This window comes from Cnephaeus nilssonii (genome assembly GCF_951640355.1).
Source record: "Cnephaeus nilssonii genome assembly, chromosome: 3".
NCBI lineage: Eukaryota > Metazoa > Chordata > Mammalia > Chiroptera > Vespertilionidae > Cnephaeus > Cnephaeus nilssonii.
In genome coordinates, this window is record NC_137074.1 from 59,015,466 (window position 1) to 59,159,644 (window position 144,179).

The window sequence follows — 144,179 nt, forward strand, 5'->3', positions numbered from 1 at the left end:
GGAGACGCCCAGAAAGTGACACTCGGTTCTAATGCTCAGAGCTCGGGAAGGGAGTAATAAGGAAATCTGGATGCTTGAGAGTAGGGTCTGGCGTCTAGCCCTCTAAACTCGAGACCACAAAGCCACTGAGAGGAAGGGTCCTGTGTGAGCTCTTCGGTGCACCTAACCTTGACTCCTAACTGCACTTGGACTACACTTACTTGTTCACAGTGCTTACGTCATTAGTATTAATTCATTGTTTGGGGAATTGCCCAGGTACTTTTAAAACCAATATATTCCCTTTTTTTATTTATTCAAATTGTTTATTGTTGACACTCTGGCAGATGTCCTGCATTTTCCTCCTCTTGGCCCACCTCCACCCAGCCCCCGCTCTTGGCCCTGCCCATTATTGTGTGTGTCCATGGACTATGCATATATGTTCTTTAGCGAGTCCTACCTCACCTTCCTTTATCCAGTGTTCCTCACCTCCCTGCCCTCTGACATCTGCCAGTCTGTTTCATGTATCCATGCCTCTGGTTCTATTTTGTTTGTTAGTTTATTTTGTTCACCAGATGCCTCATATTAGTGAGATCACAGGGTATTTGCCTTTCTCTGACTGGCTTGTTTCCCTTAGCATAATAATCTCCAGGTCCATCCATGCTGTGACAAAGGGTAAGATTTTTATTGTGTAAATGTACCACAGCTCTTATCCACTCATCCACTGATTACATCCCGCCTTAATCTCACCTTGCCCTCACTTAACTGTAGCCTGCATTTGAGTGAATAGCACACTCAAAATTATTCCAGTCAGGAAGAGCAGAAAACCATTTGATTTATGGATACAGTTGAATGGAGTTTATATTTCCAAAAGAAATTCCTGGGGGCAAAAGCTGAAGTCCTCGCATTTGCAGAGAGAAGCTTTCCCCCCTCCATCCTTTCTAAAAATGAGGGTGTTTATCTCCTTGATGCAGAGAGGCTGGTACACCTGGAGGAATTCGGGGCGTAGGTCTGCTTGCTTTGATATATAGTGTCAATTTCTTATGTTCTCAAAGTTTGGCCAATTTCTCATAAAATGGTAAAAGCTAAGCAAGTATCTGTTCCTTAAAATTCAGTTAACGTGTAGCTTCATTTGCATCAACATATTACACTTTTGAAATTATTTCAATTACTACATTTTTAATTATAGTAAAAATATATTAAATTTGCCGAAACCGGTTTGGCTCAGTGGATAGAGTGTCGGCCTGTGAACTGAAGGGTCCCAGGTTCGATTCCGGTCAAGGGCATGTACCTTGGTTGCGGGCACATCCCCAGTAGCGGGTATGCAGGAGGCAGCTGATCAATGTTTCTCTCTCATCAATGTTTCTAACTCTCTATTCCTCTCCCTTCCTCTCTGTAAAAAATCAATAAAATATTTTTTTTTAAATATATAAAATTTTTATATGGAGCAATCATTTTATGAGGAAGCCAAGTTAATGCATTTTTGTGTTCTTTCACCAACTGTCCTCAGATATGTAAAGGGCAATCCTATATAATAAAAGGCTAATATGCAAATAGACCAAATGGTGGGACAACCAAACAACCAGCCGCTATGATGTGCGCTGACCACCAGGGGGGCGTATGCAGAACATGGTGGGCATTGGCTGCGGCGGGATTGTGGAGCAGGTGAGCGGGGGCGCCAGACCAAGGCGGACCGCTGGTCACTGTCATTGGGGTGAGCTTCTGGTGGTTACTGAAAATTCTTTGCTCCTGCGCACTGCGGTCCTGCCCAGCACTTGCACCCGCTGCCAGTGCCTGGTGCCAGTCCGGATCACTCGGCACCATCAGCTGGTGCAAGCGGCAGCTGCAGGCCCTGATCACCCCTGAGGGCTTCTCTACCTCCCCCTGCTCCTGAGGGTGATCAGGGCAGTAGCCACCACTCACACCCACTGCTGGCGCCAACCCCAATTGCTCGTGCCATCAGCGGGTGCAAGCAGGCCTGGCGCTGTCAGCATGTGGGAGCGGTGGGAGCGGGGCTGCAGACAGGGAACTGAGGGTCACGGGGGAAGGGGCGAAGGGGGGCAGGGAGGATGGGCCAAGACCCGCCCCTGTGCCTACCACAGCCTTGCAGCCCACAGTTCCTTTCAAGGTGCATGAATTCGTGCACTGGGCCCCTAGTAGTAAAATAAGTAGTAAAGAATAGAAACAAATTTATATATTATATACAAGACATTTCTGTTTTCTCACCCCCACATCTATCTCCCAGAAAAGAAGATGAAAAAAAAGAAAAAGGTTTAAATATCTAGCCAAAAGTTAATTATTTAAGTCAGCTTTCCTTAATTTGACAATAAACTCAGGATTATATTTGCTAACTAAGCCTTAGGTGTGGAATGCATTATGTAAAATTAGTTAAAATGTAATAGGCAAAAAGCAAAAAATGTTTTTACTCAAATGGCTATAAACAAAGCAGACACTTTCATACCCTTTAGCTTTGAAAACAGAATTGTGACCGGGAACATACGGTGCATGCATATCTAGCACATTTATTAACTGCCTGTCGACACCCCAGCATTTGGGCTCAGGAGCAAGCCCCAGCCCCAGCTCAGATGGGGAGCAGACCTGCACCAACTCACACACATGTGTACACACATGTTGCAAGGATCCCCAACACAGCGTGGCACCCGCACAGATTTCTTGTGTCACTTCTCCTCTTGACCGAAGTTATCTGTGTATCTGCTTTGTTTTCTTTACTGAACTCTAAACTCTTGGAGGTCAGGATCCCTGTCCGGTTCAGCATGTATACCACACTGCAGGCTGCGTGTTGTTGGTCCTTAACGTGTTTGAGTGGATGCCGAGACCCAGAAGGAGGGAAGAACGGACACACAGAGTGGTCATGACAAGCTGCTGACACGTGCAGGCTTTCCGGCCTCTAGACTCCCACGGACACTAATGCTCCTGCGGGTGGACAGGGGCCTGGAACTCAGGAGCAGCTCAGGACAAGGCTGCGGGTAGAGAGCGAGTGCGAAGTAGGAGCCAGGGTACTAGTAACAGCAGTGAAAAGACCCACGAAGCTAATGAACGTGGGCCTAGGCCCTCAGAGGGCCCAGCCGCCATCGTCCCTTCCGCTTTCCTACCACTAAATCCCAGGCCGCAGGGCCTTTTCTGAGGGGGTGGCGGCCTTGCCTCTTCATAGGCTCTACCTTCAGGCCCAGGCTCTCTCATATGAGGGTCAGCGGCTTTGCTCTCCACAGACTGAGCTGGGGCTGAGGGCCCCCCTGTCCCCTTCCTGGGGACCTCTAAGCCAGCTCCCTCAGAGCTGTCCCGAGTTCCCTGAGAAGGCAGGACCTGCAGGGCCTGGTCAGCTGTCGGTGGTGTCCATCTGTCCAGCCCCAGGGGTGGGTCCCGAGGGCTCTGGTTCTGGCTGCCCCACGGAGGCGCGCCCCTGGGGCAGCCCCTCAGGCGTCCGAGATGCTGAACAGCTCCTGCATGAGGGGTGTGGCGAAGGGGTGGATGTCGTGGATGCGCAGCAGCCGCTGGGTGTGCTGGGCGTTGATGCTGCGGAGCTCGGTGAGCCTGGCCATGATCTTCAGGAACAGGAACCTGCAGGCCGGCCAGAGGGAAGGTTGGGGTGCAGCCCACCCTGGCCCCACCTACTGCCCTTGGACCACTCTGAGGTCGCCCAAGTTTGGGGGTTTTAATCTCAGAACATTTCGGGTCAGCCCAGGGAAAGGCTCAGTTGAATGACTGAAGCTTGTCTCTCAGCCTGTGGGCGAGAACGTGGGGCAGCCTGGGGGACCTGAGGTGCTATACCCCCACTGGCACCTCTTGGTCTGTGTACGGGAGATACCCGTGGGAACACCCAGGTATTTCAGGCACCAAGTGCATGGGTCAGTCTGTGGGGGAATCTCTGCCTTGGCTAACGGCTGGGGCGAGGACCGAGTGCACGGGTTATGGAAGCAGGGGTTGCAAGCAGCGATCCCTTCTGGATCTAGTCTGGGATCTAGTGACTGAGGCACATCTCGTGCCTCAGTTTCCCCATGATGCCTCCTAGCTCCGCACAGGGGAGGGCTGAGCAAATGAAGACACAGCCACTGCAACACCCCAAGATTCTGAGCTCAATAGAAAGCTGGAGCAGGCCAAGTAGAGGCGGGGCGTGAGTTGGCACCAGCATACTCGGCGCTGGCCGTCAGCCCTCGTGGCTGGAGCCTGTGGACCGCTGAGGCTCCGTGGAGCGTGGAAGCCGCTGTCCGGCCAAGCCCTTAGCAGCCTTCCTCCCTTGGGTGGTAGAGAACAGACTAAGGAATTTCCTGCCCAGTTTGCTTGTCTTTGTTCTGGGAGGCGGTGAGGCGGTGCTCACGGGAGTGGGCTGTGGACTGGGGCCGCCTCCAGCCCCACCTGAGCCTCAGTCCCTGCAGGATGGCGGTAGCACCACTAGGTGGGGCTGTTTTCATGACTAACAGTGGTAGTTCCTGTAAACTGCTTGGCACGAGGGCTGGCACTTCTCAGTAAATGACAGCTATTATAGATGTACTATTATCGTCGTCATTGTCATATCGTCATTACCAGGTGGTCATTGCTGGCTATTGCTAGAGACCCTGTGGAGCCTCAGGAGACTGCCTGGCTGTGCCGCCCTTGACCACAGACGTGAGCTGTGCCTCAGCAGCGATGTCCGGGGCGCGGGGCGTGGCCTCGGGCCCTTCTCCACTGCTGGGCTGGAGCCCGGGCTGACTGGTCAGGAGCCCTCAGCGGAGGTCCCAGCACAGGGCCCCAAAGCCCTGGCCCTCAGGGCCCGCCCCGGAGCGTCTCCAGTCTGCTCTCCCAGGAGACCCAGAACAGTGGGCCTGGCAGGCAGGGAGGGGCACCCCTCACACCCGCCCTGCTTGCTGCTCACCGGTGGCCGGGCTGGGGACGGTGGTACTCGATGTAGGCCTTCAGGGCGATGGCGAAGCGCTCCTGCAGCTGGTCCACCACGCTGCGCTGCACCACCCCAGGCCGGTCTGTGAGGAGGGAAGCAGTGTGGTGCCAGCAAGGCCATGGGGCAAAGCTCCCAGCCCAGAGAGGGCACGTTGCCTGGCAACACCTTCCAGAGCAGAGACCCCGGGCAGGGAACTGAGTGGAGCGCCAGGAGGACTGTGCATCGCGTACCACCCCCCCAGCGTAGGGCCCAGGAGAAACCAGCGGGGCCCTACCCTGGCTGTGCAGTGAGAGGGGCAAAGCCACTGGGTAGGACCTTCCCTGGGGAGGGGAGGGGAGGGGAGGGGAGGGGAGGGGAGGGGAGGGGAGGGGAGGGGAGGTAGGGGTGGGCTAAAAGCTGAGGGGATGGGAGCAAGCCTGGGGGGCAGGGAGGCCGGGCGGCCGTGGGGCCCCCACCTGGCGAGAAGAGGGAGATGGCCTGCATGAGCACGTACTCCTCCTCGTGCAGCCGCAGCTCCTTCAGCATGTAGTGGAACTTCAGCATGGGCTCCAGCAGGAGCTGCTGGAAGCCCCCTGTGGGTGGGCGCGGCATGAGGACCAGGCCCAGGCCTCCCTCACCAAGGCCTTCTGCCCTGCGGGCCCAGGACCCGCACATCCTGGCGTGGCTCCTCTCCCCGTCCCGGCTGACCCTCCCTCTGCCCGGGACAGGCAGGAGGCTCTTGGGCACCTGCAGGGTCTTCCAAGCAGTAGGACAGCCGGCCGCACTCCCAGGTCCCGGTCTCTGCGTTGAACACCGTGTTGAACCTCAGCTGGCACAGCTCAAAGGCGGCGCCCTTCAGCAGGGAGATCTGGTCCTCGATGGGCAGGTCCCTGGCAGCGGGGAGGGGAGGGGAGGCTGGGAGGGGAGCGCCACTGGCCAGCCCCACTCCCACAATCCAGAAATCGGGGGAGAGGGCGGGGGGGGGGGCTCCTACCGTGAGGATTACTCCAGCTGCTTTTGGTTGCCTCCAATCTCTGTCCCTCACAACCCAGCCAAGCAGGTCACCTCTCCCTGCCCCCTTCTCCAGCCTCCCCTACCTCAGGGACTCCCCACGGAAAGACGGAGCTTGGCGTCCCTTCCAGCCTCGCCCCCTCTCCTCCAACTCCCTGCACAGCCACTGACCCGCAGCCGATGCCTTGGCTCCTGGTCCCTGGCCTCATACTTCCTGCCTCGGTTTCCCCACTTGGAGTGATCGCCTCTTTAGCTTCACTTGGGTAAACCCTGCTAATCCTTCGGGCCAGGCTGTCTTTACGCCTCCTAGAAGCCTGTCCAGCGTCCTTCTGCCGCTGCCACTCCTTTGGCATGAGTCCCATGCACCCTCTTCTTTCAGATCCACACCACTGAGCTACAGGTGCCGTGAAATGTGAAATTGATTATACCCGCCTGCTCTCCCCAGCCCCCAGCCTGGGACCCCGCAGGTAGTAGCCCTGAACGCTGTACGCTGTGCTTCCAAATCTGGCCACTGACGAGCCGTGAGCCTGTGCAAGTGCCTTGGCCTCAGCGAACTCTGTTTTCTGTCTGTGGGATGAGGGTGACAGCAGTGCCTGCTCCTGGGCAGTGTGCTCAGAACTGTGGCCCCGGGACCAGGTGAGCGGCCTCCCATCCTGGTGTCACACCGCGGGCCGCTGGCTGTCAGTGGGGACCGTCAAGGTCCACAAGCGTAGCTAGGCCTTACTCCTGCTCCTCAATGCCACAGTCTGACCTCCATTCCAGCCTGTGGCCACCCTCCCCTCCCTAAATAAGTCCTATGTGTCACCCCTGGGCTCCTGGAATAGAACTGCCCTCTGCCTGCTGAGGAGATCAGGCTCTCATGTGCGTTATTCGGCTGCACCTGAGCAGGCCTGGCAAGGCCAGGTGCCACCCCGGAGCAGGTATGCCCAGTACCATTTCCGGCCCGGACAGGTTACGTGTCACAGGGCGGCGTTGGCCACACAGTAGGAGGATCTGGGGTTTCTCGCTGCCCCACTGCCCCATGGCGGTCGCCCCCACACCTCGCTGTGGGGAGTCCGGACCCTCTGGTTCTTAGGATTGCCCTTCATCCTCGGGGCCTTCTCAACCACCTCCTGACAGCGACTGCTGGAGACCCGGCGTCTGTGCCTGCCTCTCTCCTCCCTCCGGACTTTCTCCCCTTTCCTTCCACCTCTTTGTTCTGGAACTGCCAAGCTGTGATTCCTGCCCGTTTGGGGAGAAATAGGGGAGGGCATGACTACTGACTGTCCACCATGTATGAGCAGGATGCTCTTCAGATCTTTTCTTATTTCATAGGCCAGCCCAGCAAGTGGGCGTGGTTAGCTCCTTCTATAGATGAGGGGGCTGAGACACAGTGAGATTAAAGGCAGGCCCAGAAAAAAAAAGATGGCGACCGGCAGGAAGGTAGGGAGAGAGAGAGTGTGAGTGAGGAACCCATAGAGGAGAGTGTAGATGTGTGTGGTGTGTGTGTGTGTATGAGATAGGGTCAGTTAGATTCTGCAGGTCTTCCAAGGGGCTCCCGAACAGGGCAGCCCTAGACGGCGGAGCCCCGCGCACAAAGCGGACACTTCTCGGCGGCTGGTGCGGACGCAGAGACCACGCCATCTTGAGAAACAGAGCTGCCTGAGACTCAGATCCTGGCTTCTGACACAAACCAGGACCCTGCAGCCACCGGGGACAGAGAACTGCTATCACAGCTTCAGACAAACAAACAACAAGAATCCAGACTTCCCGGCAGATTTCCGTGAGTCAAAGAGCCTATCCCCCTCCTCGCAGGCGCTGATAGCGCCATAGTAACTGATAGACCTGCCCCTCCCCCAAACTGCTGAGCGCCCACAGCGCGCGGAAAGCGCCATAGTAACTGATAGACGCGCCCTTCGCCCTAGCTGCTCACAGGAGCGCGCACAGCGCGCACAGACAGCACCATAGTAACTGATAGACCCGCCCCCGGCCCAAGCTGCCGAGCTTTGCGCAGGGACGCGCTCCCTCTTAGGGAATTTGGCGCGCGCTCGCGCACGGGACAGAAGCAGCTCCCCGTCGGGGAAATCTGTCAGTGCACACAGAGGGCTCCCCTTCGGGGAATTTGGGGGAATTTGGCTCGCGGGTCACAGCTCCCCCTTCGGAGATTCTTAAGAGCCTGCACAGAGGGGCTTCCCTTTGGGGAATTTGGCGCGCAGGACGGACTCCGCCCCCCTTCTGGGACTTTGGGAGCGTGCACTGAGCCGGCTCACCTTCAGGTTTTTAAGAAAGTGCGCTCTAGCCGGTTTGGCTCAGCAGAGAGAGCACACACAGGACGCAGCTCCACTTCAGGGAATTTGGCACGCCGGACACAGCTGCCTGGGATCCCTGACTCACAGCTCATTCACACTAAGAGCCAGCGACCCCAATTGTTGGTGCGTGCACACACAGGGACCCTGATTCTCAACGAGAAACCGCACAAGGCAACAGAGACTTTGACACTCGAGTCTTGGTGCAGACACAGGGAAACTCTGACTCCTGGCACATGCTAAGGATCTCATTCTCGGCACATACCAACAGTGTGGTGCAGACAGGGCCCCTGATTCTAAATGTGCACACGAGACCACACAGAACACTGGGGACACTGATCCTGGGCAAGTCTGGTTCCCACCAACCAAAGACAGCCACACGTCCTAGTGTCAGAGCACTTCAGTGAAACTAGGGTGGAGCGAAGTCCCCACAGCACACGGCCCAGGTCCACGCAAACAGAAGCTTGAGCTTTCTGGTAATAGCCAGAATGGGGAAACGAAATAACTCACAGAGGAAAGAAAATGTGGAGTCGCCAAGAAAGGAAATTAGTGAAAATGAAGCTTGCAACATGACCGAAAAGGAATTCAGAGTAATGGTCATGGAATTTATACATCGGATGGATGAGAAAATCAACAACTTATGCAAGAATCAGGAAGAAATGAAAAGTGATATAGCTACAATCAAAAACACCATGGAAAGTTTCAACAGTAGACTACAAGAAGCAGAGGACCGAATTAGTGAGTTAGAAGATCAGGTACAGAAACAAGCTCAAGCTGAACAGCAATTGGAGAAAAAAATTAAAAAGCAGGAGGAAAGCCTAAGGGAACTTCGGGACAACATGAAACGAAGTAACATGCGTATAATAGGGCTGCCAGAAGGACAAGAAGAGCAGCAGGGATTAGAAAATCTATTTGAAGAAATAATGACAGAAAACTTCCCGGATATGGGAAAGATAAAAGTTACGCAAGTAAAGAGAGTCCCAAGCAGGATCAACCCCAAAAGACCCACGCCAAGACATGTCATAATTTCAATGGCAAATATAAATGATAAAGAGAGAATCCTAAAGGCGGCAAGAGAGAGACAGAGAGTTACCTACAAAGGAACACCCATCAGATTGTCAAATGATTACTCATCAGAAACACAACAAGCTAGAAGTGAATGGAAGGAGGTATACAAAGTGTTGCAAAGCAAAGGACTGAATCCAAGAATACTATATCCAGCAAGACTATCAATCAAAATTGAAGGGGAAATCAGGAGCTTTGCAGACAAAAAAAGCCTCAGGGAGTTTATCACCACCAAACCAGCAATGCAAGAATTGCTAAAGGGAATACTGTAAAAAGAAGAAATAAACAGGTAAGAAGGAATACAGACACAAAAATAGATATGACTGCAAACAAATACCTTTCAGTAATAACTTTAAATGTAAACGGACTAAATGCTCCAATCAAAAGACATCGAGTAGCTGAATGGATAAAAAAACACGACCCATATATATGCTGTCTACAAGAGACCCACCTCAGAACAAGAGACTCACACAGATTGAAAGTGAAGGGATGGAAAAATATCTTTCAGGCAAATGGAAATGAAAAAAAAGCTGGGGTAGCAATACTTATATCTGACAAAATAGACCTCAAAGTAAATGCCATAACAAGAGATAAGGAAGGCCACTTCATAATACTAAAGGGAGAAATCCAACAAGAAGAAATAATTCTGGTAAACATATACGCTCCCAATATAGGAGCACCCAAATACATAAAAAAACTCCTGGAGGATATCAAGGGAGAGATTAATAGCAACACAATCATAGTAGGAGACTTTAATACCCCACTATCACCACTGGACAAATCCTCTAAACAAAAAATCAGCAAAGAAACAGCAATCCTAAATGACTCACTAGACCAGATGGAATTAATTGACATCTTCAGAACATTTCACCCCAAAGCCACAGAATATACATTCTTCTCAAGTGCACATGGGTCATTTTCAAAGATAGACCATATGCTGGGTCACAGGCAAAGTCTCTTCAAATTCAAGAAGATAGAAATTATATCAAGCATCTTCTCAGATCACAGTGGCATAAAACTGGAAATCAACTACAATAAATACAATCCAAAGAAATCAAACACATGGAGACTAAACAGCATGCTATTAAACAAGGACTGGGTCACCAGAGAGATCAAGGAAGAAATAAAAAACATCATGGCAACAAATGACAATGAAAACACAACAATCCAAAATCTATGGGACACAGCGAAAGCAGTCTTGAGAGGGAAGTTCATAGCTCTACAGGCCTATTGCAAAAAACAAGAAACAATGGTAATAAATTACTTAACCCTACAACTCAAAGAGCTAGAAAAAGAGCAGCAAGAAAAGCCCAGTGTAACCAGAAGGAAGGAAATAACAAAGATCAGAGCGGAGATAAATGACATAGAGACCAAAGAAACAATACATAAGATCAACAAAACCAAGAGCTGGTTCTTTGAAAGGATAAACAAGATTGATGGACCTCTAGCCAGGCTCACCAAGAAGCAAAGAGAGAGGACCCAAATAAACAAAATCAGAAATGAAAGAGGTGAAATAACAACAGACCCCGCTGAGATACAAAGGATTGTTACAAAATACTACGAACAACTCTATTCCAACAAACTGGACAACCTGGAGGAAATGGACATATTCCTAGAAAAATATAACCTTCCAAAAATCAATCAAGAAGAATCTAAACAGCTCAATAGGCCAATAACTATGGACGAAATTGAAGCAGTCATCAAAAAGCTTCCGACAAACAAAAGCCCGGGGCCTGATGGCTTCACAGGAGAGTTTTACCAAACATTCAAGGAAGAACTAAAACCTATCCTCCTCAGACTATTCCAAAAAATTCAAGTGGAAGGAACACTTCCAAGCTCCTTCTATGAAGCCAGCATCACCCTAATACCAAAACCAGATAAAGACAACACAATGAAAGAGAATTACAGACCAATATCCCTCATGAACATAGATGCCAAAATCCTCAACAAAATTCTAGCAAATCGGCTCCAGCAGTACATCAGAAAGATCATACACCATGACCAAGTAGGATTTATCCCAGGAATGCAAGGATGGTACAATATCCGCAAATCAATAAACGTGATACATCACATAAACAAATTGAAAGATAAAAATCACATAGTCATATCAATTGATGCAGAAAAAGCATTTGACAAAATCCAACACCCTTTCTTGATAAAAACTCTCAACAAGGTGGGAATAGATGGCTCATACCTCAACATAATAAAAGCTATATATGATAAACCCACAGCAAACATCATACTCAATGGACAAAAACTAAAAACATTTCCCCTAAGAACAGGAACAAGACAGGGATGCCCACTCTCACCACTCCTGTTTGACATAGTACTGGAAGTATTAGCCATTGCAATTAGACAAGAAGAAGAAATAAAAGGCATCCAAATTGGAAAAGAACAAGTAAAGCTGTCTTTATTTGCAGACGACATGATATTGTACATAAAAAATCCGAAAGACTCCGTCAAAAAACTAATAGACTTAATAAATGAATTCGGCAATGTAGCAGGATACAAAATTAACGCCAAGAAATCTATGGCCTTTCTATACACCAATAGTGAACTTACAGACAGAGAGACTAAAAAGGCAATCCCATTTACCATCGCACCAAAAAAATTAAGATACCTAGGAATAAACTTAACTAAGGAGGTAAAAGACCTATACACGGAAAACTACAGGACACTGAAAAAAGAGATAGAGGAAGACGTAAACAGATGGAAGAACATACCATGTTCATGGATTGGTAGAATCAACATCATTAAAATGTCCATACTACCCAAAGCAATCTATAGATTCAATGCACTCCCCATTAAAATACCAACGGCATATTTCACAGACCTTGAAAGAACTCTCCAAAAATTCATCTGGAATAAAAAAAGACCCCGAATAGCCACAGCAATCCTGAGAAAGAAGAATAAAGTAGGAGGGATCTCAATACCAGATTTCAAGCTGTATTACAAAGCCACTGTTCTCAAAACAGCCTGGTACTGGCACAAGAACAGACATATAGATCAATGGAACAGAATAGAGAATCCAGATATTGACCCAAACCACTATGCTCAATTAATATTTGACAAAGGAGGCATGAACATACAATGGAATAAAGACAGTCTCTTCAATAAATGGTGTTGGGAAAATTGGACAGATACATGCAAAAAAATGAAGCTTGATCACCAACTTACGCCATACACAAAAATAAACTCAAAATGGATACAGGACTTAAACATAAGACGGGAAACCATAAAAATACTAGAGCAATCCACAGGCAGCAAAATGTCAGACATATGCCAAAAGAAATTCTTCACTGACACTGCCCCTAGGGCAATGGAAGCTAAAGAGAAAATTAACAAATGGGACTACATCAAAATAAAAAGCTTTTTCACAGCAAAAGAAACCATCAACAAAACAACAAGAAGGCCCACTGCATGGGAGAACATATTTGCAAATGGCATCACTGATAAAGGTTTAATCTCCAACATCTACAGGCAGCTTATACAACTTAATAAAAGGAAGATAAATGATCCAATAAAAAAATGGGCAACAGACCTAAATAGAATCTTTTCAAAAGAAGACAGAAGGAAGGCCAAGAGACACATGAAAACATGCTCAACGTCACTAATTATCCGAGAGATGCAAATCAAAACAACAATGCGGTACCATCTCACACCTGTCAGAATGGCTATCATCAACAAATCAACAAACGACAAGTGTTGGCGAGGATGCGGAGAAAAAGGAACCCTCGTGCACTGCTGGTGGGATTGCAGACTGGTGCAGCCACTGTGGAGAACAGTATGGAGTTTCCTCAAAAAACTGAAAATGGAACTCCCATTTGACCCAGTAATCCCACTCCTGGGAATATATCCGAAGAAACTAGAAACACCAATTAGAAAGGATATATGCACCCCTATGTTCATAGCAGCACAATTCACCATAGCTAAGATTTGGAAACAGCCTAGGTGCCCGTCAGCAGATGACTGGATCAGAAAACTGTGGTACATCTACACAATGGAATACTATGCTGCCATAAAAAAGAAGGAATTCTCATCATTTGCAGCAACCTGGGAGGAATTGGAGAACATTATGTTAAGTGAAATAAGTCAGTCAATGAAAGAAAAATACCACATGATCTCACTCATTTATGGATAATAAAGAACATTATAATCTTGAACAAAAAGATAGATACAGAGACAGTAAAGCATCAAACAGACTGTCAAATTACAAGGGGAAGGTTAGGGAGAGGTGGGGGAGATAAGAGATCAATCAAAGGACTTGTATGCATGCATATAAGCATAACCAATGGATGCAAAACTCTGGGGGGTGGGGGCATATATGGGAGGGGGGTGTGGGGAGGGCAATGGTAAGATATGTACACATATAATACCTTAATAAAAAAATTGAGAAAAAAAAAAAATAAAAAATAAAGGCAGGCCCAGCGTCCCCCAGCTAAGGAGCCACGCAGCAGGGGCTCCAGTCTCCCACAGCGCCAGGTCCCCAGAGTTGGGAGGCAGAGACAAAGAAGGGTCTTTGGGCACCAACATCCCCCAACTTCAGGAGGATCTGTCCCAGAGCCTTTGAACCTGTTGGCCATTTTCTGCTCCTTTCCATACCCATCCTCCACCCAGCCCCCACGTCCCACCTGAAGTGGGAGATGACTTTGGCGAAGTTGATGATGCCTTTGAACATGTAGGTTGACATGTCAGCCATGTGAGGCAGCAGGGAGAAGATCTCTTTCCCACTGCCCTCGGCGGGGGGCTTGTAGTTCCAGATGCTGCCGTCTTCCCCCCGCAACTGCAGAGAGACCACCTTCAGGGAGGACAGATCTTCTCTGATCTTGCTCCACTTGGTAGCTTCTTCCCCAAGTGGAGTCTGTGGAGATTCTGGGAGCTCGTGGCCACTGCTAAGCACCTCTGGCAGCTGGAACGGAGAGGAGGTGGAGAAAGGAGAGGTAGACAGCATGAATTCTCCCCTACAGGTTCCCACACAGGCCCCAGATGGGCACCCACAGCAGCAGGCTTGAGAGGATGCAGGCAGAAGCCGTATGAACACACATGCGCGCGCACACACACACACACACACACACACACACACGCACACGCACACACACACACAGCGCTTGCTTCTTCTCCCTGGTCTCCTATCAGGTGGTGCACTTTCTGGATCTGTGAATTAATGGTCCCTCACATCCCTGCCCCATCAGACATGCGTTTGCTTCCTGCCCCTGGGGAGGATTAGAGGGCCAATACCCTTAGCTATGCCCCAAGCATCCCCAGCCTTATAGTTGGGAGACTCAGAGAAGGGTCTAGGTCTACAGATGGAAAGGACAGACTCCTGGGGACCCTGGCTCCCAGTTTTCTGAGCCAGGCAGGTCACCCGGGACACTGTGAGCATCGAAGGGGAGAGGGCACAGAGCTGAGACGTGGCAGACGGTGCTGAGATCACTAACGTTTCTTGAATCAGTAAAACCAGTTCACAGATGTCAGACCCCCAGCCGGCCCTGTTCCTGTTTTCATTAAGCCCTGAACCCCAGCAACCCTGGGACAGCTCAGCTTCTAAGACTCCATTTATGGCTCAGACCCGGTTCCTACCTGCTGCAGAAGGAGGAAGCAAAGATTCTCAAACCTGAGCATCTGTCAGAGCCCCCTGGGGGGGTCTTGTCAAAATACAGACTGTGGGCCCAGCCTCCGGTATCTGAATTGGAGCCTGGGGGCATCTGAGAACTTGCATTCCTAACTCACAAGTCCCTGTGCTGCTGCTGGTTGCAGGGGCCAGTCTTTGAGGACTTCTGGGAATGGGATTGGGGTTTGGAGGAGCTGGCATAGCCACTGAGTCAAGTGTAAAGCCTCATACCCGGAAGTTCTTGAAATGGGCGAAGGTGGTGTCAAAGGTTTTCATCTGAGCGTCCATCAGCTCCCTGATCATCGCCCACTGCTCTTCAGTCAGACCCTTGGCTCCCAGGGGCTGCGTCCCAATCCGTTCTCGCTTCTTCCTGATCAAGGCCCGTCTCTGCTCCACGGCTGCGTCAGACATGATCACTGCAGGGACGGCCAGGGCAGGCTCAGCTGCCTGCAGGAGCGAGGCCGCCCTCAACCCGCCCAGGCAGCAGCAGGGGAAGAGCTGCTGACGGGAAACCCAGACTCGTGAGGACGATGGCTCCTCTGGAGAAACACTTGGGTAAGGACAAAGGGATGAGGTGCGGGTTTGTGACAACTTTGTGGAACAGTGGGAAGCACTTGGCTTCAGAACTAAAAGGTGCTAGGTTTGGTGATAGCTGGGTTTGAGTGATAGCTGGGTTTGGTGACAGCTGGGTTTGGTGACAGCTGGGTTTGGTGACAGCTGGGTTTGGTGACAGCTGGGTTTGAGTGACAGCTGGGTTTGGTGACAGCTGGGTTTGAGTGACAGCTGGGTTTGAGTGACAGCTGGGTTTGGTGACAGCTGGGTTTGAGTGACAGCTGGGTTTGGTGATAGCTGGGTTTGAGTGACAGCTGGGTTTGAGTGACAGCTGGGTTTGAGTGACAGCTGGGTTTGGTGATAGCTGGGTTTGAGTGACAGCTGGGTTTGAGTGACAGCTGGGTTTGGTGACAGCTGGGTTTGGTGACAGGTGGGTTTGAGTGACAGCTGGGTTTGGTGACAGCTGGGTTTGAGTGACATCAGTGACCTTGAGTAAACTCCTTAACCCCTCCCGCCTTCAGTTTTCTTCTTTGTAATCTGGAGTGGCGGTGCTCACCTCCTACTGCTGTTCCGATGAGGCATTGCATGGAAGGTGCTTAATGTAGCTCCTGGCTATGTATGTAGGAACTATATACACACACACATATGTATACATCAACATGTATACATATACATACATCTATATGAATATACACTGAGTGGCCAGATTATGATTATCTCTGAATGCATAATAATCTGGCCACTCAGTGTATATCCTATATAATAAAAGGCTAATATGCAAATTGTCCCCTCTACCAGGAGTTCGACCAGCAGGCAGGCTGGCCAACCGCCCATGTCCCCTCCCCCTGGCCAGGCTGGCCGGACCCCACCCATGCACGAATTCATGCACCGGGCCTCAGAGATCATCATAATAATCTGGCCACTCAGTGTATATATAGAGAGAGGAGGGTGGGCAAAAGTAGGTTTGCAGTTGTATTAATGATACAACAATAAATAAATGATAGCCTGGCTGGCGTGGCTCAGTGGTTGAGCATTGACCTATGAACCAGGAGGCCACAGTTTGATTCCTGGTCAGGGCACATGCCCGGGTTGCAGACTCGATCCCCAGTGTGGGGCGTGCAGGAGGCAGCCAATCAATGATTCTCTCTCATCATTGATATTTCTCCCTCTCTCTCTCTTTCCCTCTCCCTTCTTCTCTGAAATCAATAAAAAAATATTTAAATAAATAAATAAATAATAGAAGAATAAACTCTGTTTTCTATACTCAAACTGTAAACCTACTTTTGCCCGCCCCTGTATATTCCCACCTACACTCCCTGGAATGCAGTAAGTGTTCAGTAACTGGCACGTGGTAGCAGGTATTCCTGTCCACTGCATTCGATACCAACAAGACTCCTCAGAGTCGCCCAGGTTCTCCGGGTCTCCAAGCCCTTGGAAAGCTGGGGCCACTGCTTAGCAGGAAATGCCAACCCAGCCACTTCCCAAGGAGCCTCTGGCTTCCCTCTCCCGAGTTCACCTCCCCCAATTTGCCTAAAATGCCACAAGGGCAATTACAAAGGGGACAAAGCCTCACAAGGGCACCTGAGGGGAGAGAAGGGCATGACTCTGGCCCGAGACGCCCACCTACCCAGAGCAGAGGGCAGAGGTGCCCGCCATCTGTCCTGTCCCCCAGAGGGCCGTGGTGCGGGCAGATGGGCTGCAAGCTCCGCTCCGTGTGCCTGCCCGCGGCTCCCAGGCCACGAGCTGCCCAGGGACCTGTGCGCGGGCACACACCTCCGTGGTGCCCGTGTGCACGCCTGCGCACACACAAACCCGAGGCCACTCCTGCTGCGCCCCCGGCTCGCGGTGCCCGTGCACCGGCCCCAGCCCGCCCGGGCACACCCCGCCACTCACTCTCCTTCCTCATGCCGCTCTCCAGGCACTTGCGCAGGCGGCAGGCCTGGCATTGCCGCCGGGTCTTCTGGGTGATCTCACAGGTGCCCTTCCGGAAGGGGCACCGCAGCCGCGCGTTGCGCTTCATGGCCCTCCTGTGCGAACAGGGGCAGCAGGTGGGCGGGGGGGGGGGGGGGGGCAGGCCACACCTCCCTCTCCCTGCCCCTTCTGTCACCGACCCCTGTGGGCCTGCCTGTCCCCTGAGACAGGTGGGGTTCACAGGAAAGGAGGGGGTCCCTCCATCTTCCCTGAGGCCCCTGCCATGTCTGGGTGCCTGGGCTCCAGGTCCGGCCCCTGTCTCCACCCGCCCATTCCCTTCCCTTCACACCCTCGGGCCTGGCCCTGGGGACCCAGAGGAGGACCTTGGCGATGTTTCTGTGACTGTGGCCTCTTCCCCGATTCCTCCTTCTTGGAAGAGGGAGCCCGAGGAGGCCAACCCCACAGGGTGAGACATGTAGGAAGCCCTCTCTCTCCCTAGCCCCCACTCCAGACTGGGGGGGTGAGGAGGCGGGCAATGGCTTCCCCTTTGGAACGGTGGCTCCTCCTGATGGGCCTGGTGGAGCGAAGAGGCTCACCGCCCTGTGAGAGTGACTGTGCCAGGCAGGGGAACCATGGGGCCACAGTCTCTTAGAGACCCCAGCACAGCCACCCTCTCCCCACAGCCCAGCCGTCCGGCACTGCCCACCGAAGCCCAGCCAGTGGGGGGGAATGAGGGAGGGAGGGCGGGAACATGGGCACAGACAGGAGCGGCTGCCCACGGGCCCTGGGGCTGAGCCCGGGGCTGAGTCACACTCAGGTGACTGGCAGGTCAGCCCAGGGAGCAGGTGCTTCACAGGCACCGCCCCCTTCTGCCTCCCCTGCTGGTCTGGGTGAGAGACCCCTGATCCTGCTCCGAGCACCCAGAGGGGTAGAGGGGAAGGCGCTCAGGTTCAGTAACGACACGCGGTGGGTCAGATACTGGGCTAGATGTTTTGCAGAGCTTTGCGCCTTTAGTTCTCACAACTCTGCAAAACACATCGAGTCATCGGCCTGGCACGGGTGCAGAAACCAAGTCAAAGTAAATGGCGGGTGCGAGAGGGATCTGGCTGCGACATCTGTGACTGGGCTGATCCGGCTGGCTGGGCTGTGTCCCCTCCTCCCTCACCGCTCCACATGCGTCCCGCCCGAAACTGCCAGCTGTGTGCTCCATCCAAGCCAGTGACCTCCCCAGAGGAGAGGACGGCCTTCAGTGAACGGTGCAGGGTAGCTGCGCTCCCCTGCGAGGCCTCCCCACAAGCTCTCAAAGGTAAATCGCTGCCCATCCTCCAGGTTAGTGACAACGGAGCTTGGAATCTGTGGCTGCCTGACACCAGAAGGCAGCAAGCTCTTACCTCTAGGGTGCTGCCTCCTCGGGGGGTCCCAGGACAGCCAAGGGGAGGGGAGAGCCGAGGACCCCCCGCCTGGCAGGGCCAGGCCTGGCTCAGACGTCCGCCCTCCTCGGTGGCCCTGGTGGCCGGTGCCTCGCCCAGGGTGAGCTCTCTGTGAGCGGCCAGTGCAGGAGCAGCCTGGCGCCCAGGGTGGGAAAGGCTTCCTTGCTCTCCGCCAGAGGAAGAGCCGGTGCTTCCTTCCCGGCTGCACACGGAGGTCCCGGCCGGCCGGGCCCCGCACTGCCCTGCCCGCAGCAGGCTGAGCTCAGCGCTCGCGCAGGATGGCACAGAGAACAAACAGAAGGCACTGAGCTACAAGAGGTAACGTGTTTTCCTTATCGGCAAACCCCGCTGCGGGGAGCGTTCTGCACTTGGAACTGAACGCAGCCCGACCCTGCTGCTGGTCTGCCCGCTCCTGCAATCCGCACGACCGGACCGCGTGCTGGTTTCCCACGGGAAATGGGCGTCGTAGAGCCTGCCCTGGGCTCACTGACCCCGGGGCCCGAGAGTGGCCCAGGCTTGACCACAGCAGCCGGAAGCCGGGGTTTCCTCACTCAGGGCGTGTGTGTGGACACTGAACTGCTCCGGTGACTCCCTGGGCTGACCCAGGCCTGGATGTTCCTGTGGGGTCTGGTCCCCCACCCAGGACATGCTGGCCAGCAGCCCATTTTGGGGGACTGTAGGGGGCGCCCTGGCTCTAGGGTGTGTTTCCATTCACCTGTCCGGCCTCCAGGAAGTCAAGCTTCTGCCCTAAGAATGCCTGAGGCTCCCAAGGGTAACCCCCCCCCCCCCCCCCCCCCGCCCCGCCCAGGTGGGAGCTGCTCTCAGCATGCCCTGCCCTCCACGGGGGCCAATGGAGAGCTCCCTCACAATCCTTCCTTCCCGCCCCCTCCACCTCCCCACCCCCACCCCCCACCCCCCACCCCCCCATGCCTCCTGGTCGGATTCTCCTCCTGGTCTGAGCCCTGCACTGAGCTTCACCCTTCTCTTTCTTCAGCTGGACAAGCTGAGCCTTTCTATGTGGGCTTGTCTTGCTGTGCTGGGACTTTTCAGTCTTTAAATTGTCGGACTATTTGCCTGTTTCTAGGTGAGTTTGTCTGTCACATTCTTCGTTTATTTTATGCCATTCTTACTTAACAACCACTCTCTAAGACTGATTTGAACACTTGCATTTTGGATTTTCACATTCTTTCCTCTTTTACAGACTGAATTTCTATTTTACTCAGAATTATGGAGAAACAAAGGGGTGTCTTAATAGAAGAAGACCTTTCTCAGGAAGGAAGACGGAAGACGGAAGACGAAGGATTCCTCTGAGATATACATGGCTCTCCTGAAACTAATTAGGAGGCCTTCGGACGGCCCCGGCCCACACTCTGAGCCTGGGAGACGGTCCAGCTGCAGCCCTGGTGCCCAGTGGGCTAATGGCAGAGCCCCAGTCGGATGGGCCCAGGGCGTCAGGGTGGCCGGTGGGGAAGGCGGCAGGTACTCTACCTGAAGAAGCCCTTGCATCCTTCACACGTCATGACATTGAAGTGATAACCAGTGGCCTTGTCCCCACATACACGGCAGATGTGGGGCTCCCCACCCCCCGCCTCGCCATTGGCGGCAGGCTTTCCAGGAGTGGAGTCTGCTTCTCGGCGGTGCTCAAGGTCATCGTGGTTCCAGCTTTCTTCAGGTCTCACCTCCAGGTTGGCTTCCGGCCCTCTGGCACTAGGAGTAAAACAGCCTCCGGTCAGGAAAGGGCTAGACAGGAATGGGCTGAGGCTGTCCTCATTGGGGACCCAAGAGCTGACCTGTCATGCGAGAAAGGGAGTGGGGTGGGGTTGCTATAAAGAGAGATGTAACCATCTACAAAAGCTGGAAGTCATTTCCATGGCAGAAATCCAGGGCCTACTAAAAAAAAAACCCACTACTCAGAGTCACGGAGAGTGTTCCACAAGCAAAGACTGTCACAGGAAGGGACATTTTATACACAAGGCATTGTTTCAGAGTGCACATCGGAGGAAAACAACCTGCCTTCTGTTTTCAGCTTCATTCGGGAGCCACTAGGAATAGCAGGATCTGGGGCTATGGAGATGGTTGGCAGACATTCTGCACGTAAATGATCAACTGTGGACAAAGGAAAAGTGAGATGACACTCCCTCTGCGATCAATATAAATGCCGGTCCCTAGAAGGGAAGCAGTACATGATTACAAGACGCATGAATCATGGAAGCTCAGTAGGTGGCACACACCAAGAAGATAAAGAATGTTTCTAGCCCAGCCGGCATAGCTGGGTTGAGTGTAGATCTATGAACCAGGAGATCATGGTTTGATTCCCAGTCAGGGCACATGCCCAGGTTGTGGGCTGGATCCCCCAGTGTAGTGCGTGCAGGAGGCAGCTGATCAATGATTCTCTCTCATCATTGATGTTTCTACCTCTCTATCCCTCTCTCTTCCTCTCTGAAATCAATAAAAATATTTTTTAAAAAATAAATGTCTCTAAAGGGACTGAAGAGAGACATCTGCTTAAACTGTGTCTGATTAAACATTTCCCAATTCCTTAATAAGAAGGCACTAGAATTAATGACAGAATCCCACTCCCTAATATTGGAATGACTTTACTTAGTTTTGCCTATAAGTTTTCTGTTAAATAACTTCCATAGTCCATTTTCTCATATTATGAAGCCCCAGGTAGAGAACTCTGACATATTCTCCAAAGATGGTCCCCAATACACCTCACGTCCCGAGCCCCACCCTCGTGCAGTCCCCTCCCAGGATGAGTCTGGGATGGTCTTGGACTTGCTTGAAGCAATAGAATGTGGGGAAGTGACACTGGGTCAGTCCCGGGCCTGAATCATAACAAGGCCTGGGAGCTTCTGCTTCTCCCCTTTGGGGAGCCCGACATCACCATGTGAGAACGTCTGGCTACCCTGCTGGGGGGACCTCGCAATGAGGCCACGTGCAGAGAGAGGGAGCCCTGAGGTGACACACATGAGAGAGACCCAGCTGCCCCAGTTCTCAGCCATGCCCCCGAGCTCGGGACATGTGAGGGAGCCTTCTGGGACATCCCAGCCCAGGAAAGCATCCACCTGATGCCATGTGGAGCGGAAGAACTCCCAACTGAGCCCTGTCAACACACAGAATTGTGAAGAAAATAAAATGGTGGCAGTTGTAATCCTGTAAGTTTTGGGGAGGCTTGTTGCACGGCAAGAAATAATGGAAACAGCTGGGGTTCAGTTAGAAATAGATCTGAACTGGGTTGGGGGATGCCAACTGACACCCCCAATTCTGGTCCTGTCCCATGCTTACATCAGTCCTCCTTATAGAATGGTGCCCGGTGGGCAGGAAAATGGCAGTGACTAGGTGACTGGTGTGTGCCAGCCAGGTCTCTTTTTGTATGAATTTCATGACCAGTTAGGCTGTGCGGACCTGAGGCGACGCCTGCCCTCGCTGTGCTGGGTGGCAGCTAGACACTGGAAAACCCTGGGAGCGGGTTCCCCCTAGAGCCTCCAGAAGGAGCCAGCCTGGCAACACTCCGAGTTTAGCCCAGGGACCCTGGCTTTGGACCGCGAACATCCAGAACTGCAAGACACTGCATTTTGTATTGTTTAAGCCACCACGTGTGTGGTATGATTTGGTAAATGTCATATAAAGAACAGATAGATAAAAACCTTTCCTCTAGCATTGTTGATCAAAATTTACTTTTTAGCCCAGCCGGTGTGGCTCAATGGTTAAGCTTTGACCCATGAACCAGGAGGTCACGGTTCCATTCCTGGTCAGGGCGCATGTCCGAGTTTCGGGCTCAATCCCTAGTAGGGCACGTGCAGGAGGCAGCCGATTGATGATGTTTTTCCCATCATTGATGTTTCTCTCTCTCTCATGCTTCCTTCCTCTCTCTGAAATCAATAAAAACGTATTTTTAAACATTTTTGCTTTTTATTGTGATAATGGAGAAAAGTGTCATCTTCACAATTGTTGAGGATTGTTGTCAAACAAGCACACCTCTACCAAGATTCTTTCACATGAGTCTTCTTATCTGGAAGAATGTTCCATAGATTGAGTTCTGGCTCCACACATTTCAAACCTTGTTCCCCTCCTTCAGCCTGGACACCTCCGGGTGTGCTGATGCTGTGAGGCACCTCGGGCCCGCGTCTCCCTGTCATGACGGCAGATGACCAGGTGGAGTGGGCCATCCGGGAGCCCGTTTCTACACCGGATGGCTAGCGGGAATGAGCTCTACATGAAAGTAACTGCAAGCACATGGAAACACACAAGCTAAATGTACCTCCAGCTCAGCTACCTTTAGCCTGATGCCCAGTTGCCCATGGCCATCCCACCGCAACTTGACAGTGGAAGTAAAAATTAATCTAAAACCCACTGTGGTTAACTATCCTACTTTTTAATATTTTATAAAAGCGTATGACCCTGGGGAGGAGCCTGTGTAAGTGAGGGGCCCAGAGCCTAGGCTTCGCTCGCGTAAATCCATCTCTGCCCGGGTTCTGTTGTGCCTATTCACTCAGCCACATGAGCCGCTGGAGTCTCCAGGGGAGATGCCCGCTCAGACCAGCAGCACAGCCTTTCCTGCTCAGACTCCTCTGTGTTATGTTTGTTTGTTGATGTCAGGCCCAAATGCCTGATGAAAGGGGCAAAACAAGAAGTCTTTACCATTTGCAACAGCATGGATGGAACTGGAGAGCATTATGCTAAGCGAAATAAGCCAGTTGGAGAAATATAAATATCACATGATCTCACTCATATGTGGGATATAATGATCAACATAATTTGATGAACAAGAATAGATTGATCTAGAGACAAATGGTAGGGGAGGGGGAGTTAGAGAGCAACCAAAGGACTTGTATGCATGCATATTAGCATAACCAATGGACACAGACACTGGGGCGGTGGGGGCTTGCCCGGGGTGGGAATGGCTGAGGGGGGCGTTCAATTGGGGAAAAAGGAGACATATGTAAAACTTTAGACAATTAAAAAAAAAAGAAGTCTCCAGAGAGGCCTTCCCGCTGATCTGCAGGACAGGATTGTTGGCCCTGCCCTTAACCGTGTGCTGCCATTGACCCTGCCCTGCCTCTCGCCACACTGGTGACTCTGTCATCCTGTTTGAGTGGCAAGGATTGAACCTACTTTTCCCTCTGGCAGCTCTGCGGAGAGAAGAGTGAACTTTGGCCAGAAGAGAATGGTAAAGTGAGATCTGGGATTTTGAAAGGATACACATCAAATAAGCTTTTATTTTTAGCACAGGAATGAAAGAAAGCTTTGGATAGAAAAGCTATTACTCCCCCCTCCATGGTATCTATAATAATAAAAGCATAATATGCTAATTAGACAGGACAGCCGAACAACCTTCCAGATGTCATTCCAGATGAAGCCATGGTGGTGGGGGCCGAGGCAGAGGTGGTTAGGGGTGATCAGGCAGGCAGGTGAGTGGTTAGGGGCGATCAAGCAGGCAGGCAAGTGGTTAGGGGCAATCAGGCAGGTAGACAGAGGTGGTTAGGTATGATCAGGCAGGCAGACAGAGGTGGTTAGGGGCAATCAGGCAGGCAGGCAGGCATCTCCTGAGGGGTCCCGGATTGCGAGAGGGTGCAGGCCAGCCATGAATTTCTTGCACTGGGCCTCTAGTAGAGATATAAAAAGAGTGGAGATCAGTTGCACAACAACATAAGTATACATAACATTACTGTTATGTTATGTGCTATTTTACCACAATTTAAAATATAACATCACTTGTGACTAAAAAAATGTTGATAGAGTATTTAAAGAATACTAAAAGGGAAGCTCAAGTGTTAGTGCTGTGAGTGCCCACACGTTTCCGCCTGGCCTCGCCCAGGTCTCACACCCACGGAGCGAGGGCGGGACGTGGAGCGGGAGAGCCGTGAGGAAGCAGGAGCCCGAGGCAGAGAAGCAGCAGAGAGGAAAGCAGCAACAGCAGCGAGAAGCACTCCTGTGAGGTGTAACCTGGTGACCAGGCCCGTTAAGCTGCATCTGATCCCACTTGACCTCAGTTTTTAGCCACAATTGAATCCCTGTGAGGCTGTGCCCATGGCAGTGGTTGACTGTTGCCTTCCTTCTCCCGTGTCTGCTTCAGAATCTCCACGGCTGTGGGGCACCCAGAGCTGCTTACAGCCCGAGACAGGGATTCTCCAACTCGACTGTGTATACACGTCACCTGGGGCTGGTCAGACGCACATTGCAGTCCCTAGGTCTAGGCTGGGCCTGAGCTCCCACCTCTCCAACAGGTGCTGACGCTGTGGTCTGGAGGGCCCACATGGAGTAGCAAGGATCTGGGAATCCAGCCACCCATCAGGGAACCGGCCACACACAGAAAGGTTGTGAGGGAGATGACCGAGGGCGGGCAGAGGGTATGGCCATAGAAACATCTTGAGGATCCGGGAAATAAAGTGATCACACAGGCATGTGAAATGACTGGCATCACAAATTGTTGTTGAAAGTCAATATACACCCGGGGGTGACAGAGACAGCCCTTCCCAGGAAAGGGGTGTGCAGGGGAGATGCGGGTAACATTTGATTCTCAAATGGGTTAAATCAAAAGGCTTTGGGCCCAGGTCACCGAGATTAGGGGGAGGAGAGAGTGGGCAATTTGGAGTTGAAGCAACAAAGGGCCTAAGTGAAAGGGGGAAAATGGTAGAAAATAATGATTTTAGTGATAGAAACTATTGGATACAGCAGGATTATAATATGTACCCACATATGTTTTATATATGTCTTATGAGTATATACATAATATGCATATTTTATAATATGTATATATCTACACACATATCCATATATATGTATGTGTGTGTGTAGCACAACTTCTATATTCATATAATAAATATATATATCAGAGGATGAAAAGGAAGCAAAGCAGGTAAAGGGAAATTACATTCGAATTGAATTTCTAGAAGTCAACAGTGAAGCTTATAAAACTGTTGACTTTGTTTAATGAAGGGAGAAGCTTGGTTAATTCATTAACTCGCATTACACAGGTTTTGATGTTTACAAAATGATTTCAAAATCATCATTTCCTCGCGAGCTGCCTGCGAGGTCGTCAGAGCAGGCCTATCCCAAGTTGAGCAGGGCGGGGCAGGTCTGATTTCCCCTCTCACACAGGAAGAAACCGGGGCTCTGATGTGTGTCCACATCAGGAAGGCTCTAAGTGATAGAACGTCTTTTCTTTTTCCTTTATTGTGAGTCTTCCTACAGTGCATGTCCCATGTCAATTAAATTTCTGTCACAAAACTCATGGGGATAAGATGAGGTCATACATTTTAAAATTTTTTGAAGTGGGTCAAATATTGTGAGCAAAAGTCTCCCCTCCTTGGTCCTGGCTGGGGAAGACCCAGAGGGAACCGGGAGAGCAGGAGTCACATTGTATGAATCCAGACACGAGCGGCCAGCTGTTACCTTCAGGTGGCCATAAAGGAAAGTTGGCCTTTGTGTTTCCCCAGACGCAGTCATCAGTTCCAAGAGGTCAGAAAGTTCATTCCTAGACTGGATCAGGGTTGAGAGCTGGGGTCAGCCCAGTTCTAAAGTACACTCTGTGCCCTCTCCCAATATTTAACAGGGTGCACTGACCGCTGACTGAACTCCCTGTCTCTCACATGCCTGTGTAGTGCTCTTATTGCCTAGGGTTTTGTAGTTGGACTCCTTGTTTGGAATTCATAGAGACCAAGGAGGATTGTTTCCTATCTATATTTATAAAAGCCAAGCAACCAGAAAGACCAGAACGACAGGAACGACTGGTTGCTATGAAGCCCAAACGGGGACGAGGTCAGCCCGCCAACCTCCTGTGGCCCCTCCCTCCAGCCGGCCCTATCCCCAATTGGCCCCCACACCAGGGGTGGGGCCGGCTGACCTCCCTCAGGACCCCCACTTCCCCCTGCCAGCCTGGTCCCGATCAGCCCCGATCAGGGCGGGCCAGCTAGACCTCACCTGTGCACAAATTCGTGCACTGGGCCTCTAGTATTACATAAGGGGCTTAAATATGTATCTTCATCTTAATTTTCAGTTGGATATTTAGTTTGTTATTTCAATGTTTCACAGATGTTCAGGAGGTATGAGAGATGGATGAGCAAGTCCTGGGTGCAGTCCCCTTCAAATTACACCACCTAGAAGGTCCCTGTATGCAAGAAGAGTCCCACACACATTTATATGTCCTTCCCAGGTTGTGACCAGGGCACAACCCCAGCCTCAAAGAACAGTAAAACTATAATGGATATTAACTCAGGAATTGAAAATCAATACAGAAGAACAGATTATCCAGCAACAGACATGTAAAAGTGAGAACACCCAACTGAAATACATGTCAGAGGTGGCATTTCAAATGGACAGGAAAAGGACAGACATTTCAATAAATGGCTATTGGGATAATTCAGAGAAATAAGTTCCAGGTAGACTGATGACCTATTTTTTTAAATGATAGAAGTATTAGAGGAGAGTATGCCAAAATGTCATCAGAAGCTTGGAAGTTGGAATAGCTTTTTTCAATAAGATCCTAAGAGTGTATGTGTGTATCTATCTATCTATCTATCTATCTATCTATCTATCATCTATCTATATCTATATATCTATATATATCTATCTATATCTATCTATATCTATCTATATCTATATCTATATCTATATCTATATCTATATCTATATCTATATCTATATCTATACCTATCTATATTTATAATTTCAGAGGGGAAGGGAGAGGGAGAGAAACATCAATGATGAGAGAGAATCATTGACTGGCCGTAGGGGCCAGAGCCTGAAACCCAGGCATGTGCCCTGACCAGGAAATGAACCGTGACCTCCTGGCTCATAAGTCCACAAATGCTCAACCACTGAGCCACACTGGCTGGGCCTTGCTCAGAATATTTTTTTTTAAATTTCTTTATTGATTAAGGTGTCACATATTTGTCCTCATCCCCCCATTCCCATCCCACACCCCTCCCCATGGATGCCCCAACACCCTGTTGAACTTAACCATTGGTTAGGCTCATATGCATGCACACAAGACCTTTGGTTGATCTCTCCCCCCTCCTCCCACCCTCCCCTATCCTCCCTCTGAGGCCCGATAGTCCGATCGATGCCTCCTTGTTTCTGGGTCTGTTCTTGTTCATCAGTCTATGTTGTTCATCATTTCCCCTAGATGAGCGAAATCATGTCACTAGAGATATGCTTATAAGAATTGAATGTGAGACGAGCAATAATAGTTATGCTGACAGGCAAATGAATCAGTCTGTAGTGAGTTTCTTTCTGGACCAACAGTTCTTTTGAGACCCAATATCAATGTCCACCAGTTCCTTATGAGTACATGTCGGCACTGACCCCTCAGCTCTGGATGGTGGACAAATGGTGGTAATGCAGGTCCGACTCCCTCTGGTTTGGTCTCGGCCGGACCCAGGGGCACGGCTTCACCCGGATCCAGGGGCCCACGGCCTCACCCGGACCCGGGACCCAGCCTCACCCGGATCCAGGGGCCCACGGCCTCACCCGGACCCGGGACCCAGCCTCACCCAGATCCAGGGGCACACGGCCTCGCCCAGACCCAGGATTCAGCTTTACCTGGACCCAGGGGCGCATGGCCTCACCCGGACCCAGGGGCGCGTGGCCTCTCCCGGGCCTGGGACCCAGCCTCACCCGGATCCAGGGACACACGGCCTCGCCCGGACCCGGGATCTAGCTTCCCCCGGACCCAGGGGCACGTGGCCTCTCCCAGACCCAGGGTCGCGTGGCCTCACCCGGATCCAGGGGCCCACGGCCTCACCCGGACCCAGGACCCAGCCTCACCCGGATCCAGGGGCACACGGCCTCGCCCAGACCCAGGATTCAGCTTCACCTGGACCCAGGGGCGCATGGCCTCACCCGGACCCAGGGGCGCGTGGCCTCTCCTGGGCCTGGGACCCAGCCTCACCCGGATCCAGGGGCACACGGCCTCGCCTGGACCCGGGATCTAGCTTTCCCCGGACCCAGGGGCACGTGGCCTCACCCAGACCCAGGGGCGCATGGCCTCTCCCAGACCCAGGGGCGCATGGCCTCACCCGGACCCAGGTGCGCGTGGCCTCTCCCAGGCCTGGGACCCAGCCTCACCCGGATCCAGGGGCACACGGCCTCGCCCAGACCCGGGATCTAGTTTCCCCCAGACCCAGGGGCATGTGGCCTCACCCGGACCCAGGGGCGCGTGGCCTCTCCCAGACCCAGGGTCGCGTGGCCTCACCCGGATCCAGGGGCCCACGGCCAGAATATTTTAGACTCTGGTCATATCATTAGAGACTAAACGCCCACCCCAGTGGGCCCTCTTGTTGGTGACCATTGGCCTTCCCAGCAGCAGAGGGCACGACTCTCCGTGTGGGAGGGGACAGTCCTGCCACAGCCGACCCACTGAGTCAAGGTCCAGTGACCTCAGAGGTGACTCCTCACCATCCAACGCAGAGGTGACTGAAAGCAAGGCACCTGGGCACAGCCTGTCACAGGCCGGGCTGTGACATGGGGAGGAGGAGGACTCGGGGGAGCTGAGCACAAGAAGGAGAGGCTCGGGTCAGTGGGACAAGGCTCCTCTCCTCAAAGCTCGCTGGTCCAAACCGCCTCTGCCCCCAGGATGCAGCAGAGCTTCTGAGGGTCCCCTCCCAAGGTGTGAGGCCTGCGACTGTCACGCTGCCATAACTCAGCGCTGGTTCCAGAACTGCCCATGAAAACCCAGAGGTCGAGAGGAGCCAGGGCTGAGGGGTTCCCAGCTCCCAGTCTCGGCGGGTTTTATGGGTGAGGAGATTCCAACAACATCGAGGGGCTGACTGTATGCGTGACTCCCAGCAGCTCCCGCACTGAGGCGGCCACCGGGACTATTTCTCTAGGAGACCAACGCAGGGTCAGGGCGCCTTGTTAATGGGACTCAATAGTGAGTGACTGTCCTCGTGGCCTCCTGCATCCTGTGGACAGCAACAGGGCCACTGGGATGCTGGCCTCCAACAAGATGCATGTGTGTTCCCACACTTCTTTTGCATGGAGGGGGGTTGGGGGTGGGCAGCAAAAGTGGAAGAAACAAAAACCTTACCTGCTTGGTGGTAACTTCTTTGCTCTGACTTCTCCTTTGGGGTCCACTTTGAATAACCAGGAACAAAGGATCAATCAGAACCCCAAGACCCCCATTCGCTTAGTCCTTTGCTTTTCTCAGGGGAGCCCTTCCCTGGCAGGGAGAGCCTGCGGCTCAGTGAAGTCGGGCAGTGCGTCCCCGTCCTCGCCCCGGTCACAGGTTGTGTTCCCCAGGATGTGAGCCAATCCCGTCTCTCACCTCCATCTCAGGGCCGGTCAGATGTGGCTCCAAGTGGACCCCGTCGGGCACTCCTAAGTCCCAAGTCCAGCACTCCAACCAGCAAAGGAACAGATTACCGTATTCACTCTCACTCTGTGCCCGCGCTTTTCTCTCTCCCAGGTCTTCGCTGTGAAACACAGCAGAGGGCTGGGAACGTTGCTAGCATCTGCTTTGTCTAACTAGTTCTGAGCAAATGTTGTGCTTCCAAGGGTCTCTTAACGTTAGCCACTGTGGCAGAGTTATTTTAAACTTCGATCTCCTAGCCATTTTTCCTTCCTTTAAGCCACCTTCCCTGAGAGTGTTACTGCACCTGAAAGTGAGCAGAGTATTGGATTCTGCTGGTGTCAGGGGGCCGCATGGGCGTGAGAGAGACAGGCAAGGAGGAAAGAGGGGGTGCGGTGGGGGGACTGAGCGCAGTTCCCTGTGGCTCTCCCGCAGGACAGCTGGCGGCTGCCTGGCCGGGAGCAGGGAGAGCGGCCCCGGGGGCAGCATCTAAGGGTTCTTCCCTCCTCCCCTCCGAGTGCCACCAGCCCCCACTCTTAGCCTGATCCTTCCTGCTCCCTGCCAGCTGTGATGGCCCTTTTACCCCCTGGGGGAAAGGTGGGTTTCCCCAAAATTATCACAGCACCTTCCATGTGAAAATTTGGGCTTCCTTACACTTATTTCCTGATTTAAATTGTTTTTATTTTGAACTATATATTTTAATCGAGCCCTTCTGATGCGAACAGCAGGACTACTGAAGTATGTTTTTTTGTTTTGTTTTATTTTGTAATTAAATTGCTTTCTTCTCTTCCACTCAATTTGCCCCTCCCTCGGGGTGGGGAAGATTTGAGTCTCACATTTCCTAGGGGGTCAGCATTGTTCAAGTGGTCACTTGCTGGCCCTTCCCAACCGGATGCAGGACATTAGATGGCTGCACAGCTCACTGCCAGCAGCAGGGGCTGGGACCCCTGGTCACCGGCCTCCTTCTTTTCAGCAAGTTTCTGACCGTCCACGGGGGATTCTGCGAGGGCCGGGTGGCGCTGGATTATAAATCCCCTTGGTTGGGAGATTGGTTTGGGCCTTGGGCAGAGAGGACCCAGAATAAGTGAAATATTGGACTTGGGTCCCAGTGGAAACAGCCTGTCGACGGTGCCTGGGGGCTATATGCTGGGGTTGGCGGCACCTCTGAGACCCCCAAAGCTAGGCCCAGAGGGCCATGACCACAGCCACAGGGGTTGGGAAGGCTGGAAAAGGTTAGAAACTCACCCAGGAAACTCATTTCCAGGAAGAAAAGTAGGCTTTCCTGGGAGCGCAGAGGGTTTGTAGGGCAGGGAAAACACCCTTGTGTGATACACAGTGGCAGTTTCATGTCATTACACATTTATGTAAGCCCATGGAATGCACACCAAGAGTGAACTCTAATGTAAACTAGAGACTTTGGGTAATTAGTATGTGTCAGTGTGGGCTCATCAATTGTAACAAATGCACCACTCTGGTGGTGGGTGTAGATAATGAGGAGGCTGTGCATGTGTGGGGGCAGGGAGTATATGGGGACTGTACCTTCCCCTCAATTTTGCTGTGAACCTAAGACTGCTCTAAAATAATATAAAATCTGCCAAAACCGGTTTGGCTCAGTGGATAGAGCGTTGGTCTGCGGACTGAAAGGTCCCAGGTTTGATTCCGGTCAAGGGCATGTACATTGGTTGCGGGCACATCCCAGTGGGGGGTGTGCGGGGGGCAGCTGGTCGATGTTTCTCTCTCATCGATGTTTCTAGCTCTCTATCCCTCTTCCTTCCTCTCTGTAAAAAATCAATAAAATATATTTTTAAAAAATAATAAAATAAAGTAAAATAATATAAAATCTTAAAAATAAAAGTAGACCTTTTTGTAGAGACAGGCATTTCTGTGTCCAGAAAAAAAGGCAAGATCCCAGCTCAGGGAGGGCAGCTTGCCAGAGTCCTTGGGTCATGGATAAAACACACAGCTTTCGTCATCTCTCAAATCTCTCCTGGCTCCCACGAGCCTGGCCTTATCTCTCTTATAAAAATGGTGAATTATTTACCCCAGAAACAGGGCACAGAGAGCAGGTTATAAAATCACTAAGGCAAAGAAACTCTTCTCAGGTTTTTGGAGGGATCTCTGGGTCTGCTGTGTGGTGTCACGGACCAGACGGCAGGAGAAAGGCTGTAAGACTGCCTGGCCTCTCGAGTCTCTGCGTGCAGTTTTAAGGTCAGGCCTGGCTCTCAGCTCAGAAAATACACTGCAGTTATGAGGAGAGCTTATCAATGTCCCGGACGAGGGTCTGAGTCGACCTCAAGCACAGCTGGGAAGTTGTCATTTGCAGCCACCAGGGTACTGAGCTCCTAAGCCACTCCTAAGAGAATAGCGGATCTGATAAACCCAAGGAGTCTCCTTAGTGTATTCATTTAATGTTTACCTCCCTCCAGGAATATTTGCATTTTAAAAGAACTGAGAGAGTCAACTAAAGGGTGATGTGCTAACCGTGTAAAATCAGGTTAAGCCTGAGGAAAATAGGTGTTTATCAGCCAGTCAGATGGTCCTTTTCAAAAATCTCTTAGGATTCCTCTGGAATGGGCTGAAGCCGGCCCCTGGAAAGAGGTCAGCCAGGGCCACACGGCAGGTGAGGCTCTGGTCCCCGGAGGCGATCTCGGAGGACCCCACGCCCTGTGGTCCTTGGGTGCGGGCAGTAGGTGCCTGAGACGAGGGACAGGACCCTTCCCTTTGAAAGGGATCCCATTTTATCACAAGTTGGAAGCAGTGACAAGACTCTAACAGCGATAGCTTTGCTCCACAATATTATATAGGAAATTTTGAATAACATGTAAATTTAGGGGTCAGATGAGGAATACCTCCAGCCCGTGAGACGGATAATCGCTTGCAAAAATTGTGCTTATTCCATGAACAATAAACAAACACTGATCATATTTAAGACAATTGAGGTTGCTTAGCCAGTCAGCCGCAGCCAAGTGGTGGCTTAGACCTTTATTCTCTGTAAAATGTGATATGATCTTGAATTCCTCGAGTAGGAATTCAAGAAATCATTCAAGTATTTAAGTGTCTTTAAATTGCAGGTACTTTTATTTTAATTTATTAGTATTATTTTTAAAAATTTTAAAGTACAATTTACCAGTCTTTAAAAGTATTTATTATGGAGATTATGAATATATGGACTTGGCCCATTTCATCTAAACTATCAAATTTATTGTCATAAGTTTTCAAAATATTCCCTATTATCCTTTTAATGCCTGTAGGACCTGTAGAGACATGCCTTCTTTCAGTGTAGTGATGTTAACTTCTCTGATTCTTGACATAATTCGTGTTTTTCCTTTTTAAATCCGTCTTTCTAGGCGTTTATTACTTTCATTAATCTTTCAAATAACCAAATTTTGGTTTTGTTAATTATCTCTATTATTGGTAAGTTTTATTTCATTGATTTCTGCTCTCACCTTAAAATATCCCTCTTACAACACACTTTGGGTTTACTTTGCTTTTCCTTTTTTACCTTCTCTTGGTGGGAACTTAGATAACTGATTTTAAACTTTTTTTTCTAATATCTCTCTATATAATCTCTCTATATAAACAGGTAATATGCAAATTAGCCGGGCATCAGGACCGGCTCAGGAGGAGCTGCTGCGCAGATGGGCAGGAGGGGACTGCATGCTGCCCCCACCCCAGCGGACACACACCAGGGGAGGGGGCGTGCTCCAAGCGGCGTGGCGTGGTTCAGAGCATGCCCCCCGGTGGGTGGCGGCAGCTGCCGGAGCAAGCAGCCCTGGTCCCAGAGGCCTGGCGGCGGCTGGAACAAAGCAGCCGGGGTCCCGGGTGCCAGAGGGAAGCCGGTGCCAGCAGCCAGGGGAAGGAAGGCCTATTCTTGCACAAATCTTCATGCATCGGGCCTCTAGTGATTATATAAAGTTACACATTTCTCTGTAAGCACTGCTTTAGGTGCATCTCAAATTTCAAAGTTATATTTTCTCAATCATTCTGATCGAAGTACTTTCTAATTTCCAATGTCATTTCTTCTTTAACACAAAGGTTATTTAGAAATGTATTGTTTAACCTCCAAATATTAGCGAATTTACTAACACTATTTTTTTCTCCTGATTTCTAATTTAATTATTTCTGTGGCCAAAGAACTTATTCCATTAGATTTCAGTCTTTTGAAATTTGTTGACACTTGTTTTATGGCCCATGATATAGCCTGTCTTGATAAATGATCTATGTATGCTTGAAAAGAATATGTGTGCTGTAGTTGTTGGGTGTAGTGTTTTGATTAGGTCAAATTGTTCAAACTTTCTATAACCTTACTGCTTTCTTGTCTAATTGTTCTATCTATTATTGAGAGAAAAGTGTTAAATCTCCAACTATGATTTTAGATTTGTCTTTTTCTTTAGTTCTGTCAGTTTTGTCATAGATTTTGAAGCTCAGCTATTAGGGGCATAAATAGTTAAGATTGTTCAGTTTTCCTGATGAATTGATCCTTTTATCATTATAAAGCATTCTTTTTTAAAAATATATTTTTATTGATTTCTGGGATCGAGACTGCAACGTAGGCATGTGCCCTGTCTGGGAATCGAATCATGAACTCCTGGTTCATAGGTCAATGCTCAACCACTGAGCCATACTGGCTGAGCTAAAGCATTTTTTAAAACATCTCTGGTAATACTCTTTTTTAAATTTTTTATTTTTATTTATTTATTTTTATTTATTGATTAAGGTATTACACATGTGTCCTTATTCCCCCCACCCCACCCCCACTCATGCCCTCACCCCCCTGGTGTCTGTGTCCATTAATTAGGCTTATATGCATGCAGACAAGTCCTTTGGTTGATCTCTCCCCTTACCCTCACCCTCCCCTACCTTCCCTCTGAGGTTTGATGGTCTGATCAATGCTTCTCTGTCTCTGAATCTGTTTTTGTTCATCAGTTTATTTCACAAATGAGTGAGATCATGTGCTATTTATCTTTCTCTGACTGGCTTATTTCACTTAGCATAGTGCTCTCCAGTTCCATCCATGCTATTGCAAATGGTAATAATTCATTCTTTTTTACCTCAGCGTAGTATTCCATTGTGTATATGTACCACCGTTTTCTAATCCACTCATCTGCTGATGGGCACTTAGGCTGTTTCCAAATCTTAGCTATTGGAATTGTGCTCTATGAACATAGGGGTGCATATATCCTTTCTGATTGGTGTTTCTAGTTTCTTGGGATATATTCCTAGAAGTGAGATCACTGGGTCAAATGGGAGTTCCATTTTCAGTTTTTTGAGGAAACTCCATACTGTTCTCCACAGTGGCTGCACCAGTCTGCATTCCCACTAGCAGTGCATGAGGGTTCCTTTTTCTCCACACCCTCGCCAGCACTTGTCATTTATTGATTTGTTGATGACAGTTATTCTGAGAGGTGTGAGATGGTACCACATTGTCGTTTTGATTTGCATCTCTCGGATGATTAGTGACTTTGAGCATGTTTTCATATATCTCTTGGTCTTCCTTATGTCCTCTTTCAAAAAGTATCTATTTAGGTCTGTTGCCCATTTTTCTATTGGGTTCTTTATCTTCCTTTTGTTAAGTTGTATGAGTTCCCTGTAAATGTTGGAGATTAAACCCTTATCAGAGATAGCATGGCAAATATGTTCTCCCATGGAGTGGGCTTTCTTGTTGTTTTGTTGATGGTTTCTTTTGCTGTGCAGAAGCTTTTTATTTTGATGTAGTCCCATTTGTTTATTTTCTCTTTAGTTTCCATTGCCCTAGGAGCTGTATCGGTGAGATATTGCTTCAGCATATGTCTGAGATTTTGCTGCCTGTGGATTCCTCTAATATTTTTATGGTTTCCTGTCTTACGTTTAAATCCTTAATCCATTTTGAGTTTATTTTTGTGTATGGTATAAGTTGGTGGTCTAGTTTCTTTTTTTTTTTTCACATGTATCTGTCCAATTTTCCCAACACCATTTATTGAAGAGACTGTCATGACACCATTGTATGTTCTTGCCTCCTTTGTCAAATATTAATTGAGCATAGTGGTTTGGGTGATTTCTGGGTTCTCTATTCTATTCCAGTGGTAATACTCTTTGTCTTCCCATTTTCTTTGCCAGGTATATCAATAGAACCACTCTGTGGTAAATACTGTCCTGGTGTGCCTTTTTCCATTTACTTACTTTCATTCTTTGTTTTTATATTATCAGTTTCCCTTATAAATGCCATATAGTGGCTTTTGCTTTTAAAAATCCATTTTACAACCTGTGCTTTTTATTTAGAGTGCTTGAACCACTAATATTTAGTGTATGTTATGGTTGGGTTTAGGTGTACTGTGTTGCTGTTTTCTATTTGTCCTGTCTGGGTTTTGTTTCTCCATTCCTTTCCCTGTTTGGGCTAACTTGTAGTATTCTCAGTCAGCCAGGCATGTATAGAGAACTTATCTCAACACTCCCAGGATTTCCCCATTAAATTTCTGTTTGGTCTGCTGCTCACCTCAACTGGGACTGTATCCTTGGGCTAGCAAAGCTATGGGCTCTTTCCCCCTCCTGTTTATTTCTAACTGAGATTGCTACTTTCAGCCTGTAAAATCATAAGATTTCGCCCCACCTCCCCACCCTATGTCCAGTCTCCCCTTTGGCAGCACAGCTGCTGGCTAGAAAGCTGCCATCCCTGCTGACTGAGCTGAGTGGAGGTTGAGGCATAGTAGCTGATTTCTGTTTTTACCTAAATCTCTAGCAGGTTTTCAGTTTGCTGTCCACTGCTGGTGCCCTAAAATGGGTGTTTTTGACAATTTTGTCCAGTTATATACTTTTTTAAGGGAAGAATTGCTGACCTCTTCTTTCTGTCATAATTGGAAACTTACTTTATTGTTATGTTTAAATATGACATCTTTAACCTTTATTGAAAGTAAAATAAACAGTGAGAAGAACATTTCTGCATTTAACTACAGTGCTTATGTATAGCTCCTTTAGTCTTCTAGTCTCTACTCATTTCCTAAGTTCCTTGGGTAAACTTCCCCCACTCCCCTCCATGAAGTTATGTCATATAGCTGTAATCCAGATTCCTTAATAAAATTAATGTATGTCCTTCACCCACTCCTCCCAGCCCCCTTCCTTGCCTCTGGTAACCACCAGTGTGTTCTCTGCATCTGTAAGCTCCAGGGTTTTGTTTTGTTTTAGATTCCACATATAAGAGAGATCATATAGTATTTGCCTTTGTCTGACTTATTTCACTTATCATAACACCCTCAAGGCTCAACCATGTTGTCCCAAATGGCAAGATTTCATTCTTTTTTATGTTTGAATAACATTCCATTGTATAATATACAATCATTTCTTTATCCATTCATCCACCAGTGGACACCTAGGTGCATCTATGTTTTCAAGTTGGTGTTTTTGTTTTCTTCAGATAACAAAAGTGGAATTGCTGGGTAATATGGTAGTTCTACTTTTAATTTTGTGAGAAACTTCCATACTGTTTTCCGTAGTGGCTGCACAATTACTCCCACCAATAATGCACAGTGTCCCCTTTTCTCCACATGCTTGCCAACATTTATTGCTTTTGTTTTTTGGTAACAGCCATTCTAACAGGTGTAAGGTGATATATATCATGTGATTTTGATTTGCATTTCTCTGATAATTAATGATGCTGAGCATCTTTCCACACACCTGCTGGCCATCTGTGTATGTTCTTTGGAAAATGTCTATTCAGATCTTCTGCCCATTATAATAGGATTATTTGGGGGAGGTTTTGCTATTGAGTTGCATGAGTTCTTTATATATTTTGGATATCAGCCCCTTATATTCTATCTTAATTGGTCTGGAGAGAGGTCCAAGAACCAACTTTTAAAGTACTGAGATGACTTTAACATGCGGCCATGATTGAGAACCACCATAGCCCTTGCTTCTGGTTTCTTCAACATTTGGCAGTAAATGTTGCCTCATAGTAAAAGATGCCTCGTTTTCAATGTTTTCTGGGAAATCCTTCTTCATGATACTTTCTTCTACTGCTTTGATGTCCAGTCAGAGGGAGCCTTTATTGTAAACTAGAGGCCTGGGGCACAAAATTCATGCACAGGGGATTGGGGGTCCCTCAGCCTGGCCTGCACCCTCTCGCAATACAGGATTGCTGACTCCTAATGGCTCGCCTGCCTGCCTAATCGCCCCTAACCACTGTTCCTGCCTGCCTGATGCCCCTAACCACCTCTGCCTGCCTGCCTGATCACCCCTAACCACTTGCCTGCCTGCCTGATTGCCCCTAACCCCCTCTGTCTGCCTACCTGATCACCCCTAACCACTCACCTGCCTGCCTGATCACCCCTAACCACTCCCTTGCCTGCCTGATCACCCCTAACCACTTGCCTGCCTGCCTGATCGCCCCTAACCAGTCCCTTGCCTGCCTGATCGCCCCTAACTTCTCGCCTGCCTGCCTGATCGCCCCTAACTGCCTCTGCCTCAGCCCCCGCTGACACGGTTTCATCAGGAAGAATGTCCGGAATGACATCTGGAAGGTCGTATGGCTTTCCAGTCTAATTAGCATGTTATGCTTTTATTATTATAGATACTTCACGCTTCTACAGAGCATGGGGCAATCATTCCTCTCCCTTCCCCACTTGTGGGGAGGGAAGGATGACAGCACATCCATATTCTCCCTCTTACTCTCCCCAAGTGAGATGGAGAAACTCATCTGCTAAAGACTGACATCCATTGGTCCACTTTTCATGAAGCAATAGGTGCAGCTATTTTGCCTTAAAGGCAAGAAACATGCTCCACCCATCTCTCCTTTGCTTCTATCCCAGAGTGACAGTAAAATTAGCGAATTGGTGCTTATTGGGTGTTCATATGCCAGTTGCTATTCTAAGCCTTTTATATGAATTAATTCATTACATCTTCATTCTACGATTATACTATTTTAGACACGGGGAAGCTAAGGCTTAGTTAGGTCAAGTAACTTGTCTGAGGACACATTGTCATTGCACTGGGACTTCGATTCAGACTCCAGAGCCCACCCTCTTAACCTCCATGCCACTGCACTGCGAAATGCACTAGCTTGGCTTTTGCTTCACAGTAAGCACAGTTGAAGGCCATTCATTGCCATTCATGTGCTCACTGGCATTCCCCATTCTACTAGTAACTGGGTCTGTGAGCCTCCGTGCAGCCTGCTACATAAACGCACTCCAAGTCTTCTTAGTAGATGCAACTCTATTCTCGAGTGGGTACCAGGGTCTAGAATTGAGGCAGGGATGAGAGTTCGTAGTGGGAGCTCCCCCTGAACTAGCATATACTCAGACTTCAATGTAATTTATCTGGGAGCTCTGCACTTCAGAAATTTGGAATATCCAATAATTTTGTGCTAATAGTTTCTCATCCCAAAGTGTGTATTAACACTACATACTTCTTACTTGGATTTTACCTTGCCTATTTTTAAGCATTTTGGAGAGAAGCAATGCCTTTGTTAAGTGGCACAAGGAGTCACTATATCTGAATATGTATCCATGAAAAAGACATTTTCAACCTCAGAATTCATTTATTGTGATTGTGTATTGCTATCCTATATAATAAAAGCCTAATATGCTAAGTGTCCGGTTGACCAGTCAGCCCTTCAACCAATCAAAGCATAATATGTTAATGATATGCTAAGGCCACTCAACTGCTCGCTATGATGTGCACTGATCACCAGGGGGCAGATGCTCCAACCGGTAGGTTAGCTTGCTGCTGGGGTCTGGCCAATGGGGACTGAGCTAGATGGCCGGATACGCCCTGGAGCCCTCCTGCAGTCCCACCTGGCCCCGACTGTACACCAGTAGGGTCTCTCGGCCTGGCCTGAGCCCTATTGCAATCCGGGACCCTTTGGGGGATGTCAGAGATCCAGTTTCAGCCTGATCCCGCAGGCCAGGCTGAGTGACCCCACTGGTACATGAATTCATGCACCAGGCCTCTAGCTGACTATATTAGTTTAGCCTCAATCCACTGCATGGCTCTGGTTGCCATGATAACATGGCTTTAAACATAAGTTTTGCTTATCGCTCAGGTGATTTATTTTCTAAAGCAAAGGTTATCAAATTTGGGTGTTTAAATTCCAGTCATTATAATTAGAGTGTTGCCAGTATCAGAAAAAGTTGTCCTCCCCTGGTAAACTTCAGTTAGCTAATGGGAATTCTGTAACACCTTATATTTTTCTTTTTGTCTAAATACAAAACAGTTTTTGGAAGACTACATAAAGTTTTTTAAGAAAATATTCTAGTTTAGCCCTTGCCAGTTGCTCAGTGGTTAGAGCATCAGCCTGCATATGAAAGGGTCATGAGTTCAATTCCCAGTCAAGGGCACATACTTGGGTTGCAGGTTCAATCCCAGGCCAGTTCAAAGCACACAAGAGGCAACCAGTCGATGTTCTCTCTCACATGGATGTTTCTCTCTCTCTCTCTCTCTCTCTCTCTCTCTCTCTCTCCCTCTCTCCCCTTCCTCCCTTTACTTCCACTCTCTCTCTAAAGATCAATGGAAAAAATATCCTCAGTTGAGGATTAAAAAAGAAAATATTCTAAGTTTCTTGTTCTTTATTAGAAGCCATTTAAATCCTTTTTAAAAGTAGGTATTGATTTTAACTTTAGTTCATCGCTATAGAGAAGGAATGGGCAAACGATGGTCCATGGGCCAAATCCTGTCTGCTGCCAGTTTTTGTAAATAAAGTTTTATTGGAACACAGCCACATTTACCCATTTATGTGTTATTTATGGCTGTTTTCACTCTACAACAGCAGAGTTGAGTAGCAGCATCAGAGACCATCTGGCCTGCAAAGCCTAAAATAGTTACTTTAGGCTCTTTACAGAGAAAGTCTGCTGTTCCCACTTTCTATCCTATCAATCCTAACTCGATTCTTCTCATTTTGTGTTCCTGATTTTTTTTTTCCAGGATTGACTAATATAACCTTTACCTAGCTCAGGTTAGCAATTTAAAAGGAAAAAACAAAATTCAATTGCTTCCTTACTTGTGCAGTACTTATCTGTTTGTCTGTGATTCTTAGGAGGAGGGGGAAAGATGCCAAATCCTGGCTTTCTTTTTATATATATATATATATATTTTATTGATTTTTTACAGAGAGGAAGGGAGAGGGATAGAGAGTTAGAAACATCCATCAGCTGCCTCCTGCACACCTCCTACTGGGGATGTGCCCACAAATCGATCAGCTACCTCCTGCACACCTCCTACTGCGGATGTGCCCGCAACCAAGGCACATGCCCTTGACGGGAATTGAACCTGGGACCTTTCAGTCCACAGGCCGACGCTCTACCCACTGGGCCAAACCAGTTAGGGCTCAAATCCTGGCTTTCCAAGGACAAGGTAAAGCCTTTCAAGTTTGTATGATCAGGTATTTTTCCATCTCAGAAAATCTTTGATTATTGTTTCCATTTTACATGTTTTGGTTCCTTTGTCCTTTTCATATATTTGCCCTTTCCTTCCCACCCCATAATGGACGACTTAACAATTTTGTCAGTTACATACCAATTTTATTCTCTGCTGTGAGATTTCTGTTCTTTTAACTTCATCCAAATGATGTCATTGGATTTTTAGCCGTGTGTGTGTGTGTGTGTGTGTGTGTGTGTGTGTGTGTGTGTGTTTCATCTAGCCAGCTTTCTTTTTTTAATGTAAAATTTTTGTTCAAATGAAGTATTATTTTGTATTAGTTCAGGTGTATAGCATAGCGGTTAGACAATCATCTACTTTACATAGTGTTCCCCCGTTATTTCCAGTACCAGCCAGCTTTCTTTTCTTTTTAGCCTTCATCTGTCTGTTCTCTGGCTGCTGTCTGTTCTTATTATTCCCTGTTTCAGTTTCCTAGAAGGCCACTTTTTTTTTTTGCCTCCTATTCAAAACATCAAGCAGATAATTTTTCTTGTTTTCTATAATAAGGTATTTTATAAGAGAAACATACATTTTCAGAGTAACATACATTTTCTTTTGGCAATTCTTTGCACAGGTCCCATGTTAATTTGTTGTTGATGCTTTGGTTTATTTATTGTTTTTTTCTATTTACCGATCTTTAAATGAGGAAGGATCCATCCAACCCTGATGTTTGTCAGTACACAGGCTGGACAGATGGCTCTCCAACACTGCCCTCTGTGCAGATGTTGCTTGAATATGCTTCTTAGATCTAAAGCCCAATAGTGAGCTGATGGTATTGCTATAGCACCATTTGTCTATTGCCATGTAGATGGACATTTGGGTTTCTAGTTTAGGGATCTCATAAACGGTCCTGCTATGAAGTTTCTTATCATGCCTTTTGGTACACAGACCAAAGAGAATAAAGCTCCTTCATTTGATTATTATTACTGAACACCATTTTAAATCATTGTGAGTTTAAGAGGAATATACTCTTCATGGATCACACATTGACAAACCCATAAGAACCACACATCTTGGGAGAAGCACAGACTACTGAAATTCTTTATGATGATTTGTATAGCTTCTTTTAAAAAGATCATAGCCTGTAAGAAACAACACAAATGTTCATGAGAAACAATCATTATCAAAACAATACATCCAAAAAGTTACTGTGACACAGAATCCGGTTTTGAGGTCAGAGAGCCCTGGGCAAATCCCAGCTCTGCCGCTTATGAGCCCCTGGTACGAATGTTTCTTAGCTCACAGGTCTCAGCTTCCAATTCTAGCACTTAAAACTTTTACATTAGATGGGTTATAACTGGAAACTTAATATGTATGCACCATAAAAAATTCAAACTACTAAAGGATATAGAAAAACATGAAGAAAGTGAGTCTTTTTCCCCTCATTCTGACCTTCAGTCTCCAGTCTCCATGCTTACCAACAACTACTTACCCATCTTCTGTTGATCTTCCAGAAATTGTCTGTGTGTTGCAGGCATAATGCAGGTATATACATGCATGTGTATACACATACACATTTCTAAGTTTTAATTATGAGATATTACACAAATAGGAAAGTACAGAAAACCAATGTGCAGCTTAATGAATTCATGTAGAGCATTCATCTGTGTTAATACCGCCGCTCCCCGCTCCGCCCCCCCCCCCCCCCCCCCCGTCAAGAGCCCTATAAGCTCCCACTTGCTCCTTCCCAATCACAGTCCTTTCCCACCCTCTAAAGTAATCACTATTCTTATTTGTAAAGTAATCACTTGCTTGCTTTCTTTATATCTTTACCTCCTAATCATGCATTTCTAAACACAATATTTTGAACTTCATAGCAATACTCATTTTAGATTTTTTAAATTTTTCTTCTTTTAATCCTTTATCTGTGAGATTCATCCATGTTGCTGTATTTAGTTCTACATCATTGATTTTAACTGCTGGAAAGTAGGGATTGACACTTTTTCTGCAAAGAGACTGATAGTATTTTAGCCTCTATGAGCCAAAAGACAAAATCCAGGACATTATGTAGGTACTCTAATAACAAGAGAGAAAATAAACCATCATACTACTTTTTTTTATAAAATTCAAAAGACTAATAATATAATTGACTACAGTTGTTTTTTTTGTAATAGAGATCTACTCATGAGAATGAACTAGTATTTATTTTTTGTAAAAGAGATCTACTAATGAGAATGAACTAGTATTTAGGAATAATTTTGCTTAACTGAAGTTCAAAATAGACTGCAAATGTTCGCTGTCAATGGTGATGTGCAAGGAGACATTCCCCACCTCAGCTTTGAAGATGTCGTCCACACAGACACTTGCTCCAACGCTGCTATTAATTGTGAGCACAGGCTTCTAATTGTGCATACTTATCACTTAGAAGGTATCTCTAGAATTCCATTAGAGGCCTTTTGACATTTCATTACAACACAGTTCAATCACTTCCACTGGAAGGTTAGGTGGACATGCTTCCATTGCACAAATAGACTTGAAATATGGACATTTCCTTTGCACTTGTTTCAAGATTCAAAAACCGCTCCTGGAAGTGTAATTTAAACTCAGAAAATATATCCACTACATATATGTGTAAGAATTGAACTCTTCTTCAACTTTTTGTTCTTTTTTGCTTAACAATTCCTTCTTCAATTTATCTCTCTGCTTTAACTTTTTTTTTTTAATTCCGTAATTTTTTGTTAGTTAGCCAGGGATGCCATAACAAATACCTCAGACTGGCCGGCTTAAATAACAACTTTATTTCCTCTCAGTTCTGGAGACTGTAAGTCCAAGATCAAGGTGCCAGCAGGTTCGTTCCTTCTGAGGCCTTTCTTCTTGGCTTGCAGATGGCCGCCTTCTTGCTGTATCTTCACATGGCCACCTCCTGATCTGTGAATTGTCTGTGTCCTAATCTCCTCTCCTTTTTTTTTTTTTTAATGGGACTAGAATAATATACAAAGGATTCCTTTTTAAATATTTTACTGTATTTTTTATTGATTTTATTGGGGTGACACTGGTTAATAAAAGAATATAGGTTTCAGGGGTACAATTCAATAATATATCATCTGTATATTGTACTGTGTTCACCAACCCAAGACATCTTTTAGCTTTTGACAGCTCAGGAAGTCTATAAAGCAGATCACCATTCCGTTAGTAAAGTCCCTCAGTCTTCCTCAAGCCGTGGCCAGCGACCTCAGATCACTTAGCAAGGACTCTTTCCTCTCTGCCATTTTAGTGCATCTAGTCCCCTTGTTTCCCCAGCTCTCCAATGCCTTTAGAAATATGACACTTACAATGTGCCCATTATTTTTTTTTATTGCAGAGAATCAGAAGACATGTCTATTTTCTGTTTTATTAATTTCTGTTATTTTTATTTTGTTATTTCCTTCCTTTTACATTTTTGCCTCTAATTTGCTGTTCTTTTTATAATTTCTTAAAGAGGATGCTTAGTCTTATTTTCACCTTTTCTTTTCTAATAAATGCCTTTAAGACTACAAATTTCTGTGTAAGTGCCACACTAGCAGCATTCCACAAGTTTGATACATACATAGCACTTTTGTTATTCTTCAGTTCAAAATATTTTCTAGTTTCTGTTCTGACACTTTTAAAAATACATATATACTTTATTGATTTCAGAGAGGAAGGGGGAGAGAGAGAGAGAGAGAGAGAGAGAGAGAGAGAGAGAGAGAAGCATCAATGATGAGAGAGAACCACCAACTAGCTGCCTCCTGCAAGACCCCCACCAGGGATCCACCACAACCCCGGGCATGTGCCCTTGACTGGAATTGAACCCAGGACCCTTCAGTCTTCAGGCCGATGCTCTATCCACTGAGCCAAACCAGCCAGGGCTGTTCTGACACTTTTTTGATAAAGAGATTATTTACACCTACATTTCTAAATTTCCAAACATATTAGAATTATCTTGTCATTGATTTCTAATTTCATTGCATTTTTATCAGAGAACACGCTGCATAATTTCAACTCTGAAATGGCTGACACTGCTTTATGAAACATTTTATAGATGGCTGCCTTCTAACTGTGTCCTCACATGGCAGAGAAGGACAGAGAGCAAACTCTAGTGTCTCTTCTAATACACACACTATTCCCATCACGAGGAGCCCACCCTCATGATCTCATCTAATCCTAATTATCTCTCACACGCCTCATTTCCAAACATCAGTATCTTGGACGTTAGGGCTTCAACATATGAATTTGGGGATGACACAATTCAGTGCAGAGCATTCCACACCCATCCCCCAAATTCACGTCCTTCTCATGCAAAATACATTCATTCCATCCCAACAGCTCCAAGGTCTTAACTCATCTGAACATCAATTCTAAATTCTAAAGTCCAATATCTAATTTCAATATCATCTAATTTACATGTGGGTGAGTCTTAAGGTTTGATTCATCTTGAGGCAACATTCTTCCCCAGCTGTGAATCAGACAAGTTATGTGCTTCAAAATATAATGGTGGGTCAGGCACAGGATAGATATTCTCACTCCAAAAGGGAGAAGTGGGAGGAAGAAAAAAGGAATGGGTCCCACGCAAGTCCAAAGCTTAGCCAGACAAATTCTCCTGGAGCTTAAAGCTTGAGACTAATCCTTTAGCTCATTGTCCTAGCTTCCAGGTCACTAGCATGGCCCAAGTACTCCCATGCAGGGTGACCCCACCCCTTCACCTCTACAGTGTGCCATCCCCACGGCTCTCAGTGCATCCCTGGGTAGGGTCCTATGGGTGGTCCCACCCTTAAGGTTCTGGGCAGAGGTCATCTGACCTGTTGAAACTGAGACAGTGGCCCTAATTTTAAATCGCCTTCCAGGTTATTTTTGTCTCTTGAAGAATTGTGCACATTTGGAGCATAATAACTGTATTGTCTCATCTGGTCAAATCCAAGAAGCCTGACAGCCTTCCTTCATTTCATGCCATCTCCGGCGCTTTCAGTTCGCATAAGCTCTCTATCAAATAACTGTTCAGCCACATCCTTAGTGTTCTTTTCAGAATATACTTTCTTATGTTTTGATATACAGATAGGCTAAGAATCTTCCGAATCTTCAAGTTCTTGCTCCTTTTTGCTTAGCAATTCCTTCTTCATCTCTCTTCCTTCACATTTTACTATAAGCAGCCAGAAGAAACCAACTCCTTAAACATTTTGTTTAGAAATCTTCTCAGCTAAACATCCAATTTCATTGCTTGCAAGTTCTACCTTCCATAAAAGAGAACAAAGTTTAGCTAAGTTCTTCGCTGCTTTATAACATGGATTGGCTTTCCTCTGCTTTCCAATAACGCATTCCTCACTTCTGTCTGAAAGTTCACCAGAATTGCCATGAGCATCCATATCTCCAGCATGCACCTCGCAGCTCTTCCCGCCTCTGCCCATTGTCTAGTTCCAAAGCCGCTGCCACATGCTTAAGTATTTGTTGTGGCAACACTCCACTCCAGGGATCAAAATCTGTCTTAGAGTGGGTTGCCATAACAAAACACCAGAGACTGGGAAGCTTAAACACAGAAATTGATTTTCTCACAATTCTGGAGACTAGAAATCCAAAGCAATAAGCATAATTATTTTAAAATCCATGTCTACTAATTCCAATATTTTAGCTCCCTTTAGGTCTGTTTCTATGATCCACATAATTTCTGCTGCTGCTTGTTTACATTTTTATGTGCCTCCTTATAAATCGGGACATTCTTGATTGTGTTCTGGAAACCGTACATGACAAACTGTTTGTGAAAATAAACTGAGGTCTAGAATAATGTCAACTTTCTCCAATGAGAATTTAACTTTTGTTTCTGACAAGTTTTTGAGGCAACAGGAATTAAGGATCTCTTTAATTTAATTTCTGGGATTGAGATATTTTTTGGATCATTCAAATGATTAGAAGCTGAACTGTGGTCTATGAGAGGGATAGTTTACAGCAAGCATGTCAAACTCAAAGGCTAACACGGGCCAAATAAACAAGGTTTAAGTTTATTTGGGCCAAAAAAAAACCCCAAAAGCTTCAATTTTCATAGAAACGTAAGTTTATTTTGATAGAGACATGCTGAATACAAAGGGATGAAAAAATGAGTAATTGTTAACATAAAATAATGGAACAGTTTAATAAAAATTAATATTTTTTCTTGAATATTAACTTACCAGACACTGAATAACTGCACAAATTAATAAGAGTAACACAAATAAACCTATTTTTCTTGTACTCCGAAAGTGACATATTTTCCTGTTGCTCACACCAAACAAGTCAGTCCAAGACTAATGACACGGCAATCAGCTGCGAAAATACTCGCTGCTAGTATTAGTGGAAAGAAATGGCGCGCCTGCGCAAAAGGCGCGTAAGGGAAATGAATGCAACACGATTATAGTAATCAGTCATTATCGAAAGTTGTAGTTCATTACTAATAATTATGTGTAACAGGATATTGTAAAAATGAAGTTATGAAATTTTTATTAAAACGTGTCTTACATACCGTTATATTGGCTGGGCCGCAGAAATGTTTGTTGTGGGCCGCATGCGGCCAGCGGGCTGCGAGTCTGACATGCTTGTTCTACACCCAAGCAGCCCTTACCACCAGACCACAGCCCTTCCGAGTCCCAGCCCAAATGGAGGAGTCACCAGAGCCTCAATGTTGACTCCAGTTTTTGTCCCCCTAGTCTGACAAAGCTGGCAAAAGCACTGTAAAGCCTTTCAGCCACATTTTTAAAGAAGTTGCATATTCCCTCTGGTTAAACAAAGTGGCTCCAAAGGCCAGCGCCAATGCTCTGAGTTTGTCTTCTCCTAAATTTTTGCCCCGAAACTCCTCACTGCGTTATTAGCTCTTTATTGTCTTCCAGCCGATTTAAAAAATGTTAACCAGTGGTCCATGCCTACTGCCCCTTTCTCTCAGCATTATTAAAATCTCACAGCTGTCCTTCCCATCTTCCCTCTGAGAGAAGGAAGAAGGAAAAATATATACAATGGGAGCCATTAAGCATCATGTTCCAAACATTCAATCGAGTATTAAGAAGATACTTTATTAATTTATTGGTTGCTCTTTCTTGCTGAGTGTCTTTGGTTAGCTTAGCAACAATATTTTTAACTGTACTTTATAATTATAATGGGTTTTAACGAAATGTATTTTAGTTTCAGTAAGCATAAAGGAAAAAATCATTTTAACACTCCTGTGGCTTGATTTCACAGATCACCATGGATGTCATAGAACAGGTGTGTTATACTAAGAAATGCGGATGTATTCAATTCAAACTATATAAATTATTAATCTCATTACATTTGCATGTAAGAAAAATGACTACCCCAACAACAAGGTTGACTTTTATCACAATAATGATAGTCAAAATGCTTTGGTCCTTGAATTTATATTATACAGATAGCATATAACATGCATATAAATATATGGATTATATCTTCAATGATTTCAGAGGTTATTTCATTATTAATTAAATACAAAAGCTTTACTGCCTGGCTTGTGTGGCTCAGTGTTTGAGCATCGACCTGTAAACCAGAGAGTTATGGTTCGAATCCTGGTCAGGGATCATGCCTGGGTTGTGGGCTCGATTCCCAGTGCGGGGTGTGCAGGAGGCAGCCAATCGATGATTCCCTCTCATCATTGATGTTTCTATGTCTCCCTTCTTCTCTGAAATCAATAAAAGTATATTAAAAATAAAAAAGCTTTTCTGCTGTAATGATATCCACAGCCTGATATTTAAGAGTCCTTTATCAATTTTTTCTCTGCTTTCTTTCTTCACTGCCCTCTCATCTCAACCCTCCTTCCATGACCCTCTTTTATTAAGACTTAAAGTCCCAGCAGATTCCCCTAAGAGGTTCTCTCGGTCACATGAGCATGGGCATGCCTCAAGTGAAAAGAAACTAATTATGTAAGATTCTACGGTTGGTGGCAGAGATGGCCAACCCCCAATCCTTCTGACCACCAGGCTCCATTTCCCCCCTAAGCTTGGCTCCTTCCCTAGCCTCACAGCATACCTTCAGGCCCAACAGTGAATGATGTGCCTCTGCCATGGGAGGGTGAGGGAGAAGGTATAGGCAAAGGGTTCACTCCATTTTCCCTTCTCATGAGAATTTTAGTTTCAATTGACTCTTTAGCTCTGTTCTCCTAGTCATCTGATAGGTCATACGTGTCAAGAATGTTACTAACACTACTTGAGGCAAAAATGACCCCTGAGTGGTAACTAGAATCTTATTGGGAAGGGTTATAAGTGAATTATTAATACTGAATAGGAAACTGTAGCTTTGAGTTTCCCTGAGTGTGCTGACTTTTGTTAACTGGGCAAATCCATTGGGGGACCCTGGAAACTCTGCCTGTGGAATTGTTACAAGCGATACTGGCCCTGGGGCACGTAAACCAGACAAATCCTGCAACCACTCAATGTGAATCTCTTTTCCTTGTACCTGAACTATGTAACCTGGGGGCTAAAGAAAGTGGCTGTGTTCTTCTGTGTGGCTACAGCAAGAGCTCCCACAGGAAGAGAACTGCCTGAGGCTCTGCTGGACGCTGCGGTTCCTGCCTGGTATCTTGCTGAGTAGACTGATACGCAAATCCTATCAAACGTGGTCCATGTTAGTCCTATGCATGTGACTATTTAGTTGAGCCTAAAACCAACCCCTGGTGGACATTGCACAAGGCATCTGAGCTGGAATCAGACAGGCTGTGCCTAGTGCTATGCTTACAACAAGCACAATGCAATAGGGGAACCTCCATGAGAACAAGCTCTTTTTTTTTTTTTTTTTTTTTTGCAGCTTTATTTGTGATAAGTACAGTCACACACTAAAAGAAACTATAAAAATAATCTAGAGTCCCATTTTCTGGTCACAAGAATCCAACTGCTATAATATCTACTATATTCTCTAACAATTTCAATAGCATATTCCATATCTTAGATGAAATATACCAATTTAAATGGGAGTGTTTCATCTTCTTAAACAATGGGAATCTTTTCACATGATGATTATTAGAGTACTAGAGGCCCGGTGCACAAAATTCATGCACTGGGGGGTGAGGGATGGGGGAGGTCCCTCAGCCCGGCCTGTACCCTCTCAAAGTCTGGGAGTCCCTTGATCGATGCCCCGCAGAGGGAGGCCCCGCTCACCCACCACAGCACCGCGGGCCGGGTAGCCTGGGCCTCCCTCTGGGGGGCGATGGATCATGGAACTCCATGAGGTGATCATGGGGCAATGGCAGGGCCCCCAACCAATCACATCGCACCCACCTTGGCTGGGCTGGTGTCATAGCGTGGTTGTCCAGACGGTCGTTCAGCTGTTCCGCCATTCGGTTGATTTGCATTTTATGCTTTTATTATTTTAGATAGCTCAAAGCTGAATGATGCTACGTTCCCTCCTCCCTACTTCCTTCCAAATGGAAAATCAAACTCACCTTAGCTGTCTTTCTCACTTTGGGTTTTTTCCTTAAGAAACTTGTCAGTGTCTGAGCCCTCATCTTGCGGTTGTTCAGCAAAGTCCCTTGCAAGCATGTCTCCTGTGTGCCCGTGGATAATCTGATGGGCTGCAAGAATATGCTTCCGCTGTGCGTTCCTCACTGTGCCAAGTGACAAAAGAATTTTTACTCTGAAAGTCTGAACTAATTCATTCCCACATGTTTTCAAGATAGCCGTGATAGAAATGATAATTTTGCATCAGAATGCAAATTTTGTAACACAAAGATCATAAATGACTTAAAGGTAAGGTGCCCCATACTTCCCTTTGAGCCTCAGTTTCTAATATGGAGGCTCATGGCTTTAGAAGGTGGTCCTAGCTCCACACGCTTAAGAATGTTTATCATCAAGGCTTAGTACATTAAGCATCTCTTTTCCCTTGCAAAGGAGTAATCATGATGATGATGATGTTAGCATTTAGCATTTTTCCTTATTTTATGCCAGGCACTGTTTTAAGCAGTTGGCATATAATTATTCATTTAAACCTCACAACCCTAAAAGAGAGTTTTATTAATATCCCCATTTTCAGATGAGGAAACTGAGACACAGAAAGATTAAGTAATCTGCCCAAAGTCATATAGCTAGCAAAGGGCAGTAAGAAGTACGGTGGATTCTATGCTCTTCAGGTACCATCCGATTTATACAGGGTAAGTCGCACAGCAACCTGTAGCACTTCACAGTAGTATACCCAAAAGTACGGGGACTTTGGAGCCACATAGATCATGGTTCAAATATGCAAGTTTTATAATGTGTCTAAGCACTAAGTTCCTTAACTGAATAATGACAACACACCTACAGCTGTTGTAAGAAATTTAGATCAGGTACTTTTAAACATGCTTAGTACCTTGTCTAGAACTTAGCAGCATTTAAAATTTGGTAGTTACTATTATTTTACATCTATATACAGGTCTCTTCAGGTCTTTCCCATCCCTCAACTAAAAAAAAAAAGATATCTCAAAATGGACTGCATATAATATCTTAAATTGGGGTCAAGAGTACATAAAATACATATGGCTCACTTATTTGAAAAGAGAAACAAAGGTTCTAGTGCGTGCCCCCTGTCCATAAGGTTTTCTTGATTTGATGTACTTAAAGGGAGGAGGCCACCCTGGCTGGGTAGCTCAGTTGGTTAGAGCATCGTCCTGATATGTCAAGGTTGTGGGTTCAATCTCCAGTTAGCCAGGGCACATACAAAAAGCAACCAATGAATGCGTAAGTAAGTGGAACAACAAATCTACGTTTCTCGCTTTGTCTCTCTCTCTCCCTCTCTCTCTCTGCCCCCTTCCTCTCTCTCATCATTTAAAAATATATATTCTTAAATATATAAAGTGAAGAGGCTAAGGACTTGTCCAGTGTGCCCACAAACAAGACCCACTGGATTCCTTCAGCTCAAGTTCCCCTCCAGCTCCTTCCCTCAGAGCCAGGAGAAGCTGGAGTCACAAACGAGTAACTGTTAAATACAGTTTTCCCCTATCTTTGGATTCCCTTGGGTAGAATTTATCTGACACAGGCTGACCTCACTTGGGACCTCAGAGAAGTAGAAAGGAGTTGCATATTTTCTTAAGGATCTAGATAACACAATATCCCTTTTATAAAGTAAGGTAACACAGAACTATTTATTACCTGAAAATTAAATTTTGCTCTTATAGGCGCTGTCATATGATGCTGGTGGGAGTATGAGTTAGAACAATCTTTTTGTGGGGCAATTTGGTAGTACCTATCGAAATGTAAAATTCACACACCTTATTCACTGCTAGGAATTTACTCTCAGCAGCACAACCAGGACATGTGTAAAATATACTGACTGCAGCACCGCTAGTTATAGAAAAACACACTGGAAACGAGCTAAATGCTTATCGAAGAGGGTACTGGTTTAAAAAATTATAGTGCAATCATATAATGGGCACATAAGATATTTCTTTGTTCTCTTCAAATTCATGAGAGCCCCACCATTCCTTTATCCTGGTTCAATGACCTAAAATACTACACTTCTCTTAAACTTGTCCAGAATCCCCCTTAATAACTCTGACACCTACTAAGATGTTATTTCACTTTAAGTAATGACCTCTGGTTGCACCCCTCCCTCTGGGATCGGGTCTGTCACCAACAGTCTGAAAGCTCCAAAAGAATATTCTTTTTTTTAAGACACACTTTTTTCTCCTTATCTGTTTACTAAAAGCATCAGTCTTCCCAAACATCCGCTGCTGACACGTGACATCTGAGGGTATTTATTCTGCCATTCGGACCTGGCAGCCACAGGAGGCATCGTGGCACAGGGGAGCAGCAGAGCAGCGTCAGACCCTTCAGGCGCCCCCGCTTTCAACAGCCGCCTTGCACGTGCCCTGTGTCCACAGGCTGCTTCATTTGGAAAACCCCGCATATTCGGAACATTTACTTTATGTTTTTAAAAAATCAAATCACAAAGTACACCTCTTCTGGAACTTGGGAACTCCCTCTCAAAGGAGGGCTGGATCGATCTGGATGCTCAGCCACACTTATAAGAACTTTGCCCATCTACACTAGAGGTGAGTATATCTGGAATCAGCAGGAAGAGAACTGGACAAGCTCTGAAATAAGAAAGCTCGGTGATTCTCCTTCAGAAATTTCCCCATACCGCTGCTCAGTTTTAAATCTTTGGGATATTGAAAGAGTTTATCTTTTAAAAAAAATCATAAAGGGACGCATTTGCATGGGTTTACCTTTTTCTTTGACGAAGTCCTTTTGCACCTCTGGGATCAGGAAACTATAAACCAACTCGGCAACAATCTCCTCTGACTGAAGCTGGGTTCGACTAAAAAATAAACAAATTAAACTTTCTTTGTGGCTGTACTTGGATCCTCCTGACTTGTGAAGGAACTCCACCATCACCTTTCCCTTGGTTAAGTGATCTGAAATATCACATTCCTGGTGAGCTTGGTTAACCCCATGGAAAAGTCAGATTGGCTCCGCCCTTCATGTACCCTGCCAGCCAGGAAGGGAATGTTAGAAATACAACTTATACGTGGGAGCCACACACCTCGGGGTGGAGTCCAAGTAATGTTGCATGTCTTCCATGCTGTGAGGTATTCTAAAGTGAGTAATGTAAAAGTGAGCCAGCCTGCAGAGACTTCTATTCCCAGGGCTCCCACCATGCACAGGGATAGGCCTGTCAGCTTCTAAAGCGTTATGCTAATAACAATAAAACAATGGGCACTGAAGCATGAGCTATATATTTGTGTTTCCTTGGTGGTGAACTCTTAAGCTCCTGAAAAGTACATATAAGTAACAGCAAGTGGGCTATCTCTGCTACCATCCATTCTCTTGGCACATACCGGTTTTCCATTTCATAAGCAATGTCATTGATTTCCTTAGCCATCTTCTCAATTTCCGCCCTGGCTTGTTCTTCTGCAGTATTCGCTTCGGTGTTCAGTATTATGTCTTCCAGATATGAAGATATAGTACTCTGGTGAACTTTAACCACCTGAAAAAAAACCCAAATGCCCACAGTTACTGAGAACAGGAATACTAATGTAAACAAGATAAGAAAAATGAACATTGGTAACTTTTTTTTAGCTCATTAACTGAGTTCATTAAGTCCCTTCATTGATTGTTCCTTTTTTCTAGACCGTCTGTTTCTAACCCACCTTTCTACCCATTCTAACCCATTTTAGAATTGTGGATTTTCCTCGGGGGTGGGACAGTACACATTGCAGGAAGATCCTGGATCCCGGCTATGTTCTTACCCACAGCATGTCTTGTCACACTACCTAACTGCGGCAGAGACTAAGGTATTTCCCAATGTCCTTCCTCTTCAATAATAGAACCTCTGGATTTTAGCTGAGCCAATAGGTCCCTAGAACAGACTGCATTTCCTAGCACCCATAGTTCTAGCCAAGGGTATGCCTGCATAAGTGATGCAGGCACTTTCCAGAACGGATTGTTAAAAGGAAAGACCTAGCTTTATTTTTTTCCCCTTTTTCCTTCCTCATTTCATGGGGACATGATGCTGGAGCACCGGAAGTCATCTTAAACTGCCATGAGGGCCAGGCCTTAGGGACAGAAAAGCAGAAAGCTAGAGGGATCCTGGCTTTTTGATGAACTTTCTGAACCATCTTATCCGTCTACATTGCTTCTTTTTAAAGCTTTCTTCAAACTGTGAAACAGAATACACATGCAGAAAAGTGTGAATGAACGTACAGTGTAATGAATCTGAGGAAAGCCAGCACCCATCAGCCACTGCCAGTATCCCAGAAGACCGCCGTGGGTTCTTCCTGACCACAGTCCCCTTCCCCGCTCACAATTTTACAGCAAACATTTTCCTTTTCTTATAGTTTTGCTCCCTAAGTAGGAACCATAGTAATAGTTCAGTTTTGCCTGTTTTACAGGTAGATACACAGGAAGCATCACGTGCAGCATCCTTAGTTTTGTACGCATTCTATCTCAACAGATTTTCAGCTTCTTGGGAGAAGGGTACTTTTTTATTTCATGTCTGGATATTTCTGTGTATCTTGGGAATCAGTAATAACTCAGCACCTGTTTCTTGACTGGCACTATAACTACCTGTAAAACACCAAATCCTTAACTTTGAATCCCTGTGCCTTCCCTGCGAGAGACCCCAAATGACCAGCTTAATTCAGTGTCAACCAAGCAACCAACCAATCTATAATAATAAAAGTGTAATATGCTAATTAGACTGGACGTCCTTCCAGATGACCTTCTGGACGAAGTGGGCCTGCGAGGGAAGCCCGGGTCCCAGGTGCCAGAGGAAAGCTGGTGCCGGCAGCTGGGGGAAGGAAGACCTACTCTTGCATGAATTTCGTGCATCAGGCCTCAAGTCAAAATATATTTGCTCAATGTCCACTGTACATTGATCTATGCTGTGGGATGGAAGGCACCACGGGATGTACAACATGCCTGCTCTAGGGAGCCCAGAGTCTTACTGGGAATCAAGTTGAACCTATGGAACAATTAGCTGAGTCTTATAATAGTCCAGCGTTGGGAAGTTTACTGTGTTCCACCTGTAGTAATAAATATACTTGTGTGTTTCTGTATATCTTTATAAATGTGTAAGGTTCTGGACACATTGTGCTTGTATATGCATGAGTTAATGAGGAAATAGGTGGCTAAATGTGTTCTGTGTAGGATCTCAATATATATTTGTTGAATACAATGAAAAATACAAAACAAATGCCATTTCATTTCTTAAGTTTCCTTTGGTTTGACTCTGCTCCTTACAAACAGCTTCCAGATATCCCGCTGCCCTCACTTGCCTCCTTAAATATCTCGTCCTCCTCCCGCAGGCGCCTCTGTTCCACCTGGCGCCGACCACTCTCCTCGGCTTCCCGCATTCTCCGCTGTCGTTCGGCCAGCATGGCAAAGGCGTGAATTCTCCTCTCTTCCTGGAGTCTCACCAGCTCTTTGGACAGGAAGTCGAACATGTCTGCCAGCACCCTTCCTTCCAGTCCAGCCAGATGGTTTTCAACTAGTGACACCTTAAAAATAATGTCATCTTAAGGATACAAATTCCACTAAAAATGGGGATTTAGAAGGAGGAATGCTGGGTTACCCAGAACTCTTGACAGTCACTTTATTTTCAGACTGCAATTAGTTTTTATTAGGAATATTCTCTCTAGACTGGCCCCATTCTGAGGGTTCTGTCACTAGGAAAACTTATGATACAATCTTAGACATGAGAAAGTAGATTGCTCTCAGTCACTGAAGGCTTATAGTCCTCACGTTAGAAAGAGGATTTAGCAAAGAATTCTGTTAGTGTCTACACAGGATGCATTTTTTAAAAAATTTCAAGTTTAGCCCTAGTCAGTTTGGCTCAGCGGATAGAGCGCTGACTCAGGGACTGAAGAATCACGGGTTTGATTCCAGTCAAAGGCACATACCTGGGTTGCAGACTCAAGCCCCGATCCTGGTCAGGGCGTGAGGAGGCAATCAATCAATGTGTCTCTCTGACTTCGATGTTTCTCTCTCTCTGTCTCTCCCCCTCTCTTCCACGCTCTCTAAAAATCAATGGAAATATATCCTTGGATAAGGATTAACAATAACAAAAAAAGAGCTAAATTTCAATTTTTAAAAAATATATTTTTATTGATTTCAGAGAGGAAGGGAGAGGGAGAGAGAGACAGAAACATCAATGATGAGAGAGAATCATTGATCGGCTGCCTCTGGCACACCCCAAACTGGGGATTGAGCCTACAACCCGGGCATGTGCTCTGACCAAGAATCCTGGTTCATAGGTCGATGCTCAACCACTGAGCCTGCCAGCCGGGCACAATTTTATCCAAATAAAGTGCTATGAATTCCAAGACAGGAAGAGAAATGTCAAGCGTTTTATTAAAGATAGCAATGGAGTTTAATAAAATAGAATCTCCTAGAAATTCACTAATGATACCTTTTTAATTTCTTAATGCCTCATCCTTTAACATAAGTTTGGGGGAATTTTAAGATCTTGAATGACATGAAAGTAGAAAACCATAACTTCAAAGTCATTAACAACTATCTTTGAAATAGAGCAGGAAAAATACATGTCTATATGATCCTTAAGGTAAAATAAAGGCCTAGAGTTCTTAGCCAGGAATAAGCCACAGTGTCTATCTGTCCTGGCCTTGACACATCCTAAATAATAAAAGCCTAATATGCTAAATGTCTGGTCGACCTGCCAGCTGTTCAACCAATCAAAATGTAATATGCTAATGATATGCTAAGGCCACTCAACCGCTCACTATGACATGCACTCACCATGGGGGGGGGAGGGAGGGGGCAGACGCTCGGCCCTAACTTGCTACTGGGGTCCGGCCAATCAGGACTGAGCAAGACATGCTGAACATACCCCGGAGCCCTCCCACAATCCCTCCCTGGCCCTGATAGCACATCTGTGGGGTTCCTTGGTCTGGCCTGCACCCTCTCACAATCCAGGACCCCTTGGAAAATGTCAGAGAGCTGGTTTTGGCCCTATCCCGCAGGCCAGGCCAAGGGACCCCACTGGTGCGCAAATTCGTGCACTGGGCCTCTGGTGGAGAATAAAGGCATTTAAAGGACTGTATCCTTTGCCACTCCCACCTGTTCCCTCTCCCATTCTCAAGTATAAAGGGAAGAGCTCTCCTCCCAGGCACATGTTACTTTAATATTGACAGTTGGCCTCTGTGCTCAGTTCCCTGCTGGTTCATATTTGAAGGGAGGAAATCCGCACAGGTCTCCAAGGTGGTATGGCTATGGGTGAGACTGTCAATCAAGTGTAGTTGTTAGTCCAATACACTCATCCTCCTCCTTACCCACTGCCCAGCCCATATCTACCTTCTAACCACAAAGTCCTGCTTTACTTACACAATAGGAGAGGTGGAAAGAATGGGCAAGAGTCTCACTACTCCTAACATTTGTAAGCGGCGATCATTCAGCCCAGAGATCACAAACAGATTTCCTCCTCATCTCCAGGGATTACCGCTCCCTCACTTGTGTGTGTGTGCGTGTCTGGGTTGGGGGTTGGGGGGGGGGGGGGAAGGTAACCTTTAAAATCCTGAGATTTTAAATCCTGTTCATGTCTAATCTCCCTCAACAAGAAAGGTATGCTCAGGTAGTAAATTTTAATTTGAAGATTAAATAAAAAATATATTTAGCAAGGTGATTCCATTGCAGTCACATCGTATAATACACTACATAATTGGGAGCTGTGCATTTTCTGGATTGTTTTCCACAGAAAATGTAAGAGGAGAAAAGGAGAGGGTCAGCATTGATGCAGGTATCCATGAGGTGCCCGCTCCATCTGACCCCTGCAAATCACTGGTGTGTTTAGTGGAAGGTAAGCAGGGTGAGTCCTTGGCTGCATGACAGCTCTTCCCACTACTTCCTCCCTTAGCTCTAAGCTGACATGATATCAGTCAGGTACACTGATATCATGTGTACCTGAACGCATAATATGATCTCTGAACGCATAATAATCTGGCCACTCAGTGTATATCCTATATAATACAAGGCTAATATGCAAATTGTCCCCTCAACCAGGAGTTTGACCAGCAGGCAGGCCGGCCAACCACCCATGTCCCCTCCCCTTGGCCAGGCTGGCTGGACCTCACCCATGCACGAATTCATGCACCAGGCCTCTATATATATATACACTGAGTGGCCAGATTATTATGTGTTCAGAGATCATAATAATCTGGCCACTCAGTGTATATGTCCGCTAAATGGAATAGAGTTGAAAAGCCTGGATTGGCTTAGGTGTATCTGCCAAAGTCTACAATCAGAAACCTCCAAGGGCCAAAGAGGGCATTTTCCCACCCAGGTCCTGGGACCTGGTGCTTCCAGGGCATTTGCTCTCTATCTGAGCAGAAAAGTGCAGCCCTGTCTCCATCATTTCCAGGCCTCTCAGATTCAGAACTCCTGTGTCCACATTCTCTTCTTCTTCCTCTGGTCCTTCTGTTGGGTCTCACAGCCTGTGGCTTTCTTCCCCTCTCCCCTACACGAGCTCCCCAAACTCAGTGGCCATCCAGTCCTGCTGTCATGTAAAAGGAGTAAAGTTGTGCACATTTCCAAGCTGCTTAACATTTGAGCCCAAGTCCACACAGCACAGAGTTATGTGTGTGATTAAAGGTGGGTCATACTGGCTTTGCTGAAAGTTCACTTTCTTACAACACCAAACACTGTGCAAACAGATGGTTTTCCACGCTGATTAACAGGTTAGCGGAAGAGGTAGAAAAGGGCATCTACATTGTAGTCAACAGCATTAGAAACGGTGCTTACAGAGATGAGCACAGAAGAGAACAGGGAGACATTTACCCTTGTTAGGTGAGAGCTGTTATTAGGTCAGCAGAATGCAGAGGTCATGATGAAAGTCACAGAATATCATGAGATATTAACATATTTAATATGCGTTTTAACCAGCATGACTTATCTATGTACAGCTCCAAAGCTCAAAATAAGTGCTGATATTTACAAATAAATCTCATTTCTCATTTTTTTCTTTTTGCTTTTATTACCATTCATTCTGCTAAGCTCTCACTAACTGAAATATAGTACAGTCATCAAATGTTTAAGAAAAATTGAAAGGGAAAACCTTTTAAAATGTAGGTTTCTTTTTTCTTCTTTTTGCAAATAAGGAATATAAGACCATATTCAATTCAGTGAGGGCACACCCCATTCTAATTATAGATTGTAGCAGCATTGTTTAAAAATGCTGACTGTGATAGAGTGGTGGCATTGTGGGGGATGTTTTTTTTTTCATCAATTCACTTATTGTTATTATAATGTTGCTCACACAATAGTAAAAATCAAGGAAGAAAATGTGACAAGAATGGAACAAGAAAGAAAGGGAAAGAACCTTGTGTTCATGCAAGTTCCTCTGCCGCTGCAGGGCCAGTGTCACTTGCTTCTCGGTTTTCCTCACCAGCCTGTCATCTTCCTGTAGAGCGTGGGTGGTGCGCAGCTCCTGGATCAGCTCCAGTCGCTTTTCTTTCCCTTCAAACATCTGTATCAAATGAAATCAAAGAGAGACTTGCAAATTAGCATCCCTTGTGTCAGGCACTAGGGCTCCCAAGCAGTGACTTAGGAAGAGTAGGTTCTGCTCCGCCTTTTGGAACTACAGAGCCTGTGTGTTCCACAGAGTGAGGTCAGCCCTCTTACTACCCCTCCGGCTGCTCAGGCAGAGGAGGGAGCTTAGTTATCAGTTAGCTGTTTACGCGGTTTCTTAAAATGCCTTTCAAAGGCAAGGGGACCGCTACAGGGTCATATTAAGAAACTTGAACTTCCCCTCATTTCCTGTGCTCCTTCTTCCCTAAGAAAGCTGGGGATGGTATATTTCATAGCTATATTTTCTTTTCCTATAGATCTGCCCCTGCTTTGTAATACACAATGTGCTGTCTGAACTGAGGCAATTCTCCTGGGAAATACCAAAAGGAGAGTAAAGAATAATGCTGAACACAAAATGCTCACCCGGCTTCCCTGGACTTGCTCTTCATAATTGAGTTTTTAAGAGTTATAACTGTCTGGGGAGAAATAACTCTTTTAGCTGGGACTTTATATCAGTCCACTTTTTAAACTGAGTGTTTGCTCTGGCAGCATAAATAACCTAAGGCTTCCCGGTCAGGAAGACCAGAGTTGAATTTGCTGGTAATTAACATACTCTCTCTCAGACTTACATTACTTGCCTATAATATAGGGTAAGTGATAGGGAAAAAATGAGATGATATATGTAGAATAAAAAATGTATAATGTGGGCATTGAGTAGGAGTTCAAACTATAGTTATTATTTAGTTATTTCATTTATTATTCAGGTATTGCCAGCTAAGTACAGCTCAAATAGTTGTATTATGACTTTGTGGAAAATTAGGGAATCCACTTGGTCAGTGATATTTTAATGATCAAAATTCAGGTAAGAAAATTGCCGGGTTTAGCAATTCCAGGAAGACATTACTTTCACACTGTATTGGCTACAACTGTAGCAAACAGCAGGCAGGTTATTCCTCTCCTTGACATTGTGTCACCCAACTGGACAATCTATGGCAGTAGAAAGGAATGGGTAGGTAATTCAAGAGTATAGTTCCAAAGAACATATATGCATAACCCACAGACACAGACAACAGTGTGGTGATGGCCAGAGGGAAGGTGGGGCAAGGCTGGGTGAAGGTGGGCAAAGGGGGAGGAGAATGAGGACATCTGTAACAGTGTAAACAATAAGAATAAAGTTAAAAAAACACACACACAGGAAAAAAAAGAAAGAGTGTAGTTCCATAAGACAGCGGTGAATTCACCCCAAGGAACCAAGCACGTGCACATGCTGTGAATCTGTTTTCAGAGGAGAAGCACATGGCCAGTGGTCGGACCCTACATACCACATTCTGAACGACTCTGCCCCGGAGTAACTTTTGAAGGAAGATAACAGCCTTTTCTATATCTTCTTCTTCCTAAAAGAACAAAGGGAGAACCAAGCAGCTTGAGAACAGCAGTCAGTATCAAATAATTTTTTAAAGAATTAGATCAAACAGAAGAGACTGTGCTAGATGCCAGAGGGATTTACAGAGAAATTAAAAATGGTTTCTACCTTCATTGAACATATAGTATTTTAAATGTTACTTACTTTATTATTAAACTTCATTATTATTTTTCATCATAAATATCATTAACAAATCATACAAAAAGTTAAAAAATTCACCCACTGTGATACTATACCTATAATTTAAGCAATTTTCATTTCCCTATACTTCTTTACAGCAAAATCATTCTTGAAGCTGAAAGTATTATTTATAGCATCTCTTTTGCAATAGTTTTTTCATGTTTGATCATGAGTAGACAAAGGATACAGCTAATCTAGGTCAGAGTCTAGAGGGAGGTACTTCTCACAAAAATTTAGCAAAACTGGTAAAATCAGAATATAGTAGACAAGATTAGCCATTTATAAAAACCACCTTTAATAACTATGTGTCAAAAGCAGAAAGAGCAGCCCGGCTGGTGTTCAGTGGTTGAGCATCTATCCATCAACCAAGAAGTTCCTGGTTCGATTCCCAGTCAGGGCATATGCCTGGATTGCAGGCTTGATCCCTGATAGGAGGTGTGCAGGAGGCAGCAGATCGATGTCTCTCTTTTATCAATGTTTCTATCTCTCTATCCCTCTCCATTCCTCTCTCACTAAAATCAATAAATATATTTATAAAAAAAGCCACCAACAGAAAGAGCAGAGTGGGAAAATCTAATTAAGGCATCTCTGAATGCAAAAGAAAGCAACAGTAAAATCAATGGCATTAACATGTGATAGACAATGTGTTAACCACCAGCAGTGGTGGCACAAGGTCTAAAATGGGGCTATTGTCCAGACCGCGTCCTAGCCAGGCAATGGGAGCATTCCAGTCCCTCCACAGTTGGCCCATCAGAGGTGCTAGGGAGTTGATCTGTCCACTGCCCTCCCTCTGACAAAGCATAACCTCCTGAATACAATCTGGCTTCTTGTGAGAATTGCCCTCTATGGGGAGATAATGGGCTGACCTACCAGTGAGGAGCATCCTGATCCACCAGGCAGTTTTGTTTCTCCCCATAAAGTAATAAATTTGCATTTTGGCATCTCTAGCAGTTTGCTGTGGGTTTGTTTAGTCTGGGTCAGTCTTAGCCAGCTCAGGCACCTTGCGCTCAAACTGAGTTTGGGATCTGTGAAGGTGAGGCATGGCCCGCTGAGCCAGTCCTACCTCAGAAGTCAGCCTGTCCTCGCGACTTTCTAACATTTCATTCTTCTCTGTCATCAGCCACCTCCCCATTGGGCAGATAATTATAGTAACCGATCATCATTCAATCCTTTTTTGTTTTATTTGACACACATGAGGATTACCTTCTGACGCCCACTTTTCTTGGGAAAACTTTTTATTCTTTGTGTTTTAATTTTTTAAAGGATTAGGTTTATATTTCATTTCATCTCATTTTACTTGTTTTTGTGATTGTGTGTTTGATGTTTGAAAATAAGAATAAAGGCAACATAAATTAACACTGTTAAATTAGGTTTGCTTTTAACTCAAACATCCTAAGAATAAATGGACAGCAATGCTAAATTTTGCATTTTAAGTAGAAAAGTTTCAAACTTACATTGGAAGTCATTTCCAAGGTTGGAGTTGGAAGCCGAGGTTGAGGTATTGGCTTTCTTTGAAGAAAGAGCAGAGGTTTCTTTGGTTCGGGAACTCTATTCCTCTTATCCAACAGTGCCTGAAAAACCCCCAACTACTGTCATTTCTTACCTTTATATTTTCTTCCACTACCACATCTAGGCCACAGATATGAATATCAATCAGAGATAACCTTCTCTATGCCTATGCTAGGACAGTTTGAACAAGTCCAAACCAAGGTGCTTCTATCTCCCAAGGGATGCTGTGATATTCCTAAGGATAAGTTAGCGACTGAATAAACATAGCACATATTCTACGTATATCCATTTAAATCAAGTCCAACTATGTATTATAAATAAGATAATACACCTTGACCAAGATAGCTTTGTCCCAGGTGTGCAAGGATAAATTATTATTTGTAAAAATAAAGCTTAAAAATAGCCCACCTGGCCTGGCTGGCATGGCTTAGTGGTTGAACTTTGACCTATGAACCAGGTAGTCATGATTCAATTCCCAGTCAGGGTACATGCCAGGGTTGCGGGCTTGATCCCCAGTATGGGGCGTGCAGGTGGCAGTCCATCAATGATTCTCTCTCATCATTGATGTTTCTCTCCCTCTCCCTTCCTCTCTGAAATCAATGAAAATGTATTTTTTTTAAAAAACACCCAGAAACCGTAACTCTTCCTTAATGCAATAATAACTTTAAAAGGAAAAGATTTTTCATAATTAGTTCAATAAGTGCAGACAAAACATTTGATAAAATTCAACACAAACACATGATTTAAAGTTTCAGTAAATTAAGAATGGAAGGGAACTTCCATACCCTGATAATACAACTCATGTATTTAAAAAATCTTACAAAAAGTGAGAGAATAATGAACAGAGTTCAGAATGCGTAAATGGAAGATGAGATAGGAAAGAAGCACATGGATATAGGTAAATGATCGTTAAGGTCCTAATTTTTATCTGATTCTATTACCAAGACCAACTGAACAAACAAGCATGCATGGGCCAGTGATTAGACTATCATCAACCAGGGGGTCTCAACGTGTGGTTCCTGCAGCATCAGCGTCTCCTGAACCTTGTAAATGCCAACATTCCAGCCCCACCGCTGACCCACTGAATCAGCAACTTTGGGGGTGGGACCCAGCAACGTGTTTTAATAAGCCCTCCAGGTGGTCCTGCTGCATGATAAAGGTTGAGCACCACTATCATATACCACAAATTCTAACCCAAGTCTGTACACCTATCATCCAATTAACAAAATAGAAAGCCCAGCCAATGGATGCTGAGTAGTTGGTTGACGGGGATGACCATCAGACTTTCTCATTCAGTTATGTTTTAAACTAGATGAGAGAGGAGTTGAGCATGACTCCCTTTCTTCATGATGTCCTGGTAACAAATCTTAAAGGGAGAAAATGAGGCCTATTATCCTATTAAAACCATAATTCTTAACACTAGACCTTAATGTAGTGTCAAATTTATGTAAATTCCAAGTCAGAACCACTTTTAGAGAGTAACATGGCTTCTGTAAATGGAAAGAACAACCTCCAAGAGGTTTTCCTACAAGTAATTTAAAATGAGGGGGAAGACGCACAGCACAGCACAGACAACCTCCAGAGAGAGAAGTCTAGAGGGGGGGAAGGAAGGGCTGTGAGTTGAGAACTACTGGACTTTGCAGCCCAAGACAAAATGCAGTGTTTGCAGTGTGGTATTTTCTGCAAAAGTCACCCTAGAAGCATCTTGTTTTCCAGATGAGGTTTATACCTTATGAACCTCTGCCAACTCGTTCTCCAGCTTTGCCGCCCTCTTTAGAAAGCCAGCTTTGGTGGTTGTGACTTTAGGCTTTGGAGCTTTGATTCGGGGCTGTGTCACAAAATCTGGGAGACAGGACTCAAGTTCCACTAATCCTATGGGAAGGAAGCACATCTTTTTAGTATCTGGTGCTTAAATTTAGCATTTTGAAAGCATATTGTTAATTTTATCAGTTGCTTGCCAAGTGGCCTCATTTAGAATCATTGGTAAGGTGTATCTCATATAACTGAATTACCCCCAAAGTATAAAGCAAATTTCTGTATAAATTCATGTCCTCAGTGACTTATACTAAAAAATGAGAAATGCATTCTAAAGTGAAAACACTGCCCTGAAAAAATAAACTCCACAATAATAATCAATAGAAAACTGATGATCATATGGTACATGTCACCATTCTAAAGTGGATGTATACCAATTTATCATATTCTGCTCTAGAGATGATCAGCCAGAGCTACACATCCAATATTATGACCATCAACTCATGATCTTGGCCATGTGATGCTTCAACTTGTCAACTGGAATTTAAGTAATTTAAATAAAGGTCTCTCTTGAATGGGATAGCAGAAATAATCCTCTCCATGAATTTATCCCCTGGTTTTCCATCCCCTTGCCTACTCATTTTCTGGCATTTCTTTTTAAAAGACTGATTTCATTATATATTTCTTTGCTTGATAAACCTGATATAAAACCTTTTTCTATTTCTTTTTGCACAACTTTGATGATTAGTAACATTCAATGTGTTTTAATGTTTAGTAGTTAATTGACTTTACCCCTTGATAAATGGTTGTATAGTGTATCTATTTATTTATGTGGGTCTTAGTAGTTTTTGTTAGTTTGTATCAACTCACATTATTAATAATATTAAATATATTAATTACTTTTTCTTGCAAATATTTTTATTTGTTGTTTAGCTTTTAATCTAAGTTATGTTTTATATATTTAATTTATATTTCTTTTTTCCCCACCACTATTGAATTATGCAATCTTATATTTGTTTAGCTAATCTGACGGTGGTGTATTTTGCTGCCAATTGAGAATCACAATAGATAATCCTAATCACTAGCATAAAAGATTTAAAGTACTGCTCATATCAAGGCATAGGAAGACTCCTCCTCAGGAGGTATATATATACATAAATTATGTATTTAATTTATACTGAACTTGTAATTATGTAAATTGTTTACCTTCATAGGTGTCGAGATAGTGATTTTTTACTACAAAGTCCTCATCATTGTCTGGGAAACGACCAAGGCGAGACAGAGGTCCATAGACCTGTGATGCATAATCAGAATAGTCCTTGATGATATTTCTTCTCTTGAACTTCTCTTCTACATTCTCTCTCTTTCCCATAAGTTTTCTGATTGCTAAAATAAAACATACTGCCATGACTATCTCCAAAATATTGTTCTGAATGATCCAAATGCAGAAGAGTAAGCCAGTTCTAGTTTTATTCTCAGGGAAGCTACTGAACTGAATGAATTTCATGATGGCCACTCACTGCAGTGAGAAAGTCACACTGAAAACAGATGTCTGACATCTGTGACCCAGGCAGAAGTAATAGAGCTGAATCTGTTAGTGTCCAAATTAGAACTCATTAAAAAATCTCTCTTTTTGTTTGTTTATTTGTTAATCCTCACCCAAGGATATTTTTTCCATTGATTTTTAGAGAAAGTGGAAGGGAGGAAGAGGTAGAGAGAGAGAGAGGGGCGGGGGAGAGGGAGAAAAAGAGGGAGAAGGAGAGGGAGAGGGAGAGGGAGAGGGAGAGGGGGAGGGGGAGGGGAGGGGGAGGGGGAGGGGAGGGGAGGGGGAGGGGGAGGGGGAGGGGGAGGGAGAGGGAGAGGGAGAGGGAGAGGGAGAGGGAGAGGGAGAGGGAGAGGGAGAGGGAGAGGGAGAGGGAGAAACATTGATGTGAGACAGACGCATTGTTTGGTTGGCTCCTGCAACCAGGGCTGGGGATGGGGGCTGAGGATCGAATCTGCAATCCAGGCACGTGCCCTTGACCAGGAATCAAACCTGAGGCTCTTGGGTGCATGGGCTGATGCTCCAACCACTGGGAAACACCAGCCAGGGCTCTTTTATAAAAGCATTCCAACCTCTGAGCCAAGAAGAGATATTCAATAAACATTTGTTAAATAAATGAAAGAAATTCAAAGTAACTGAAAAAGACATGTTCAATGGAGACTAAGGTAATTAATTATTCTGCCCTAGGAAAATAATTAAAAGGGAGAGAAGACTATAGATTTTTCAATAATCTCTGTCCATCTTGGCTAACCCCAGAATAAATTAGAATATGTCAAATTCTGGAAAAACAGTATGTTGACAATATCTAAATGCAGCTAAGTTAAGTTAAAAGCTATTTTCTCACATCAAGAAAAAGTTAAAAGTTAAACTCACTAAAAAATAACTTTTAAAGAATTAATTTTTGTAATTGCTTTACTTTTGCTAGAAAATGACAATTTTGAATGATTTTTTAAAATGTGATTATATTGCTATTATGTATATAAATTCCTAATTGGGATATATATTTGATAATTACAGATTTTATAAGTAAATCAATTACTTTTTTAAAATATATTTTTATTGATTTTTTACAGAGAGGAAGAGAGAGGGATAGAGAGTTAGAAACATCGATGAGAGAGAAACATCGATCAGCTGCCTCTTGCACACCCCCTACTGGGGATGTGCCCGCAACCAAGGTACATGCCCTTGACCGGAATCGAACCTGGGACCCTTGAGTCCGCAGGCCGACGCTCTATCCTCTGAGCCAAACCGGTTTCGGCAATAAGTAAATCAATTACTTAATATAGCTTACTTAATATAGCTATAAAGTTAAGTATCATGGTAATTAATTTAAAATTTTATTTTAAAATTTTTATTTAGTCATTCTTAATATTCCACTGACTCCTCCTTTTATGTATAAAGTACAGATATACTTGTAGTACATAAACAGATATACAGTATACCTGTGTATTAAAATTTCATGAGAGGGGGTGAATAGGAAAAAAGATGTCTGAATGTCTGTTTTAGGAAATGATGATAAATAAAAGGTTGAGAAACAGGACTCTGTCCAGGGAACACCTACACACACACACACACACACACACACACACCAATAGCTTAACTACCTGTCAGAACATCATTACTTGATTTTTTTTTTTTAGTAAGGAATTTTCCTCCACTCGTCTACTTTTGAGAAATAACTCATCTCCCATCCGTTACTTATTTAATAACACTAGGACCAAACCAGAATTATGTCATAGTTAAATCAGGTTTGATCAGAGATCCAAAGCAAAGCCAACATTTCCATTCTCTTCATTGTCCATACTACACCATTACCTGATACATGTGCACGACGGATTTTTGCCAATTTTGCCTCCTTTGCTTCCTGCAGGTTAGACCATTGGGCATTCAAGTGCTTCATAGTCATTTCATTGTTTTTCTGGAGACGTTTCCTCAGCAGCTCTTTTAGAACTTCCAGGCGAATCTCCTGCAGTCTTCAAGCACATGACAAAACAAAGGAGTATACGGGACCGCAAACAGGTGTTCCACTAGAAAGGGAGCACCTGCCATCAACAGGGTCTCCTCTTTAGACTGGTATCATAGTCACATATTTTAAAGAGACCACCTTAGCAAAAGTGTGACAAATGGTGGTCTGGGGTGACAGCTCGATAGTGAGTATATAATGGGAATATATATATGGGTGCAGTTCTGAAGGACAAAGAAGTGTGCCAGATAGATGGGGCAAAATCAGGGCTCTCTAGGCAGATGGGCCTAACTGAACAATGTTGGAAGCCGCCCATTGTCTTCACTAGCAGAGAGGTGGTGACAAGGAACCAGGAAGGCTGGAGACCTTGAGCTCTGAAAGGTCAGAGCTCTGCACCCACTGTTTAGTTGAGACAATGGTAGCTAAAGCAACTTCCACCTTTTAGTTTTATGTAAATCCTTGCTGACTGGCTATCATTGGAATTGCCTGCCTAAGGGCTATGGGTGTATCCCAAAACCTGAATAAAAGGGATCTCAAGGCCAGAGCAAAGCGGAGTCCTTCCTCTTGTGTTGGGCTCCCGCCTGGCCCCCAGTTCCCAAATTTATATTTTCTTGTCTAGTCTCTTTCATTTGTGTGCAGCCTCCTCCAGAACCCGAACCCTGAACCTGAATCCTGAACCACGCGGGACGTGGCGGGGACACTCACAGAACAAGAAGTTCATGCACAGTTCCAGGTCGACTGGCTGCTAGAGGGCTACGTGACAAGAGTGAAGAGAAAACGAGGGTGTGGCATGCTATCCTAAGTAGTTAATGTGCAAATGCCAGTGTCTGCACATCCAGGTACTTGGTCAACCTTTGTTACCTTTATCTTGTTCTCCTGGAGTTACCTTGCTCATGTGTATACAACCACATACAAATGACTTTAAAATCCTTACCTCCAGCCCAGATATTTCTGAACCCGAATTTCTGTCAAATTAAACCTCTAGCTATTCCCTGACAACTTCAAAAACCCACTCATTTTGTTTCCCCAGAAATCTACCCACTCTCTTACATCATTTCCCCTCCTCCAAGGATTCCACCTCTAAAATGCTTCTTGCATCTATTCCCTAGCTCATGTTTGTGTCATCTCCCCTACCTCGGACTCTTGTTGCCAGTTCAGTCTTTCCCCGTTCAATCCTTGTTTCACATAGCTAGCAAGGTTTTCCTTCCTACAATAGATATTTAAGCATTTTACTCCTGCTTCAAAATTCATACAGTAATTTATCCAGTCATTCATTTGCCAAGTACTTATTAAGTGCTCACCATATGCCAGGCAAACAACGATGAGCAAGACAAAGCGCCTTCTCAGAAGAAGCACTTTCTAGAGGAGTGGGCATATAAACCAGCATTTACAACACAAGGAGATAAACCCCAGGCCGGAAGAATGAAGAGATTTCTGTGGGAAAAGAGACGTAGCACCACGTCTAGCTATTCCCGGTTGGTGGGGGGAGGGGGGAGGAGGGGGTGGGCGAGGCTTCCTTAGAGGACTTCCTTAACTCAGCAGTCTGGAGGACAGGCAAGGATTGAGGTCTGCCACACTGACAAGGGAAAGGTGAGCCTCCGTAGAGGGAGCTAAAGGCCTGACTCAGAAGGACTAAAGTCAGAGCTAACGTGTCATAGATGGGCTTCTCACAGTGAATGTGGAGGTGAGGGTGGGGAAGCAGGGACAAGTGAATATGGAGGGAGATTTTTAAAAGTAAGCCACACACCAATAGTCACCTTCCATCTAGAGTTAGAAATCCTAGGTTCAAGTATCAACTTCATCACTTACCTCAACGTCTTCAGTCATAAAATGGACAAAATAATGGTATCTATCCCATTAGGTTGTGAGCATTAAATGAGTTACAGTATACAACCTGCTGGAACAGCAGTTCTCAAACTTGAACATGCATCCGACAATCTGGAGGGCTTGCTATGGCAGACTGCTGCTCCCCACCCTGATTCAGTGTGGGGGGTGGAGCTGAGAACCTGTATTCTAACAAGTTTCCAGGTCATGCTGATGCTGCTGGTCTGTGGACCACACGTTCAGAATTATTGACTTGGAACTTGGTTCCAGCACATAGTAAGCACTCTATAAGTGATCCATGCTCTATGAAATCGTTCTCCTCCTCCTCCTCCTCCTCCTCCTCCTCCTCCTCCTCCTCCTCATCATCATCATCATCATCATCACCATCATCGCTGATACTGCTGTCTACCTGATGGCTTCTTACTCACCCTTCAACACCCAGCTCAGAGGCTACCTCCTCTCAGTAGTTTCCCCCAATCTCCACCCACCTCAGACAGAACCGATGGTTCTCTCGCCTGGGTCCTGCCGGCACTGTGTATACAGAGTAGCACATCACCTGATGGGCCCTGCTGAAGAGTTGTTGGTCTGAAGGCCTTTTGCTCCATCCTTGACCACTGCCCCTCCCCACTCCAGCGGACCATAAGGAACGCTGCCAGGGCATAGCAATTTCCTATTATTCCTGTTTCCCCAGCTCACAGCACAGAGCCTGGCACATAGGAGGGGTGCAAAACATGTTTATTAAAATTATCCTCAGTTTAACAAAAGTACTCTCTTAGATGATGTCTTCATTCTAGCCAGATATGTTTTTAATATTTTTAATGTCTTTCTGACAAGAATATAGCTCTCTAGCCTGGCCAGTGTTGCACAATGGTTCAGCATCGACCTATGGACCAAAAGGTCATGATTCAATTCACAGTAAGGGCACATGTCCAGGTAGGGGGCATACAGGAAGCAGCCAATCAATGATTCTCTCTCATCATTTTTTTAAAAATATATTTTATTGATTTATTCACAGAGAGGAAGAGAGAGGGAGAGGGATAGAGAGTCAGAAACATCGATGAGAGAGGAACATCGATCAGCTGCCTCTTGCACACTCCCTACAGGGGATGTGCCCACAACCAAGGTACATGCCCTTGACCGGAATCGAACCTGGGACCCTTCAGTCCTCAGGCAGATGCTCTATCCACTGAGCCAAACCGGTTAGGGCCTCTCTCATCATTGATGTTTCTATCTTTCTCTCCTTCTCCCTTCCTCTCTGAAATCAATAAAAATATATATATTTTTTAAAAAAAGAATATAGCTCTCCAAATTGCAGCAATAATTTCTGCATACAGAATTGGGTATTTACTACCTATTTTGCTCCAAATAATATTTTCTATTAAATTGCAAGTTTTTAACAAAACATCACATTGTCCTGCTTCAGGGTGAATCAGCAGGTACAAAAAGATAAACATATTTTGAATTCAGAACCACACTGAGTTTCAGAGTCTCTTGGTCCCTAACTCTCTTATATGTGAGCATGCTGTCAGGGGCTTTGGTAGCATTGCTACAGGTAGTAAAGTACCTCATTACAGCCTGAAAAAAGAACAATCTTGGTGTAGGTTCCCTTTTTTTCTTTCTTACTAAGGAGTTGTTATTTCTACACATTCTAGGGACAACCTCATTACTGAAAATATAACAGTTAAAATGATTGAAAACTTAACCATATTACCTCAGCATATTGTCACTTATGTGCTGTGAGCTCATCTCTTAATTGAAGAATTTCACAATTTGGCTTTTACATAGAAAATGCCCCATTAGCTCTCACTGGAACCCACGGTGTTCTGCCTGTGAATCCGGTACTAGGGGAATAAGAAACAGGATCAGCTAGGAGGCTGTTTGATGGATATGAGGAGGGCCAAGACCTAGGGGAGTGGCACGGGAATGAACTGAAAGGGACAGTTTGAAAGACATTATGCAAAAATCAGTGGGGTTCTCTAGATTAGAGACTAAAGAGAAAGGGGAAGAGGAGAAGCAGAGGTGCCTTGAGGAATTGCTCCGAGCTGCTTCCATGCTGCAATGCACACACAGAGGACACTGTATGTTTTTATATCAATGGAGAGAAAACTGTAGAGCTATTGTTCCTGGAAGAACCAGAAACCCAATTTCCTGTCTATATAGGTTGAGGATTACTTTTAAACCTAATACATTTGGGAAAATGCTTTATAAGTAAAAAGTATTAACATTACTTCCATCAGCGCAAGAGCTGTTGTCTGGGGGATCAAGAACCTACTTTTCAATCTCCTGCTCTCGGAAGGCCCACTCCTTCCTCTCCATCGCATTCATCATCCTCCTCCTCTTCTCAAACTGGGCGGTGTCACTCAGAGGCGGGAGAGTGGCTTCCCAGGCACGCTTCTCCCGGGCTCGTTCTATCATCTCCACCTCAGCTTGTCCTGCCGGGAGACCTCGACCTGGAGATGAAGCAAAAACACTTTAGAAACACATGGACAAACTCATGTACCTACCAGTATTTAATTTACTCCCTTTCAGCTCCTGTCCTCTCTACATTTAAGGTTATGTTGGGATGTAATATTTGGGAGCACCCTCTAGATGTACCTCCCAGCTGTGCCCTGCACTGCTTCTTGTTAGTAATTCAGCCAGAAGAAATTTTAGGTGCATATAAGATGCCAGAAAATATTTGAAAAATATTGTGTGGCTACTGAACAATCACATCTTGATATGCCCTGTATTAGACAAATCTATTTTTTGAAATACTAAGAAATATCAAAGTAATGTACAGAAAGTCACAATTTATGTTTTTCTCCATAAATGCTTTGCACCTGTTTTTGTTCTTATTTTTTAAAAGTACTTGCATTTTTTTAAAAATATATTTTATTGATTTTTTACAGAGAGGAAGAGAGAGTTAGAAACATCGATGAGAGAGAAACATTTATCAGCTGCCTCCTGCACACCCCCCACTGGGGATGTGCCCGCAACCAAGGTACATGCCCTTGACCGGAATCGAACCTGGGACCTTTCAGTCCGCAGGCCGACGCTCTATCCACTGAGCCAAACCGGTTTCGGCAAAAGTACTTGCATTTTTAAAAAATATAATTTTATTGATTTCAGGGAGGAAGGAAGAGGGCGAGAGAGAGACAGAAACTTCAATGGCGAGAATTATTAATTGGCTGCCTCCTGCACGCCCCCTATTGGAGATCGAGCCTGCAACCTGGACATGTGCCCTTGACCAGAATCAAACCCGGGACCCTTCAGTCTGAGGGATGATGCTCTATCCACTGAGCCAAACTGGCTAGAACTGCACCTGTATTTATTAAGTGATTTCCTAGGTGTTTTGTTATTTGTTGCTATTAAAAATATTATTTTTTCAATATTTCTAATTAGCTATTGTTAACATATAGGAAGACTACTGAGCTTTGTATGATGATTTCATACTGTCTTGTTGACCTCAAGTTCTTATATCTAAAAATGTGTTATTTCATTTGATTTTTTAAAATGAGCACATCATCTGCAAATAACGATAGTTTTGCTTCTTTGTAATACTCATATCTCACTTGTTTTCTTTTCTTTTACTGCACTGACTCGGTATTTTTCAACCAAGGTACTATTGCTGCCACATTGGATAATCATTTGTTGTACGGGACTGCCCCATACAGGACAGGATGTTTAGTATTATTACAGCCTCCCACCCAACTACATCCCATGTGCTAAATGCCAGGAGCACTTTTTAATCATTATCACATACAAAAATGCCACCATATTTCCAAATGGCTCTGGGGGAAAGGAGTCATAGCCTAGCTCAATAAGCTCTGGGCTAGGGTGTTCTCTGCATTGCTAAGTAGCAATGGTGATGGATGAAGGGGTCATTGTCTTTTCTTCACATTAAGGTAAAGCTTCCAAAGTTTCACCTTTAGTATTATATTTATTGAAGACTATGGTAGACACCTTTTATTATATTACTTTTTCTTCTGATCCCAGTTTATTTACACTTTGAATCACAAATGAGTGTTGAATGTTATCCAACACTTTTTCTACGCCTATTGAAGCGTTTTCCCAACATTTTCTGTTAAAATGATAAATTGCATTGGTTTTCTGATATGTACTAGAATTTGTGTGATTAACCAACTTGTTTATGGTAAGTCATCTTTTAAAATAACTGCAAAATTTGATTGATGGTATTTTATTTAGAATTTTTGCATTTTCTTCATATGTGAGACAGCCCTGTAGTTTTCCATTTTAGTATTATCCTCATTCAGTTTTCAAATTAAGGCTACACTTGCTTCATAAAATGAACAAATTAACTTTATCCTCTCTCTTTGCTGGAAAATTTGCATAAAACAGAGCTTATTTATTCCTTAAAGGAGTGGTAAACTTATCTGTAAAACTATTTAGGCCTAATACTCTTAATTTTTTACCAAGTCATTTTCTATAGTTTTTCTATTCATGTTTGCTATTTCTTCTTGAAACCAACTTAGTAATTTATATTTTCTCTAAAAATTGTATAACTTATCTATTTTTAAAATATAGGGCAAAAGATATGCATAGTATTTTCTTATGGTTCTTAAGTCGTTTACTCTGTGGTTATGTCCCTTGCTGATCCTAATACACTTTATTTGTATCTCTGTCTTTTGTCTTGCTATTTCCCACAAGAAGTTTGGCTATATTATTAATATTTATCCAAAAAATTATTTTATTGTCCTCATGACCACTTCTTTTGTCTTTTTTAAGATCTATAGTATTAATTTCTGATTTGAATTATATTTCACTTAACTTGTGAAGATTAAATAAATTAAAAATGTAAAGCACTTACAAATATCTTCTCCCATATGTGGCTTGCCTTTTCACTATCTTAAATATGGGCGTTTTTGGGTGAATAGAAGTTCTTAGTTCTAATGTGATCTAATTTATCATTTCCTCCTTTATTGTTAGCATTTCATCTTTGTCTTAAGTCAGATGACATTTATCTGTGAGTTAATTTCTGGACTCTATTGTGTAACAATGATATATTTGTCTATCTTTGCAACTATGCCACAGTTTTTAGTTACTGAAGCATTATAGTAAGTCTTTATATCTGGTAGTGTATATTTGTTCTGTTTTCTCGCATTTGCCTTGGCTACTTTTGACCCTTTCAGATTTCCATATTAATTTTAGAATCAGATTATCAAATTACACACACACACACACCTACACACCTGTTGGTTTTTTTTACCGAGACTGCATTGAAGTAGGAATCAGAATTAAAGTTCTTTTTTTTTTTTTGCACATAAATATGTAATTGTTTCACCACCATTTATTTGAAAAGACCTCCTTCCCCCCACTAAATCACAGTGGCATCTTTTTCATAAATCAAATGACTATAAATATAGTGAGGGATCTGCCGAGTCAAAGGAGCCTAGAACCATTAATTACCTGCAATGCTACAGCCAAGCCTTCCACATTCCGTTTCTTAATATATAGTCAGATCCACATCAGTCTGGCCATGGCCTACCGCACACAAACTCTTTTATGTGAAGCACATTAATCATCTTTGCCTACCCAAATCATCTAGTCCTTACTAATTTTTGATAGCTGAATCTGAAAGAGGTGCATTAAAATCCACATGAGTAAGGAATTGTCTATATCTTCCCATGATTCAACCAATTTTTACTTTACATTTTGAGTCCACATAGGTTACCTACAAGTTCATGAAAGATATATCCTTTTATAACTATTACATGTACTTCATTGTTCCTTTTAATGTTTTCTGATTAACTTTTTTCTAATATTAACATTGCTACATGAACTTTCTTTGAGTTATCTATCAGTATATTTTTCATCTCTTTATTTTCAACATTTCAGTGCTACTTTATATACAGCAAGCTGCTTTTGCTGGGTTTGTATTAGTCCAACCCACTAATATTTTTAATAAGCAAGTTTAAGTCACTTTTATGTATTTTGATTACCAAAATATTTGAACACTTTTCTGATATGTTATTATGTATTTTCTATTTACTATGTTTCCCTTTGCTTTTCCTCTTTTCTGATCTCTGTTATTTTCTCTCTTCTCCACTACCATTTGTGAAACAATATATTTCTTTTTTTTAGAGGTCACCCCTAAAGTTTTTAACTTAGAAATTTCCACTCACAGTTTTCTAATAAAGTTTAACGCTAATTAGTAGTCCTTCCAATGATTCCAGTTGGTTCTTTTAATGGCTCCCATTCTTGCTTTCATTGTTGCTATTTCCCCCTTCATCTCTTTGAGGATTTAAAAAGTACTTCCTAAGTCCTTTTCAACTTGCTCCATTTGCTTACTTTGCTCAATCACTTATTCTTCCATTTTATTTATTTTTGGTGGATCACTCCTGGTGTCTGTGTCCCTTAGATGCTTTGTAATTCCTGGGTCGAAATCATCTGCAGATTTCTCTCATGAGCACCCTGAACAGTGGCACACTTCAACCACGGTGCTCCCAGGAGCGGGGTTCCACATTAGGTTTTACCTAGGGAACCATTTCTGAGCCCCTGCCTAGATCTTTTGCTTTGGAGGACCTGGCTCTTGTCCTACTCAGCTCAATGCTAAGGCATAGCACACTGAGAGGTCAAGTCCAAGCCTTAGGCAGAGTGCCTGGCTCAGTTCTGGCTGTAGTCTTAGCCAGGCCCTGGACTTCCAATCCACCTCTAAGGCAGGAGAAAATTTTCTGCCTCCTTTGTTCAGGCAGGTAACTATGTCCATGGCCCGGGAGGAGTCAGCCTCTCTGGTTCTCAGTTTCCTAGCTACGATCAAATGAGTTTGAAAGCTAATGGATAGCAATGTCTAAAGGCCCTTTCTCCTATTAATTTTTATAGTTCCACATGATATAGGCTTAGGCTAGATTGTATCACACTCTAAGAGTGAATTTCTGAGCCTGAAAGGTATTAGCATTTCAGAGACATCAAAAGAAATCATCCAAATCATCCAATAAGCTATGTAAGAGAGCTTTGATAAATTCCGAAGTATTTTGGAAAAGTAAGAAAACATTACAATACTAGAGGCCTGGTGCACGAAATTCGTGCATGGGGGTGTGTGTCCCTCAGCCCAACCTGCACCCTCTCCAATCTGGGACCCCTCGAGGGATCAGGCCTAAATGGGCATTCGGACATCCCTCTCACAATCCAGGACTCCTGGCTCCAACTGCTCACCTGCCTGCCTTCCTGATTGCCCCTAACCGCTTCTGCCTGCCAGCCTGATCACCCCCTAACCACTACCCTGCCAGCCTGTTTGCCCCTAACTGCCATCCCCTGCCAGCCTGTTTGCCCCTAACTGCCATCCCCTGCAGGCCTGGTCACCTCTAATTGCCCTCCCCTGCAGGCCTGGTCACCCCTAACTGCCCTCCCCTGCAGGCCTGTTCCCCCCCAACTGCTCTTCCCTGCAGGCCCGGTCACCCCCAACTTCCCTCCTCTGCTGACCTGGTCACCCCTAACTGCCCTCCCCTGCAGGCTTGATCGCCCCCAACTGCCCTCCCTTGCAGGCCTGGTCCCTCCCAACTGCCCTCCCCTGCTGGCCTAATCGCCCACAACTGCCCTCCCTTGCAGGCCTGGTCCCTCCCAACTGCCCTCCCCTGATAGCCATCTTGTGGTGGCCATCTTATGTCCACATGGGGGCAGCCATCTTTGACCACTTGTGTGTTGGAGTGACAGTCAATTTGCATACTGCTCTTTTATTAGATAGGATGTTGAAATATGCATTCAGTAGTATACAATCAAATTATGTATAAAGAAGAGAAATAGATTGCTCAGTGAAAAGGAGTTGACTCACCAGTGAGTAGTCAGCAAAGCAACTACAAAATTAAACTGACTGACTTATTTCACTTAGCATAATACTCTCAAGATCCATCCATGTTGTTACAAATAGCAATATTTCATCTTTTTATGGCTGAGTATATTCCATTGTACATATATAACATATCTTTATACAATCTGCATCCACCAATGGGTAGATGTTTAGTTTGTCTTGGCTATTGTAAATAATGTTGCAGTGAACATAGTGGTACATATATATTTACAGATAAGTGTTTTCATATTTTTCAGGTAAAACCCAAAAGAGGAATTGCTGGATCACATGGTATTTCTATTCTTAATTTTTTTTAGGAACTTTCATATTATTTTCCTGTACTAACTTATATTCCCATTAACAGTATACAGTGGTTCCCTTTTCATATGTGAAATATAAAACAAAGAGTAACTAACAAACTAACAAAACAAACAAAAACAAACTCATAGATTGTGGTTACCAGAGGAGAAAGGGGGTGAAGGGTGAAAGGGCAAAGCGAGGTTAAATAAATGGTAATGGAAGGAAAGGGGGTTAAATAAATAATAGTGGAAGGAAATTAGACTTCTGTAATTAGACACAGATGTAGAATTATAATCGTGTACACCTGAAAATTATATAATGTTATTAACCAATGTTACCCCAATACTTTTAACTTAAAAAAATAAAGAGCATTGATTGGGGAATAAATTCAGCTGATATGTAACATCAGCTTCAAGTATAAAGTACAGTAAGCCTGCTTACAGTGAAAGGGTATAACTCTCTTTGAACAAAAGTACTATCACACAAAGGTCCTTGCTGGGTGGTTTGATTGGTTGGAGCATTGTCCCATAACCAAAAGGTTGCAGGTTCAATTCTCAGTCAGGGCGGCACATATGGGAGGAAACTCATTGATGTTTCTCTCTCACATCAATGTTTCTATCTCTCTCCTGCTCCTCTCTAAAAACAAACAAACAAACAAACAAACAAACAAACAAACAAACAAACATATCCTCAGGTGAGAATTACATTTTTTTAAAGTATTAGAAAAAGAATGAGTCTATAAAGTAGCTCTACTGAGCAAGACACTTTAAACCACAGTTGCTTCTATGTGCTCTGAATTTCCAGGAACTCAATAGCCAGCATGGTTATCAGGACTGTCATCTTCAAATATGCAAGAGAATTACCAACTCACCCCAAGTCAGAGTAGCCAGGGTCAAGAGCTCAGGGATTGAATCCTGACATACTACATATTCTGGAGAATACGGATCTGTTTGAGCTTCGGAATCACGATAATCCGTCTGAGTGCCCACAGTATACTTTGAAGGAATGGGTTGGTGCTTAGACGAAGCAGGAGGAAAAGTATATGTCTCTAGTCTAAAAGAGAAAATTATTTTAAAAAAATTAAAACCCGATACAATCGCTTAGAATACTATATACTCAAGTAGAAATAAATCCTTGAGCTTCACTAGGACCTTTTCCCCTTTACCACTGACAGGCCCAAAGTTATAAATCCAGTTTAAACAGGATTATGCCGAATAATCTTGAGAAAATTGCCTTGTTTTTGCACCTCTGCCAAGAAACTGAAGGGGTAGAAAAACCTAGATCTACCCACAAAATGCCTATCTGTGTATCATTGGGCAGGGCTGTCGTATATAGAGCTGTACAAGATAGATGCTAGGATATCACACAATCACTTCCGAACCTACTCAGAATTGCTACTTCCCTGGTTTCCTTCTTCTCTGCATTTAGTTACACACCCAATTTTAGCTTTTTCCATTCAGAAATACAAATACAGGAGCAGAAAAAAAGAGAATAAAAACTCATCCCTTGCACAAAAATTAATTACAGATCATTTAATGCATTTAATTAAAAAATAAGACTAATAAAGTTATAATGGAAAATGTAAGTGAATATATTATCTGAAAAGCCAAAAACTATAAAAGGAAATGATAAAAAAAAATTAAATTTAAGTTGAAACTTCTAATCCTCAAAACATCATAAACAAATTTAAAATGTGAATGACACACTTGGAAATAGGTTTTGCAACATACGATAAAAAAATAAGCAGACTTCTATATAAAAAGCTCTTATAAATCAATAAGACAAATATCCACAGAAAAATGGTTAATTCACAAAACAAAGAGTAAAACTTATTTAAAAAAAACCTATGAAAAGATAATAAACATAACTAGTAATCAAAAAAAGTAAGTTAAAACAGCAAGATGCTATTTTATTATATCACACTAGAGGCCCAATGCACAAAATTCATGTAAGGACCTTGGTCCCAGCCCTCACCCGCGTTGCCACGGCCCCCGCCCACTGTGGCTTTGTCCAGAAGGAAGGACGTCTGGTCTAATTATGCTTTTATTATTATAGATAAAGATTTTAAAAATTGAAAGTACCTAGCATTGATGAAGTTGTGAAAAAAACAGGAATTCTCATAAACTGTTGCTGGAAATACAGATAACTACAACCCAATTAGCAGGAAATTGATCAATATATATATATATCAAACCCTTAAAGTACCCTTCTGCCCTAGCAATTGTTCTCCTATGAATTTATGCTAGGAAATAACTAGACAAGTGTACAAAGATATATGCAAGCATGTTCATAAAGTATCATTTATGAGTAAAAAATTACAAACTAAAATGATCACCATCAATAGAAGAATTGCTTAAAATAATATGGTATACCCATAATAGAATTTATGCTGCAATTAAAAGTAACAGTGTAATCTAAAATGTATGGACATACAAAAATGTCTAAGATTTAATATAAAGTAGAAAAAGGGGACACTATTAAGCAGTATTATAATAATAGTGTATTTTTATGTTTTTAAAAACTGTTTTGTGCATAGAAAATGCCTAGATGGTATACAATAAGATAATAACATCAGTTATTTCTGAATAGTAGGATTACAGAGAAAATTTTTTCATATTTATAGTTTTCTGAATTTTGAAACTTATTTTAACCTAGACATGTTACTGGTTTGAAAATAAGAAAACTATATATATAGCTACTTCTATTTAAAAGAAAACATTTTTAAGTTGGTAGAAGAATTGAATAAATTACATAAACAAATAACCAAATATGGCAAAATAAGAGAGAGATTTCCATTTTGAAAAAGAAAGTCAATGGGAAGTGCTTATATGTGAGCACAACATCTACAGTTTAACTCTAAGAAAAATGCAACTCAAGCTGTTAGAAAGAAGCACCTATTTGGAGGTTGGACCTGTAAAAGATCAGTACTTTAAATTATTTTTAATGTTGAATTATAATGTTGAATTCTAAAAATGATCTTTTTTTCAGCAGTTGTTATGAATTTCTAACATGTAAGATAACATAGTATTTATAGTTTCTTATGTTTTCAGCAGAAATTATTCTACTATAATTTCTACTTCAGGAAATAACTTTAAATCTGCTTTATGTCATTCCAAATATGAATAATATGAATATTACTATATTACTAGAGGCCTACTGCACGAAATTTGTGCAGGGGGGGTGGGGAGCAGGTGTCCCTCAGCCCAGCCTGCACCCTCTCCAATCTGGGACCCCTCACACAATCAAGGACTGCTTGCTCCCAACTGCTTGCCTGCCTGCCTGCCTGATTGCCCCTAACCACACCACTACCAGCCTGATTGATGCCTAACTGCTCCCATGCCGGTCTGATTGCCCCTAACTGCCCTCCCCTGCTGGCCTGGTCACCCCTAACTGCCCTCCCCTACCAGCCTGGTTACCCCTAACTGTCCTCCCCTGCAGGCCTGGTCACCCCCAAATGCCATCTCCTGCTGGCCCAGTCATCCATAACTGCCCTCCCTTGCCAGCCTGGTCACCCCTAACTGCCCTCCCCTGCCAGCCTGGTGGCCTCCAACAGCCCTTCCCTGCAGGCCTGGTTGCCCCCAACTGCCCTCCTCTGCTGGCCTGGTCACCCCTAACTGTCCTCCCTTGCCAGCCAGGTCACCCCTAACTGCCCTCCCCTACTGGTCTGGTCGCCCCCAACTGCCCTCCCCTGCAAGCCTGGTCCCCCCCCCCCCAACTGCCCTCCCCTGCAGTCCTTGTCCCTCCCAACTGCCCTCCCCTGACAGCCTGGTCCCCCCCAACTGCCCTCCCCTACAAGCCTGGTTGTCCCTAACTGCCCTTCCCTGCCGGCCTGGTCACCCCTAACTGCCCTCCCCTGCTGGCCTGGTCACCCCCAACTGCCTTCCCCTGCAGGCCTGATCCACCACAACTGCCCTCCCCTGCAGGCCTGGTTCCCCCGACCCCCCAACTGCCCTCTCCTGCAGGTCTGGTCCCCACCAAATGCCCTCCCCTGCAGCCCTGGTCCCCACTAACTGCCCTCCCCTGATGGCCTGGTCACCCCCAACTGCCCTCTTCTGCAGGCCTGGTCCCCACCAAATGCCCTCCCCTGCAGCCCTGTTCCTCACTAACTGCCCTCCCCTGATGGCCTGGTCACCCCCAACTGCCCTCTCCTGCTGGCCTGGTCACCCCTAACTTCCCTCCCTTGCCAGCCAGGTCATCTCTAACTGCCCTCCTTTGCCAGACTGGTCACCCCTCACTGCCCTCCCCTGCCAGCTTGGTCAACCCTAACTGCCCTCCCCTGCCGGCCTGGTCCCCCGAAACTGCCCTCCCCTGACGGCCTGGTCACCCCTAACTGCCCTCCTTTGCCAGACTGGTTCCCCCCAACTGCCCTCCCCTACAGGACTGGTCCCTCCCAACTGCCCTCCCCTGCTGGCCTGGTCACCCCTAACTGCCCTCCCCTGCAGGCTTGGTTCCCCCCAACTGCCCTCCTCTGCAGGGCTGGTCTCTCCCATCTGCCCTCCCCTGCTGGCCTGGTCCCTCCCAACTGCCCTCCCCTGCTGGCCTGGTCACCCCTAACTGCCCTCCCCTGCAGGCCTGATCGCCCCCAACTGCCCTCCCCTGCAGGCCTGGTTCCCCCCAACTGCCCTCCCCTACAGGGCTGGTCCCTCCCAACTGCCCTCCTCTGCTGACCCGGTCACCCCAAACTGCTCTCCCCTGCAGGCCTGATCGCCCCCAACTGCTCTTTCCTGCTGACCTGATCGCCCCCAACTGCCCTCCCCTGCCGGCCATCTTGTGATGGCCATCTTGTGTCCTCATGGGGGCAGTCATCTTTGACCACATGGGGGCGGCCATCTTGTGTGTTGGAGTGACGGTCAATTTGCATATTACCTCTTTATTATATAGGATAATGCCATTGGCTTGAATCAAGAGAATTCTTGTCTTCCAAATTAAATAATTTCACATTTGAACCATCTGATTGAATGTGCTGAGATTATGATAAAACCTAACGAATCTTTCTGACTAAGGGGTCTGATCACTTGGGATGTTTCCAGGTGGGTCAGAGGAGAGGATACAAAGGAGGAATGCTAATTTCCCAGAAGTCTATGGTAACTTAATATAGTTTCTTTCCTAACTAACTTGTTATTTTTTCCAACCTATTCCCTTTTTCCATTTCAGTTGGTTTAGGAAGAACAAAATCTGAGTAAGAAACAGTAATGAATGATCTCTTTCCCACCTATTCCCAACCTCAATCAGGACCCCAAACCAGAGAGACCCCACATCTGCTCCCTCTTTGGCTTGAGCCATGCTTTGTCCTGAATCCCATCCTCAGACACACTCACTCTGGCTCTGGTATCCTTACTGCTGCTCTAGTCCCTCAATCCAGGCCTTTCCTCCTTCACTACCGTCCAGGCACCAGGAGCATGCACAGTCAGCCACACCATAGCCTTCTAGATTTTCCCTTCCAGCCCAATAAAACTTACTCACAAAGCTACCAAATCCTGTTCTGTTAGTCTGTGCTCCACTGAATGTTTCTATTTTTTAAAGATAATATTTTTAGAGCTGTTTTAGGTTCACAGCAAAATTGAGAGGAAGGTGCAGAGGTTTCCCATGTACAGTACACCCTGCCTAGGGGCACGTGCATAGCCTGCCCCATTATCAACATCACTGGCCAGAGTGGTACATTTGTTAGAAATGATGAACCTACATTGACATATCATAATCACTCCAAGTCCATAGTTTACATTAGGGCTCACTGGTGGTGTTGTACATTCTATGGGTTTAGACAAATTCTTACATATATACCTATCCATGTATAACAACATGTGTCCACCATTATAGTATCATACGAAGTATTTTCCTTACCCTAAAAATCCCCTGTGCTCCCCCTATTAATTCCTCCCCAACCCCAAACCCTGGTAACAAATTTTTGTTTTTATTAATCTCCATAGTTGTGCATTTTCTAGAATGTCATATAGTTGGAATCATACAGTATAGAGCCTTTTCATATTGTTTTCTTTCTCTTAGTAGTAATTTTATTTTTGTCTATGTCTTTTCATGGCTTGACAGCTCATTTATTTTTAGTGCTGAATAATATTCCATTGTCTTGATGTACTTCAATTTATCCATTCACCTGCTGAAGAATATTTTGGTTGCTTCCAAGCTTTGGCAATTATGAATAAACCTGCAGAAAACATCTGGATGCAGGTTTTTTTGTGGACATAAGTTTTCAACTCCTTTAGGTAAATACTAAGGAGCACAATTGCTGGATTGTATGGTAAAAGTATGTTTATTTTAGTTAAAACATGCCAAACTGTCTCCAAAGTGATTGTAGCATTTTGTATTCCCACCAGCAATGAATGAGAGTTCCTGTTGCTCCACATTTGTTGCACCCAGTGTTCTAGATTTTGTCCATTCTGATAGGAGTGTAGTGGTATCTCATTGTTTGAATTTGCATTCCCTGATGACATATGATGTAGAGCATCTTTTCAGATGCTTATTTGCCATCTGTTAATCTTTGGTGAGGTGTCTGTTAAAGTCTTTAAAATCAGGTTGTTTTCTTACTGTGAGTTTTAGGAGGGTGTTTGGTTTTTTTGCATGTTTTGGATAATAGTCAATTATTAAATACTAGTGGCCCGGTGCATGAAAATTCATGCACTGGAAGGGGGGTCCCTCAGCCTGGCCTGCCCCCTCTCACAGTCTGGGAGCCCTCAGGGGTGGGAGGCAACCCAGTGATCAGGGAAAGGTGATGCCCCCATCATACCTCTGTTGCTGCCACTGCCGGCAGTGCAAGCCTCAGCCGGCCCTGGTTACCTGAGCCTCGGGCGGCCCTGGGCAGCTGGGCAGCCACCATCCAAGGCTTGCCTGCACCTTGGGCGTCCGCTGGGAGGCCACCGTCGGAGGTTTGCCTGCACCTCGGGCCAGCCCTGGGCGGCTAGGCAGCCACCATCCGAGGCCTGCCTGTGCCTTGGGCCAGCCCTGGGTGGCTGGGGGGCTGAGGGGACTGGGGGGGTTCCAGAGGCAGGCACATGGAGCAGCCGGACCCACCTGGGGCGGGCCTGGTCGTGCCGTGCGCCTGCCACCCTGGCGGGACTTAGGAGACTAGGCGCCACCATCTTGTGGCTGTGGGCATCGCCATATTTGAGGGCATGGCAGTCAATTAATATATTCTCTCCTTATTGGCTGTGGGTGCCGCCATCTTTGTGAGGGTGTGATGGTCAATTAACATATTCCCTCTTTATTAGATAGGATGCCTTTTGCAAATATTTTCTCCAATTCTGTAACTCGTCTTATTCTAATGACATTGTCTATAACAGATCAGAAGTTTTAAATTTTAATGAAGTCCAGGTTATCCATCATTTATTTAATGGATCATGCTTTTGGTGTTGTGTCAAAAAAGTAATTGACATACCCAAGGATATTTAGTTTTTCCTTACATTACCTTCTAAGAGTTTTATAGTTTTGCATTCTACATTGAAGTCTGTGATTCATTTTGAGTTAATTTTTGTGAAGGGTTTAAGGACTGTTTAGATTAAGTTTTTGAATATAGATATATATTTTATTGATTTCAGAGAGGAAGGGAGAGGAAGAGAGAGCTAGAAACATGATTGGCTGTCTCCTGCACACCCCTTACTAGGGATTGAGCCTGCAACCCGGGCACACCCCCTACTAGGGATTGAGCCTGCAACCTGGGCATGTGTCTTGACCTGAAATCCAACCGTGACCTCCTGGTTCATAGGTTGCTGCTCAACCACTGCGCCATGTTGGCTGGACAAGATTCTTTTTTATTTTTTTGCAATGTGGACAATCTAGTTGTTTCAGGACCATATGTTAAAAAGACTGACCTTGCTCCATTGTTCTCTTTGTCAAATATCAGTTTATTATGTTTATATGGGTCTATTTCTAGGCTCTCTATTCCATTTCATTGATCGATTTGTCTTTTCTTCCCCTAATACCACACTATCTTGATTACAACTTCATAGTAGGTCTTGAAGTCAGGTAATGTCAGTCCTCCAACTTGGTTCTTCTTCAATATTGTGCTATTTTGGGTCTTTTGCCTCTTCATATAAGTTCTAGAATCAGTTTTTCTATATCAACAAAATAATTTGTGGGGATTTTAATTGAGATTGAATCTATAGATCAAATTGGGAAGAACTGACATCTTGATAATATTGAATCTTCCTATCCATGAACATGGACTATCTCTACATTTATTTAGTCCTTTGATTTCTTTCATCAAAGTTGTACAGTTTACCTCACATAGGTCTTATATATACATACATATATTGTTAAATTTAAACCTAAGTTTTTTCATGTTTTGATCTTAATGTAAATAGTATTGTGTTTTTAATTTAAAATTCTACTTGTTTGTTGCTAATATATAAGAAAACAATTAACCTTTGTATATTAACCTTGTTTCCTACAACCTTGCTATTATCACTTACTAGTTCCAGGAGGGTTTTTAAGCCAATTCTGTCATATTCTACATAGATAAACATTCATCTGCTAACAAAGACAGTTTTATTTCTTCCTTCCCAATTGGTAAACCTTTTATTTCCTTTTCTTGTCTCATTGCATTGGCTAGGAATTCCAGTACAATGTTGAAAAGGAGTGGTGAGAGGGGATATTCTCGTCTTATTCCTGATCTTACTGGGAAAGCTTCGAGTTTCTCACCATTAAATATGATAGATTTTTGTACATGTTGAAGAAATTCTCCTCTATCATTAGTTTATTGGGGGTTCTTTTCTTTTTTTATCATGAATGAGTATTGGATACTGTCAAATAATTTATGGTCTCTATTAATATGATCATGTGATTTTTCTTTTTTAGCCTTTTGATGTGATAGATTGCATTAGTTGATTTATAAATGCTGAACCAGTTTTACACACCCATGATAAATACTACTTGGTTGGATTGTGTAATGTTTTTTATACATTGTTGGATTCAATTTGCTAATATTTTCTTGAGGATGTTTATGCCTATGATTATTAGATATATTAGTCTGTAGTTTTCTTCTTCTTTTTTTAAAATGTCTTTGTCTGCTTTTGGTATTAAGATAATGCTGGCCTCTTTTTTTTCTTCTTCTTCTTAATTAGCCTAGTTAGAGGCTCATCAATTTGAGTGGTCTTTTTCAAAGAACCAGCTTTTGGTTTTGTTGATTTTCTCTATTGATTTCCTTGATCAATTCCATTTATTTATACTCTAATTCTTATTATTTCTTTTTTTTCTGCTTCCTTTGGATTTAATTTGCTCTTCTTTTTCTAGTTCCCAAGGTGAACGGTTAGATGATTGATTTTAGCTATATGCATTCAGTACTATCAATTTCCTTCTAAGCATTGCTTTCACTGCTTTCCACAAATTTTATTAAGTTGTATTGTCTTTTTCATTTAGTTCAAAATATTTTTTTCATATCTCTTGAGATTTCTTCTTTGACCCATGTGTTATTTAGAAATGTTTTGCTTAATCTTTATGTATTTTGGGTATTTTCAGTTATTTATTATTAATTTCTAGTTTACTTCTATTGTGGTCATGGTACAATTTCTATGCTTTTACGTTTGTTAAATTGTGTTTTATGGCTCAGAATGTGGTCTACCTTGGTGAATATTCCATGTGAGCTTAATAAGAATGTATCCTGCTGTTTTTGGATGAAGTAGCCTATAAATATTAATTATATTCAGTTGATTGATGGTGGTGTTGAGTTCAACTAGGGCCTTACTGATTTTTCTGCCTGCTAGATGTATCCATTTCTGATAAAAGGATGTTGAAGTTGCCAACTATAATAGTAGACTCATCTATTTCTCTTTATCCCTGATAATTTTTCTTGCTTTGAAGTCTGCTCTATCTGAAATTTTAGCTGCTGCTGCTTTCTTTTAATTAGTGTTAGTATGGTATATATTTTTTCTCCATCCATTTACTCTTAATCTATTCATGTCTTTATATTTAAAGTGGGTTTTGTGTTGACAAGATATATTGGTTCTTGTTGTTCCATTCTTTTTTTTTTTAATGTATTTATATTGATTTCAGAGAGGAAGGGAGAGGGAGAGAGAGAGAGAAACATCAATGATGAGAGAGAACCAACAATCGGCTGCCTCCTGCATGCCCCACATTGGGGATGGAGCCGGCAACCCAGGCATGCGCCCTGACAGGGAATGGAACCGTGACCTCCTCGCTCATAGGTCGATACTCAACCATTGAGCTACACTGGCTGGGCTGTTTCATCCATTCTGACATAAGATATATACACAAGTACACATAATCAAATATACTGCTGTTATTATTTTGAACAACCTGTCATCTGTTAGATCAATTAAGAAAAGTAAAAGTGTTTATTTTACGTATCTTTGACACTCTTCTCTTTATGTAGATCCAAGTTTCTGGCCTATATTATTTTCCTTCTCTCTAAATAACTCCTTTTAACATTTCTTACAAGGTAGGTCCAATGGCTACAAATTCTCTCAATTGTTATTTGCCTGTGAAAGTATTTATTTTTCCTTCACTTTTGAAGTATAATTTTGCAGAATGCAGAATTCTAGGTTGAGAGATTTTCTGTCTCGACACTTTAAATTTTCACTTATCTCCCTTCTTGCTTGCATGGTTTCTGAGATGTAATTCTTACCTTTGTTCCTCTATAGATCATGTATTTTTGTCCTCTGACTTCTGTCAGAATTTTTTTTTATTGTTGATTTTCTATAGTTTGAAAATGTATGCGTCTGTGTACTTTTTTTTTTTTTTTGCACATTTATCCTTTTTGGTGTTCTCTGAGCTTCATGACTCTGTAGCTTGGTGTCTGGTATTAATTTTGGGAAATTCTCATTCATTATTATTTCAAATATTTCTCTGTTCCTTTCCCTCTTTCTTCTCTTGGTATTCCCATTACACGTATGTTACACCTTTGTAGTTGTTCACATTTTCTTGAATATTCTGGAGTTTTTGAGTCTTTGTTCTCTTAGCTTTTCAGTTTTAGATGTTTTCATGAATATACCCTCTAGCTCAGAGATTCTTCAGCTATGTCCAGTCTATTAATGAGCTCCTCAAAAGTATTCTTCCTTTCTGTTACAGTGTTTTTTATGTGTGTGTGTGTGTGTGTGTGTGTGTGTGTGTGTGTGTGTGTGTGTATTTTAGTTCTTTCTTAAGATTTCCACATCTCTGTTTGGAAATCTGATCTTGTTGTCTACTTTACCCATTAGAGACCTTAGCTTACTAAGTGTAATTGTTGCAAATCCCTGTCTGGTAATTCCAACATTCCTGCCATGTTTGGCTCTTATGTTTATGCTCTCTACAAATTGTCTTTTTTGCTTTTTGGTATGCCTTTTCATTACTTGACAGATAGACATTATGTACTGAACAAGAAGAACTGTGAATAGTAGGCCTTTAGCAATATGGTGGTAAGGTGTGGGGAGAGGAAGCATTCTATTGTCCTATGATTAGATCTCTGTCTTCTAGTGATCCTCTGGACTGTGAGCTTCATAAGTGTTTCTCAGTCTTCCCCTCCCCTTATGGCTAGAAGGAGCTGGAGTTGGATATTTTTATTTATTTTTTTTAATTTCTTTATTGATTAAGGTGTCACATATTTGTCCTCATCCCCCCATTCCCATCCCACACCCCTCCCCACGGATGCCCCCACCCCCCTGTTGTCCTTAACCATTGGTTAGGCTCGTATGCATGCACACAAGTCCTTTGGTTGATCTCTCCCCCCTACCTCCACCCTCCCCTACCCTCCCTCTGAGGCCCGACAGTCCGATAGATGCCTCCTTGTTTCTGGGTCTGTTCTTGTTCATCAGTCTATATTGTTCATCATTTCCCCTAGATGAGTGAGATCATGTGTTACTAGAAATATACTTATAAGAACCGAATGTGAGACGAGCAATAATCGTTATGCTGACAGGCAAATGAATCAGTCTGTAGTGAGTTTCTTTCTGGGCCAACAGTTCTTTTGAGACCCAATTTCAATGTCCACCAGTTCCTTATGTGTACATGTCAGCACTGACTTTTCAGTTCTGGATGGTGGACAAATGGTGGTAATGCAGGTCCGACTCCCTCTGGTTTGGTCTCACCCGGACCCAGGGGCACAGCCTCACCCGGACTCAGGGGCGCGCGGCCTCACCCGGACCCAGGACCCAGCATCACCCAGGCCCCGGGGCGCGTGGTCTCACCCAGACCCAGGGGCGCGCGGCCTCCCCCGGACACAGGGGCGCATGGCCTCTCCCGGACCCAGGGGCGCACGGCCTCACCCGGGCCCGGGACCCAGCCTCATCCGGACCCAGGGGCGCGCGGCCTCACCTGGACTCGGGGGCGTGCGGCCTCACCCGGACCCGGGATCCAGCCTCACCTGGACCCAGGGGTGCGGCCTCACCCGGACCCGGGACCCAGCCTCACCTGGACCCAGGGGCGTGCGGCCTCACCTGGATCCAGGGGCTCGTGGCCTCGCGCGGACCCAGGGGCGCGCGGCCTCACCCGGACCCGGGACTCAGCCTCACCCTGACCCGGGTCCCAGCCTCGCCCGGACCCAGGGGTGCGCGGCCTCACCCGGACCTGGGGCCCAGCGGGGCTTCGTCTTCTTGATCCCAATTCCTGTTGGTCAATTCCCTCTCAGCAATTCCTTCGGCCATTTTCTCAAAGCTCCGGAGCGGCTGCCGCGGAACTCGCTGGGCAGCGGGCTCGGCAAAGCTCCGGTGCGCCCGGTGCGCGGCGGCGGGCTGGTCCAAGGTCACTGCGACAGCGCTCGGGTCTGCAGCGGCGGCCGGTCACCGGGCGAGTGCACCTGGATTCGGGACCCAGCGGGGCCTCATCTTCCCGATCCCAACTCCCATCGGTCAATTCCTTCTTAGTAATTCCTCCGGCCATTTTCTCAAAGCTCCGGGGCGGCTGCCGCGGAACTCGCTGGGCAGCGGGCTTGGCGAAGCTCCGGTGTGCCCGGTGTGTGGCAGCGGGCTGGTCCAAGGTCGCTGCGAAGGCGCTCGGGTCTGCAGCGGCGGCCGGTCCCCGGGCGTGCGCACCTGGCCGCTTCCGTGGCGCAGAGATTCTCGAAGGACTCGGAGGTCAGCAAGCACGGAGTCTCCCACCCCATGTCCCCCAGGGTCTCGTCTGTCCGTGCTCGGCAGCGAGTGGAGCCGTCCCCTCAGCTGGAGACCGCCGGGGGAACCGCGCCGAGCATGTTCCAGGCCGCCATTGTGTCGCCAGAGCCGTAGTTCTTAAAGTGTGATCTTTGGCTCACCGGCATCAGCATCATCCCGCATCCCCCTCTCTTTTATTCTAGTTGTAGAGCATCCGCTCAGCCAGCCCTCCGGTGGTTCTGGATGGTGTTTGCTCTGTTTTCCAGTTGTAGTTTCAAAATTGTTGTGGTAGGCAGCAATCAGGCGTCCGCCCTATGCCGCCATCTTGGTCTCCTCCGCAGTTGGGTATTTACCTTATTATCAGTTAGGCTCTGGTCATAACCCAGCAGATTCGGCTGTGGTTACTTAGTTTCTACTAAAAGCTGACCTTGCTAAGAAGAACAGAGTGCTCTGGCATATTTCAGAATGGTTTCATCCCCCACCTTCCCTCCACCAGAAACATGAGAAGATTTTTCTCTAATATTTATTATAAGAGACTTGTTGAGCTCCTGGAGGAAAATCTCACAAAACTGTGAAAGTTCCCCATAACTGGGTCCTCCCAAAGTTTTTAATTCTCAGAGTTTTCCACAATGATTCTCCAATAATTAATCACCTATAGTTCAGGTTTTCCTCCCTGTGGCTGGTTCCCAGGGCAGTTTCTATACTCATTAATCTCTTTTCTGGGAAGGCATTACTCCCCGTGTCCATCTGACGATCTCTCTAATCTTGGGGCAGCAGTTTGTCCTGTGTCCTCCCCTCTCTATGGGTCCAAGAAAAACTATTGATTTTCAGTCTCTTCAGCTTTATACTTATTGTTAGGACAGAGTGGCAACTTCCAAGCTCCTACATTTGGAACTGGAGACCACCACTGAACATTTTTAAAACATTAGCTTTTTATTCTTTTGCCAAGATGCTTGCCTGGAATCCAAAGTAACAACTTCAACAGCTATCCATGAAAAGGGGTGGCTGGAGAAGCTCAGCTCGCTCCCAGACAAGTGTATAAGGTAGAATACCTTCACTCCTCAGAAACTCAACCCACCAGAATCCCACAGTTGACTTCACTCAGGGATACTGATTCATTCTTTAAACACTTGTAAGAAAGACAGAGACTACCTAGCGTGTCAACTATCAGGTTTGACTCTCAGAGGGAATCTTTATCCTTTTATGTCACCGTTATTTACAAAGGAGTGAGACACCCAGTGTTCATCAATGTAGACCTCAGAACTCTCCTCAATTAACTGAACAACTTGTAGACCTGAAGTAATTATGACTTCCAAAGCAGGTGATCCCGTGAGCCTGCTTTTTAAAGAGTTACCAAAGAATCCACCTGTCTCATAGCTCCCCCTTTTCTCATGCAAAGCATTTCATGGAAAACCAGTCTACAGCTGTCCCCAGGTAAAGTGACACCACACAAAGTTGCTCTGTCTAGAGTGAGAGCAAAGCATCTATTCTTCTTCTATATAAGAGCCTCAGGTGTCCACACATACTCTTAAAAAATCAGAGGAGAATTGGGATTATAATTGACACTTACCTTACAGACTACAGACATTTTATAACATACTAGAGGCCCAGTGCATGGAAATTTATGCACTGGAGGGGGGTCCCTCAGCCCAGCCTGACCCCTTTCACAGTCCGGGAGCCCTCAGAGGCAGGAGGTGACCTGGCGAACAGGGGAAGGTGACACCCCATCACACCTCTGCTGCTGCCACTGCTGTCAGCGCAAGCCTCGGCCGGCCCTGGTTACCTGAGCCTTCTGCGGCCCTGGACAGCTGGGCAGCCGCCATCGGTGGCTTACTGCACCTCAGGCCGGCCCTGGGCAGTTGGGCAGCTGGGCAGCCACCATCCAAGGTTTGCCTGCTCCTTGGGTGGCTGGGGGACTGAGGGGACTGGGGGACTGCGGAGGCATGCACTCAGAGTGGCCAGGCCCGCCTGGGGGCGGGCCCGGCTTTGCCACATGCCTGCCACCCCAGCGGGGCTGAGGGGACTGGGCACGGCCATCTTGTGGCTGTGGGTGCCGCCATCTTTGAAGGCAGGGCAGTCAATTAGCATATTCCCTCCTTATTGGCTGTGGGCACCACCATCTTTGTGACGACGTGAGGGTCAATTAGCATATTCTCTTTTTATTAGATAGGATTTTTTTTTATTGAGGTATTATATGTGTACATATCTTACCATTACCCCACCCCCACCCCACACCCATACATGCCCTCACCCCCCAGAGTTTTGCGTCCATTGTTTATGCTTATATGCATGCATACAAGTCCTTCGTTTGATTTCTTATCTCCCCCCCTCTCCCTAACTTTCAATTAGCATATTCTCTCTTTATTAGATAGGATATTTTATTCATAAGATGCTATATCACTAGGAGTAACCAAATCCTTGTTTGAAAGCCAAGCCCTGTCTAAATTTCTATTCAGAAATTTGAGACCTTAAAAAAATATTTCTTTTCCTGATCATTTCATGAGTACCTTGGATTTTTTTTTCTCTCATAGAAATATTAAGTTATATTGACACAGGAAACAGCATAGCATAAATTAGATTTTTAATGGGAAATTTTACCTAACCTGTAGCTTCACCTTAAAATAAAAAACTGGGGAACTGCACATTAATCCCAGATTCAGCCCTTGTCCACTACTTCTCTTTCACCCTGGTTCACTCCCTTGTGGGACAGAAACTGTGTATTATTTATTTTTTCATAACACATTTTTTTGTGTAGATTAGAATTCTAGTATTCAAAAAATATTTTGTGATGAATTAGCTTTCTTCATAAACTATTGTCAAATAAGTGTGTGTTTCAGGAAAGCAAAAAAGAACTTTTAAAGCATTTTCAACTTTATTTTTACCATAATTCATAATAAAAAATACATTTACATCATAACCATTATATACATATGAACATATATGTATACATCTATCCAAAACAAATTTTATAACTAAAAAACAACTTACCCTCCAGATGGTTGATGATTTTGGTTATTTATTCTATTTCATTTTTTAAAATGCTACTCATGACCCACTAGGAGATTTCATGGCATCTAATGGTTTGTGATTCAGTTAGAAAAATATTGATTTAGAAAACTATTTTCTGGAAACAAATATGGAAGAAAGCAATAAATAAATAAACTATTAAAAAAAAGTTTTAAAATAATGGTTACTTACTTGGTTGATTCCAAAGCAACATTGGGTGGCATCTGTTGAAAGAATGGAAGGAACGGCCTGGGGCGAAAGGAAAATACAAACATGTGGGACTTTTACATAGTGTGCACTGCTTTCTCCCACTGAGCTTGAATATCCTGTATATCAGTAATCCTCAAACTTTTGACGTACATAAAATCACTAGGGAGGGGAGAGATTCTTGTTTAAAATGCAAAGTCCCAAGTCTAGACCAGGGGATGCAGTAGATACATGGCAGAGCCGATGAAGCTGTACTTTTAACAATGGCCGCAGTGTTTTCTCTGCAGGTGGGAAACAAGGAACACTTTGAGAAGCAATGCCCTATAGTTGGGCTTCAGTTGGTCATTAGCTTCCAGAAACTTCTCAAGTTCCCTGAGACATTCTGACATTCCCAATGATTTAGTTTTAAAAACTTCCCCCCAAAAGTCTAGGAATTGAGTATACTCTGTTAAGAATTTAATATTTCTCTGAAAAAGTCAGCATCATAAAATGTCCATAAGGAGTTTGCTCATAAATAATAAGGTGGACTACAAATTTTCTTTCTTGAGGAAGCTTATGTAGATATACCAAGACTATTTTTCTAAATCAGATAAGACCTACAGGGAAGTCTTCATCTTACATTAATTTGATCTGAGTATATGATTCTCTCTTGAGTATTAATCACAAATGAAACAAAGTGAATCTTTAACCATGTCAGTTTTGGCAACATTCACACAAAGAGAGCAAATGTCATCTATTTACTTACTCCCTTTTAACAATTTTCCCTGCAATATGACTGTCCTGGTGTCTCTAGTATATCTCACTTCATGTGATGACTTTTTTTTTCAAATATACATTCTTATTTACAATTAAGTACCTCTGAAGTCAGGCAGACTTAGTTAGGATCCCAGCTCTGTCACTTGCTAACTTAGGTGACCATGAGTAATTTATTATCCTCTCTTGGTTATAGCTTCCTTAGTGGTAAATTGGGATAATATATCCTAACCTACAATTCTGTTGTGAAAGCTTAAAATATATATATAAAGCACTTAAAGTGGTGCCTGGCACATTGCATGCACTTAAAAATGATAGCAGCTCTCATTATCATAAAGAGATTCTCTACTAATATCAGGGCTCATATTCTTAGTAATTACTTTCTACCTTTCAAAATATTTATAGCGATTCTTCCCAGTGACATCAGGATCTTCATAAACGTCTTTAGGCATTTGAAAAGAAGTGTCAAATCTAAAATAAAGCAGGAAAACATTATTCAAGTCTAAGATATTTCCAAATACCATTTCTATTTAATATTTCTATGCCTATAAAGTAGGAGATACAAGTGTATTTCAGACTGAGAGCAAAGTCTTCTATAATATACATCTGACTGACTTTCCCTGAGCCAGGAAATCTGGAACTAACAAAAGGAAGTGAGAGTTAAGAAAAGAGTCAATTGTCATAGACACAGAGAACATACTGATGGTTGCCAGAGGGGAGAAGGGTTGGGGGACTGGGTAAAAAAGGTTGAGGGATTAAGAAGTACAAATTGGTGCCCTAGCTGGTTTGGCTCAATGGATGGAGCATCGGCCTGCGGACTGAAGGGTCCTGAGTTTGATTCCATTCAAGGGCACATGCCCGGGTTGTGGGCTCAATCCCCAGTGGGGGACATACAGGAGGCAGCCAATCAATGATTCTCTCTCATCATTGATGTTTCTATCTCTCCCTCTCCCTTCCTCTCTGAAATCAATAAAAAATATTTTTAAAAAAAGAAGTACAAATTGGTAATTACAAAATAGTCATGGGGATGTAAAGTACAGCATAGGGGATATAGTCAACAAAATTGTAAAAACTATGTATGGTGCCAGGTGGGTTCTGGAAATATTGGGGGGAACACTTTGTAAAGTATATGGTTATCTAACCACTATACTGTATATCTGAAATGAATACAAAGTAATACTGAATGTCAACTGTAATTGAAGAATAAAATTTTAAGTTCTTTTTTTAAAAAAAATAAATGAATTACTTGATTTATTTAAAAAAAACAAGAGTCAATTTATGAAATCCCACATTTTAAAAAATGCCTACTTTTAATTAATAGCACATGAGAATAACAAAATTTTAAATGACAACTTTTGATATCCAGGCTGAAAAACAGCATTTAAAAAAAAAATGTTTACTAGGTATGAACTAGTAAATAAAAAAAGAATAAGGAATTCAGGACACTTGTCTGTGAAGGTGCTTTGGCTACAAGTCTCCAAAACATATATTTAGATACTACCAGAAAAGTACACATCCAATTTCTAAGATGGATCAAAGGAACAACAAATTCAGTCACCTCCACCTGTGGTGGCAAGATGTCATTATATATATATATATATATATATATATATATATATATATATATATATATATATTTTCACTCCAGCTTTCTGAGACCATCTGCTAACCAATAAACCTATAACCACTAACATCAAAATTATACATTTTAAAATAATGCAAAATAAATATTTTTAATATGAAAAATGCATTTATTAAAAACATGAGTAGCAGCTGAAGCTACTGGACACTTACACGCCAAGTTGCTGGAGGGCTTCTCTCTGTTTCTCCTCATGTCCCCTCCATTCCCGACTGATGAATGGTGGGACGGGATCTGCCTTGCTCCAATATAGAGAATGTCTTGGGTAATGGATCAGGTTACTGAACATGGTCCTAAACCTGGGAACTTTCCTCTAATGAGGAGGGAGAAAAAGGACAAAATTATGCCATCAGATTTTCTAAAGCCTTTTGCTTATACTGTATTGCAAACTTTTTTTTAAGGGTAAAAAAGAGTGTATATGGCACTGAAAAAAGAGTTATTGGTATATACATAGAATATCTCTGGAAGAATACCCAAGAAACTAATGATAATGAATGATTATGTAAAGGGAACAGAGGGTTAGAATTTACTTCATATTGTATATGCTTTTATACTTATTGAATTCTTTAAATACAGGTATATATAATTTTCCCCATTTAAATAAATTAGGTTATAATGAGTCCTTTATTCATTATTAGAGGCCCGGTGCACAAAATTCATGCACAGGGAAGCAGGGGGGCAGTCCCTTAGCCCGGCTTGCACCCTCTCGCAATCCAGGACCCCTCGGGGGATGTCCGACTGTCGGTTTAGGCAGTCGGACATCCCTCTCGCAATCCAGGACTGCTGGCTCCTAATTGCTCGCCTGCCAGCCTTCCTGATTACCCCTAACCACTCTGCCTGCCTGCCTGATCACCCCTAACCACTCGCCTGTCTGTCTGATTGCCCCTAACCGCTTGCCTGGCTGCCTGATCGCCCCTAACTGCTTGCTTGCCTGCCTGATCGCCCCTAACCACCTCTGCCTCAGCCCCCGCACCCAAGATCCAGGCTTCCCTCCTCTGACCAGCCGCAGCCAACTGGGACCTGGGCTCTGACCAGCTACAGGCACCCAGGACCCGGGAAGCTTCACCTGGACCAGCACCTGGGACCCCGGGCTGCTCCACCCGGGCAGGCACAAGGGACCCTGGGCAGCTTCGCCCAGGCTGGCTGCAGGCACCCAGGACCCCGGGCGGTGCCACCCAGGCCTGGGCTTTGTCAGGAAGGACATCCGGAATGATGTCTGGAAGACGTCCAGTCTATCTGGTCTAATTAGAATATTACCCTTTTATTAGTATAGACTAATTTATTAATCCCCACACTGGGCCACAAATATCAAGATGTCTTTGTACCCTAGTAATCATGGCAAAGTAATTTCTGTAGAACATAAAAACCAGTGGAGATTTGTTTTAAAGATTTGTTTTAAATTGATTTTTAGAAAGAGAGGAAGGGACAGGGAGAAGGGGAGAGAAACATCAATGTGAGAGTGATACATCAATCAGCTGCCTCCTGCACGCCCCTGAGGATAAAACCTGCAACCCGGGCATGTGCCCTGACCAGGAATCAAACCAGCAACACTTTCAATGACCAACTAATTGAGCCACACCAGCCAGGGCAATAAGTCAATCTTATCAGCACAGTTAGCCACACTAGATGGTTCAGGTTCATTAGGCTATCTTAGGGAATGAATTAGACCTACCAGTCTGCTTCGACTCAGGAATGCTTGGACATTTGCCTGTGTGTGGTCTTGCTCACTTGACACAGTAAACAACGGATCTGCAAAATAAACAATAAGGTAGTATAAGGAACAGAAGGTATCTACTCGTAGGCTGAGAACAATGGCAAAGTAATGTAATTTCTTAATTGGAAAACAAATTAGAAAATTTAGATCTTGCCTAACTCCACAACAGCTCATAGCCCTGTTACTCTACCACCAGCGAGAGTCTGTTAGATGCATTTCTTTTCTGTGCATTCCAAAATCAGTTTATAGAACTGAATGCAAAAAAAAAAAAAAAAAAAAAAAAAAAAAAGGACATATTCTCAAGCACCATAACCTAAACATGCTTTCTTCTATTCTATGAACAAACCAGTTTCCGGTCTGGGAAGCTCAGGAAATAGTGCAAGAAGAAAGAACACTATGCCCATTTGCAAGTGAAAGAAACAATATATTTGGGCACTCTCATTTCAGTACACAGGGAAAATAGAAACTCTTAACAGTATGTCTTCTGTAAATGGGTCAACATGGTAAGAAAATGTCATTCTCTAATAAAAGATAAATAAGATCAGCTATCTTCAGAATTCACCCCTTAAGTTTATAGATGTTAATGATGGGACTAAGTTATTTCTCCAAAGTTTAACAAATGATTGATATATTGAGAAGAGTATGGAGTAAAGGGAAATTTCTATTCATATTCTTGAGTCATTTAAAAGATACCACCGGGTCTATGGTTGCAATTGTGTTATTCACCTGAAGTTAGTTTAGCCTGAATAGCTTCTGAGTCTGAATAATCTCTATATATAAAGAGCCAGGGTCCGTAACATCCAAAACAACCGAATGCATGACTGAACACCGGAAGTCAGTGCTGCAGTCAGTGCTGGGTCTAACTGCTGCGCTGTGGGCACTGTGACAACCCAGCACTGACTACCTAGGGCAGTGGTCAGCAAACTCATTAGTCAACAGAGCCAAATATCAACAGTACAATGATTGAAATTTCTTTTGAGAGCCAAATTTTTTAAACTTAAACTTCTTCTAACATCACTTCTTCAAAATAGACTCGCCCAGGCCGTGGTATTTTGTGGAAGAGCCACACTCAAGGGGCCAAAGAGACGCATGTGGCTTGCGAGCCACAGTTTGCCGACCACGGGCCTAGGGGGCTGTGGATCAGGCCTGGAGAGAGGCCCGGAGAGAGAAGCAGGGTCTGATCCGCAGCCTCCATGGCAGCTGTTGATCAGCCCTTGCCTCTCTTTCTCTCTGGGCCTTGCCTGTAGCCGCGGAGGCTGCTGATCAGCCCTGCCTCTCTGATCAGGCCTGGAAATAGGCTTGGAGATGCTGACTGGCATAGAAACCAACCAATCAGAACCAAATCTGGGTGAACTGCAAGGACCCAATGGCTGCCTAGGAGGTGGAGCTTTTGAGGCTGACTGGCATAGAAACCAACCAATCAGAACCTAATCTGGGTGAACTGTGAAGGCAGAACCTAAGGTGGGGGCTGAGGAGGGTTTTAAGGGCAACAGCTGTTTGGTGTAAGTTGTAAGAAAGCGGCTCAATTTTTTATTGATCAGTTTAGCAGTATAGTGCATGTGGCTGGCTATCAGTCCAGATATAGAGATTATATATTTTTGTCTGCCAAGAGCATCTACTCCTGATGAAAAAGGCTCCCCACCATCACCACCATTTAAGCAATCCTATCCTATATAATCTATCTATACTAATAAAAGGGTAATATGCTAATTAGACTGGGCTAACTGGCCATCTTCTGGATGTCCGACTTCCTTCTGGATGAAGCCATGGTGGTAGGGGCCAAAGCAGAGGCAGTTGGGGGCGACCAGGCCGGCGGGGGAGGGCAGTTGGGGGCAAGATCAGGCCGGCAGGTGAGGGCCGTTGGGGGCAAATTCAGGCCAGTAGGGGAGGACAGTTGGGGGCGATATCAGGCCAGCAGGGGAGGGAAGCTGGGGGTGAGATCAGGCCTGCAGGGGAAGGCAGTTGGAGGCAAGATCAGGCTGGCAGGGGAGGGCCACTGGGGGCGAGATCAGGCCAGCAGGGGAGGGCAGTTAGGGGCGATCAAGCAGGCAGGCAGAGGGGTTAGGGGCAATCAGGCAGGCAGGCAGAGGCAGTTAGGGGTGATCAGGCAGGCAGGTGAGCAGTTAGGAGCCAGTGGTCCCAGATTGTGAGAGGGATGTCCGACTGCCGGTTTAGGCCCGATCCCACACAGGGATCGGGCCTAAACCGGCAGTCGGACATCCCCCAATGGGTCCCCGACTGGAGAGGGTGCAGGCTGGGCTGAGGGAATCCCCACCCCCCATGCATGAATTTCGTGCACAGGGCACTAGTAAATAATAAAACATTCTCCTCTTATTCCCATATGGAGTGTGAAGACATGATATCTAAGAAAGATTCTTGCCATCTATAGAAGATACTGCATGATTTGTGACTACACATTCTGCAATATATCCTACAACTGTGATCATAATCAGTGCTCAATAAGCAGTAGAGGGATCATTTGAGGTCTTGATCCCCAGCATATGTTGTCAGTTTGACTCAAATAAATTCATAAATATTCTCAAAACGGGGGGTAGGGGGGAGGAGTAGGAGAACCTCTGAGATGCCCATGTAATAGCAGTCACCAGGTATCACTTGCTTACTCCTAGACAGATATTAAGTGCTTTATATGCAACCAGAGGCCCGATGCATGAAATTCGTGCAAGGGGTTCGGCCCCTGCCACCACGGCTTCGTCGGGAAGGTCGTCATCTGGAAGGACGCCCGGAAGGATGTCCAGTCTAATTAGCATATTACACTTTTATTATTATAGATATTTGACTTAACCTTCACAAAAACCCAATGAGGTAGGTGCTAGGCTTCCATTTTATGGGTGAGGAAATGGAGGCTTTAAGAAGTTAGCAACTTACTAACTGGCAGTTAGGATTTGAATCCCAATCCTCTGGCTCCCAGGCTTAATAATATCAAAAGCCCATGAATTTTATGGGGGAAATTTTCCCATGGATATCATGAGAGAGCCCCTTAGCCAATTTACCCATATTGTAGAAACAGTTCTAAAAAGCCCGGGAAGTTGTCACAACCAAGTAATGGTGAGAAGTGTTTGAAATCCCAAGACATAATGACTACTTTTAGGGGGAAGTATAAAAATCTGCAGATTCTGGGGAGAAATAAAAGGAGAAAAGAGCTCATGATAAACCTAGAAAGTATTTTTAAATAGTTTGAAAGCTAGGAAAAATCTTTATGTTTAAAAGACTTTAATTATCAAGACAGTAGTGTAGCTCATAATCCATAGACAACTGTACAGATTCAAGGACGTGACAAAGCATAGTGGGCACTTCAAAAGAGGTACATGATACACAGCATTTACAAAAAAATGGAGGGAAATGCATACTGGTATATAAATGATTGTCAGTTAGGAATTATAAAAGAATGTCAATTGTAAAATACTACAGAAATGTAAGGTATCTGAATTTATCTTAATCACTACAGTGATCACAAGAGTAAAATGACATTTAGTGACTATGCCCAAGCAAAGATTTCTAGAGGAGCAAAAGCCTTGAATAGATAATTAACTACATTGAAAGGCCATTGGGTTTGAGAGATGGGGACAGAGGAAGGGTGAAAAAGCTTGGAAAGGTGTTCATATTTGTACCATTGACCCCCACACCCACCCTGGTCAACAACTTACTTTATTTCTCTCTTCAATTTTCAGCTAAGATATACAAGGACTCTGTACAATTGGTGGTGAGCCTTAGGCTAAGAACTCATGTAGAGTGCCACCCCAGTCCCTATCATAGCCAAAGAAATCCATACACAGCGACTCTCTGTCAGATGGAAGAAGAAGCATATACATCGAAAGGAGGGTTTGAGTTGCTAAATAAAATATAGGATGCCCAGTTAAATTTGAATTTCAGAGAAGCAAAGAATAACATTTTATATAAATACTAGATGCCTGGTGCATGAAATTCGTGCACTAGGGGGGTGGCCTTCAGCCCAGCCTGTGAGCTCTCGCAGTCTAGGACCCCTCGGGGGATGTCCTACTGCTGGCTTAGGCCCGATCCCCTCTCTTAGGCCAGTAGTCTAGGATCCCTCTCACAGTCTGGGATCCCTCTCACAGTCTGGGACTCCTCACTCCTTAGCTCCTTATCGCCCTCCTGCTTGCTGCTCCTTAGTGCTGCTGCGAAGGCAGGCAGAAGAGGCTCCCGCCACCGCCATTGCGCTCGCCAGCCGTGAGCCCGGCTTCTGGCTGAGCGGTACTCCCGCTGTGAAAGCACACTGACCACCAGGGGACAGCTCCAGCGTTGAGCGTCTGCTCCCTGGTGGTCAGTGCGCATCATAGCGACCGGTAGTTCAGTCAGTTGTTCTGCCATTTGATCAATTTGCATATTAGGGTTTTATTATATAGGATGTCCCAAATATTGCATGGGACTAAAAAATGTAAACCAAAATAGTACACATTATTTACCTCAAATTCAAATGTAATGGTGTGTCCTGTATTATCTTTTTTTTCTCTTCACCTAAGGATATGTTTTGATTGATTTTTTTTTAGAGAGAGAGGAAGGAAGGAGAAGAGAGAGAGAGAGAGTCCTTGATGTGATAGAGAAACATTGGTGGGTTACCTCACGTACACCCCAGACCAGGAATTGAATCAGCAACCCTGACTGGAAATTGAACCCACAACTGTTTGGTGTACTAGACAATGCTCCAACCAACTAAGCCACCCAACCAGGGCAATGTCCACTCTTTTATTTGCTAAGCCTGCTAACCCTACCAGGGTGAAAGACCATAAGATCCAAGATATTGAGCAGGAGGCCTTGGCACCTTAGTTCTGACGTCCCTGCCCTGGCTGTATTATGCTTCCTGTCCATGAATAGCTGTGAGACTGCCTGCTTTATTAGAACAATCCAAAGTTTCATTTGACCTATTCTGAGTGGATATGGAAACTTTTAGGAATCTCTCTGGGGTAGGGCGGGGGGGTGATGGTGGTGGGAATTACTTTTAGGGATAAAAGAAAGAAGGAGCTTAATAAATTCTTTGCCTGTCTTTGCTGAAGGAAGATGTCTATCCATAGTTCCAAATTACCTTTGAAATAAACATGGTGATGTGTTTAGAGGAGTTTACTAGATTTATTTTACAAGATGAAACCAAGAGCAGGTTTCATTACACAGTCCCTATAGGAGATGGGTATTCTATACGATTCTCATCCAAAGGAGACCCTGGGAATCCCAGAGGACATATGATATGGTTAAAAGCTATGCAAGGTTCAGGTGAAGAGCCTGGGACTACTGAGGCAAAATTGGGAAAAGTCATGCTTAAAGATGGTAAGTTTTGTAATAGTAAATTCGATAATTTAATAAACATTTATGAGGCACCTAGCATATACCAGCACTGGAGTAGGTACTGAATTGACTACAAATATGTATAGAACAAGAACTTAGAAAACACATGGGACTTACGGTCCAGTATAAGAGACAGAACATAAATGGACAATCAGGTCATTACAGTAAATTGGGGCTTTAGTGGCCCAAAGGGACTCTGTGGACCTAGTGTATAAGCAATGCGTTATTGGATAAGAATACGTTTAAAGAAAAAACTAAAAACTACGGTGAGATAAACTGGCACTTTACCGAGAATGCCAGATTTTGAGGTGTACGGAGAATGGCAACGGAAAGGTCCTTCTTTTTTTTTTCTTTTTTTAATTAAGGTATTATATGTGTACATATTTTACCACACACCCCCCCCACACACACACACTCCCATACATGCCCTCATCCCCCAGAGTTTTGTGTCCATTGGTTATCTCCTTCTTGTTGGGCATTGTATGGAGTTTGAATGCGGGGATGTTGAGTGACTCTCCAGACCTGCAAATCACTGCATACTTTCCTTGATACTAAAACTCCCAGGATGATCGCTTAAGGCTGTGCAAATTTTCAGCAAGAGACAGAGTGCCTCGGCGGCTTCCGAGGAGCCCTGGAGGGCTCGGGGCTGCCCCCACCCAGCAAAGGACAACCGCGGGCAAGGGATTTGTGCTTAGGCTCGTCTTTCGTTCGCCTGGGCCGCCGTCTCAGGGCCCACCGCGGCGACACCTCAGGAGGGAGGTCTGGGGCACCCTTACCGTACAGGTAATCGTACGTTCGGCCGCCGGAGCCTCGGCCCCTGGCCTGCGACTTCGCCTCGCACCGGGTTTGAAAGCCCTGACGCTTGGCCTGGGGCTCCAGGATGGTCACGGTTTGGCTCATGGTGCCTCCCCTTCCCTCCGGCCCGCTGAGGCCCAGAGAGATAGGCCGAGCGGCTGTGTGCACCGTAGCTATGGTAACCTCGGCGGGACCTGAGAGCGGGGGGCGGGGCGAGGAGCAAGAGGGGGCGGGGCTAGAATTAGGGGCGGGGCTCAGGAGGGAGGGGCGCTGGCGTGGGAGAGAAGCGGGGTGAGAATGAGGAATCCGCCTCGGCCGGGGGGCGGAGAGGGCGGAGGGGCGGAAAGGACGGGGAAGTGGAAGGAATGGGGCGGGGAGGGGTTGACACTGCACCCCCGAGGCGGAGCCTCGAGCGTTCAGCCGCCCACCCAGTTCAAGGCTGCAGGGCCAGAGGCTGGGGAAAAGGCTGCTGCTCAAGTCCAGCAGCGATTCGTAACCTCTTTCGGAAATCCCGGGGAGATTTCAGAACCTTCTAGAGCAGTTGTCTTTCGTTTCGGACATCCCCTTTTCGTGGGGCTGCTGCTGCGGGCTGAGGAATCCAAGCTCCTGAAGGTGGAGCCTTGGCGCTTTGAGCTCCGGTCCCAGGGCCATCTGTTGTGACTGCTACCACCTCCCCCTGAGCATTAAATCAACAGAGGTCTCGTACTGTAGGCACTAGCTCTGCTTTTTGAAACTACTTATTAGGGGAAATGTTTTTTTAACAGAAGCAAAAGTGAATCCACTTTTAACCATTAGCAACATTTTACCAACCTCATTTCATCGACCCCCTCCCCTCTTTTTGCTTGAGTATTTAAAAAAAAAAACCCAGACATTATTTTACCCTTAAATTAATCTTCATCTCAAACTGATATGGATTTTAAAAAACCAAAAAACTTGACCACCCATCTAACAAAATTAATAATTCCGTCATATCATCTAATACTCAGTTCCTATTCAAATTTCCCTGGTTGTGTCCAAGATGTCATTTAATAGTTGGTTTGTTCTGATCAAAAGATAAGTCTTCACATTGCATTTTGGTATGCCTCTTAAGTCTTTCCTCCTAGAACAGTGATTCTAACACTTTCAATAATTTTCTTTATTACCTGGGATTCTTTTATTAAAAGGACTTTCTTTCACCCTGACCTGTTTGGCTCAGTGCATAGAGCGTCGGCCTGCGGATTGAAGGGTCCCGGGTTCGATTCCGGTCAAGGGCATGTACCTTGGTTTCGGGCACATCCCCAGTAGGGGGTGTGTAGGAGGCAGCTGATCAATGTTTCTAACTCTCTATCCCTCTCCCTTCCTCTCTGTAAAAAAATCAATAAAATATATTTAAAAAAGAAAAAAGGACTTTCTTTCACCAACTCATTGGTTTTATCCTAAAATATAGGAATCTTAGAAGAAAGCCTGGAAAAATGCTGGATTCTTTCACTTTAACAAATTTCAGAGAAATGAGTTTGACTTTGTAACCTGGAGGCAATTATAGGCTTAGATTTTGGTTAGACCAATCACTTTAATGGCTTCCTTTTTTTATTTTGGTGCAATTAACTTTATCAATTTATTTACTTGCAATTTGTGTTTTTCAAATAGGTTGCTCCTTCCTCCTGGATGTAAAGATAATCTCTTCCACTATTGTCTAATCAATTTTTTAGTTTGACCTCTCACATGTAGATCTTCAATGCATCCAGTGTCCTTCCTTTTTTCCAATTAATTTTCTTTTCCCTAATGACTTGTTGAACTGTGTTATTGTATATTATATTTCCAAGGGATGTTGGTGTTGATAGTTCAAGAAACACCATTTGAGTGGCAAGATACTAAACAACAGAAGTGAACACCTAGTTGAAAGAATTGATAACAGTAGATAAGGGTACATTTAGGAGGACATAAGAGCAATGTGTTTTATTATTAAACATACCAATCCCATAACGAAAGTAAAAATCATGCTTACTAGAAGTTTTTAGATGACAAAATGGGAATGGTTTTAGTACCTTGGAAAATACGAATATAGAAACTAATTCCATTCAGCACCTATGGATTCCCTGAACTAAATCTCTGAAATACAGAAACAAACTTTGGTTAGGTGATATCGAAATTTTGATTACCCAAAATACCCATAGCTATTTGAATAATGCCACAAAGTCCTGCTTTAAAAAATAGTTCAGTCTCTTTGTCCAATAATTCTCATTTAAAAACCACAATGGGTGTGTACATTGTATTGCAAATAACATAGACAACAGTTTATTTATCTACTTAACTGAATAAGGCATTTGCAATTTTATTAACCAGTATACTATACTTGTCCTGATTGAACAATTCATACTGAAATCAAATTAGTAGGAGAGAGCTATAGACATCCATTAACTGTGGATTTAAAGTGTATGGGGTGAGGTATGGGTGGTAGGGAAATTATTTTTTTCAATACTGTGGAATTTCGTTGTTCAGTGTCTTTGTCTCTCATCTTTAACTAGGTCAGTGGAAAACAGTGGGGGAGCGGGGCAGGAAGAAGGCAGAGCCCACCCGGAAATACAGAGAACTAAGCTCTAACTCCAAGGGCACGGCTTTCTTTCTTTCCTTTCCTTTCTTTCTTCCTTTTTTTTTTTTTTTTTTTTTTAAGAATGTTACTTGTGCAAGTCAGAATCTGATACCAATTAAATGGTGACAGCTTTGCCAATAAACAAGAAAATGCTCTTCCATGGCTAGGAAGGGACGGCTTTCAATAGTGTGCTGTCTTGTTTATCATGGACAAGACGTTTCACTCCCTAGCGCTTCAGTTTCGCGGTGGGTGAAGGGCTTGAGCGATGTCTCATTTCCTTATTCTCAACCTTCGTGAGTTATCAACTCTTCGCGCCCTTTCACCTCGCCTCTCTGCGCCTGCGCCAAAGAGGTGTCCCAGTGCCGTCATTTAATCACTTCTGCGCATGCGTCCTTGTGATCCCCGCGCCCAACCGTCTGAGGGGCGGGACTTCCCGTCCTTCTGGACCGGATGCCGGAAGTGAGTGCGAGCGAATCGGCGTTTGCGGAGGTTGGGAGCGTTGAGGGTGCCTGTGCCAGCAGCTGCTTTCATCTTGCAAGATGCCGGGTCTGGCGGCCGCAAGCCCTGCCCCTTCTGAGACGCAGGAGAAGAAACCGCTGAAGCCCTGCTGCGCCTGTCCAGAGACCAAGAAGGCGCGCGATGCGTGGTCAGTGCGCAGCCCGGGACGGGGCGGCCGGCGGGCCCTGCGCCTCCTCCCGGCGGCTTTGCCCCCTGCACCGCCTGGGGCGGGTCCCGGCCCTCGCTTTGCTGGGCGGTGCTTTTGGGGGTTCTTTGGGCCCAGTAGGCTTCGTGGTCCACTGTGCTGGTGACTGAGCTCGCAGCTCGGGTGGGAAACCGGTGAAGGGTTGGGGGGGGGGGGGGGTGTCAGATTGACCCGAGCTCCGTTCACACACTCATTTTCTCCTAGGAAGGGTTTTTGAACATAACTTTAGGTCGGAAGATGTCGAAATGGATAAATTTGCTACTTGATTTAAAGGAGCTTTAAGTTAATGGAGACATACCGGTAATTGCTATACCAGGTGGTATGGACTATTATAAAAGATTTAGCAAAACCATAGAGTAATCATTTTCTGGTAATGCCTGCCAAATTTTAGACATAGTAGGACACAGGGTACATTTCTTAACAGTACTAAAGCGTCCCTCCTTACCCCCTTAGGTAGATAATTTAAGTCAGTTTGTGACTGTTAGGTGACATTGTAGTGTTCAGAAGAGTACCTCTAGATTACCGTAATTCCACAAAAGCTTTTGTTTGTTTTCATTTTATACAGCCTCTCTTGTGGAACAAATCTTATTAGGAATGTTGAAATGTGAATGTACACTTCCTTCAGCCCCTTTTTTGTCCTTACATAAGAAGTAAAGAAATTACAAGTGGCATAATGAGGTGAATAAGAGCTGTAGGAGCTCAGTGCTTTTTATTAATACTTAGTACTTTGCAAATAATATTGTGGAGGGAGAATTGAAACGGGGACTTCAAAATAAGTCACCCCAAGATATGCTTCTGTGATTTGCAGGTGGTTTTGAGCTAAAGGCAATGTTAGCTGTGGCCTCAAGAGAATCTGCCTCCCCCCACACACTGCCCTTCCCCCTTAACTACCTAGAAGAACTTGAATTAGGGGCCTTGCCTATAAGAGATTATCAGAAATAACTTCTTTTGACCTATTTATGGGGCAGGACAAACTTCTGAGTATTTATTAAGTATCTGCTTTTTAAATCCTGCAATGACCTTTTGAAGCCCCCAAAGCTTCTTGCCTCATCCCTAGCTCAGGATGTCTTATATACCCATGTTCCCTCTCTGTCTCAACTGCTCCTGCATGTGGAGTCTCTGGCTCTTACGTATGCAGGGTTCCCAATACATCTGTATGTGTTAAATTTAATTATTTTCTCTTGCTAATGTCTCCAGCCTATTGGATTATTAGACCAACCAGAAGAACATTTGTTTTGAACTCCAACTACATTCATCAGACTATGTTCTGCCTCACTCCACATCACTATTATGCATGCTTATTTACTGCTAATCTGCTTAATGGCGACTTTGTTAGATAACAAGTACATTTTGTTTTGTAGCATTATTGAGAAAGGAGAAGAGCACTGTGGACACCTAATTGAGGCCCACAAGGAGTGCATGAGAGCCCTGGGATTTAAGATATGAAATGGTGAGCATGGTACTCCCTGATGGGGAAGGTAATACGTAGGCTCATTGCTTCACGTTTCTCTATTGCTTTACAGATTTAGCAGTCATTGGGCAACATTATATCTGAAAGGTAGTTCACCTGGTTAATCTAATACGCTGAAGTAGCACTAAAAAATAACTTTTCAGTTTCTAATGTAGGGAGTAAGTGATGCTAATAAATTGAGAAGTATTTGGTGGATTTGGGAAGGGAAGAATTTAGCTTTTAAGAAAGGGCTTGACAAGGAATCATGGCTTAGGAACTTCATAATATTTAGTTGTGCAACTTAAAGGAACTAAAGGGAAAACATTCTCTATTCCTTGTTTCTAATGTTGTGAGTCTTTAATAAGTGCTTTTAAACAGAGAGTAGGCAAAACATGAAATACTGCTTTCTGCAAAACAAAAATGGAATTTTTGCTATTTCTCTTTTGTACTGTACTTTAGTCTAATAACTAACCCACTGTACGCCATAAGCGTCTGTATACACAAGCGGCAGACCTTCCCCACACACCATGCAGGTCTATAAAAAAAAAGTTTTCCCTAAGTGGCAGCCCTGACCAACTTTAAGATCATTTTTCCTGAGAAAACTGAAAATATTTAAGAACACTCGAATTGTGACTAATATATTTATTTTTATAATATTCATTGCAAATTGATTTTTTTAATTAAATTTAAAATATTGTGATGTGTGGGGATGGTTTTCGTTTTGGACGCGTGGCAGTTAACTGGTTAAAACTCAGACCATATTTTAAAGAACTTTGAATCTAAATTTTAATGCTGAAGGGAACCTTAGTAAATGATTTTTCTTTCATTTGGAAGCTCTTCCTTCAGGTAGCAACTTGACTCACTCCCTTACTTCATTCAGATCTCTGGTTAAATACCTCCTTGTTGGGGAGGCTTTTCCTTAACATTCCATCCAAAATAGCATCCCTTACCTGGTTGGCAGGCTCAGTGGTTGAGCGTTGACCTATGAACCAGGAGATCATGGGTTCGATTCCCAGTCAGGGCACATGCCCTGATTGTGGGCTTGATTCCCAGTAGGGGATGTGCAGGAGGCAGCTGATCAGTGATTCTCATCATTGAGGTTTCTATCTCTCCCTTCCTCTCTGAAATAAATAAAAATATATTTATAAATATATAAATAAACATCCCTCCCCCATCACTGTATCCCAGCCCTGTCCAAGAGAACTTTGAAATGACATTGAAAGCATCCTGCACTTGCACTCTCTAGTATGGTAGCCACTAGCCATATGTGGCTGTTGAACCCTTGAAATGTGAGTAGTAAAACTGAGGAACTGTATTTTTAGTTTTATCTAATAGCCACATGTGGCTAGTGGCTACTTTATTCTTAACACCATTGCCTGCATATTATGTATTTATTTATCATCAGCTTTGTTTTACTCCAACTAGAATATGACCTCTGAGATAGTAGGAATTTTCTGTTTCACTCACTGTGACATCCCCAGGACCTAAGACATAGTAGGTGTTCATTAGAGGATTGTTATTAAATGAATAAATAAATGAAATTAAGTCCTATAAGTATGAAATTATTCCTGAGGTGGGTTAGCAGGATCAAACTGGAACCTGTCTCCAGGCAGACTCCTCTGCTTTGTGCCCCTCTGCCCTTGGCTTTCCACATCACACCACCACTTTTAATTTAATAATAGCTGAGAGATAATGCCGAAACCACATACCAATATAACAGTAATAGAGAGCCTGGCTTCTTTCCCTATCACCTCTTTCCTGCCTCTTTAGAATTGCACATATGGCCAGTGTTCCTCACTGAGCTATAAAAAAGGACGGTAAGGAACTTGTCCCAAGCTGATAAGAATCACTGTGTAGTGGAAAACAGTCTAGGCTGAAAATGCTCAGGCTTAATTTTGGTTCTCCTGATGTCTAGTATGTTTTACTTCAGCTACATCCTCTTTGGACTTTACTTTTTGTTTTGTTAATCCTAACCCAAGGATATATATTTTTTTAGAGAGAGTGGAAAGGAGGGAGGGAGGGATGGGGAGAGAGAGAGAGAGACACATCGATTGGTTGCCTCCCGTACATGCCCCGACTGGGACTGGGGATTGAGCCTGCAGGTACATGCCCTTGACGGGGAATCAAACCCGAGATCTTTCCGAGCTTGGGCTGACACTCTAACCACTGAGAGTAACACTGGCCAGGGCTGGACTTGACTTTTTATTTATAAAAAGAGAACCATAATACTTTTTTTATTTAAATATGTTATGGTATATCTACTCTGTATATATGAGATACTTAAGTGACTTTTGGATTAGATGGTCCTGGTGAACCATTTTGTAAAATAAGTAAATTTGAGTAGGGGTTGTGTTCTTGAAAAGTATAAATATATCTATTGATGATTTTTTAAAACATGGAATCCAGACACATCCAGAGGAGAGCCCTAAGACTGAAAATATACCTCCCTAAGTGGAGGGCAGGGAAACACCAACAAAGAGACTGGCCAATCCAGTTTGGTTATTAATGGAGTTTATTAAGGGAAACTTACATAGGAGGCCTGTCTGTGGCAGCTTAAAGATGAAATAGATCCCTGTACTCCTTGACAGGTGCCAGGAAAGTATATAGGGTAAACGGGGGCATAGGTACAGGCACTAGTGTGTGAATGCTACCAGGTCAGGACAACAACCTGTTCCAGAAACCAGCACGTAATGGGAGGTCAGGGAGGGGTGCTGGTTTATGTCATAATGAACATCAGTTAAGATCAGACAATCTATAAGGGGGCTTTGCAGAAAGCAGCCTCTGTCTGGCCCAGATGCAGCTTGTGGGAGAGAGAGCACTCACATCATGGAACAGTCTCTCCTTCACACTTATTTATAATCTAACTCTTCCTAGTCAGTTTTGTAAGCTGTTGGCTAGGGTTGAACCTGCCTTTATAAAAAGGGTGATTTTAGAAAATGCTAATTTTAGGAGCATCAAAAGCTTTTCTTGGACTTCATGTGGATCACAAAGGTAGTACAATTGTTACAAGTAGCATGTATTCACAAGGACCAGGAGCTCTCAGTTTTCTTATGTTATTGGCACAGAGTCAGAGTGATTCCTGTGTCCATCCATATGTGTGTGTGTGTGTGTGTGTGTGTGTAAAATCCTAATATGCAAATAGACCGAATGGTGGAACAACCGGTCACCATGATGTGCGCTGACCACCAGGGGGCACGTGCAGAACATGGCAGGCATTGGCCGGGGTGGGATGATGGAGCAGGTGCACAGGGGCACCAGACCAAGGCAGGACGCTGGTTGCTATCATTGGGGCAAGCCTCTAGTGCAGTGGTTCTCAACCTTTCTAATGTCGCGACCTTTAATACAGTTCCTCATGTTGTGGTGACCCCCAACCATAAAATTATTTTCGTTGCTACTTCATAACTGTAATTTTGCTAGTGTTAATGAATCGTAATGTAAATACCTGTGTTTTCCGATGGTCTTAGGCTCTACAGCAGCGGTTCTCAACCTGTCGCGACCCACAGGTTGAGAACCACTAGCAGGGTCACCTAAGACCATCGGAAAACACAGGTATTTACATTACGATTCATTAACACTAGCAAAATTACAGTTATGAAGTAGCAACGAAAATAATTTTATGGTTGGGGGTCACCACAACATGAGGAACTGTATTAAAGGGTCACGGCATTAGAAAGGTTGAGAACCATTGCTCTAGTGGTTACTGAAAATTCCTCGCTCCTATGCTGCAGTCCAACCTGGTGCTCGCACCTGCCCCGATTGCTCAGCATGTGCGAGCAGCGTCTGCCAGCCCTGATCGCCCCTCAGGGCTTCTCCACCTCCCTCTACTCCTAAGGAGTGATTGGGGCTGGCAGCTGCCTCTTGCACCCGCTGCCACCGCTCCCACCCACTGCTGGCGCTGGCCCCGCTCACACCTGCAGCCAGCGCCGGAGCTGCCACTCGCACCCACTGCCGCACCCAGTGCCAATCCCGATTGTTCGGCGCCGTCGGCGTGTGCAAGCAGTGGCTGCCAGTCCCGATCGCCCCTGAGTGCTTCTCCACCTTCCCCTGCTCCTGAGGGGCAATTGGGACAGCAGCCTCCGCTTGCACCCCACTGATGGCGCCGGCCCATCAGTGGGTGCAAGCAGGGCCAGTTCAGCATGTGGGAGCAGCGACCGCAGATGGGATGGGGGCTGTGGTGGGAGGGGTCGGGCGTGGGTGCAGAAGATGGGCTGAGACCTGCCCCTGTGCCCACCGCAACCTCTCTGCCCACAGTTCCTTTCAAGGTGCATGAATTCATGGACTGGGCCCCTAGTTTGTCTATAAAAGAAAATGCAAGAGCTTTGGACTTAGAAGATCTGGTGTTTAACTGGTTGTGTGGTCTTGGGCAAGTCCTTAACTTTCTAAACTTCAGTTTCCTCATCTGTAAAGCAGAGATAATAATAATGACCAAACTATTTTATGGAGTCGTTGTGATGATTAAATGATATATGTATGAGTAGGCTTTGTAAACTTGTCAAGTAGAAACCAGAGAGGAATACCCCGTATCTTGGGAGTTGTGGCTAGCAAACCTTCAGTTGAAGTCTGTTGAATATATCCTACATAATAAAATGGTAATATGTAAATTACCATCACTCCGCTACGCCCACGATTGGGCCAGCAGGAGGCGCAGGGGGCGGGACTCAGGGTGGCCGGGGTAGCTGATTGGGCCAGTAGGACGCTGAGCTCGCGGCGCCAGTGGTGCCGCGAGCTCAGCGTCTGTGCCATGGCTGCGCCGGAGGCTTTCGGAAGGCCTGGTGCACCGGCGGACAGCCGGCCAGCTCCCCCGCGATCAAAAGCCAAAGCGGGGGAGCTGGCCGCTGTCTGCTCCGGCACAAGGCCTTTCGAAAGCCTCCGCTGCGCCGGAGTTTCGGAAGGCCTGGTGCATGATTAAATCATGCACTGGGCCTCTAGTGACCTAATAATGTATTTTTGAAATCTGGTTAGAAGAACAATCTGAATCCATGTAGGGCCCTTCTAAGAATTCGGAAGAGGGCTCTTCCAAGAATTTTTGGAAGAGGGACAGGTGTCCTATTTCCCTAACCCCCCTGGGGAAATGGAGGAACCGTGAAGTAAAAAAGACTTGCTGAAGTTGAGTGGATAGATGGTGGAATTAAAACTAGAATCTAGATCTTTTTTTTTTTAATCCTCACTTGAGGATATTTTTTTCATCGCAACCTTTTTGGTATACAGGATGTCACTTCAACCAACTGAACCACTGGGTAGGGCACTTTACACTACACTCCTTGCACTTAATGAGGCTTTATTGCCAACATATTCACTTTTAGGATTGCGCATAGTCTTGATTTATAATCTGAAAACTTCATTATGATGCTAATTAGACCTGTTGTTGAAATGCATAGGTATATAACCAGGTCATTGGCTGTAGGGTAAAATCCAACATTGCTGTCTGCACTGTTATAAGATTAACTTAACTGAATTCATACCTCTCAGACAGTTAGACCACATTTTTCTGAGGATAGCTTCAAGGGAAAAATATTTTTGCAAACTTAGGTCTTCCCAGAAATGAGTATGAACGTTCCAAATTCAAAAACCTTAGTAGGTATTAATGTTATATCCTAAATAAGGTAGGTCTTAATTGTACCTTAAGTCCCACCTTAACGTAGGTTGGAACTTAATATAAAAGTAGGCTGCATTCAACCAGAGGTGTAATTTATAATCACCTGCTGAGGCATATTTTCCTAAACTCACAAGCTTGGGCCCCAATCTGCACCTGTTAGCTCAGAAACTCCTAGATAATATTCAAGTGTGCCCCTCTTTAACAACCAGTGGCTTAAGCTGAAGGGATAATTCTAAATATTGAAAGATTTAATAGTAGTAAATCTTAAGAGCAGTTTTCAAGCCTCATAGCTGAGGCTTGAAAACTGCTCTTAAGAAAAATTGTGATGGTGATTCTCAACACTTCCTTCTGTCTTATGACTGCTTCTTTCACTGAAAGAGGAACTAGAGGAACCTAGAACTTGCTAAAAAAAAATGTAAAGAGAAAATAGCTAGTATCTTTCTGCCTTTAGGATTCAGAAGGAACTGGGAGAACTCATTTAGGGGGCTAAAATCATTGAAAGAAGTTAGAGGACTACCATTTAGTGATAGTGATAATATTAAGTTTAACTGAACTTAATAGTAGGTTGAAATATACTTAAAATATGCTGACTTCATACACACATACATGCAACTGATAAAGTATGAGAATATGATCCTGAGAAAAATCTAGGAAAAGGTTTATTCCTGCTATTCAAACATTTATTTATTCAATAGATATTTATTGTTTAAGACCCTAAAAAATGCCAAGATGAGAAGAACAGTATCTCTTCTGTCAAGAACTTTACACCCAAAGATATAGCCAAGAGGTTTCCATATATGATATTCAGTCAGTAGCAAACGAGGTAACAGTGTTTGCTATGGACTACTATCTCTTGAAATGTTGAGTAGCTTCACTTTTGATTATCTTTCCTGCTCAAACCTTTCCCTTAACTGTATTTTTCCTTTGAGACTTTTAGAAAATTGAGAGTTTAGATATTTTATTGTTGATGAGGCTTATCTTTTCTAAACCAAATACAGGGAATAGCTAGATGGGGGAAGCACTTGCATTAGACTTGAAGAGTTGGCTAGCCCAAATTACTTAGTTACCTTTTTAGCATTGTTCTCTGTCTTCTGGGATAAGGATTGGGGGTAGGAGTGGAGGTGGGTGGGAGCTGTCTGAAGAGAAGCCTGGTACTGCCTGACTAGACCTACAACCCTCTCCTCTATTACTCTTCCTTTTTTATCTTTACAAATGGATTTCAAAAGGGTTACCCTTATTTTGCCTTTGGGATGAAGTGAGTAACTTTCCACAGGAAGTGCCTTGTATGTAGAGCTGAACTTCTGCCTTTTGCTTTGTACATCTTTTCCAAACATCCTTGAATCAGCAAGGAGGGGGTTGCAAGTCTCTTTTGAGTATCTGTAAAAATAAACTGCCTTAGCCTTTTGGGGAAAATATTTTTGAGAAAATGTGTAGTTTTACTTCAACAAAGACTTCTAAAGATTAAACTGTGATGGATTGAACAGTTTCAGTGACTTTTTAGTTAGGCAAAACTAGAATTTTAAAATGTGGATCTTTTATTCCATGACTGGTTTAGAATAATTGTGGCAGTTAGTTAACAGTACTTACCTGAGTTCCCTAACTCCATAGGTCTGGCATGATGTTTGAAATCTGACTTTCTAAAATAAATCTTTTTCTGTAGGTGGTCTGCTCTGTGAATGAATAATTCCTGAAGAATGAAGATGATTTAATAATTTGGAAAGTTCTTTAATGAACTTTCATAAATGTTAAAGTATAATTTATTAAAAAAAAAAAAGGAAATTCCCTGGTTAAAAATCTTCAGGTGTGTTTCTTTCTGTGTTCCTCACATCGTCACATGTTTACTTACTTATTTCTATTAAAGCATGTAGAATAAACAAATCTTGTAATATAAATTTCTTACGTTGTGTCATTTTGGGAACTCTGGGTATTTGTTGTAAGGAGAAAGCAAATACTGATGTCATCCAATGAAATCTTCAAAATCAGTACATGGAAGTAAAAAATAACCCTTTACCAATTTGGAATGAGGATGGTAGCCATTATCATCTCACTTAAGGTTCTATTTTTTATTTTTAACTTTCTTAAAGGCAAGAACTAGACAAGCCTTCAGTCTTGATATTTGTTTGTTTGTTTGTTTGTTTTTGTTAATCCTCATCCAAAGATATTTTTTTCATTGATTTTTAGAGAGAGTGGAAGGGAGGGATAGAGACAGAGAGAGAAACTTCAGTGTGAGAGACACATTGATTGGTTGCCTCTTGCATGCGCCCCGATGGGCCAAGGATTGAGCCTGCAACCGAGGTACATGCCCTTGATCAGAATCAAACCTGCAGTCCTTCAGTTCGAGGGCCAATACTCATTACTCTGTGCTCTAACCACTGAGAAGGCTGACTAACACCAGTCTTAATATTTTAAATTCATATTGTTGTTCATTATTCTCTCTTTTGGGAAAGTAATTTAAGTTTTGGAACACATTAGGATGCCTTGGCTTGAAAGATCTCAATTGCTTGATGCTGCGACCTTCACGGTGTGTTCAGGATGACTTGCAGGAGGGCCAAGGACACAATGAGTACACTATACAAGAATTATGAATTATGAAGGCATTGGGGGGCCAGGTAGAAACCTCTTCCATGAAGAGGAACACTGAGTCTAGGTCCTGCCTGCATTTATTCACTTTGAATACACATTTGCACTTTAGCAATGCATCAGGCAGATCAAAGGTAAAGTTTGGTAAACAATGTAAGGATTATCAGGTTAGGAAATCACTTCAAGCCATGGCAATCACAGCAGGAGCAATCTTGTGTTGATTCAGGCCCTGCTGGGGTCAAGGTCCATTGGCCTTCCAATGTCTCCTTTGCACTTTCATGCAAATGCTTGTTAAGCTTTGGCCTCTGGCAGCTTGACATAATCTGTGTATGGCTACTTTTTTTAAAAAAAGATATTTTCATTGATTTCAGACAGGAAGGGAGAGGGAGAGAGCTAGAAACATCAATAAGAGTCATTGATTGGCCGTCTCCATGGCCTCTACTGGGGATCGAGCCTGCAACTTGGGCATGTGCCTTGACCAGTAATCAAACCGTGACCTCTTGGTTCATAGGTTGATGATCAACTACCACCACACCAGCCAGGCACTAGTTGCATTTTAAGATAGACTAAGATCATAAGTTTAATGCCTAGAGACCAGAGAGTGTTGTCTCATTAATTAGAGCCCAGGCCAGAGGCTGAATTAGAACAAATACATTGCTAATGAAATAGCTCTATGCTATGTTAGAGTATGTTCACAAACTATAGCAACCCTGTGCTCTTGTTAGTTGCTTAAGGGCAAATGAAGCAATGGTCATATTCTGCCTTTTAAGTAAATGGAGTTTCAAATCTCAACAAAAGATACTGAGGAACATAAGAGAATATGTACTGTATATGTGTCGTGTGATGGGAAAATTGCCAGTTTAATAAAATAAAGCAGCTGAATTAAATTATTCCTTAGGATTCATTCCTGTTGATTAAGAGCATGGCTTTGAAGTGTGACAGCCCTAGGTTCAACAGCTGCCTGTGTGACCTCAAGCAAGTTATAACTTCTTAGGGTCTGTTTTTCTCATCTGAAAGAAAAAAAGAAACAGAAACAGTAATAATACCTAATTTACAAGATGGTGAGTACTAATTAAAATAGTGTATATAAAACATGGCACAGTATTGAAAATTCAGTGATATTGGCATTCTCTGATTCTATATTCAGATTTGCACTTGACTATTTGGATAAATACTTTTACTTCAGTAAGCACTTCACAGTTTTTAGGGCATTCCTCTAGGTGAGGAAGAGAATCTTGGGCTCGTAAAACATGAGCCAACTTTTCACCCAGGAGGGAGCCCTGGCAGGTGATTGTCCAGGCTGCTTGAATATGTGCTGGGACTGCAAAAATTAACATCATCCAGTGTTAATTTTTTATGTATGCTGTTTCTATGTGTTTATATATTTTTTAAAACAAAAAGATCATTTTTCTAAGGTACACATTTTTAATGAGATCATAATAAATAATTGCCTTTTTCCCTTCATTTTACCATCAGTGAGTAGTTTTATGATGTGACTTGTGTTGGCTATGTGTAAATCCATTCTGTGGCTTATTTAACCAGTTTCCTATTGTTTGTACATTTATTCATTAAACAAATGTTTTATACATTGCCTGCTCTATGTCAGATACCATTCTAGGAATTGGGTCTTAGTCTTGAATAGGATATATACCAAATACCTAAATTATTTCTGATTTTTTTTTGGGGGGGGGGGGGCGGGGGGAGATATTTTGTTGGTTGGTTTTATGGAAACAGGAAGAAATCACCTGAAATCCCACCAGTCTACAACAGGACCACGTTTTGGTAACCTTGGCATTCATCTCTTTCTTACTTTCATTTATTTATTTTTTTATTACTCCATAATAACACTGCAATGGAAGTTTCATAGGAAAGTCTTTACAAATATCTTTTACTAATCCCTTAGCCAAGTTGGGGCCAAAGGCTGTGTACATTTTCAAGGCTTTGAGTATTGCCTGACTGATCTCTAAAAGCGGGTATCCACTTGTAACTTAGTATCTGAGGATGCCTATTTCCTTAAACTCTTGGCAAGGTTAATATTTTTCAACCTTTGCCAGTTAGATATGCTCACCTGATTTGTAAAGGAACTAAAGCAGCTGTCGCCAACCTTTTGGACCTCACGGACCGACCACCGCTTGGCAACCGCTGAACTAAAGCACTCTTCTTGACATCTGCGGTAGTTAAAAACACATTTTACAAGACCTAGTGCTTAAGTCTTCCCTAGTGCTTAAGTCTTCCCAAAGATTATGTGCAGCATTCTACTAAGAGGTGTCACCACAGTAACTTGAAGAACTTAGCTTTCTAGTAGGTGATTACCACATTCTGATGTACCTTTGCCAAGCCCCTGCTATTCACAATAATTCCCAAACTCTTAAAAAATATATATTGAACTATTCTGTAATTAGTTCTCTTTGTCTAACTTTGAACTGTTTGACATGAAGGATTGATGAGAACAGGACCATGTCCCTAGGCCAGTGGTCAGCAAACTCATTAGTCAACAGAGCCAAATATCAATAGTACAACGATTGAAATTTCTTTTGAGAGACAAATTTTTTAAACTTAAACTTCTTCTAACGCCACTTCAAAATAGACTCGCCCAAGCCGTGGTATTTTGTGGAAGAGCCACACTCAAGGGGCCAAAGAGCCGCATGTGGCTCGCGAGCCGCGGTTTGCCGACCGCTGCCCTAGGCAAAGCCTATCTTAGGATAACTACACCTTCCACAGGTTTGATGTGGGGGTGATGAAAAACTATAACCCTGATTTTACATTTAAAATGAGAGGTTTAGGAAATTGCTCTGGTCAAATATCTGGTGACCTAGAGATGTATCTTGATCTTGAGAGTTGAGGCCCAAGTTGTTTCCTGTGCCAGGTATCTAATGTAAACATAGTCATAGTTACAAATTGATTCATTCTGTACATATTTTGTGAAGGCCTATTATGTGCAAGGAGCTGTCTTCAGTGTTGAGTATTCATGTGTGAATCACGTATATCTTGTCCTCAATGAGATGAGAGGCTATTTTTACCGAGGACATACATTATGCCAACTATGTGCTAAGTAGTGAACAAAGCTTAATAAGACATGGACCCTGCTCTCAAAAGAGCTTATAGTCTAGTGGGTATCCTATATAATAAAAGCCTAATATGCTAAGTGTCTGGTCATCCGTTCAACCAATCAAAGCGTAATATGCTAATGATATGCTAAGGCTGCTCAACCACTCAGTATGACTTGCACTGACCTCCAGGGGGCAGACGCTCTGACTGGTAGGTTAGCTTGCTGCTGGGGTCCAGCCAATTGGCACTGAGCAAGATGGGCCGGACATGCCCTAGAGCCCTCCCATGGCTGGACAACCTCCCACGTCCCTCCCAGACCCTGGTCATGCACTGGTGGGGTCCCTTGGCCTGGCCTGCTCCCTCGCAATCCAGGATCCCTCGGGATGTCGGAGAGTGGGTTTCAGCCTGATCCCACTCAACGCAGGAGCTGCCCCCTGGTGGTCAGTGTGCTCCCACAGGGGGAGTGCCGCTCAGCCAGAAGCCAGGCTCATGGCTGGCAAGCGCAGCAGCAGTGGCAGGAGCCTCTCCTGCCTCCAAAACAGTCGGACATCTCCCGAGGGCTCCTGGACTGCAAGAGGGTGCAGGCCGGGCTGAGGGACACCCCCTCCTCCAGTGCACGAATTTCGTGCACCAGGCCTCTAGTATGTATACTAGTATAAGCAATAAAAATGTGAAGTTGAATACACAGTGCTATGATGAATGTTCCAAGATCCTTTCTTTAAAAGAATTTCTGCATGTGAAGCTATACCAGTGTTTCTTTAGCTATTAAAAACTGCTAGGTGTGCCTATCTGGTGTGGCTCAGTGGTTGAGCATTGACCTATGAACCAGAGGTCACAGTTTGATTCTCAGTCAGGGCACATGCCCGGTTACAAGCTCTATCCCCAGTGTGGGGCGTGCAGGAGGCAGCCAATCAAAGATTGTCTCTCATCATTGATGTTTCTATTTCTCCCTCTCCCTTCCTCTCTCAGATCAATAAAAATATCCTACCTAATAATAGACAAATATGCAAATTGACCATACCTCCGACACACCCACAAGCCACACCCACCATCCAATCAAAGCGAGTATGCAAATTAACCCAAACCAAGATGGCTACAGCTACAGAGAGCAAGGTTTCCTAGGTAACAGAGGAAGCCAAGCTTTCCGCCTGCCCTTGCCAGGCCTAAGCCTCCACTCAAGCTACAAAGTTTCAATTATAGAAAGTAAACAAATTCAAACAAATGGCGGCAGGATGGAGCTTGAGAGAGCAGGCCAGGGTTGCCACCGGCAACAGGGGAAGCAACGCTTTACGCACACCCTGGCCGGGCCCACCCGCTTAAGGCAACAAAGTTTCAATTATAACCCCAACAGAAATGGCTGCTGGCCGCGGAGGGAGCCCCAGGCTTGGCTCCGCTCCAGGCTACAAAGTTTCATTTGTAGAAGGAAAATAAATTCCAGATACCAGGGCCTCCGCTTGGGTTGCCAGTGGGCGTGGCCGGCCTGCAAACCACCACAGGCCCCTCGCTCAGGCTGCCCCACGCCCCAAGGGAACCCCCACCTGATCTGGGACACCCTTCAGGGCAAACCAGCTGGCCCCCACCCCTGTACCAGGCCTCTGTCCTATCTAATAAAAGAGTAATATGCAGATTGATCATCACTGCAACACACAATATAACTGCCCCCATGTGGTCAAAGATCCTGCCCCCATGTGGACACAAGATGGCCACCACAAGATGGCCAGCAGGAGAGGGCAGTTGGGCAGGACCCGGCCTGCAAGGGAGGGCAGTTAAGAAGGACCAGGCCTGCAAGGGAGGGCAGTTGGAGGTTATCAACCCTGCAGGAGAGGGCAGTTAGGGGTGACCAGGCCGGCAGAGGAGGGAAGTTGGGGGCAAACAGGCTGGCAGCGGAGTGGTTAGGGGGTGATCAGGCTGGCAGGCAGAAGCGGTTAGGGGCAATCAGGAAGGCAGGCAGGCAAGCAGTTGGGAGCCAGCAGTCCTGGATTGTGAGAGGGATGTCCGACTGCCCGTTTAAACGGGCAGTCGGAGATCCCTCGAGGGGTCCCAGATTGGAGAGGGTATTGGCTGGGCTGAGGGACAACCCCCCTCCATGCACGAATTTTGTGCACCGGGCCTCTAGTTTTTAAATAAATTACAAAAAAACTGCTAGGTGATAAAGGAAAACTCACGTAGCTAGAAGTCCATTGCAAGTTCTGCATGCAATAATAGAGGCTCAATGATACCTTCTAGGACAAGTTACTTTTTATCTCAGACCTCTCCCTTTTAGGACTGATTAAGCCAATCATATATTTTATTGTTAAAGTATTGCAGAAGAGAGAAACCATTCCTAAGGCATGAGTTCCCTTCTTTAAGTCTGATTGAGCCAAATTAGGTTTATTTGTATTTTTATGAACCAAGAATAGTTGTCAGCAGAACGCCTTATGCTGATTGTCTTAAACAGAACCCCCACTCCCTCTCTTGGATCCATGTGTAATTTAGATATCAGAACAAAACTGAAATTCTGTTACAAGGAAGAAGAGGTAAATGGATAGTGAGTAGGTGTCCAATTTTCCACTAAAACATCTTGTTTTCTTAACCAAGTTATCCTGAAAGGTCAAATTGAGTCTAGAGGTGCAATTCCTCATACTTAAACTTTTGGGAGGAAAATATTGATAGAACATAAGTAGTCTGCTGCTCAGTTTTCATATAATAAGATAATCCTGTACAGAGAACCGTTCTCTGAAGTGTGGTCCTTACGGAAATCCTCAAGGGGATCTGAATCTGGAGACATTCAACTGCAAACACCAGAATACCAGCTGCATCTTGACGTCTGGAGGTTGCACATTCCAGGTTTGAGACAATGGCTCACTTTCAAGAATGGAGGCCTATCTATTTTTCTGTTCTTTACCCTTCTCTGATCCTTAGGCATATCATATCTCATGGCTTTGGTAACTTCAAGCAAGCATTACATCATCACATAACTATTCAAGCCAGGATGAGGGTTAGGCTTCCTTACTGTCTGCCCAGGCGTCTGCTTTTTCCCAGAAGCTCCCCCATGCACGTCCTCATCTCTTACTGGTCACATGCCTACCCTTAAACCTGTTGCCATCCAGGGGAAAGGGATCTCATGCTTGGCTTTGACCAGTCTCATTTCAGGCCCTGGCAACGGGGGGAGAAGCCCATCTTCCTTAACAAATTGCCAAAGCAAATTCAGACTTCCGTAAATTAAGGAAATTAAGGTTGCTATAGGAAATACAACAAGTAGTGTCTGCCTAAGACCAACTTGGCAGTATGTGTCCAAAGCCTCTGTTCTATTTTAATACCTATATTAGGAAAGCATTAATCTCAAGCGCAGGGTATCTCAAATTTTGTGTGGTGAGGAATCAGCTTTAATAGTTTCAAGTCACAGACTGATATTAGGAAAATGAAATAAAAAAAAAACACAAAACACTACATGGGCCCCACATTTTTTATTAAACTCCAAGGCCACAGGTTTCTCTGTCAAATTGCTATAAAAATGTCTAAATACTATTCATTTCTGTTCTCATCTCATCGTGGGCCAGTAACAGTTCGCAGTCCACTGGTTCATGACCCCAGTTGGCAGGGCACTACGCTGACTTCATACTCTGGCCCCTGCTTGCCTCTCCTGCCTGCCTTTGATTCACCTACAGCAAGCTGTTCTCTGTTACCAGAATATGCCTTGTGTTTTTGTTTTACTTCGGGACTTGACTTCACGTTCTGTTCTTCCTTCCTGGAATGCCTTACCCCAGCTGGGGAACACCTACTCGTCTTTTTAGACCAGCTTAAATGTCACCTTCCTTTCGATCTTCGCTCCCCTGTCAGTGCTTCCTTTGAGTCCCGAGTGTACTTACTTTATTGGATTGTTGTTATTCCTAGGTCAGCTGCCCTCACCAGATCAAAAGTTCCCTGAAGGCGATGATTGTCTTGCTCATATTTATATCCCCTGTTCTTGGAGCCACATCCTTTGCCCTAAATACATGCTTATTGAATGGAGTCCACTCAACAAATAATGTTTCTCTCTGGTTATTCTCCCCCAAATATTTTCTACTGTGCTTCTGCCTGCATGTTTGTGTATTTCCTTATAAGAACACACCCTTGTGACACAAATTCTTCTTTTGTCTTCCATCAAGTCTGGGTTTAAAAACAAGATACAATTTCCATTGTATGTTCCCATCATGGGTCCTATCCTCTATGCATCAATGTCACTGTCACCGCAGGCAGCGTGTGGGGTTTCTGAACCCACAGTGCACTCCAGCAGCATAGCATGTTCCTGTAGCAATACATGTAAATTCCCAAAAGTACCTAGCAAGGTGGTACAGCACAGAGAACATACAGTTTAGAGTCACAGTCCTTGCTCATATACTAGCTCTGTGGCCTTGGGCAAGTTCCTTAGCTTCTCTGAGCCTGTTTCTTCCACTTAAAAAAAAAAAAAAGTATGCGGTGACATGAGGAAACAATAATTGCTTGATAAATGTTAGTCCCCTCTGCTCAGATGGGCACATGTGTGGATTGACGAGGAACGCAGGCTGAGAACAGTAGCCAATGGGTTTGCCTGTCTCTTTAACGTGTCGGGGCCAGCCTGTGCTTCAGGCTTGCTGAGAAAAATGACCGGCTTTGAAATTCTATCTTTGGCAGAGTGTCGTTGGTCACTCCTCTGTTCCTGTGCTTCTGATTTCCTTGCTCACAGCTGGCAGGGACCACTCCATTGGCAGCTCAAGGGGTGCATGACTAAGGTGGAGGGGGAAGCAGCTGCTGCCTGTTAGAAAGTGGGTGGTTGGGTTGGGAGGCAGGCATACAAGCAGCATATGGAAATTCCCCCAACTCCACCACTTGAATGACATCAAGGATCTAAACCATTCCTGCCAGAGGGGCTCCAGGGCAGGCCTTTCCTTCTCCAGGCATTCTAGCTCTTTTCCTTTAACACCGAGTTTCCGCCCTCTTGACTTTAGAAAGGAGTATTGGAATATGATGCACATTTGTTGATTTAATTAAATAAGAAAAAATTGATGTCTTTCAACATGCCATGCATTTCCACACTTCTGTGCCTCACTTTTGCTGTTCTCATCACTAGAAACACTTCTACCTTTACCTACCTGAATAATTCAACCCTTACACCTGGAATCAATTGTTAGCTCTTATAACCGTGGTCGGCAAACTGCGGCTCACGAGCCACATGCGGCTCTTTGGCCCCTTGAGTGTGGCTCTTCCACAAAATACCACGGCCTGGGCGAGTCTATTTTGAAGAAGTGGTGTTAGAAGAAGTTTAAGTTTAAAAAATTTGTCTCAAAAGAAATTTCAATCGTTGTACTGTTGATATTTGGCTCTGTTGACTAATCAGTTTGCTGACCACTGTCTTATATCTTCTTTCCTGTATGCCACCCTTTCTTCTAGACTGCTACTTCTTTTTACATTTAACTCAGTTGTTGTGCATCACACATTGAATTGCCCTTGTTTTGTTTATTTCCCCAATTACAGTTGACATTCAATATTATTCTGTATTAGTTTCAGGTGTATAGCATAGTAGTTAGACAATTGTACTTTACAGAGAAGTCCCCTCAATATTTCCAGTACCCATCTGGCACCATACAGTTATTATAATACTAGAGGCCCGGTACACGAAATTCGTGCACACTGTGGGGAGGGGGGCTCTCAGCCCGGCCTGTGCCCTCTCGCAGTCTGGGAGCCCTCAGGGGGTGTCTGACTAATGGCTTAGGCATGCTCCCTGCAGTCGGACATCCTTAGTGCTGCCGCAGAGGTGGGAGAGGCTCCTGCCACCACTGCTGCGCTCGCCAGCCGTGAGCCCAGCTTCTGACCCCTGGTGGTCAGTGCATGTCATAGCGGCCGGTAGTTCTGCTGTTTGGTCGATTTGCATATTAGCCTTTTATTATATAGGATTATTGACTATATTCCCTTTGCTGTTCTTTACATCCCCATGACTATTTTGTAACTACCAATTTGTACTTCTCCATCCCTTCTCCTTTTTCATCCAGCCCCTCACCTCCTTTCCCTCTGGCAACCATCAATCTGTTCTCTGTATCAATGAATCTGTTTCTATTTTGTTTGTTTAGTTTGTTCTTAGATTCCACATATAAGTGAAATCATATGGTATTTGTCTTGCCCTGTCTGACTTATTTAACTTAGCATAATACTCTCTAAGTCCACTCATGCTGTCACACATGGTTAAGATTTCATTCTTTCTTATGGCAAAGTAACATTCCATTATATGTATGTACCATAGTTTTTTTTATTCACTTGTCTATTGATGGAACCACCCTTGCTTTTGAGGTATCTTTCCCTTGATAGAGTGACAGCTGTTGAGAATCTTTGATGCTCTATGTGCTTGGCTCATAGGAAGTGCTCATGTTGAGTTGAAAACCTCTACTCCTCAGCATATTTGCCAATTTCTAATTCCTCGCTAATTATAGCTAGGTTATTAGCAGTATAATAAAAGTCCACGTGGATTGAGCACTTCAGTAGTTCTGGAAGATTACTGGGTCCCCCCAGTCCCCAGCCCGTACCTCAGGGGCAATAGGATTAATGGAGGTAAAGGTTAACCAGAAGCAAGGGGGGAAAAATCAAGGAGTCATTTGGAAGCCAGAAGGATATTTCTTAGTATAATGTTTAAATATTCCAGATTTATTTCTTGCTGACTCAAAGTAGACCCCAAGTTCATCCAGAAGTTCCTTGGGCATTATCAGACTTCTTGGGGTGAGTGTGGGGTTGGGAGTCGTGGCTCTAGTCCTGCATTTTCACTTACTGTGCAAACTACGTGGGACACAGCAGTAAGTCTGGTAGACTTGGGTTCAAATCCTGATTCTGCCACTTACACGCTACTTGTGGGAACTGGTTACCTTTCTGAGCCTCAGTTTCTCTCTGAGCTGGAAGGAGGAGAATATTTTAGGGGCTGTTGTAATGACGAAATAACATTTGTGTAAAGTACCTAATCTAGGTCTGGCACGCCACAGGCATTTAACAGGTGATAGTTATTATCTTTGAAAATGCTAGGGTGGGTAGGGTGAGGGTGTGAGCAGGGTACCACCATTGCATTAACTGTAACTGATTCAGATGTACCAGGGGAACGTCAGCGTAGAATTCAACATGCCAAATAAATGCCTAGTGATATTTACAATGTGACTTAACAAAGGCCTTCAAGGGGTTTTCCAGTTCTCACGGTTAGGATTTTTTCTGGTAATAGTCCCACACTTCCCTACTTTGATGTGTCCTCCTACCTCAGGAGAGCCCCTGGCCCTCGGCACAGGGAGCCCTGGACAGTGTCCTGCCCGAGTTGTTGTGGTGAATTCTGTGCTCACTTTTCCTTTGTTCCCCGGCCTGCCTCTTGCCCTGAGATCTTATCTTGTCCTCTGGGGAGGTATGTTAAGTGCTCTGCCAGCCTGCCTGTGTGCCTGGCCTGTCTTTTCTCACTGGCAGTACCTCTTGTGTTCCAATTCCAAACATGGTATCCATCTGGGGTCACCCTTTCTTCCGGTGCCAAGAGAGACACATTCCAAATGGAACACAAGTGCGCCTCCTGTGCTGGCCGCTCCTCACTCTGTTTGGGGAAAACAGCGAGCCAGCCGGCTGTGGCCCCTTTCTCATCACTCACTGCGGAAGTTTTCAGGCCAATAGTCCTGTCCTTTGCTCAGGACAATTTAGGTTTTCTGCTAAGAGCCAAATGTGAAGACCGGCCTAAGGAATCTGGAGCCAAGGAAGCTGGCCAGAGCTGTGCCCGAGGGCCAGCGCCTGGCTGAGGGAGAGGATAAAAAGGTTCAAACTTCTCCATGAAGTGTGCCATGCCCTGCCATTCATTCCCAAAGCTACCAGAAGCGTTGCTCCCAGGACAAGTGGAGCTGGTGGTGAGAAGCCAGAAGTGAGAAGACACATAGGAGGACAGACTACTCCATTTTCGGAATCTCCTATGTGGGAGCGTCCCAGAGCCCGACAAGACTTTGAGACGCCCCGAAGATGAGCGCCAACAGCAGCACGCTGGGCCAGCGTCTCTGGCAGGGGCCGGTGTGCGCTGGCTGGAAGCAGGATATGGAAGGGGCCCTCTACCACCTGGCTAACTGCGTCTTGCTCCTGGGCTTCATGGGGGGCAGTGGGGTATACGGATGCTTCTATCTCTTTGGCTTCCTGGGCACCGGCTACGTGTGCTACGTGCTGTGGGGCTGGTTCAATGCCTGCGGCCTGGACATTGTCATCTGGAACTTCCTGCTGGCCATGGCCTGCCTGCTCCAGCTGGCACACCTGGTCTACCGCCTGCGCAGGGACACCCTCCCTGAGGAGTTCGGTCTCCTCTACAAGACGCTGTGTGTGCCCCTGCAGGTGCCCCTGCAGGCGTACAAGGAGATCGTTCGCTGCTGCGAGGAGCAGGTCTTGACTCTGGCCACCGAGCAGACCTATGCTGTGGAGGGGGAGACGCCCATCAACCGCCTGTCCCTGCTGCTCTCTGGCCGGTAAGCTACTCTGTCACTGCCCACGCTTCTCGTTTCCCAGTAACTCCCTTTCCACTCCGTGTCCCCTTCCATTCAGGGAAGGATGTGGCCCGTCAAACAAACCAAAATAAGATTTTTCTAAGCATGGGTTTGCTTCCTCTTTCTTAACATTTTCCCAGAGAAAACTAGATCATGAGGTATCTTCTTGGTTGGCAGGAAAGATTGTGTGTGCACTTGCCATTGGGAGGTGTCGGGTGAGTGCTTCTTGAGCCTGGGTCTGCAATGATCTCTCACACACACACACACACACACACACACACACACACACACACACACAAGTGTGTTATGCCTAAGCTGCAGCAATAGCTCTGTAAGATTTGGAAAACTGAACATTTCAATAAGCTTAATTTGTTCTTCCCATGCCCATTCAACATTTGCCAAGTGCCAACTATGTGCAGGGACCAGTGCCCAAGCAGAGGGTTTTCCTATAGCCCCTGTTCCCTGCCGGGGCATCAAGGATATTGGGGATACCCTGAACAGACTCTGGAAAAGCCATCCCATACACATCCAGGTATGGAGACGGGGTACCCCTTGCCCACTTATTCATTCCCAGTTGTTCTGGTGAGTTTCTTACAGGCCAGGAAGCTGACTTGTAAATCTGAGGACCAGACGGTGAGGAGAGAGTCGGATGCCCACACAGGCCTCATTGAGGATTTGGTGGAGGCACGTGGCTGACTCCATTTAAGAAGGCTGACAATCAGACATGAGCAGAAATGGTCTTAGTTAGGGTCAGTGTATGCCCAATCAGCTGCATGGAGTGCTGGCCATTGGCCGGTGGCTTCTGAACAAATACACGGGGATCTGTGTTGCACTGTTGGTAGGCAATTGTGGAGACTTTGAAATATTGCCTTCGTGGGACTTGATGGGGGGCTGAGCAGCAAACCTGGTGCTCTGGTGCTGGCTCTGGCTCTGGAAAGCCACCAAAGTATTTAAAAAGGCTTTGTCTTCAATTTCCTCCCCAGCTTCCTTGAGACCAAGAGAATGTGGCAGAAAAGATAAGATAATAATCAGAAAGCTCTATCTCAAGGGAAGGGGGGGAATGAAACCAGATAAGACTGCCAATCACACAGTGAAAAAATAGAGTTTGATGATGATGGTACTACAACTACTAGTAGCAATAATATCTATTAATGTTTAGAATTGAAAGTGATATGTGTATATAAATGTATATATGTTATATACGTATACATATACATATACATATACATATACATATACATATACATATACATATACATATATATAAATTTGTTTGGACTCAGAGGTCTTGGGTTGAAAGAGCTTTGTGGGGAGAAATTTTATTATGAGTGAACTAAAGTATAAACAAATGCAATTATTTGTAAACAAATACATGCTTAAATACGAATATATTATGACTGTTGCCAAAATGTTTGCCACCTACAGTTCCATGCATAAAATAAAGACAATTTTTAAGGAAATGTGCTCATTCATGAGATCGATGTTTTTTGCTTGCTCCTCGTAGCTCCTCTCTGTTCAAAGGAGGGAATTGAGACTGGGGGAGAAATGCCTACTCCCCTTGTATGGTGCTCACTTATGGAAACATGCTATGATGATTGTATGGTTCAAGGATCTTTACTATGATGGATGGACCATGAACTTGTATGAGACCACTTCCCTGTGAAGGGGTGAGAAGGGCTTGCTCCCTCAGCATGGCTTTTCCTAGTTTACTTAGCATCAAAAACCCAAGTCAGAAATGAGAACATTTTGATTTTTATTTCTTGCTTTTCAAGGTTTGGAGTAAAGAGTTTTGTATTGTTATCTTTCCATGTCACCCCATCTCAGTTTCGCTAAGTTGGAGCTGGGGGAGGAGGCTTCTAGTCTATGAGCAGGCTCAGGTTTTCAGAGAGAATCCCGTCCGTTTGCCCGGTCATGGTGAGGCACCACCACTTCCAAGCAGCAGGCAAAAAACTCCGTGCTTCTTGTGCTGCTCTCCCCACCCACGGACAGACTCTCATCTGGAAATCATTGCTGAAACCTCAGACATCCTTTTTGTTTTATTTAAATTGAGGCCATGAGTCCCTTTCAAGACTCAGCAAGTGACTTCCTCAAAGTTCATCACCCTGTAAAGCTGTGGGAGAGTGACTCTCATGTAGTATTCAAAGCACAAGTCCCAGCATGCACAGCCTTCTGAGCAGGCAACTAACTGTCTAAGCTATTCACAGAGGAGGACATTATCTGTCCATCCAGGAGATCAAACGATAGAGGATACAGTAGCCCTAGCCGGCTTTGCTCAGTGGTTAGAGTGTTGGCCCATGGACTGGAGGGTCGCAGGTTTGATTCCAGTCAAGGGCACGTACCTCAGTTGCAGGCTCCATCCCTGGCCTCAATAGGGGCACTTTAGAAGGCAACCAGTCAATGTGTCTCTCTCACATAGATGTTTCTCTCTGTGTGTCTCTCCCTCTCACTTCCACTCTCTCTAAAAATCAATGGGGGGTAAAAAGTATCGTTGGGTGAGGATTAACAAATTAAAAAAGGATACAGCATACCAATTTCAGTAGCTTCACGGAGTCACGCAGGTGCATGAGATGTCACTCACAGTCTGAAGTGGTGCTCCCTGGCGGCCTGCATGTGTGGCGAGGCTCCGTGCTTCAGGAGATGGTGGGAGGACCTGATGTAGGCTTCAGGAGCCTCGTTCTCTCCTGTGTCTTTCTTCCTTTATCTGAGAAGCTTTTCCTTGAGATTTCGATCCCCTTTTATGGTGACACAAGTGAGTTCATTTGTTCCATCATTCCTTCTTCCCTCCCTCTATTCCATCCTTCCAAAATCCTCTCCTTCTCCCTCCCCCCCGCCCCCCCAAAAAAAGATTTAAGAGTGCTAGGACCTAGAAATAAGGGATTCCCCTAGTTGGTCCCCTAGGGATCCAGTGTTAAAATGTGAAAAGTGTTGTCCTTGTGCTCATGGAGCTCACAGTCTATTAAGAAAGTCAATAATTAATATTCAACATAATGGTGAATCATATATATAAAATGTCCAAGGAGAAATGCAAAACGCAATCAGAGCGTGTAACTGGCAGATCTGACTTTCCTGGGGAAGTCCAGCAAGCCTTCCTGGAAGAAGGAGTGTTTAAGCTGAGACCTGAGTGACTTGCATCCAGTTATTTATATGCCTGTGATTTCCACTAAATCGTGAAATCCTTAGAGGCAAGGAGCAGATCGTACCCACCTCTGCATTTCCAGAAGTGTGTTTTGTCAATAAAGCTCAAGAAATGATGGAACAATAGCTTCTTCCAAATTGACAGGGTGTACCTTAGATATCTTTGGTTTTGGTTTTGGTTTTTGGTATTTGTGTGTTTTTTTTTTTGGTAAGGGTGTTTGTTTGTTTAACACATCTGAAAAGAATGCATATACAAAGAACTGAGACATGAGAAAGCATCGGTTCAACACTAAGGAATCTATAAGAATGAGGATTTGGGAAAGGTGGAGAAGATTACCTAAACATTTTTAAATATTGGAAACTGCAACCAAAAGAAATTGATAAAATCCCTCTTAACACTTACGCAGTGTCTTCAGAAGACACTCTCCATGGTTTTTATTAAACTAGAGGCCTTGATTGGCTGCTCTTGGGTTCCTCATGCAAAACAGAAATAAGGGATTCCCCTAGTTGGTCCCCATGTTCTTAAATATTCTCTCCATCCCCACCCCACCCTAGCTTCTTATGAAGCAGGTCTCCATCCTCATAACTTGAAAGAGGATGTGAATTACCCTGGCCAGGTGACTCAATTAGTTGAAGCATCATCCCATACACCAAACGGTTGTGGGTTTGATTCCTGGTCAAGGCACATACCTAGGTTGTGGGTACAATCTTTGGTCGGGGTGTATACTGGAGACAATTGATTAATGTTTCTCTTTCACATCGATCTTTCTCTTTCTCTCCCCCCACCCCCGCCTTCCTCTCTCTCTCTCTCTCTCTCTCTCTCTCTCAAATTAATAAACATATCCTCAGGTAAGGATAAAACATTTTTAAAAAGAGAGAGGATGTGAATCATTCCACAGACATCTCTCTCCTAGCACCACCCCTCATATATACCAGGTCTTCAGCTGTGTTTAGGATCATCATACACTATTAAGCTGCACGTCTATGCTAGGCAACCCAATAAGACAATGACTGATGGGGGAAAATGTTTTTTACATACTCAATCCATTTGGTGTATTTCAAAAGGTGCAATACTTTTCATTTATCAGCAAAAGAAGTTAGAAATTAACTTTTAAAAATCATCAAATGGCTAACAAATTTCCTTGAAAGTCACAGTCACATATATAGTGCATTCTGGGAAAGAGAAGGGGCAAGACAGCAAGACAGGCTCCACCCACTCATGAGTTTCCTCAAATACTGGACCTACTCAAGGGTGGAGAGAAAAGGCGACTTTCAAGGAGCATGTTATTAAGTGAGGCATTTACTATACTCCTTCCTCAGAGCCCCAGGTGGGGAACATGTTTTCTAAACTAGATGTAGGAAGTGGAATGGAATCTCTCCATGCTCCCCCTCCTTAAGGACTGTCCAAAGGATACTGAAGTTTTAAAAATGACTAAATAAAACAACTCCCCTCCAAAAAAGAAAAACAAAACAAAACTGCCAGATTACTCTCCGGAGTGGAACCAGGGAGCAGCTTCAACAACCCAAAGTGGCCTGTTCCGCATCATCACAGGCGTGCCTTGCTTTTAAGCAACAAAACTGTTTTGAAACAAAACAAAAACCAGCACTGACCACTTTTCTGACAATGCACAATTACCCGAAATTAACTAGTGCTGAGAGGGGGGAAGGGCCCTGCCTATGGGCCTGGTCTCACATGAGGGCATATGGTGGGTGCAGGGCATTTGTCATTATTGCAGAAATGAACACTTTATGTGTAATTCTTGGTTTGATTTAAACATTTACTTTTAGTGTGATGCTAATAGCAGCTGTGCAGAAAGGGTGTAGGAGAGATGTTCATAGTAGCACAAACTTCAGTTCTGGAGGCTCTAGGCATTCCACATACGTGATGGCCTTTGGGTCACCAGCCAGCTTTTTGGCAGTCTCTGGAGTGATAGGCTTTTAAAGAAAATGTTGACAGTATTACAGATGTCTCCCATTTTCTCCCTTTTTGCCCCTCTCCACTCAACCCTTGCCCCACCCCAGACCTTCCCATACTATTCGTTGTCTGTGTCCATGGGTTATGCATGTATGCATATTTATGTTCTTTGGTTAATCTCTTCCTGTCCTCCCACCCCACCCCCACTGAGATCTGTTATTCTGACCTATGCACACATACCTCTAGACATATTTTGTTTGTCAATTTATTTTGTTCATGATATTTCACATATAAGTGAGATCACGTGATACTTATCTTTCTCTAACTGGCTTATTTCACTTAGCATAATAGTCTCCAGATCCATGCTGTCTCAAAGGGTAAGAGCTCCTTTTTTTACAGCCTCATAGTATTCCATTGTGTAGATGTACCACAGCTTTTTTGTCCACTCGTCTACTGATGGGCACTTGGGCTGTTTCCAAATCTTAGCTATTGTAAATTGTGCTGCTATGAGCACAGGGTGCATATATTCTTTCTGACTGGTGTCTCAGGATTCTTAGGATAGATTCCTGGAAGTGGGATTGCTGGGTCAAATGGCAGTTCCACTTTTAATTTTTTGAGGAACCTCCATACTATTTTCTACAGTGGCTGCACCAGTCTGCATTCCCACCAGCAATGTACTGGGGTTCCATTTTCTCCACATCCTCTCCAACATTTGTTTGTTGACTTATTGATGGCAGCCATTCTGGCAGGTGTCTGTTTGTCCTTGGGAAATGGCAAGTTTCTCAATAGTAGAGGGGTCATCTCTGAGATCAGTTTGGCTCTCAGCAGCAAGAAAGGAGTCTTTGGACAGTGGTGAGTTATCTCAGGCACCCACTGTCTTTTCCATTTTCAAATGAGAATGGAGAGACCACTGAAAAACTAATGTTTCTAATCTGAAACACATCTGTTTGTGGATAACTCTGTGGTTGTAACCTGTCATAATCTTCTTGCCCTGCAGTATCAAAAAGTGTAAGAATATATGACTCTCCATCGATCTTAACTATGACTGCATAGTTGTCAGAACAGTCGGTAGACACTCAAATGGAAATTTGTTGTGTAGGTTATCAGGAGATGTGTTTTACCAATGGCACCATTGCCCACAATATTGCACTTAATCATCTGCATTGCTGAATAGTTTTCCATCCACTTTAAATATTTCAGACCCAATGATGACCGCAGCTTCTCTCTGGGGATCTTCTTAACGCTCCCTTTGCCTGATAGAGACACCTCCTTTCTTGGTATAACTCACTTTAGAAGAAAGGTTGAAGCTAAAACTCTATGTTTTCTGGGGGAAAGAGGAAAACCTCATACTAGATTCTAATCATTTTCCAGTTTTTAATGTGTTGTTTAGACTTTGAAGAGGGTTTGGGGAGCCATTCCCTTTTCCCACACAGTGTCTTCTCTCCCTTTGCCAGGGTTCGTGTGAGCCAGGACGGGCAGTTTCTGCACTACATCTTTCCTTACCAATTCATGGACTCTCCTGAATGGGAATCACTGCCACCCTCTGAGGAGGGCGTGTTCCAGGTAATAGGGAACCCCATGGCAGTACCGGCCCTGCTCATCCCACTGTAACTGAGCAATTACTGCCCCCCCCCTCCCATCTCTCCCCTCTTACATCTGTCCTTGGAAGCACCACCAATGTGATGTGAGGGGTGGAGCACTCTCCTCTGGGAAGAGTACCTGGGCTCCTGGAAAAGGTGGGGGGGGGGGGGAATGGGAGGAGGGGGGAGGGAGAGAGATACTGACCCCGGATAAGTGGGCCATGTCACTCCTGTGCCTAAATCCTTCCAGAAGGCTCCAGTGGCCACAATATCAGAACCCACACATCTCAGAGAGTAACTTAAGACCTTTAGTGGTATCCAGCCATATCTCAGCCCCTCCCCCTCCCCCAGCCATACTGAACTAAACACAGCCACTGTTTAGCTATGGACATGCCTTGGCCCCTACTGCCCCTTCTACCTGAAATGCATGTCCCCGTGCAGATGAGGCTGTGGCATCTCACTTCCTATGAAGCCGGCCCAGCTTAACCTCACCAGCTTCCATCCCCACAGCCTGCTGTTCCTTCTCCTGAGGCTGCCTGCTGCACGTGTCGCTCTCTGTTCTAAGGGTCTGCTTTCCTTTCTGTGTTCTGCACAGTGAACTCTTTGAGGTAGAAATCTGGGCTTCTCCTTCTCTCTGTCTCCAGGCTCTAAAGGACAGACAGTACCATGAACACAGTAGGTGTTCAATAGACGTTGGCTGAACTGGCTTGGCAGTGGGCAGTTGGTGTCTCCGAGGACTACACGGGGCATTCACATACACACTCCAAGGTGGGGACCTGGCCACTTGCCCTCTCCTCTCTTCCTGACAATCCTCAGATTTCAATTACCTTCTTTGTAGTTCTCATTAATGAATGGCTAACATGTGGCAGGTACTACATATTATATTGCCTTATTGATTCTCACAACCCTCTGAGCTAGATATTATTACCCCTATTTTATAGATGAGGAAACTGAGGCTCAAAACATCAAGTAATTTGACAAAGGTAACCTAGAAAGTAGCAAAGCCAAGCTGCCTGGTCTACTATTTCTCTCTATTTTTTTTTTAATGGGAGGGTCACCAGGAGAGTCAAGTTTTCACACACACACACACACACACACACACACACACACACACACACACACTCTTCTGTTACAGGGACTCCCCTGACCAGACAGTTTGCCAGGATTAGGTTCCATGTGTCTCCTACCACTTCTATCAGGGAGTCTCTTAGGCTGGCATCTGAACCAACCCCATAATGAACACATGCCAGTCAGTGCCACCTGGCTGAGCCTGCTTCCATCTTACCCTGACTCTTGGCTCTGAGGACAGAGCCTGAGAGGCAAACCTGATACCACTGCCAGGACCACCAGCCTTAGACCCCCTCTGGTCAGTTCCTTCCCCACCACACACACACACACACACACACACACACACACACACACACTCCAACCAGCCCAGCATTCTCCCTTGAGAACCAACCCCTCACCCCCCTGCCAGGGCCATAGCATCTCTAGGAGAGCTGAGTGAGGTCCTGAGCCAGCAGGACTAGGCTCTGTTTCTGACAGTGACACTGAGGAACAGGTGGTGGATAAGCTGAGTGGCCTCCCCTAAGTTATGCTTGAAAGGAAGGGCTATAACCCCAGATGACCTTGCAGTTTGGAATGTAGGTACCGTCATATTCTTCCCACTTATATTTTTAGTGTGCACCTCATTGGGAGAAATGAGATGCACACGTTTGCTGTGTAAAGTCCCATTTCCTCTTTTCAAATGTCAAGTGTTGTCCCGAGTTACAGTTTATTTTGTCCTTTTGCAGTTACATAGGCTTTAGTGATTAAGGCAATCCACAGTGACTGGATGAATCATTATTCTTATCGTGCTTGCCACAAGTGAATCAACATTTCATCACACCTCTCAGTTTTACTGGACCCAGGGCCTCTTTGAATATGTTATCTCATTTAATTCATTCAACCAATCTCTGAGGTGAGAATTAAATAAACAGTTTGTCCAACTTACAGACACAGTTAATAAGCAGGTTTCCTGAAGGCTTTGGGGGAAGGATTTTATACAGGACACGAGAAAGTGGTATACAAGATGGGTAGTGTTCACCTGCTTCATTCACTCACTTCACTGATATGTATCCTCATCATATACCAGGCATTGTGAAAGGTGCTTAGAATATATCAGTGAACACAACAGATGAAGGTCCCTGCCTCCATGCAATTTATATTTTAGTAGGGGAGAAAAAAATAAGCCATGGGCATAATGAACAAGTAAATTACGTAATATGTTAAAAACTCATAACTGCTCTTAAAAAATATATAGTGTAAGGAAGACAGAATTGCAATTTTAAGTAGGGTCATGGAAATCTTTGTTGAGCAGGTGACATCTGAGCAAAGACCTGAAGAAGTGTGAGCTCTGTTTATATCTGGGAGGAGAGCATATCAGAGAGAGGGAAGAGCCAGTGCCGAGGCCAGTGGTAGGAGGGGCTGGCATGTTGGAGTTGCAGAAAGGAGGCTAGTGCTGCTGGGACAGAGCGAGGGAGGGGAGAAGATAGCAGGAGAGGAAGTCAGAGAGGAAGTCAGAGGAGACACATCATGTAGGTCCAGAGCATATATTTCCTAGATAGAGCCAAACAGATTTCCTACCCTTGGAAGTAGTATGTGAGAGAAAGAGGATTAAGGAAAACTCGGAGGCTTTTGGCCTGAGCAGCTGGGAGGAGGAAGCTGCAATCACCTGAGCTAAGGGAAGCTGTAGTTAGAGTTGGTTTCGGGGGAAGAGAGGAAGTTCAATTTGGGATATATTAGCCTTGCATCACCTGTGCACATTTACATGGAGATGCTGCCCAGGCAGTTGTATATTTGAGTCTAGAATCAAGGAATGAGGCCTGAGGTGAGACATAAATTTGGGAGTTGTTGGCATACAGATGATATTTAAAACTGTTGGGTTGGATGAGATCACCAAGTGAGTGAGTTTAGACAGAGAAGGGGATCAAGAACCAAGACCTGGGACATTCTAGTGTTTAGACGTTGGATAGAAAAAGAGGAAGCAGCAAAAGAAGCTGAAAGGAGCAATCAGGAGATTGTACCAGGTAAGTATGGCATCCTGGGAACCAAGTGAAGAAAGTGTGTCAGAGAGGTGGGAGCAGTCAATAGGGCTGAACACCATGAAAACTGACCACTGCTACTTAGAGTTCACTGGTGACCTTACCAGGAACAGTGTTTGTGGACTGCGAGGAGCAACCCCTTACGGTTTAACAGAGAGTAAGAGGAGAAGAGTTGGAGTCAGCAAGTATAGACAATGTTTTTTTATGAAGTTTTGCTGAAAAGGAAAACAAATTAGTGGAGTGATAGCTCACCAAAGAAGTGAGGTGAGGAAAAAGAATTTTCATTTTTAAAATTTTGATTTATGTTAAGATGGAAGAAGTAACAGCATGTTCAAAGAATGCCTACAGTCTTTGTGTTAGGCTCTAAGCACCTTGTTTGCATCCGGATTAGCTCCTACTAACTCCCACTTCATCATCAGCGCTCTGATTTCTTGTTTGGGAATTGTTAGTAAGCACATCTAAAGTACAGACCAGGGCAGAGAGGGACCGCTATTTGCTGAATGCATTGTGAGTACTTACTACTTTCCGAATTCTTTCTCATGAAGCAGCATGCTCAGAGAGATGAAGTAATTTGTCTGATGTCACAGAGCTAGTAAAGGGGTAAAGCTGAGACTTTAAGCCAGCTTCTGGCCATAGTGAGGTGATTTAAGGCCCTATCTTCAGTGCTGATGATTAGGAGGGAATGAGTAGAGGAAATGGAAGAGGGTACTGCATGGAGGAAAGGGGAGGAGACGGGGATAATGGGAGCTCTGGTAGGCAAGGCCGGAACTATGAGGATTGTATAAAATCTCTAAGAAAGAATGTAGAGTCAACCCTACCTTTAATTAGATAATCCACATTCAGAACTTAACACAATGCTTGGCAATTGATATTAGTTATCATCAATTATTTCCACTGTCTCCATTCACAAATTTTCATCATGAACTCTGCCAACCTTCTCGCTGTTCAAGTATTTTGGCCACTTAGGACTATTAAAAATTGTGTGATTCTATACTCTTATCCTTTACTATCCTAAGCATGTTTCCATTTTAACCCTAGTTTTACCACTCATTATTTCAGCAAGAACTTATCACGCACCTACTGCGCGCTGGGCACACAAGATTTACCCTGCAAGTGTGATTTAGCTTTGCATCATGGACACATAATGAATACTCAGAAATTCCTAGATGACTAAATCAATGGAGAGTAGAGTGCTCTTCCACTGTGCTCTGAAGATTTCCTCATCTGTGTGCCCTTTTTCTGACTTTAGATCTGTCTGGTTACTTGTAGTGGCCAAGTCCAGAGCAATTTCCTGGACCTGAATCCCAGGCTAATGTTCTGTCCACTTGCTGCAGATTGGCATTCCTAATACCTAGGGAAGCTCTCTCTAACTAAAATGCTTTCCAACTCCTCTAGCTTCCCTACTTCAATATATAACCCTTCTTTATTCTTAAACCAAGCTATCCTCACCATGCTGACCTCTCTTCAGGGCACTAGGAGGCCCCTTCTCTCTCTTGAAGTCACAACAGCCTCGGACCCTTCTGTAGCCATTAGTGGTATCAGCCATGGGGCCATAGACTATGAGATATGAACACTGAGGCTCCCAGAGGTGAGGGCCCAGTAAGTGAATGGCTGATCCCAGGGCTCCTGAAAAGGATACCCAGCCTGCCTACCCCCACACCCCACCACCGCCTCCCCCACAAACCAGTGCACACAATTAAAAGCCATTTGCTGGGCCTTCTCCAGGCAAGGCCATGGGGGGAGGGGTGATCCCACAGGTTCCTCAATAAAAGTGCCATCGTTTGCCCAGTAACTGTATGTTTCTCTCTGCTAAACATGGACACATTTTCTCACTTAAACCTCCACTCTGTGCTCCTTATCCATCTCAGGTTACTCTGACTGCTGAGACCCCATGCAGCTACATTTCCTGGCCCCGGAAAAGTCTTCACCTTCTTCTGGCCAAAGAGCGATACATCTCCCGCCTCTTCTCAGTCCTGCTGGGCTATGACATCTCAGAAAAGCTCTACGCTCTCAATGAGAAGCTCTTTGCTAAGTTTGGGCTGTGCTTCGACATCCGTCTCCCCAGCCTCTATCACGTCCTGGGTTCTGCTGCTTCAGATGCAGGGCCAGAGTCTGAGAAGGAGGATGAGGAAGTCCACGAGCCAGCCCCAGCCCCTCCTCAGGCCATGCCCACACCTGTCCAGCACATGCCCTCTTGCTCTCCCCCTCCAGCTGCCACCCACCCTCCAGCACGGCCTTCCCGGGCCAGGATGTCCCGGCCCGACAGCGACGGCCTGGGTGAGGACTCCACCAGTCTGGTGCTGGAGGATTTTGAGGAGGTGTCAGGATCAGAGTCGTTCATGGATTATAGGAGTGATGGGGAGTACATGAGGTGAGGGGAGAACTAACTTGGGCACAGCCACCGGCTCAGGATCCTGTGTAAGTACCCAGATGGCAGCTGCCACACCTCCCTGCCAACAGGTGGTCTTAACCCAGCTTGTGAAGGCCTGGCTTTTCCTCAAGCCTGTCCTCTCAGAGGACTCCCAGGAAGTGGTGTGAACCCAGCCTTGCAGACAGCAACTCACTGTGGGGCGCATGCAAGGCCTGAGGGGAATTTCTAACTCGTTCTTTATTAAATGTGATTGCTTTTGGAAAGTGGGCTGGTTGGTTGGCATTTTGAGCAAGCAGACAGGTTGCTAAATTTTTTGCAAGACTATGCTAATCAATAACGGATTTTATTTGTTGCATGTATTTTGTGTGTGTGTGTGTGTGTGTGTGGCATGCACTTTAAAGGGGAGAAAAAACTGGCATGGTTCTAATTCCCATGGGTTCTTCCTGGCATAGAGTCTGTTCTGGAAAGCAGTCATTGTTTAGCCTGGATTGTGCATTTTCTGTTCAAATCATCTATTTCAAAGAGGCTTGGGATCCAGGCTAATAACCCTGGGAGGAAAATGTGCCCGCCTTGCTCACCTCTCCCCCGGTGGAAAGTGTACCGGCTGCGGAGACAGGGGACTGGACGCTGCTCTGACTGAGCGTGGCTGCCATCGGATGTATATCAGAAGCCTGGTTTTCCCTGCAAACCACACCTGTGTGGGGTGGAGTGGGCACGAGTCTGGGAGCACGGATGGTACATGCAGGATTTCCTTCACCGAGCAGAGAAGTCCACCAGAAAGGCTGTGCTGAGCAGTTCTGGGAAACTGCTCTCATGTTCCCTTTGCTGCTCTCACAATGCCGTGACATTTTCCTCTGGGCCTCCACACAGCCGCAGTGGAGAGCTGGCTTTTCCTGAGAAAAATACCCCGGCTTTCTACTTGGAAGGCCTTTCCAAGTAAGGAGGGTCCCCAAGAGACCCCTCGTTCTTGGGGAAACACTGACAAAACTCCAGAGGAACTAGCCCAGGGAGGAAGGTTTCCAGGGTACGTGAGGTGGGTGAGTGAATGTTTGTATATTCTGAAAAACAAGTTATATGTATAGCTGATGAAGGAGGTGAGAGAGGTAGTGTTAAGAGGTTAAACGTTTGGTTGTATAGGTTTGGAATGTGTCATCTCCTGTAGTGCCCTGGCCCTAGAGGCCCATGGAGCTAACTCTGGGGTAATCCCAAGGATCTATCTAGCGCCCAAGATCACTTGTTGACCCGCTCCATCGGCATTGTCCGCTCTCATTGCCCCTTTCCCCTTGTGCTGAGAGTCACCTCCCTTCTCATCCACGCCCCTCTCCAGGCTTAAGGATTATGTCCTGTGGATCCCTCTCCTTCTCCAACTCACCTGCCCCCTGAAACATGCTCTGAACTCCCAGCAGCTCTCTGTTCTCATGCTCTTCCTGGTTTCCTTCCCTTTTCCTGGTTCTGTCTGTTCTCTGATGTCTTCCCTCCTTCCGACTTCTGCTCAGTCCTGGTTGCCTCAGTTTGCTGCTCTTATGAAGCGAAACTCCCTTTCCTGCTTCTCAGTTTCCCCTCTTCATATTTGTCCTTTATATCTTCTCCATTTTATTGTTCGTGTATTTATCTTTCTATGACCTTCTTTTCTTTTTCCTCCATGTTCCTGCCTTGCTCTATCTATTCTTCCTCCTAAACTACCCTGTAACCCCAATTTCGATGTTGTTTTTGTGATTATTTGTTTGTTTGTTTGTTTGTTAATCTTCACCTGAGGATATTTTTCCATTGATTTTTAGAGAGGATGGAAGAGTGGGGGAGAAACAAAGCGAGAGAAACATCGATGTGAGAGAGACACATCGTTGGTTGCTTCTCACATGTGCCCCCTTCCTCTCCCCCTCCAGCTGCCACCCACCCTCCAGCACGGCCTTCCCGGGCCAGGATGTCCCGGCCTGACAGCGACAGCCTGAATGAGGACTCCACCAGTCTGGTGCTGGAGGATTTTGAGGAGGTGGGGGTCAAGCCTGCAACTGAGATACATGCCCTTAACCAGAATCGAATCCGGGACCCTTCAGTTTGAGGACTGATGCTCTAACCACTGAGCAAACCCGGCCAGGGCCCACTGTAGTTTTTTATTCTGACTCTTTCAAGATCAGCACTTCTCCCTCTGCCTGTGAAAAAAACCACTTAAGCACTGGCCGGTGTGGTGTAATGGTTGGGCATCATCCCGTGCACCCAAAGGCTGCTAGCTCAATTCCCAGTCAGGTCATAAGCCTGGGATCCCAGGTAGGGGAAATGCAGGAGCAACCAACAGATGTTTGTTTTCACATCAATGTCTCTCTCCCTCTGAAAAAAAAGGAAGAAAAAAGGAAGAAAGAGAGAGGCGGGGCGGGGGGGGGGGGAGGAAGGAAGGAAGGAAGGAAGGAAGGAAGGAAGGAAGGAAGGAAGGAAGGAAGGAAGGAAGGAAGGAAGGGAGGGAGGAAAGAAGGAAGGAAGGAAGGAAGGAAGGGAGGGAGGGAGGGAGAAAGTAAGAAGGAAAGAAAGACACTTAAGAGAAGGTGTGAAAACTCCTAACTTTACTTTTTTCTAATGAGAGAAGGCAAAGGATGAGTTTCTCAGAGGAGGGGAGGGGAAGCCAGTCAGCAGGATAATAGACACAAGCCC

At 44.7% G+C, this 144,179-nt stretch overlaps 4 protein-coding genes across 6 annotated transcripts in view; 2 read left to right on the plus strand and 2 right to left on the minus strand.

The window, feature by feature from the left end:
- Positions 1–2,266: 2,266 nt before the first annotated feature.
- Positions 2,267–29,833, minus strand: NR1I2 (nuclear receptor subfamily 1 group I member 2). Of its 2 annotated transcripts, XM_079767330.1 has the most exons (9): positions 29,747–29,833; positions 20,203–20,421; positions 17,267–17,400; positions 15,053–15,237; positions 13,842–14,119; positions 5,597–5,739; positions 5,326–5,442; positions 4,847–4,952; positions 2,267–3,555 (listed from the first exon to the last, which is right to left on the minus strand). In XM_079767330.1, exons 2-9 carry the CDS (start codon positions 20,232–20,234, stop codon positions 3,411–3,413), a joined length of 1,140 nt encoding a protein of 379 aa, XP_079623456.1. In that variant the 5' UTR covers positions 20,235–20,421; positions 29,747–29,833; the 3' UTR covers positions 2,267–3,410. The 2 variants fall into 2 exon arrangements, with proteins under 2 accessions (XP_079623456.1, XP_079623457.1); XM_079767331.1 differs by lacking the exons at positions 20,203–20,421; positions 29,747–29,833 and adding an exon at positions 18,676–18,973.
- A 12,549-nt stretch (positions 29,834–42,382) lies between these two features.
- On the minus strand, positions 42,383–105,175 carry CFAP91 (cilia and flagella associated protein 91). Its single transcript, XM_079767320.1, has 18 exons — positions 105,020–105,175; positions 98,886–98,962; positions 97,369–97,526; positions 95,962–96,045; positions 94,807–94,863; positions 79,452–79,633; positions 72,770–72,947; positions 68,526–68,683; positions 66,374–66,553; positions 65,142–65,284; positions 63,358–63,474; positions 61,623–61,694; positions 60,113–60,259; positions 56,058–56,279; positions 54,120–54,268; positions 53,508–53,599; positions 50,751–50,912; positions 42,383–42,468 (listed from the first exon to the last, which is right to left on the minus strand). The coding sequence occupies exons 1-17, from the start codon at positions 105,141–105,143 to the stop codon at positions 50,752–50,754; spliced, it is 2,301 nt and encodes a 766-aa protein (XP_079623446.1). The 5' UTR covers positions 105,144–105,175; the 3' UTR covers positions 42,383–42,468; position 50,751.
- Positions 105,176–108,065: 2,890 nt separating this feature from the next.
- On the plus strand, positions 108,066–119,422 carry COX17 (cytochrome c oxidase copper chaperone COX17). The gene is made up of 3 exons (XM_079766959.1): positions 108,066–108,253; positions 109,672–109,760; positions 117,017–119,422. Exons 1-2 carry the CDS (start codon positions 108,147–108,149, stop codon positions 109,754–109,756), a joined length of 192 nt encoding a protein of 63 aa, XP_079623085.1. The 5' UTR covers positions 108,066–108,146; the 3' UTR covers positions 109,757–109,760; positions 117,017–119,422.
- A 9,022-nt stretch (positions 119,423–128,444) lies between these two features.
- The window catches only part of POPDC2 (popeye domain cAMP effector 2), a 19,246-nt gene continuing 3,511 nt past the window's right edge, over positions 128,445–144,179 (plus strand). Inside the window, exons 1-3 of one of the 2 annotated variants that reach the window (XM_079767236.1) lie at positions 128,445–129,434; positions 135,957–136,065; positions 141,034–141,442. In XM_079767236.1, the coding sequence (XP_079623362.1) occupies positions 128,944–129,434; positions 135,957–136,065; positions 141,034–141,442 (1,009 nt within the window). In that variant the 5' untranslated portion in view covers positions 128,445–128,943. Of the gene's footprint in view, positions 129,435–135,956; positions 136,066–141,033; positions 141,584–144,179 lie in introns of both variants that reach the window. The other variant, XM_079767235.1, reaches the window with a different exon arrangement.

Excerpts from the sequence above, each read along its gene's own strand:
- NR1I2 (XM_079767330.1), bottom strand. The coding sequence starts at position 20,234 with ATGACGTGTGAAGGATGCAAGGGCTTCTTCAG. Across the intron at positions 5,740-13,841 it reads AAAGTCATCTCCCACTTCAG|GGACCTGCCCATCGAGGACC; the intron begins GTGGGACGTGGG and ends CCCCGCTGCCAG. Across the intron at positions 3,556-4,846 it reads CGTCCCCAGCCCGGCCACCG|GTTCCTGTTCCTGAAGATCA; the intron begins GTGAGCAGCAAG and ends GCCGGCCTGCAG.
- CFAP91 (XM_079767320.1), bottom strand. The coding sequence starts at position 105,143 with ATGAGCCAAACCGTGACCATCCTGGAGCCCCAGGCCAAGCGTCAGGGC. Across the intron at positions 60,260-61,622 it reads GCAGAGTCGTTCAGAATGTG|ATGTTTGAAGGGAAAGAAAA; the intron begins GTATGTAGGGTC and ends CATTTGATACAG. Across the intron at positions 50,913-53,507 it reads GGACTTCGTCAAAGAAAAAG|TGAGGAACGCACAGCGGAAG; the intron begins GTAAACCCATGC and ends CACTTGGCACAG.
- COX17 (XM_079766959.1), top strand. The coding sequence starts at position 108,147 with ATGCCGGGTCTGGCGGCCGCAAGCCCTGCCCCTTCTGAGACGCAGGAG. Across the intron at positions 108,254-109,671 it reads AAGAAGGCGCGCGATGCGTG|CATTATTGAGAAAGGAGAAG; the intron begins GTCAGTGCGCAG and ends TTTGTTTTGTAG.